At 37.3% G+C, this 141341-nt stretch overlaps 16 protein-coding genes and 3 long non-coding RNA genes across 35 annotated transcripts in view; 8 read left to right on the forward strand and 11 right to left on the reverse strand.

The window, feature by feature from the left end:
- The window catches only part of LOC118437188, a 5001-nt gene extending 464 nt beyond the window's left edge, over positions 1-4537 (reverse strand). Inside the window, exons 1-4 of one of the 2 annotated variants that reach the window (XM_035856036.1) lie at positions 4206-4537; positions 3896-4102; positions 3492-3830; positions 1-3399 (exon numbers count right to left, since the gene is read on the reverse strand). The exon at positions 1-3399 is cut by the window's left edge and continues 464 nt beyond it. In XM_035856036.1, coding sequence (XP_035711929.1) covers positions 1-2866 — 2866 coding nt within the window. In that variant the 5' untranslated portion in view covers positions 2867-3399; positions 3492-3830; positions 3896-4102; positions 4206-4537. Of the gene's footprint in view, positions 3400-3491; positions 3831-3895; positions 4117-4205 lie in introns of both variants that reach the window. The other variant, XM_035856035.1, reaches the window with a different exon arrangement.
- A 2953-nt stretch (positions 4538-7490) lies between these two features.
- LOC110855349 lies at positions 7491-7950 on the forward strand. The gene is made up of 2 exons (XR_002548443.2): positions 7491-7651; positions 7731-7950. It is a non-coding gene; the product is annotated as an uncharacterized LOC110855349 (long non-coding RNA).
- Positions 7951-9649: 1699 nt separating this feature from the next.
- LOC110855276 (adiponectin receptor protein) lies at positions 9650-13029 on the forward strand. The gene is made up of 9 exons (XM_022103696.2): positions 9650-9800; positions 10372-10476; positions 10551-10573; positions 10649-10718; positions 10967-11074; positions 11132-11334; positions 11996-12183; positions 12568-12761; positions 12819-13029. The coding sequence occupies exons 2-9, from the start codon at positions 10456-10458 to the stop codon at positions 12936-12938; spliced, it is 927 nt and encodes a 308-aa protein (XP_021959388.1). The 5' UTR covers positions 9650-9800; positions 10372-10455; the 3' UTR covers positions 12939-13029.
- A 3171-nt stretch (positions 13030-16200) lies between these two features.
- On the forward strand, positions 16201-17001 carry LOC118437252. The gene is made up of 3 exons (XR_004835977.1): positions 16201-16520; positions 16594-16839; positions 16904-17001. It is a non-coding gene; the product is annotated as an uncharacterized LOC118437252 (long non-coding RNA).
- Positions 17002-18951: 1950 nt separating this feature from the next.
- Positions 18952-21026, reverse strand: LOC118437144. Of its 2 annotated transcripts, XM_035855968.1 has the most exons (5): positions 20946-21026; positions 20845-20877; positions 20396-20632; positions 19598-19987; positions 18952-19233 (listed from the first exon to the last, which is right to left on the reverse strand). In XM_035855968.1, the coding sequence occupies exons 4-5, from the start codon at positions 19968-19970 to the stop codon at positions 19025-19027; spliced, it is 582 nt and encodes a 193-aa protein (XP_035711861.1). In that variant the 5' UTR covers positions 19971-19987; positions 20396-20632; positions 20845-20877; positions 20946-21026; the 3' UTR covers positions 18952-19024. The 2 variants fall into 2 exon arrangements, with proteins under 2 accessions (XP_035711861.1, XP_035711860.1); XM_035855967.1 differs by lacking the exons at positions 20396-20632; positions 20845-20877; positions 20946-21026 and having other exon boundaries at positions 19598-20379.
- A 1211-nt stretch (positions 21027-22237) lies between these two features.
- LOC118437186 (xylooligosaccharide oxidase-like) lies at positions 22238-25546 on the reverse strand. The gene is made up of 3 exons (XM_035856031.1): positions 25248-25546; positions 23058-24093; positions 22238-22674 (listed from the first exon to the last, which is right to left on the reverse strand). Exons 1-2 carry the CDS (start codon positions 25328-25330, stop codon positions 23610-23612), a joined length of 567 nt encoding a protein of 188 aa, XP_035711924.1. The 5' UTR covers positions 25331-25546; the 3' UTR covers positions 22238-22674; positions 23058-23609.
- Positions 25547-28975: 3429 nt separating this feature from the next.
- LOC110855434 lies at positions 28976-30018 on the reverse strand. The gene is made up of 2 exons (XM_022103846.2): positions 29606-30018; positions 28976-29404 (listed from the first exon to the last, which is right to left on the reverse strand). Exons 1-2 carry the CDS (start codon positions 29881-29883, stop codon positions 29128-29130), a joined length of 555 nt encoding a protein of 184 aa, XP_021959538.1. The 5' UTR covers positions 29884-30018; the 3' UTR covers positions 28976-29127.
- A 2033-nt stretch (positions 30019-32051) lies between these two features.
- On the forward strand, positions 32052-33100 carry LOC118437158. Its single transcript, XM_035855991.1, has 2 exons — positions 32052-32331; positions 32410-33100. Exons 1-2 carry the CDS (start codon positions 32316-32318, stop codon positions 32943-32945), a joined length of 552 nt encoding a protein of 183 aa, XP_035711884.1. The 5' UTR covers positions 32052-32315; the 3' UTR covers positions 32946-33100.
- Positions 33101-35074: 1974 nt separating this feature from the next.
- Positions 35075-36719, forward strand: LOC118437184. The gene is made up of 2 exons (XM_035856029.1): positions 35075-35216; positions 35282-36719. The coding sequence occupies exons 1-2, from the start codon at positions 35112-35114 to the stop codon at positions 36125-36127; spliced, it is 951 nt and encodes a 316-aa protein (XP_035711922.1). The 5' UTR covers positions 35075-35111; the 3' UTR covers positions 36128-36719.
- Positions 36720-40681: 3962 nt separating this feature from the next.
- On the reverse strand, positions 40682-49168 carry LOC110855498 (protein unc-13 homolog B). The gene is made up of 34 exons (XM_035856211.1): positions 47777-49168; positions 47585-47662; positions 47424-47429; positions 47218-47241; positions 47050-47155; positions 46895-46984; positions 46469-46480; positions 46276-46399; positions 46107-46213; positions 45917-46038; positions 45687-45706; positions 45497-45623; positions 45340-45371; positions 45192-45282; positions 45001-45135; positions 44873-44943; positions 44709-44818; positions 44605-44642; positions 44484-44551; positions 44337-44427; positions 44134-44259; positions 43902-44078; positions 43536-43572; positions 43369-43470; positions 43249-43294; positions 43160-43184; positions 43024-43095; positions 42422-42643; positions 42192-42358; positions 42053-42114; positions 41908-41988; positions 41406-41533; positions 41118-41231; positions 40682-41044 (listed from the first exon to the last, which is right to left on the reverse strand). The coding sequence occupies exons 1-34, from the start codon at positions 49037-49039 to the stop codon at positions 40880-40882; spliced, it is 4239 nt and encodes a 1412-aa protein (XP_035712104.1). The 5' UTR covers positions 49040-49168; the 3' UTR covers positions 40682-40879.
- A 382-nt stretch (positions 49169-49550) lies between these two features.
- On the reverse strand, positions 49551-54231 carry LOC118437226. The gene is made up of 6 exons (XR_004835954.1): positions 53264-54231; positions 51518-51567; positions 51332-51415; positions 51228-51270; positions 51062-51166; positions 49551-49772 (listed from the first exon to the last, which is right to left on the reverse strand). It is a non-coding gene; the product is annotated as an uncharacterized LOC118437226 (long non-coding RNA).
- A 36-nt stretch (positions 54232-54267) lies between these two features.
- Positions 54268-58064, reverse strand: LOC110855432. Of its 3 annotated transcripts, XM_035856112.1 has the most exons (10): positions 57938-58064; positions 57725-57832; positions 57581-57648; positions 57172-57399; positions 56606-57098; positions 56489-56540; positions 56208-56408; positions 56012-56135; positions 55737-55907; positions 54268-55677 (listed from the first exon to the last, which is right to left on the reverse strand). In XM_035856112.1, exons 4-10 carry the CDS (start codon positions 57250-57252, stop codon positions 55504-55506), a joined length of 1296 nt encoding a protein of 431 aa, XP_035712005.1. In that variant the 5' UTR covers positions 57253-57399; positions 57581-57648; positions 57725-57832; positions 57938-58064; the 3' UTR covers positions 54268-55503. The 3 variants fall into 3 exon arrangements, with proteins under 3 accessions (XP_035712005.1, XP_035712004.1, XP_021959537.2); XM_035856111.1 differs by having other exon boundaries at positions 57172-57648; XM_022103845.2 differs by having other exon boundaries at positions 57172-57832.
- A 2382-nt stretch (positions 58065-60446) lies between these two features.
- LOC110855313 (poly [ADP-ribose] polymerase) lies at positions 60447-63023 on the forward strand. 3 transcript variants are annotated; one of them, XM_022103742.2, is made up of 4 exons: positions 60447-60626; positions 60689-60756; positions 61425-62419; positions 62483-63023. In XM_022103742.2, exons 3-4 carry the CDS (start codon positions 61486-61488, stop codon positions 62719-62721), a joined length of 1173 nt encoding a protein of 390 aa, XP_021959434.1. In that variant the 5' UTR covers positions 60447-60626; positions 60689-60756; positions 61425-61485; the 3' UTR covers positions 62722-63023. The 3 variants fall into 3 exon arrangements, with proteins under 3 accessions (XP_021959434.1, XP_035711996.1, XP_021959433.1); XM_022103741.2 differs by having other exon boundaries at positions 60451-60626; positions 61425-63023; XM_035856103.1 differs by lacking the exon at positions 60689-60756 and having other exon boundaries at positions 60450-60626; positions 61425-63023.
- Positions 63024-63602: 579 nt separating this feature from the next.
- On the forward strand, positions 63603-68867 carry LOC110855418. 7 transcript variants are annotated; one of them, XR_002548468.2, is made up of 10 exons: positions 63603-63960; positions 64026-64437; positions 64504-64572; positions 64659-64724; positions 64814-65014; positions 65128-65181; positions 67428-67684; positions 67753-67863; positions 68090-68186; positions 68604-68867. XR_002548468.2 is itself a non-coding variant. In XM_035856121.1 (8 exons), the coding sequence occupies exons 2-7, from the start codon at positions 64026-64028 to the stop codon at positions 67643-67645; spliced, it is 1020 nt and encodes a 339-aa protein (XP_035712014.1). In that variant the 5' UTR covers positions 63603-63960; the 3' UTR covers positions 67646-67684; positions 67753-68013. The 7 variants fall into 7 exon arrangements, 2 of the variants coding, with proteins under 2 accessions (XP_035712014.1, XP_035712015.1); XR_004835957.1 differs by lacking the exon at positions 68604-68867 and having other exon boundaries at positions 68090-68235; XR_004835960.1 differs by lacking the exon at positions 68604-68867 and having other exon boundaries at positions 65128-65148; positions 68090-68234.
- A 17908-nt stretch (positions 68868-86775) lies between these two features.
- On the forward strand, positions 86776-89418 carry LOC110855500 (putative glucosylceramidase 4). The gene is made up of 6 exons (XM_022103907.1): positions 86776-86831; positions 87015-87071; positions 87206-87286; positions 87905-87987; positions 88695-88866; positions 88941-89418. Exons 1-6 carry the CDS (start codon positions 86776-86778, stop codon positions 89416-89418), a joined length of 927 nt encoding a protein of 308 aa, XP_021959599.1.
- A 5394-nt stretch (positions 89419-94812) lies between these two features.
- Positions 94813-95882, reverse strand: LOC110855332. Its single transcript, XM_022103761.2, has 2 exons — positions 95714-95882; positions 94813-95378 (listed from the first exon to the last, which is right to left on the reverse strand). Exons 1-2 carry the CDS (start codon positions 95767-95769, stop codon positions 94988-94990), a joined length of 447 nt encoding a protein of 148 aa, XP_021959453.1. The 5' UTR covers positions 95770-95882; the 3' UTR covers positions 94813-94987.
- A 5733-nt stretch (positions 95883-101615) lies between these two features.
- Positions 101616-104856, reverse strand: LOC110855310. 4 transcript variants are annotated; one of them, XR_004835918.1, is made up of 5 exons: positions 104228-104640; positions 102706-103001; positions 102338-102492; positions 101902-102017; positions 101616-101823 (listed from the first exon to the last, which is right to left on the reverse strand). XR_004835918.1 is itself a non-coding variant. In XM_022103737.2 (4 exons), exons 2-3 carry the CDS (start codon positions 102947-102949, stop codon positions 102341-102343), a joined length of 396 nt encoding a protein of 131 aa, XP_021959429.1. In that variant the 5' UTR covers positions 102950-103001; positions 104228-104645; the 3' UTR covers positions 101616-102017; positions 102338-102340. The 4 variants fall into 4 exon arrangements, 3 of the variants coding, with proteins under 3 accessions (XP_021959429.1, XP_035711901.1, XP_035711903.1); XM_022103737.2 differs by having other exon boundaries at positions 101616-102017; positions 104228-104645; XM_035856008.1 differs by lacking the exon at positions 101616-101823 and having other exon boundaries at positions 102009-102149; positions 104228-104854.
- Positions 104857-114442: 9586 nt separating this feature from the next.
- On the reverse strand, positions 114443-115853 carry LOC110855186. Of its 2 annotated transcripts, none has more exons than XM_035856065.1 (3): positions 115698-115853; positions 115258-115473; positions 114443-115020 (listed from the first exon to the last, which is right to left on the reverse strand). In XM_035856065.1, the coding sequence occupies exons 2-3, from the start codon at positions 115271-115273 to the stop codon at positions 114479-114481; spliced, it is 558 nt and encodes a 185-aa protein (XP_035711958.1). In that variant the 5' UTR covers positions 115274-115473; positions 115698-115853; the 3' UTR covers positions 114443-114478. The 2 variants fall into 2 exon arrangements, with proteins under 2 accessions (XP_035711958.1, XP_035711957.1); XM_035856064.1 differs by having other exon boundaries at positions 115693-115853.
- A 9153-nt stretch (positions 115854-125006) lies between these two features.
- On the reverse strand, positions 125007-128831 carry LOC118437116. The gene is made up of 5 exons (XM_035855912.1): positions 128657-128831; positions 128314-128553; positions 127618-128226; positions 127306-127471; positions 125007-127232 (listed from the first exon to the last, which is right to left on the reverse strand). Exon 5 carries the CDS (start codon positions 127008-127010, stop codon positions 125283-125285), a length of 1728 nt encoding a protein of 575 aa, XP_035711805.1. The 5' UTR covers positions 127011-127232; positions 127306-127471; positions 127618-128226; positions 128314-128553; positions 128657-128831; the 3' UTR covers positions 125007-125282.
- Positions 128832-141341: the final 12510 nt, after the last annotated feature.

Raw genomic sequence — 141341 nt, forward strand, 5'->3', positions numbered from 1 at the left:
TAGTACGATGTGCGTTTTTAATAAGACTAACCGCAGAAAAAGCAGTTTCACATTTGACACTTCCAACGACGATTGTTGTAACGCTATTTACTAACTCGATTGTGTTAGCATCCCATTCAACTGAAGTATCACTTTTTACTGTCATCCAAAACGCAGATGACGGTCTAATATTCCTAGTCTGACCCCATTGTGGAGAGTCCATTATAGAACTAACCAGTGTGATCCAACTTTCAATCATCTTTGGATTCTCAAGCCCCAGCATGTTACAAACTACTTGCAAGTTTGACAAGTCATACTCATTATTCCATTGTGTATAGAGTGCTTGTTTAGAAACAGGAAAATTGGAAGGGTTGAACATGGCTAACACTTTCAGCTGTTCGAGAGGAATATAGTCCTCCAACTTAGATTTGGCTTTTTTCGCAAGTGCTGGAATTAAGATTTCTGGAGAGGAAATTTGAAGCATGTTACTTGTCTTTAATACTTCTTTTTTAAAAACAATTTGAGTGTTCTGCAGGTACTGATCAACCGTGCAACCCTGTATCCACTCATTATTGACCTCACATTTAACTAATTTCAAGTACCCTACTAAAATGTCTCCTTCAAACTTTTCCTGTTTATCCATATCCAACAATACGTTTTTGTAAGCCTCTGACTGATCGATAGCTAAAGCTCCAGATTTTTGCATAGAAATAGACCACTGTTTAAATGTGTATGTAAAATCAAGCAATGCATGAAGAACAAAGATGAAACGGGGGTCCCTAACTTCGTTCAACTTTTTGTTTGCGTCGTCCCTGATATTTGCTTGCAGAGTAGGATCCGTGGCCATGTCTTGCAGAACTCCAATTAAAGTTGGAAGTGATTCTATAAAGTTATCTATACTGCGGTATTCAGAAGCTACCCACCTTCCTTCAAAAATTCGCATGAGTTGAATTTTTGGTAAATCTAGAGACTCTTGCATAGCACGGAATGCTGATATTCTTGTATGAGCAATTTTTATCCACGTGGCTACTGAGTTTAATACAAGTTCAACATTAGCAAATGATGGTAAACAATTTTCAGGCCCTAAATCTGTGTCCCTTTTTAGTGGTATCAGGGCAGCTCTTGTTGCTGAATTAAGTTTGTGAGCCAAGCATAGAATATGAACGAGTTTAATTACCTCCCCGTTGTATGATTTCTTTTTGTAATATTGATCAAAGTCTCTGTGGAACTTTTTCATTGTATTTTCGCCATCAGTTATTAGACTTACCATCCTTCTCATAAAATAAGATTGAAATTCAATTGTTTCTTGTTTAACATAAGTATCAATCAAATTAATGTAATCTTGTGCAGTAGAACCTCCCTTCATTTCTCCAAGCCTCCAAAGGTAAGTTTGAGGTCTGTTCCCTTCGTGTGTCTGAATGAATATAACAATCAAATGCCTATTTTGAAGGTCGGACGTTCCGTCCATCATTAGGGAAAAAGGTCTGTTCTTTTCAATTAGGTATGAAACCACGCTAGATTTGATTTCTTGTGCCATAAAACTTATCATATTGAATGCTGACTTTGGACTGACAAGATGAGGACCAACCACCCCTCCAGTGCTTTTTATTATTGATGTAAGAGTATAATAGTTTGAAGGTGCTAGCCCTAACCTGACCATACCGTATGCAGCTTTGAAATGATTTTCTAGTTTTTGTATGTCAGTTCCTTCCGTGGGAAGATATTTAGGTCGTAAATTTCTGTCTGCTAGGAAGTTTCTTCTTTTATTACGTACGTAATGTAGAATTGACTGAAGGTGCACATTCTTTTCAAGATGGCCTAGGACGTAATACGTAGTTCTTTTTTCGTCGCTACCATAATAGCCCTCCTCTTGCATTAATGCATCTCTTGCTTGTGTTTTTATGGTATGGGGGGATGAATGAACCCTTTCTCTGCAAACTGAACAAATAATTCCTCTAGCATATTGAAATAAAGGATGTTCGACTATTTGTAGTGGGCCCAATTTTTCCCCCAACCTCTTGCTTTCCATTGAATCTAAGCTTATGAAATTTGCTATGTGTTCACTAAATCGTCCCAATGGGTACTCAGGAATGCTGAAACTATTGTTGAATTCTTTTCTAATTGAGGAAATTTCATATTCTATTTCCGTTAGTAATTTCGTTGCAACGATATCAGGTTGCTTAGGACACTGTCTACCTCCTACCGGCTTCGACACCACACCCTCAGTGGTCAAATATGGCTCATTTTCATGCTCCAATACGTCTGTCAAAAATGTTGTAACCTCGCAATCATTGTCAGTACCTGGAGTTGGCGAGCCTCGTTTAAAATTTGCAAATTTGAATGGTCGTGGAATCATATTTTTAACAGAACTACACCACCCCATTGTTTCGCCTGGTCTTAAAGTCTCATACAATGAATGATAGAGAACAAAGTTACATTCCTGAAACCTGTTACATAACTGGGTGTAGAACTGTAAGTCCAAATTTTTATGTCGACCGAAGATCTGCATATCGACTATTGTTTTCTTTATAATATCCCATAAATTCACAACCTTCTCTGCCACTTGAGTTTTGATTGTAATTTTTTCATTTAAATCCAAAACATACCTTTTTCCTACTTTTAATAAATCCCATTCAGATATAGGAATATCTGGATCTTCCTTCTGCCTCCGTAAAAGCATAACTACAACTGGTTCATCGTCACCAGACGGTAATAAGTTAAAGTTGTCGAGCCTGGACGGTACATATTGGATGTAGTCGTAAGTTTGTATAGCATTTCCAGATATGACAAACAATCCGTTATCAGGGAAGTTAACGTTGTTTAAATTACCGAGTAGGAAAACTTTTTGCTCAACGCTGTTAAATATAAGTAATTTACATCCTCTCATTCTTTTTATCACGTTTTTTTACGCGGTGCATAATCAACATATTTAATTTCGATATACTCGTTTCGGGTTAGTGGGTGTGACGACCTAGATAATTCGTTGATCATTATACTAGAATACTCACCGGTGTCATGATTAAATACGTGCATACACTCCTTAGTTGCCGCTGCTGCATCTTCAGAACAGTCAAGTTCGTCAGGTACGGGCTGCGAGGGGGCGGTTGATGATGATGACGGGGGATCTGGTTCAGAAGGCATAATGTCTACTCTTTGCTTCTTTGCAGGACTTCCATGAGCGTAACGTGGATTGAGTGGGGGGATACAATAGGTGCGGTTACAGGGCTCCGGAACTCCTATGTCCAACATGTATTCTAAGCTATGTCCATGGGTTGCCGCTGCTGGTAGCAATGTTGTAAATGGGGCAGAGTTCCATGACGTTCCCGGAAAATAATATTGCAACCATACGTCAATTTCAGGGACAAATTGTCTATGGACAAAATCTTTCGACATAGCTATCCTTTCTGCTGCAGCTTTAACCTGTAAGACATTAAGCCAATTATTGTGGAAACGAAGGGAATATTATAGAGACCAGATAAAAGAGGGGTGGGGAAAGTTAATTTAACACTCACTGCCAATGAAAATCTGTCACTATTGCAATACTCGAGTATCCCATAATCCAAAACACCCCTGATCCAACCCCCAGTTTAAGTAGTCAGTATCGTTTTTGTAAAAGTTGTGCCCATTGGAAACAAATTTGTCCCACTTCGACTTGACAGTTGAACCGGTCATGTAACTTTGAATACATGAGTCGGAGATAGTGGCTAGATTTTTCCTCACGTGTACATGGACGTCGTAAGGGTCCCCGACAAAAAACTGGTCATTCATCCCCATCGAGAAGTAATATAACACATAAAGCCAATAATGATCCACATTGTTGGCGATAAGAGACTTAATGGTTCCTGACATATCTATACATAAATCTGTTAAGTTATGTAGGCCAAATAGTTATATAGGAAATCATGTCAAAACTCACACTCTCTATACTTTTCCTTTGTTATAACCGTGTCCAGCTTGGTAGAATTTAACCCATGACACACTGGAACAGCAAAATGCTCCCACAGGTCAAAGCAAGATTGAGTGAGATGGTCTTCTTCCGGGGTGGGTAATATTGACAAATTTCCCCTTGTTAGCTTTATCTTGTGAAATAAACAGTCAATGTTTGACATGCCAAGAAAGTTTCCTAGACCACAGTAACTACAGGACATTATATTATTATTGACAAATATTATTATTGACCACCATTATTGACAAATTATATATTGTATTATTTAATTAATGCAAACCTCATAGAAGAATCCTGACTTGCGTTCCAGGGTACATTAAATCTGAACCCTCCCCCAACAACCCAAAACTTTGGGACTGGCACATCACTTATTGATTCAGTATTCACAAAATGAGAGATATTGGTGTAAACAAACTCGTTTGTAAAATTGAAATCTGCCATGCTTGTGGTTGTATCTACTGCGGAGAAATTTAATGGTTTACTGGGTAGCGAACCCAGTTGAGCGACCAAAAAAGTAACCAAGTTAAATTCACCCATTGTTAAGTTGCTTATTGCAAATACAAGTAATAATGTAGAAATTGTTTGGTGTGTGTCCAGCGACTAAACCTCCTTTATTGCTGAGCCATACTTATATACAGTTACATTTACGTCAATTGAATGGAAGTCCCATTCATACTCGCTCCGTACATCCCGACCATCCTATCTCAACACTGTTAAACCTGCCAAGCTACATACGGTAAAGCTGTGAGGTGAGTGCCCAAGCTGGCACTCACCTCACAGCTCTCCCGTATGTAGCTTGGCAGGTTTAACAGTGTTGAGATAGGATGGTCGGGATGTACGGAGCAAGTATGAATGGGACACAAACATGTGACGTCAATTGAATTCGTGGCGAAAGTTCTTTTAAAATTACTTCCCATAAGAAAATTCATTTTTTTTTGCCCCATGACCCCGACGACGTGGTCAAAAGTCGAAAATTTTGGCGTCGTTTAATTCGTGGCGAAATTTCTTTTAAAATTACTTCCCATAAGAAAATTTAATTTTTTTTTGCCCCATGACCCCGACGACGAGGTCAAAAGTCGAAAATTTTGGCGTCGTGGAATTCGTGGCGAAAGTTCTTTTAAAATTAGTTCCCATAAGAAAATTTAATTTTTTGACCTCATGACCATGTGTCAGGTCACCATTCAGGTCAAATAGTATTAATTTGCAACCAATTTGACATTTATTAGTTTTATTTATTTATATGACATACTGCGTGCACGTGCACATTAACGCAGCCACCACCGCAATTCTCTAGGGGATTGACTCAATGTATTGGAGTCCAGAGTCACGGGCTGCCACTGCAAACATCCCATATCGGAATTGGCCAAAATCGGCTGCAGTGGACGAGATTAAATTTGTGGCAGGTTACAATTAAGATAACTTTAGGGGAAATTTTTGTCCTATTTAAATTCATTTATTTTGCTGTATTGTTCAGTACATGTCGCGTCAGAATGTGTATAATTATGAACTTATATTAATTTTATGTAATTTGTAAGTCGATTAAGAAATAAGTAGTTAATTGTCGCATTTCAACGAAATTGTAATATTCTACAATATTTATAAGTTTATGAAGTATAAGTTGTATTGATTGTTAAGAGTAGCTAAATATGAATTGAATTATCCAGTATGCAATAATGACTGTCATGAGTTTGCATGACACTTAAATTCATTCCTGGCTGGATTACGATTGTGACAATGAGCTCATCCTGTTTGACATCCGGGGCTGCATTGTAAATATATCAGCACTTTCCTGCACATTTGTACCCCAAAAATTATCAATAATGTTTATTTTCCTTTGATTCATGCAACGCTCTAATTAATCTTATACAACTGAAAATATTAAATGATACGTGTCGAAGTGAATAAATAACATCATCCTGCAAGAAGCGTACGATACCATTTATCTGTATTGTGATGGCAAAAATAAGTTAGGTCTTTAAATTACAAAAATTGCATATTTGCTTGCCATTATGACGTATTGTATACTTTGACGTAATAAATATTCCTCTTTGCCCAAACTAATTTATATGCAAACAACTGAATTGTTTGCGTTACGAATAACAAACTTTATTGCAGGCACTCGCGTGGTAAATGATGACTTGACAATTCTTTGTTAACGTCATCGCATCCTCCTTACAACTCCTAGCTAATTCTTATTGACTTTTCGTATACTGATTTACTAATTATCGCAAATTTAGTTAAAGCCAAGGTTGTCATCTATTATTAACGCAGAGCTTAACGGGTCTGCATCCCATGGCTTTAAATTTCTTAGCCATAATTCTTCCAGAAATATCGAAGATTTTTAAATAGTTAATAATTGTCAAACTGTATAAATGAGGAAGGGAACAAATCCAACTGAATACTGAATACTGAAAAATAAAACTATTTCATTTTTTATTTATTTCTTAAAATTTTGACCTTTGTGATCATTTTGAGCCCAAAATTTTGCAAATCCCCCGGAAACTGCGAAAGTTCTGGAGGTTTGAAATTGGTCGAAAACGCTGATTTTTAAGTTTAGCGCCACGCCATGGCGCCAAATGTGCGATTAACACGGAAATATGAATGGATCCTTCGTCTAGGGTCCTAGTAGATTCTAAAAAACATAGTGGGTACCCTGGACACGATAAGCAGTCGGGACCTTCCCTTGTGAGACACTGAGACATTGTTCTACTTTATTACCGACCTTCTGACCCTTCCTATCTCGAGTGGACGTGTGAATGCATTGTGAATGCGACAAGATGCATGTATAGATTAAGTGGGCTATGCATGGATGTAATATTATTGGGAGAGTAGAAAAAAGGACGACAGAAATGGTTGACTAGGAGGAGAGATTATTCTGTCTGGAGAGCTTGAAGTAAAGAGACATAATAAAACCACTTAAAAGTCTCCACAAAATCTCAATCCGCCTCATATACATTATTATGACACACATTTAAATTCCTAACAAACAATTGCACACATTTCGAAGCACCTTCATCACTCCCTGCTGCACATCTTACAATAATAAGAGGAGAGATTCATATGGCTGGATTGACAAAGTGGTGAAGGTCTATTGGAGATGTAGTCAATGGTTGTGCAGATTAAGTTGCATAAATAAAACCGGTAACGCTTTAATAAAATGACGTTCATCACAGTACGCACATCGATATCTGACAAACGAATAAACCCAAAGTTATGTACTCGCAAACTTCAAACGTTGTGGATCAATTGATTATGATATATAAAAATTCAATTGAAATGGTTTGTTTTCCTCTGTTATGTAAGTTTAACTATTATGCAGACGTCATGTTAGGTTTCACTGCGCAAGACAGAGTAATCACTCATCAAATAGTAAGCCTGATAAGTCCTAATTTCCGCCGAAGCTCACAAACAAGAACACTTTTCATTAGGTATAAATCATAAAAAAGGAAGTAAACATGTTGTTCACAAACATCCACCAACAAAACAATTGTTCAGATAACGTCATAAATAATGATTGACGCTTGAAAACAATCCTTGTATTTTGTATATAAGTTGGTGTAATCGTCAACTTATATTCAGTTTCACTCTGCTGCACAAAGCTTACACAACCTGTAGAACTAAATCTGATAAAACATGAATAAATACGTCTTGACAGAGATCATATTCTGCTTCTTCCTCGTCCTCATCGCTGTTTCAGCTGTGCCGTTGTTGGACTGGCAAGAGCGAGTAAGTTATATGCTATTGTTTTTAATTAAAACTAATTTATGAGTATATCAACTTTTTAATAATTTATATTCACCTGTAGTGTCTCCCATCCAGTGCAACCTGCCGTACTTTCGCGGATTGTTGCAGCAGGAATTGTCTTTGGAATCGGTGCAACTGAAAATTGAGAAGATGATTTTGTAATTAATTACAGTCTCCTAGCATACCTTTGCAATTTTTTAACAGCTTATACATTGATGGAGCTTTAATAATGACTTTATCATTGGACTAAATAAAATAAAATTAGCGGCATGAATACAGAAGATTGAGGCTGGTTAACTAGCCATTTTGACATTCGCATTTTCGAAATGGCTACATCAAAGTTGTTCCACCTTTAAAAACATTTTCAAACTTTCAATTTCAAGCGAAGGGCACTCGTCTCGCTATGTAATATTACCAGCATTGATACATAAATCAATAATGGCATATTAATATGCAACTTTCAATTATGATATTCATGTCAAAATTATCCAGATTATCCTCCATGTAATAAAAATATTTCGTCGTTGATACGAACTCCAATTCATCCTGATTCTGCCTGCGTCGCTTATAATTTTCACTGGTTTCCGCAACAAACACATCCACTTCTTTCTAATCTAGGTTGAGCTATGTAAATAAAAAAACAGTAAAAGACCTTACCCCAAGATCTTACCTTACCCTAAGAGGAAAGCTGTCTTTATCTTTCCTTATCCTTCAGAAATAAGTATGCAAGAATTGAAACGTATAATTGGCATCCTTACCCATATGCACAGTTTTGCCAACCAGCCTTATAGACAAAATGATTACACAATTTAGACACATTTGCATCACTAGTGCTGAAGAATCACACAAAATATACACATAATTTGAAGGCATATGTAATATACATAGATACGTAATTTCCTTTTTAGAGTCAAAATTATGCATCAATTTTGTTCCTTAATTTCACACCAATTGTGCAAAGTTGTTAAAATAATGACACCAATAGATATCAATTCGAATGGTTTCTTTGGTCCCAATGGTGCAAACGAATTAAAAAAACAATTAAACGATTTGAACTCATTTGCACTAAAGGGCGAGCTACTTCTGGCGTATGCTACGGTTTATTATTATATACATACATATATTAACCTCATCGTTATCAAGTAAAATCTCATGAAAATCTGTTAGCGACCGATTTATTTTAGAATTGTAAATCTCAAAATTGACAAAAAGTCAAAGAACTCGAAAATTCCACTTTTGTGCATGGGGTTGATATAGAAAAAGTTCAAAATTTAGGCTGCAAGAAGTCCACTTTTTACCATGAATTTTTTCACATTTTGCAATGGAGTTGATCCATTTTTCAATTTTTGCCATCTAATTTGGTTTTGAATGGTAAATTTTAAATTGCACAAATGCGTGTAATTGGTACCCAGCAGGCCAAATATTTTTGAAGAATGTTTTCTCAAAATTGCTAAAATGGTGTTTTGTTTTAGTGAAGGATTAAAATAGTTACCTTGTCCGTCATACATTTGTAAATAATTTAATACTGTGAGGACCAATAAGTACTTAAGTATGGAAAGGTTTTGTTGAAAACGAACTAGGGTCAAACTCTCCAACTTTTTACACCTGTACAACGCAAGATCAAGACTATTATTCTATTACCATCCGGTTCACATATATGAATACAGGTAGTAATACTAGATTACCAAAGAGGTATAAGTTTATTACCAAATGGTAATAAACATGATACTATCCCGGTACAGCTTATTTATATGATTACCGAATTTTTTGAGTTAACATTTGTGATCACATAATCCATCTATAGAGACCAGTAGTCCAATTTCATAGGACTTTGCACTTTGGAATATTAATTCCGACGTAAACAACATCAACTACCATCTCTCCTGCATAATGGCAGGCATGACTCGTGAAATTCATACAACTTGTAATGAATGGGATTCGCAAATAATTAACCTTGCTTAATAAACGGCTGGTGTAAAAATGAAACAGCGAGCAGTTACGATTCGGTAGGGAAACCGGCTGGTGGAAGAGTTTGTTGTGTTTTATCCTTTGCAGCTGGTGGTCGTTCAATTTTCGTGCGTGTACTCATCCTCTGTAATAAAGTTGAAATAAATACTGTGCAATTTGGCAGGTAATACATTAGAATCTTCAACATATTCTTCAAAAACAAGAGAAAACTATTTGTGATTAATTTCAATATTTGAAATTGTTTGCAAATATTATTAGTCTAATACTTTTCTTAACCTCATCGTTACCAAGTAAAATGACATGAAAAAGTGTTAGCGACCGATTGATTTTAGAATTGCAAAACTCAAAATTTACAAAAAGTACAAAAACTCGAAAATTACACTTTTGTGCATGGAATTGATATAGAAAAAGTTAAAAATCTAGGCTGAAAAATTCCACTTTTTACCACGAATTTTTCCACATTTGGCACTGGAGTTGATCCATTTTTCAATTTTTGCCATCTATTTTGGTTCGCAATTGTATATTTTAAATTGCACATATCTGTTTAATTGGTACGCAACGGAATATAAATCGTTACACAAATATGTGTAATTTGGTACCCATGGAGGTTAATAATAGAAATTAGTGCAATATACAAATACAAAGTGATATGCATTAATTCACAATTGAATTTAAGAACCTGCAGAAAAACTTTATTAACCAATAATGATGAAATATATTATTTCTACTTACAGTTTCCAAACACATAAATAAAAAAACAAGATCAAAATAATTATTCGAAAGATTCATCACTCTCAAATTGACACCAGTAAATAACCATGTCGAGGCGAACCAGAGGGGTATGATTTCTTAAATTTCGTAGTTGTATTTTTTTGGTTTCAAGTCATAAAATAAGAATCACTTCATATTTCAGTCCTCTAACAGCACTGATCGAAGGTATAGCGATGTCGATGTAAAGAAGGGCATAAATTAATAGCGTCAAATTAAGCACAATAAATTATGTCCTTGCAGGGATGAAGGTGGAGTACTGACACCAGCCAAACCGGAGATTCCGTTGGATTGGAAGTGTTGCAAGTTTACGGTAACAAATCTATGAGGGTATGCATCACGAGTTCGCGTCGTCAGTAACGTTAGTAAAAAATTAAAGTTCACAAGTTGGCAATTTTTTTCCGGAAATTGGCTTGAAAATCGATTTGCGAAGTTGTGCAACTCCAAGGCTATTTGGTTTGCAAAATATTTTTCAAAAGTATGTTTCGATGCGAACATGCGAAGCTGTGATGAATACCGTCTATATAAATTGCAGATTATGCAACAATCTTTCTCATCCAGGCTTTACCGAGTTGGCTGCAAGACAACCATTTCCTACTAGATGGACATCGCCCTGTCCTTTTAAGTTTTAAGGAATGCTTCAAAAGTATATTTCGTATTCACACGGAGGTAAAGTTGTTACGTCAGGAATAAATAATTGCCTTCAATTTTCTCTTTTTCTCACAGACAATGAATATTTGGACTCATCTCGTTGGCATGTTGCTCTTTTTCGTGTTAACGATTCAATTCCTGACGAGGCCAGAGATTCAATTGCAAGAAAAATTTGTATTCACTGCCTTCTTTGTCGGAGCGATTGCATGCCTCGGCTTCTCCACGGTCTTCCACACGCTCCACTGTCATTCCCGAGAGGTTGCAAAATTCGTGCATAAGTAAGTTGGCATTAACCTCTTTTTGACCAAAGTCGAGATATTTCATATTGAAAACCAAGTCCCTTAGAGACCGAATGCATCATATGATGTAGAGAAATTTTCCATTGGCAAGTAACATGAAGGTAGAAAATTGGTAAAAAATGCAAACTTCATCATGAAAAGTGGAAAACTCCATAGTGAAAAGTCGGATTTTTTCAGCCGAATTTATGAATATTTTCTACATCAATTGCATGTAAAAATATTTAATTTTCATTTCTTCCAATTTGCATCAGTTTTTAAAAATTGACAAAACTCAAATTCGAGGGTTATTGGCAACAAGGGCTTTGAAGTTCCGGTCAAAACGAGGTTAATTTACTCGTTTCAATACACTGTGAATAACTTTGAACAAAAATTGTTACCCGGTGTAGGCACTTACTATGCGACGTGCTACCTATTGGTAGCAAATTGCTAGTTACAATGTGGTAACAATTCGAAATCGCAGGGTAGCATATATTTATAAAGAGGCTAAATCATGCCTTGCTACGAAACCGTTGATAAAATAAGTGGGTAAAATTTACTACCTTGGGTTGACGAATTGTTACTAGCGGTTGAGTGTAATAGTACCCTCGCCAGGAGCAATTTTGTTCCCCCTATTATTCCTATTTATTTGTCCATCAATTAGACTGGATTACGTTGGAATTGCTTTGCTAATCATGGGATCCTTCTTCCCCTGGGTGTACTATGGATTCTATTGCAAACCACACCTTCAAATAATTTACATGACTGTGACACTGTTTCTTGGCACGTTAGCCATTATAGCATCAATGATGGATACGTTTGCTGAACCAAGGTTCCGACCGATTCGGGCAGGTAAATATTTTACAACCCGGCCAACACAACAAGTAGCTTAAATGCTTAAATGCAACGGATAAATCCGCCGATACGTTGCCATTATTCGGCGACGGAAGGTAGCATTTTTGTGCCATTTCGGCGGATACCATTTTTTGCCATTTTGGTGACGAAAGGCAGGTATTGTTTCATTATAGGTAAATTCGATATGAGTTCATATCATCGGCATTTAAATGGTACTCATATTTTCAACACCGAAATGGCACAAATATGGTACGTTCGTTACGATAATGGCACCGTTTCGCGACTTTTGCCGTTGCATTTCAGCAAACTTTAGGTACCACCAATGTGCAGCTCGGGAACATGACTTTATAATTCTCAATTTTTATTATAATTCTATTCCAGGGTTATTCGCCGGTTTTGGGTTGAGCGGTGTTATCCCTGCAGTTCACTACGCCTCAGCCAACGGATTGGTTCATTCAGTTACGCACGATCCGATGGGTTGGCTAGTCTTGATGGCATTTCTATATCTTTTGGGTGCAGTTATTTACGCTGGACGAGTACCAGAACGATGGTTCCTGGGAAAGTGCGATATTTGGGTGAGACGTAACAAACTACAAATAATTTATGGTATTACAACCACCTCTATCCTGCAGGGACATAGCCACCAATTGTTCCACGTTTTGGTCGTAGCCGCAGCGTTGGTGAATTATCATGGAATCATGCAAATCGCTAAGCGCCGTTTGACAAGTGGAGAGTGTCGGAACGAATTGTAGATTTAGAAAATATTCAATATGAATCATTCCCAGCTGTATACGGTCAATAAAATAAGTATTTGCAACGTAATGTTATGCAGGATAACATTTACTGCGTGTTTTGCGTATGTCGTGCAATTTGTGTGAAATTTTCACCATGTATTCCAAATTTGGACATAATACATTCTATGCCAAACTGGCTTTTCCATTTCTACTATTCGATATATGGCAAAAAAACTGAGTTAGTTGCAAATTTAATACTGTCCGGAAGAAGAAAGTGTACATCATATCCAATTTACTTATGTGCGTTAGATGTAATCATAAATTGCAACCATATAGCAGTATTTGTGGCTACATACTGCTATATTGTTGAAAAATATCTCCCCCATATAGATATGTAGTCGAAAATGTGTAAATATAGGTAGTGGATCAATTTAGAAATTTAAAAATTTTAGCAGAGGTGATAAAATGTTAGTTGGGGTGATAAAAGTTAAGAGGGAGCAGGGGTTGTAATGTTGGGCAGGTTACAAGAGCGAACGGAGCTCTCATACTTAAATATATGGGGAGCGAACGGAGCTCTGTATGTATTTATGTATGACGAGTGGGGTAAAAGGGAGAGGCGGATGGCTCGAGGAGAATAGCACGCGGTGAAGAAGAAAGAAGTGCAGGTTTGGGATCTGAAAGCTGAACATCAAGTTCACAGCAGCTCCCAATAATCCAATTTCAGAAATATAAAATTAATTAAAAATAGCTCTCCCACAATAGTATTAAGTTATATTTAAGTAAGTTGATTCAACCATAGTTCTGTAAGATGTAAATTTCGGCTTTAAAATAATAATTATAGTTTCTTTTCAAATATTTAAAAACTCAAATTGTCCAGTGCACATTATTTTCATCTAAATATTCAGCAGAACAAGGGGCATTTCCACAGGGAATGTGATCCAGGGACACGCATACCGTAAAAATAAGTAGGGGTGCGTTACAAAATGCGTCATAAATACATGACAATTTCCGTGTAACAGGGGTAGCCTGCAATTGGCCATTTGCGCTACGTCAGCTGAGGGGCATATATCCTCAATATATATGCCCCTCACCCATTAAATACATACATACGTACATGACAATTTAACAGGTGACTTATCCCAGGTCAAACGTATAAGGATTTTTCCGTCAATCCTCTATAAAAATGTCCAAGGAATCCGAATTTGTCGAATTCAAAAAGCCCTGTGGTCGTCCTGTGAAGCTGGGGACCACCAAAGTGAAAACTCAAATCCGAAACTTTTTTAAAATCATCCCTCCACGTAAACGGCGGTAGCTGCCAGAAAAGTTAATATTTCTCAAAGCTATTTAGTTAAAACTAAAGTAAATAAGCTCGGCATCGAAGCTAGAACCAAAAAGTTTCAAATTCCATGAAGTATGCTTTGTTCTGCAGGTATTTATACCCAACAGTCTCATACTATTGCGATAACCCTTTAGTTCAAGTGGCTACTTTCAGGAACTTGTTTGCAGGCCCTAAACTAAGCATATTTTTAAGGTGGGCAAGATCCTAGATGCGCCCCAAACCCGCTCGCGCCTAAGGCGCTCGCGAATTCGTCGGAGTCCTAGTCTTAATCGATAGCAAAGTTTCATACTTTTAATTTGCATATTTAATTTATTGCAACCAGTGGGTGTGGTCGGGGCAAAATGAGATTTTTACTGCAATGTAATCTATAGGTGATATAGACTAAAATTAAGTGCTCACACTCCGGCATGGGTGTGGTTGGGGTAAAATGAAACAAAAAATCGATGGCTGGGGTAAAATGAGATTCTCATCGAAATTGAATCTATAGATGAAATAGAAAGAAATCAACTGCTCACACTTTGTCGTGGGAGTGGCTGGGGTGAAATGAGATAAATAAAAATCAATGATTGGGGTAAAATGAAATTTTTATGGCAATTGATGGGTAAATAGATTGAATCCTCCCCGGATAGGAGGATTCACCGAAGCTACTTCTGGATGTGCGTTTAATACGGTTTATTTAAGTGCATAATAATATGCAGTCAATATTAAATTATTATTAATTATTATTATTTGTATTTCTATGCAGTGCATGAATTGTGATAAATTGAGACGCTTAAGTTAACACTTACATCCATGTGTGTCACTTTTCCCAGTCCAGGCTGGGAACATTTAATAACCACGCTTTTGTCGGTCGTTACAATTTGCACCAGCTCAACTGGTTTGTCTATAGATCTTAATTCGCATTAATTATTAACTCACAATGCAGGTTTTTTTCATGTAAAACTCCGATCTTGATGGGACCAATTTTAAATTGTTCACCATCAAAAATGAGTGGACCCGTATTTTTGCTTTTTTTCTAATACTCGAATTTAAGCGCGTGGCGGGATTTTCAAATATTTTCCCAGCCAAAATTTCGGATTTCTAAATCGTTGTAACTTTTTGAATTTTGGCGCGAATTCAAAAAACTAAGAACATGTATCCTTAGAATTACTTCCTTAACAATATAAAAATCCAATTTTAAAAAATTTCGAAAATTCGAACTTTGCCGGGATTTTGTATATTTTAAAATTCAAAAATCGGGTAAAAACGGGAATTTTCAAAATTTTTTAAAATTGGATTTTTATATTGTTAAGGAAGTAATTCTAAGGATACATGTTCTTAGTTTTTTGAATTCGCGCCAAAATTCAAAAAGTTACAACGATTTAGAAATCCGACATTTTGGCTGGAAAAATATTTAAAAATCCCGCCACGCGCTTAAATTCGAGTATTGGGAAAAAATCAAAAATACGGGTCCGGTCATTTTTGATGGTGAACAATTTAAAATTGGCCCCATCAAGATCGGAGTTTTACATGAAAAACACCTGCATTGTCAGTTTGAAACTTCGCCTGCTTGTTGAGAATGGCTGCAAAAGAGTTAATTCAGCATAAGCCGCGGTTTGCAGCGGGTTCCTCCCCTATAAGTCCTCCTGAAATTCGACATCCAAAATGGGTGTCCTTGCTCTTCCCATATTTCGAGTACATCGAGAAGAATTTAAGGGAATCTGGGAAACGTGGCCGCATGTGGTATAAAATGCGATGTAGATCTTGCAGTTCTATGTGCAGTGACAAGGTGCAAAGGCATTTGCGGACCACTTGAAGGTACTAAAATTAACTCTATAACAAAACGCGAAAGTTTTTATAAATAGATACAAGCTTCGAAGATAAATCTGTTTTCGTGTCCGGACAGGAAAAATTGAATAAAATTTATATCTCTCAATACTTTCTGTTTTTCAGAAGCATAAACAAGCACTTGAAAATTACCAGAAGGATCTCAACGAAGCGAAAGACCAGGAACAGCAAGAGGAATCTGCAAAAAAATCGTCCGTTCGCGATAGGATATTATCGAAACCCAAATTGCAACATGAGCTTGAAAAGTATCCCCGTAATCACTTGAAACAAGTTAATTTCAAGCAAAGTACTTTGGAGTTTATAGTCAGTGATACAGCTCCATTTTCAGTCGTTGAAGGAAAAGGATTCCGGAAAATGATCGCAGCAGCCGACCCCAAGCTGACCGTTCCATGTTCCAGCACAATGCGAAATGACTTAGAAAAAAACACGAAATGGTGGGTTTACTCGAATTGTTATTTTCCTAGCCCGGGCTAGGAAACATTTATTTATAATTTTATGTTACTTCAGGTCAAGACCAACATCAAGGATGAACTTCGTAGAATGCCCGCGAAGTCGTTAAATATTATGCTTGACATTTGGACATCTTCCCAGAAAGTTTTAGTTATTGGATTCACCGCTCAATATTAAAAGGATTGGTGAATTTGTCAATTAACATTGGGATTCAAAGAATTTTCTGAGTCGCACACTGCAGAAAACATCAAAAATAGAGTTGACGAGTATTTATTTTCGGAGCTTGGGTTGAAACAGCAACAGGTTAGTTATTATGTGACTATCCAAATCCGGATTTGGTAAATCAAATTATTTATTTATTGTTCAGATTTCCAGCATCACGGCTGACAACGCGTCCAATATTCTCTCAGCCTTTAAGATTAGCCTTTACGATTATATTTATTTCGGATGACTTAAATTAATAAGAGTTGGTACAAAAATTCATGTTACATATAGTACTTTTAGTGTACATTGATTGCAATGACAATAAATTTATGTCATAACTAACAAGCAACTACGTAATATTGAAATATCCTGCTATAACTCAAACTTACTCATTTGTACTTACATTTTGAGATGGACCATGGACCACTTACTTGATGGACCATCGATGGACCATGGACCATGGACCATTTTTCTGATGGACTATTGATGGACCATGGACCATGGACCATTTTTTTGATGGACCATCGACGGACCATGGACCATGGACCATTTTTTTGATGGACCATCGATGGACTATGGACCATGGACCATGTAGTGATGAACCATGGACCATGGACCATGGACCAATTTATTGCGAGCTATGCTGTGCTATGGCTTATAATGACGGGTTTATATGTCCCCTTCAAGTAAATGTGCAACATCCACAAACCACACCCCCACCACACCCACCTAGAGCCAATTTGGCTCTTAAAGACTAGTATCGAAATAAATTGGCTTTGTATTATTGGACTGAGATAGTCTGGTTTAAGTGAGCTTCCAGCAGTTAAATTAATATTGCGAGCAATTGAACAATTCCAAGAAAATTTTCATTATCCTGCTTGAACAACTGACAAGAAGATTCAAGAAATGCGAGATTATGAGAGGCTAACAAACGAATGACTTCCAAAATCCTATTCAAAATGTTTCTCAATTTAATTTTCTCTTTTTGTGGTCGTGAGTGTATTCGAACATCAATCGTAGAGTCCAATTTTAAAAGTCGGAGGGCTCCCACCCACGAGGATTTTTTGTGCTGGTTTGAAAATTCATGTTTCGTCGGGATATCTGATAAATGTCTCCAATCTTTGTATAGAAACATTTTTAAATACTGATGATTTAGCTGACAAGTCGTATAACTTGCAAGGAAAACAGTACGGTGTCTCTGTCTCCGATTCCAGTATTTCCATGAGGGGGAATTTTTTATTACCTCTATTTGATTGGTCAAGATTATGCACATTTTGCAAAACATTAGGAGAATTAAGCGAGCTACCAATCGAAGAGGCTGACATTAAGATTTCTGATGAATTTATTAAAGACGTCGACGGTTGTGCTTCGCCAAAAAATTTAGAAATTTTTGGCTACAATTTTAGGTTGGTTTCAAATTCTTTCTCTCTTTCGTTAACTCGCTTATGATTTTCTGAAAAAGATGCTTTTTTTGTAAACGATATTGGAATTAATCAAGAAATTTAAAATAATATTAGAAGGTAGATATAAAAGTTATATATAAGTTTTTAACATGTTTTTAAGATTAAATTAAATTAATCTAATTAATTTACATTGATCAAATTATATTTTATATTCTAATCTGATGCGTGACAAGGGTAAACTAACTTTCTCTTTTTTTAATGTTTCATCCTGTGAATATTTTTTTTTATTAGTTGCATTTAAATATTTTTTGGGGGACATATTACCTCATTATATCTAGTGTAAATCGGGGCGCCTAGCGGCGCCCCTGATTCTCGGCGCCCCGGGCAATTGCCCTGCTTGCCCACCCTCAGTTTAGGGCCTGCTTGGTTGTCATGGGATCGCATTAAAGTGATAAGTGAGAGAACAAAGTGTATTTATGAATTATTATTGTACTATTAAAAAGCGAGGTTTTTCTTTGTCCTGAAAGTATGTTTCAAGTAGTAGGGTGCAAGGAGAAGTAATGGTGCAATGTTCCTGCTGAAAAGGTGTGCTGTTGAAAAAATACTATTGAAAAAATTGTACAAGATAGTGGAAATCAGTGATCACTGTGGGTAACGTAATAAACTCTGTACATGAAATCGACTATGAAAAATTAGGCTGGTCAAGTTGTTTATTAACTAATCCCAGGTTGAACCGATACGAAACGCTCAGAGATAATTATTTACGAAGATGATGTGCCACAGAACCATCTAGCAGGTTACAAGTATATGATTGTGTTAAGGTGATTTATTTCGATACGTGTTTATTCCATGGGTTAAATTCACAAAAATTCACAAAAATTCTATGCCCTCCTCTGCCACGGGTAATATTTATCCTTCAACATGACATCCCACCATTCCTTGTCTGACTTGCCGGTCCTCTCCTTCAACCAATTGTCATGCCACGTCCCAGTTTGACAGGCCTTGTTCATCTCGTAAATTAATGGCTTCCCAGTAACAGAGTTGAGATACACGACCAGCCAGCCGTTTCCTTCCGGCTGTGAGTTCGCCCCTGTGAAAGCAATTGTAATGAATACATAAATAATTACAATTCTTAACCTCTTGGGTACCAATTACACACGTTTGTGTAATTTAATATTTTCCACTGACAACCAAAATAGATGGCAAAAATTGAGAAATGGATCAACCCCATTGCCAAATGTGGAAAAATTCATGACAAAAAGTGGACTTTTTCAACCTAAATTTTGAACTTTTTCTATATCAAGGCCACGCACAAAAGTGGTATTTTCTCGTTTTTGGACTATTCGTCAATTTTGAGATTTACAATTCTAAATAAATCGGTCACTAACAGTTTTTCATGTCATTTTACTTGGTAACGATAAGGTTAATGTAATGTAATGGCCAAAGAAAGTCACCTTTCTCTTCCCATGTCGGTTTCGTTGTGTGAGTCCAAGGTTCAAAATGCCACCTCCTCGTCCATTCCGCCATCCCTTCGACAATCCATCCCGGACAGCCCCTCGCCTGGTGGAGGATGTGCGTCATTTCGTGCACAATCCAGCCCTTGTCTTTCAACCCCGTTCTTCGCAGCCAGGCTGCATTGGCCCCAATTTCGTTCCCACCTGCCCAAGCGACACCTTCATCCTTGGAACTGAAAAAGACTCGAATCTTTCTCACCGGTTTGTAGGCAGAGGTTGCCATTAAATTTTGAACGAATGGAAACCAATCCGTCATGATTTGCTTGATTTCTTCCCCATAATTTCTCAAATCAGGGGCTTGCGAAGTGTCCATCTCAATTTCGACCGTTTCTGTAAATAAACGAATCAATAAGCAGTTTCCGCTGGGGCACGTATCTAATATCGAATTTAGTTCGATATTTCGATATTTCGATATGTATAAATGGGATATTGAATTTTCGAGATTTCCAAATATCGAGATATATCGAACTTGGATTTTTCGATATTTTAACATAGAGTTTAGGTTGAAATACCCCAAAATCGATATTTCGATATTACATTCCCTAGTTTACGCAGCTACGTCTTTACAACCACCGTAACGCTCCTTGAGAGTGGTAGAAAATTTTAAAATTAATATCGAAAAGGTGAAGGTCACCCCTACCCAAAATTTTTCCGGAAATTTTGACCACTCTCGAGAGATAAGGAAATTCTAACAACGTTGCTACGCATATTGCCTACATCGAACTATTTCCTGCTTACCTGACAATTGACCGCTAAATCGACAGCTGCAGTCGCTTACGGAGGTCAACTTATCGTTAAAATCTGCCACTTCGCTTCTTCCTGGGGGAGAAACCTTGACAGATTTACCACTGCAATCGTAATCCTCTCAGATTTGGACGCATCCATTCGTCTTTAGAGAACTTGTCCGATCGTTAAAATCGATGTCGAGAACGTTACGACATTCGCCTTCTTTCAGGGTAAACTGTACAGATCGGCCTAATTATGGAGAGAAAACGATTTTATTGAAGGAGACGGATTTTCTGGCCACGATTAGGGAACGTTCATTAACTACGTCAACAGTTGGGTGGGTCGGTCAGAGGTTGTCTATCTCTCCCATGCTAATCTTCCCTATCACGTGATGTAGACGCTGGGTGGGTCATAAAACGTGTCGACGTAATTAATGGACAAGCCCTTAACAAAAATCATACCGCCATAGTTGACGTCGTCCCAAAGCGTTACTTCTGCAAGATTAAAATTTTTAGTGGGAAGTGTTGCTTAGGAAAAAATTGTGTGATAATTTGACCCTTACGTTGACATAGGGAGAGATTGCTCCCTGCCAAAATTAATATCGCAGTTAGAATACAATTAGTGACCATGGTTTGGAAATAATTTTAATCCGCATAAAATTATCTGGACGAATTGTCCTATTTATTGAAAACTACCAAATACCGCAAATACATAATAATCTCTAACCGCAATTATCGTCACTTGAATTTATGCAAAAATATTTTACATAATGCCAATATAATGGATTTCGCGGAATTTCAATACAGACGTTTTACAATTATCGAGAAATATTTAGTTCTCTCTTTGTAATTAGTAAATTTTTTGCTTAACAAACCACTTCTAACTACTTCTAATTGCTAATGAAAGTACTTTTTTTGGCTTGAAATCTATAAATGTCAATTTAATTGGCCTAATTAATAACATAAATCTAATTATGTAGAGGCGAAAGGCCATGCACTCTATATCTTGGAAATAATGACGAAACATTACTCAAATTTGCACCATATGTGGCATGCAGACATGTGGTGCCCTATCTAGTCAAGCTAATTTTACAATTCATTTAACATTCTGACTAGTATGTCGTCATCATGCACTGACGGTTGTCGAATTATTGTTAATACGTCACCCAAGTTTGTAAGAAAAGAGAGAATATGGTACTAAAGTAAGTGAAATTAAAATATTTAATTTATTAATTTGATGTATACTATTGTTGACCTTCCCGACCTCCAACCTCCAAGAGAATATCTCAACGCCGGACATTATTTATCAGGCGAGATGCTTAATTTGATGCCTGGTTTGGGATAAATTCAGAAACACATTTTCATATAGCGAGTAATGAAGAAAGCTCCAATTTCATCACAATTATAAATTTAGTCCAATTCTTGACAATTTTTTAAACATTTTAAAAATAAACTCCCTAGTCATAAGTTCCGGATATTCTCAAGCCAGAGTTGACATACGTACACAAACATGAATTATGTACATACTCATTTAGAATTGGCTAAGTTCAATAAATTGGTATTATTACAACGATTTGTATACTCAATTTGTAAGATGTAATATGCTCAACAAATATGTAGAAGGCATGGAACAATGAGCTATTCATCACGACTTCGCGTCGTTCACAAAAAATCAAAGTTGGAAAGTTAGCAACAAATTTTCCGCAAATTGGCTTGAAAAATGATTGGCGCATCTCCGCGCGTAGTATTTGGTTAAGAAAATATTTATCAAAAATATGTTGCCATGCGAACATGCCAAGCCTTAATGAATACCCACAATATATAACTGCATAATTATTTATTTATTGGTCGTGAAATTGTGTTTGTGAAAATACAAATTATACCGGGATTGACTGCGGATGCCAAAAAATATTTTGGGGGTCATATTTTCTCTTTATCTCTTTTAATCCATCCAGGTTTGAACCGTAGTACCGCTCCAAGTAGTCGGGCATCGTTCCATCCGCATAATTCTGATAGGATTCCGTATGGTGAAAGACAAGTTTGGTCCATTCATAAAATCTCGTCAGCCAGTCTAACGAGGGATGGTACGGGTTCAGCGTGGCCTTTCCATTGTGGAAGGCTTGGACCAAGTACAAGATTCCGTTCCGATGGTTGAACGACGTGTCGAGAGGGGTCATGTCATTGATCGCACCGCCGAACGCATACATTTCTATGATGATGTCTTGGAACTCGTCTAGCGTCTCGACAAGGAGGTTGTACAGTCTTAAAGCATCCGCAATCTCGATTAGGTTACTAAATTATGAAACAGATTAGTTGACCAGTATAATTTCCTATATCGTCGTACTAATTCTAAATAGAGCTAAGAGCACATGAGGTTTAATTTTAAAAAGAGTTAAATGCAGTTACAAAATTTCCATTGAGGCATCGCGGTCGCAATATTGCACAATACCCCAGCATATCTAATTTTGTTTGCATTTGACTCTTGTGTCAAATTTGAAATTGCAATTAGCTCTATTGTCACTTTTATGACTGCATTTAGCTCTTTTTTAGTTTTGCAAGTGTACTTACCTCTTCTTAAAGTCAAACATCTAGTGCACTTAGCTCTATTTAGAATTATACTTCGAGTGCACTTAGCTCTATTTAGAATTAGTGCGACGATATTTTAACCTGCTTACCTAACAAAGAACTACTTTGCGTGGAAATTACGCCAAGTAAACATCTCCCTTGTCACATTCGGGAGCTGGCTCGGATCCTCAATGCCAACATCGTTCGGATGTGACGCGCGAAATATAAAGTCAACGTATCTATCGGCAATGACAGATGTGGTGTTTAACGACGTGGTAGGAAATTTGTTAAGGATGTGATTAACTCGTTGTATTGCTTCTGCCGCATTGTCATCTGATTCCTTAATTAGGGCATGTAAAATCGAATTTAGTTCGTTACTTCGATATTTCGATATTTTAACATGGGGTTTAAATGGGATCTCGAATTTTCGAGATCTCGAAATATCGAAGTATATCGAACTTATTTTTCAATATTTCAATATTTTTTACATAGATTTTAGCTTAGAATACCCCAACATCGATGGTACATGTCCCAACCTGAATGTCAAACGCTTCCACGACCACGGTACCGTCCTTAATGGCTAACTTTGTATTTGTGTCTCTCGATGATAAATAGTCCCTGACGAGCAGTTGCCACTGGATAAACGCCTCTACAAACTGGCTTCATGGGTAGATAATTTCGCCCGCGGTGACCAACACTGGTGCCTGGTATGCCTTGAAGGTAAGTTTCGTGATGATCCCGAATGAATCTGAACCTGCGCCACGAAGGGCCCAAAACAAGTCTGGGTAGGTCTGTTCGTTGACGATTAACTGGGACCCATTCGGACTAACTATTTCGACTTCGAGAATGTTATCGACAGTAAGACCGTGTAGTTTGGACATGTTCTCGTAACCTCCTCCTGTTGCTAAACCAGTAATACCGACGGTTGGGCACGTGCCGTGAGGTGTTAGTAAGTTGTACTGTTCCAGCAGTGGATAAGCTATTTGTCCAAGAAGGGCTCCGGCACCGATACTGAACCAAGAACGATCTGGACTGACATACATTTCAAACATGTGTCGGAGATCGACAATAAAGGTAGTGTTGTCCCCAAATGAATATTCTTCGTAAGAGTGGCCACCCCTGAATCCTGACAATAATCCTGACCCCCTTGACATAACAATGTGGATTAAAAACCTTAAAATTTCTCAAATTAACAATGAATGATCCTGAGGTACTTATCGGGTTGAGGTTCCCACGTATGTCAAAATGAGCACAATATAGGACTTGTCCAGTGAACTAGCGTAATTTTCGGGTTAAAATCACTTTTCGTCAATTGGTGACGATATTTGTGGCGAGCGTGTGATGATAGTTGCGGTTAGTCTCGAGCGGCGGAGAGGGAGGAGAGCTCGTTGACCCCATTCTTGCTCGCTTAACTCCAGTCTTCTCCACCCACAACTATCGTCACACGATCGCCACAAATATCGCCCGTCCACCAGAAGTTTAATTATATTAACTTTTGCCAATAATTTTCACTATGGTCGACCGAAATAAAAGGTCCATCGTGGGGGTATTTAAGTCCTGGAACATTTTAATTTTATTGTACCAAATTTGCTATATAAAATGACGTAGAATTTGTTTTTTAGTCCTTCTGAAAGATTTGTACTGCAGCCGGAGCAAACCTTTCTATATGGCAAAATACACGGTTAATTAAAAATAAAAACTGTTTTTGAGATACCAATATTTTTTGTTGGTTGGTACAGGTTTACTTTTTTGTTTCACATTTTTAGTCTTTAACTTATTGGAGGTATTCTGAGGAAGAAATTGATTTTGTTAATTTAAGCACTTTTCTAGGCCCCATTTTCGTCATGCTTTTAAATGATTCCTTAAATTTTAGTTATTGACAAGGGAACATATTTGCATGAAATAAACCAAATTAGCCCAAATGGGTATCAAATTAAAACCAATTTTTTAAAGGTCAAAGTTGACCCTAGATAAATCGGTGCAATTTCAAATTTCGGAGAACTACAACTCGGAGAACGCATGAAAACTGAGTACTAATTGCACCATTTTTTAGTTCACCTCAGCGCTCGTTTTCACAAATTTCCTATCTCACCCTTGCTTCATACTGACAACTATCATCATGCGCTCGCCACAAATATCGTCACCAATTGACGAAAAATGATTTTTACACGACAATTCCGCTAGTTGACTGCATAAGTCTTATATTGTGCTCATTTTGACATAGGTGGGAACCCTCGACTCGATAGGCACCTCAGGGTCATACCTTGTAAGTACTATCTTTGAAATAGGCTAGTACTAACTCGTTCTGTAGCGCAGCGAACGGCAGACTGGACATCGGCGGCACTTCTGACAGTAAAATATCCACGAGGGTACTTTCTCTCATGGATAAGATTCCACTGATAATTTAGCTCGGTATATTTTTGATAGTCATCATACAGGTATTCGACTATGTCGGAAGGATCTGATCCTGAAGCTACGATGCACTCTTTTAGATCACTCCACCGAATCGCTTGACTGTCATGCGGGTGGTGGGCGTGGCAGATTACAACGCCCACAAAAAATACGATGGCCTCGATAAACTTCATTTTTACCACAATGATTCTCGTGATTTTCAAGTTGGTAAATGGTATGCTTTTGCACCCGTACTTATTTATAAATGCTCGTTAGTTGGTATTTTATCAACTTTGTGGCACGTCACGTCAATCAGTAATCAATTAAATTGTGACAGTTATCTGTATGACAAGTGGAAAGGACGTGTGCAAAACAATCAATAATTTTGCAACTTTGAAATGTGGAGAACTTCATCGATGGTATTGCGATGTAGTCTTTAGTGGTAGATAAAAAGCAAAAAAACAGTAGGGCAGTAATGTTTTTTGCTGTTTTGCTTTTTACTTGCTTTTTTGCTTATTTGCTTTTTATTTTTACTGCTTCTGTGAGATCGCGACGCTTCACCCACTGGAGTCAACCAAACAAACAACCCGTCTTTTAGAGACTTATTGACCAAAATTCTTATTGACTACAGTTCTTATTGACTACATAAGGCTTATACTAATATTTCACATTTCTTTTAACTACATACTATTTAACGGTAGACGATCCGGCACTGCCGTACCGTGGTAGATGGATTTGACAGCTTCTAATTGCTTTTTACTTGGCACCACCTAGCGGCGATTCGTAAAACTACAATTCTATGTATAAGTAGTAAAATAGCAATAAAACAAAAAAGCAGGTATTTCATTAAAGCAAAAAACATTTTTAAAGCAAGTAAAAAGCAATCTAGAAAAAAACTGTTTTCTTTCTTAAGAGAACACTTGTAGTCTTATTTAGTCATTGCCCAGCGTCTGTTTCAAGTATGGATGAAATGTAAAATTCCATTACAGAACATTACACCTTTTCATGGCGTGATTCATATCTACAGATAAAACTTGTTTGAACACAATTAATTAAATAACTACTTCAACTATTCCTCACTTTGATTAATTCAATGCAACTCGTCCATCATATTACGACAGTGTAGAGTGTGTTTCAAAAGTTTCTCCCCCTTAAATCACCAAAATTTTCATTAGGTTACAGGAAAATTTAGGCTGAAATATTCGACCTGTTCTATTTTTTTCAAAGTACCCTAATATGATGTGTGTCCACCGGCATAGTTCATCATTTCCTCGACCCTTGTCTTAAAACTTTGTGCCAGGTTTTGTAGAAGGGAAACTGGAAGCGAATTCCACTTTTCTTCGAAACGGGCTTGCAATTCTAGTCTTGTTTTTGGAAAAGGCTCCTGGTATGCTGACTCCTTTAGTATGGACCATAGGTTTTCGATTGGGTTCAAGTCTTGTGAAGCCGTTTTGTGAAGTTTAAGACTCTTGCGGTTTTTCTGGTGGAACTACCAAGTTTACGGTACATTTTTGACTTTATTTGACGTTTTGTTGTAGGGGAGAGTACTGTCGGTCTTCGTGGCCTTTTATTGTCCTTAAAATAATTTTTCTCTCTCCACAACCTCACCGTTTTTGGGGACACTTTCAGTTTTTCACAAATTTCTTTAACACCACATCCTTCACTTGATAAGACTTGTATTCTAATTCTTTTTTCCTCACGAGCAGGCTTGACATTTGGGCTCATTTTGCCAAAAAAATAAATTCGAAAAAATAACAGGTAAAAAAATTATAGCCCAATTTATACCCAAAAATCGCGCGCGAGAGGCGGAGGGAGAAACTTTTGAAACACACCGTAATAATATGACGGCGTGTGCAAAAAATATCGGCATGAAATCCCCAGCATGGCAGATAACCAAATTATCACTCCTGGGATGACACTGTTAATTTCATATCCTCAATCCACGTGTAATACTCGGATTTGAAGGACTAGGCTAATTAAGGGCTTGTTTTGGGCCACAGGCTTTTATTCTTTATTTCTAAGGGGTATAATGGGGTAGGTATAAATCAATAACATAAAGTCGAAAAAAATTACGCCCGACCACTTTTCTGGGCCAAAAACCGAAATTTCGGGGTAACCATTTTTTGGGACATTCATTCGGCCATATCTTTAAAACTAAACATTTTCAATATTCAATAAATTCAAAAAATGAAGATACTTACCATAGGTAACTAACAAACATTATACCAACCCGTAGAAATCTAATACAAGGAATCTGCATAACCGAGTGTCTAAATTTTCATGAAAAAATGTCAAAAATTTTTAGGTTTTAAATTTTTTTATCACTCTTTACTCGTCGATTTCGGTCCAGTTGTTGATCTTATTGCATACCTATAACATGGGTACATCACATATAAAAAAATCAGGGGTGGGGTGTGCCACCGTTTTTTTGCTAAAAATCGCTGAAATTGACAAAATATGGGAAATTGAAATTGTCCCATTCGATAGAACATCTCGGCCTAAAAAAACGTTCAATGAGCCATTTCGAAGCATTGCCATTTTTTTGCAAAACAACCGTGTTTCTAGAACAGCCATAACTTTTATAATTTCGGCGTCATTTCAAAACTTCAAATTCAAACCTGGCTCAGCAGAAGCAGTGTGATATTCTAAAATTAATAACAATGTTGTATTCAGGAATTACGGGCAATTTTAAAATATCGAGCTTGAAGTAAAATAGCATGCATTTTCGTACGTAATGTGCGTATTTAATGTGACTTAATGATATTTATTTAGTGGACTCATCCCTACTTAATTTCGACAATATGTTGCCATAATAAATTATATCCGTATATATTAACACGAGTCGACTAATACTCTTCTCCAAATGCTGGGCCAGGTCTCTAGCATGATATTATCCATCCCAACCAGATCTCGCATTGTACCTGTCAACTGTTGAGTGTCCCTTTATTTACCACATTAAAATTAATTTGAGTTGGGTACAAATTAAATTAAAACTTTATCCCACATTAGCCCCATTCGATCTACGTTGTCCAGGCAGACCTAGACAACAAGACGAGGAGAACGTTATCATAAATACTTGTTCTCTTAACCTCTTTTTGACCAAATTCAAGATATCGCGTATTTTCAATCTAGACCCTTAGAGACCCAATACATCATATGATGTAGAGAAATTTTTCATTCGCAAGTAACATGAAGGTGGAAAATTGAAAAAATGAAAAACTTCATTATGAAAAGTGGAGAACTCCATAGTGAGAAGTTAGATTTTTTCTGTGAATTTTTGAATATTTTTTATATCAACTCCACGTAAAAATATGGAATTTTCATTTTTTTCGAATTTGTTTCAGTTTTGAAAATTGACACAAACTACAACAAACAAACAAACAATCTACTCCCGAGATTTTATATCTCGGGAGTAGCTTCTTATGTTGTGCATGTCCGTTAAATGTTTTAAAGAAAATTATTATCAAACTTAGCTTGGCTTTGTAGCTAATTAATTATATATTTTGAGTAATTGAATAAAACTAATCTCAAGTGATTTTGTGACATGAAATATAAGTAGCTTTTTATATTTTGTTAAAAGATTGACTCTTGTGTTTCCTGAAATATGTATAGTTCTGCACGTTTCAAATATAAGAAGTTCTTGCTTTTCTATCCACTTTTATTAATCCAAATTTCTCCAAATTACTTAAATTGTAGTCACATCATTGTCCGAATATTTGAAGTAGAAACGAAAAACAATATTTGTGACATTTCTCTAAAATTAAAATTGCTTATTTTGACCCTATAAATTTACAAAATACCCCGCAACGCATTCTGAATTTCATCATTTACGTTTCCCATGATGACAGAAATGTCAAAGTTGACACCTGCCAAGACATCGAGGACCACATTCTGGATCTCATCCTGGAGGTTCATCTCGCCAATGGGGAAATTATTTTTCTGAGCGCCATCTTCCTCCTGGTGGAAGTCATCCTCCTCGTTTGACTGCATCGGACTCTCGTCATCGTCTAGATCCGCCCCTGCAAAATGGTCAGCGGCCCCCCAAATCCTGCCTTCGTCTGGATTCCTGCAGGTTAATTATTACACTCTTAAAAATCTTAAGAGAAACGTTACTGCGTTTCTCATAAATTTGTATTTCTAACAAACACACATTACCAATTGGTAACAAACTATTTACACCGTACTAAGTTATTATTAATTTGGTGTAGCAGCTACAACTTTTGCTCATGGATATATTAGTTTCATTTATAAAATAATTAAGAATTACCGATTTGGCAACTCTGCACCATGTCCTCCGGCATCTTCAACTCCGACGCCGCGGTGGATCGCGACCATCGCTTCAGCCACCAAGTTACGGGACGGGCCGCCCACGTAGCGATCCCGGCACACGGGACATGACGCAAGCTGGGCGATGTGGACGCCACAAATATTGTGGCCGTTCTTGCACTGGAGAACTCGTCCTGAGGCGCACATGTCGAGACAGACGCTGCAGCCGAGTAAAGACGCGACGCGGTTGAAATCAGTGTTCACTTGGCGATCAGTCATTTTAGGAAATTTGTGCGAAATATTTCTGAGTAAAAAATGTGAGTAGAAAAGTGTAGATTTTATTTTGTGGCAGCAGTTTCAACGTGTTAATATTCAGTGTGAGTGTGGAATGCGACTGTCCCGTACAATAATATGTAGAGTTGGTGAAATGAACCTTTTTTTAGCATTCCTGGACACGATGTGGTTAATGGACCTTTTGTGTCTATTTCAGGGATCAGGTAGTTGGAATTCAGCCACCATATGTCGGACAAGCTCTGTTTTCATGACGAAAAAAACCTTTCTAATTTCCCGTAGGTTTTATTGGTCGATATTTTTCTACCTTGATCGATGTACGCTATGCCTATTTATTTTTGAGATGTAAATATTTTTCAAGTTACTCAACTATGTAATTGGTGGGTTATAATGTATACCCATCATTTTCGCAATACTCAAAAATTTAGAATTAAACTTTATACCTCTCACTCAGCCTCCATTAAAAATTGTAAGTAGTTTTTAAGGATCTTATTACTTCAAATGAAAATGTTGTAAAATCAAGGGATAACCATTGTTGTTATCCCTAAAGCGTCCAGTTAGTCCATATTTTCCTTTAGTTTCCTCTGAAAAAAATCGGATGTTTGTAAAAAATGTTTGAAATGTCTCTTTAAAAACTCCATTCTCAAGTTTTTTGAGATACAGGAAAAGTAAACGATTTCGTAGTATTTAATTATTAAAATATTTCCTTTATTTTCTTAAACCACACTTATTCTTTCTAATACAATCGATTCAAAATAGTACTCTAAAAAATTGCACAAGGCCCAGCGCACTTCCAACATCCAATACACTCGGAATTTGACTTGCACGGAATATAGTTTTAGCTCTGTGAGTACGATTTAGTTGTAAAACACCACTCATACTCTCTCAACGAAACGCCGCAATACGACCAACAGTATCCTTTATGGCAGCCAAACTCCTCGCCACATTTGAACGCATTTACTGTAGAAATTATTGGTAGAGCGACTAACGATCCTACCGCAAATGCGGCCACAGCCAAGCCCGCGAAACCGCCATTTGTAATATGTGGGGCACGCTTGATTCTATGTGATATTCCTGAAATTGTTCTATGATTTGAACAATCCTGTCAAATGATTAAAATACAAAAATGCCATTACCTACTTAATCTTAATTTACTGTAACCATGTGACCCATACCCGAGCATTCAAAATCTCCAAGTGTGTCCATTCCTTGGTAGCAGTCGTCATATTCGGTGGGAAAGAGTTGACCGGACAATTCGACTAGATTTTTCGAAACGTTTAGTTTGAAATATTTCGCAATTATTTAATATTAGTACTCACACTGTGACACATTTTTCGATCCCGTCATTCCATTCTTTTGTGGTGTCGGCTTTCCGCAAATTGTTTTCCTCAAATTGCCGCTCGACGCATTTGGCGACGGCACCAGGCACGACTTTCCCGTTGTTGAAAAATCCCATTTGATTGGCAAGACAGGGGAAGAAACACTAAAATGAGGGTGATTTCAGTGCAGAAGAATTTTATGTCACCAATAAATATAATTCTACCATTTTGTCGGTTATGTTTTCCCTACAGATCTCCAATGCGGGCATGACCTCGTTCTCAACGGTCATAGTGGTCAGGTCGGACCCGCAGTTGGCCGCGGTCAAGATATCCTTAATGCGCTCTTCTATTGTCACGAAATTTGAATTAGATTTAACAGTGGATAAAATCTATAAAAAAATATTGTATAAATTAAACTTATGACTTCTTAGTATAAATGCAATTAGGACATGCCAGGATAAACCAGAAAGCCGACATGTTTCTATGTTTGGTCTCCATTGAGAAGTTGAGAAAATATTGTCAAAGTAATTTTTATGCCAACCCTTAATTGTAAACTGATGAAAATACTAGTCAATGGTTAAATTGAGGACAGCATCAGTCCCGTTTACAATAGAAAAGCAAGTCTTCCCTGAAACAATGTTCCATGATTTGATCAGTCAATGGTGTCCATTAAGGTCGGGTGTCCGGTCAATTTGGTATGGTCAATTTGGTACGGCTAGTTTGGTACGGGATTATTTGGTATATGAACAATTTGGTACATGGAAAATTTGGTATGGTCATTTTGGTATGGTCATTTTGGTATGGTCATTTTGATATGGTCACTTTGGTATGGAATGATTTGGTATGATATTATTTGGTATGGCCAACTTAAGATTTGGTACATGTTTATGTTCATTATGTATGTACCTTTTTACCAGAGGATTGTCTTCCAAGAAACCAAGATTAAGTATAAATCCTGCTCCAGCTATTTACTTAACTGTACCTTTTCTTTGAGAACAGCTCACTTTGCTCTTGAACCGCATGCAATACACTTCTGGTTAGCTACGAAATCACTAATAAAATTTTACTTGTGCTAACTTATTTATTTGATATCTTGCAAAAATGGCCGACCAAAATGGTAAGAAAAAATATATATATATATATATATAAATGTACGTATGTAATTTTATTTATGCAATTTTTTTCTACCCTTCAGGTCAACTCCACATTTTCAAATCAGAAAAGGGTAAAAATATGGTGTCAAATAATGGATATGTTTACCAATTTCATATTGATGGATCTGAAAAAAAACTGTGGCGTTGTTGTCAAAGAGGTCATGGATGTATTGGCAGATTACACACCGATGACGCTATGCAAGAAGCAAAAGAAATCGGAGCGCATAACCATGGACCCAATCCATCTTTTTGTGACGTGAAAGAAACGATGTCCAACATAAAATTAGCAGCTAAATCTACTCGTGACCCACCAGCTTTGGTTATATCATCTAATATTGCTACACTCTGCCCTGCTAGCCTCGCCAAATTCCCAAATTCAGATTTGATGAAGAGAACGATCAGGAGAACTAGAACCTGTTCACATGCATCAGTTCAAAATTTTGACCACCGCAAAGATATTGAGATCCCAATTGAACTTGTAACAACGGAGAAAGGCGACAACTTCTTACAATGCGATGACGCCAGTGGTCTCGCTTCGATTTTGATGAAACTACGTAATTATGTGGATTTGCATTAATAATTAGACACATGTTTCGGGTTTTTTCATAATGCTCAGTTCAAACAAAGTTATAGTGGTAAAAGTGAGCGAGAATAAACATTTTCCCCTGGCAAATGCGTTGACCTTTGTTTTCATTTCTCCTCTTTTTTTACCCAATTTCACTTCCCGCGACTTTGACACTGACAATGAGAATATTTTTTTGCAATTTACATTAAATATATAAAATAAATCGAGAATTAAAAAACAGAATTCAAGTAAAATTAACGATAATTGTTATTTTAATTTATAAATTATTAAATTTTCAAATAAATAATCCTTCAAATTTTAGAAGGAAAACATATTCTCAGCGTCAAAGCGAAAGTGAGTAAAAAAGAGGAGAAATTAAAAGAAAGGTCAACGCATTTGCCTGGAAAACATGTCAATTCTCGCTCACTTATACCACCAAAACTTTGTTTAAACTGAGCATTATGAAAAAATCCCATACATGTGTCTAATTATTTATGTAAATATACCTAATTACGTAGTTTCGTCAAAATCGGAGCGAGACCGCTGGCGTCATCGCATTGTTAGCACATGATACAGGAAAATCCAAAGACAGAATTCTCATTTTCGCTTCACCACAAAATCTGAAATTTTTAGAGTTAAGTGACAACCTGTTTTGTGATGGAACTTTCAAAGTGTGTCCAAATTTTTTTGGGCTTGTTACGATGTTTCGACTATTTGAATTTGCAAAGTGCCCAAAAAGTTTCATTCTGACGATATTGTGGTACGCTTGGAGCATTGTATTCTTGATGACGAAATTGCTCTCCATGTAGCCGTATCTTGTTTATCGTAGTGTGACGTCGCCATGTCCGGCCAGAACAAGAAATCTTCCGTTCGTGATGCTTACATATTAACGGAAGTAACCGCTTGCGGAGACATTCGTTTTTATGGATATTTTGGTTACTGTCCACTTCGTAATGTATGATCGTGAAATGTGCCCCGAGCTGTCCAACGCCTGCCAAAGTAAGAGTTTTTCAGGGTACTACGACTTTTCCTTAACTTCGTGGGCATAATTTACTTGGGCAGGGTCCCTGTAGTGATAATGTTTTTTGCCCGGTGCTTCAGAAGGGTCTGCAATGACATACGTTTCATCGTAAATGACTGCAACTTTCTCTGACAGGGAATGATAGATTTTTGGGAATGCTATCTTCGCACGATTTTCCTGGTCCTTGACATATTTTGGTGCAGGTTTCTTCACTCTAGCCTTGAAGCCCAGTTTCGTAAGTTTGATGCAGGCCAAAGAAGATGTTGGAATTTTCAATTTCTGGGCAGCACCAGCAATTGTGATGGAGGGATTGCTGGTGAACACTTTCTCTGCTTACTCCAAAGTTTCAAGGGTTCCAGTGGTGGGAGTTCGTCCGTGATATTTTTTAATTTCACTTTTTTACAATCGTTATACTTCCTAGTGTATGTATAAATTGTATATTTTGGATTTCCTTCAAGTTTGAAGTGTTGCTAGGTCACGTTAGAGTCAAACTCGGCCGTGGATTTATGGAACTGGCACACTCGCCAAGGCTTCACTTTCACTTCGTGTATTTCTTAGACCACTCATTTTAAAAATTTCAAACTTTACACACCTAACAACTTGGAAATGGACTTTCAGAAAAAAATATGTCAGGAACCGGGTGCTGCGACTTTTTAAAAAACTACCCACAAAGCCAGTCTAAGTTAATCTGAGTTAAGCTTTAAATAATAATATGGTAATTTCACAATATGTAACTTTCATTGACGCCAGAAATTCGCATGCCCAGAACTTTCCTACTTCCGCAACTCCTTGTCCGCAAATGCTCGTCCGCAAGGTTCGTGCCATCAAAAAAAACAAGTCGTCCAAAATATTTATAACAGGGCTAAACTTTCGGGCCACCCTTTATCATCAGATATTGTTAATCATGACAACAAAATTCTACCAGATTCGTACCGCACCAGAATTTGAGCTAATCCCATTCCTCATCCCATAATAAACACAGCAAGGAAAGACAAGGAAAAAAAATATATTCAGCCCAGAATCACCATCATCGCGTTGACTGTTATTAGCATTACAGTATACTGACGTGGATGAATGTGCCTCATCATAAATGAGTAATCACGTCACACCATGCTTACTATAGAGATCGCCCTCATAACCAGATTAGTCACCAAATCATGTCTGTGCCAGAAAGTGTTTTAGTGATAACCCGCATATTATTCTTCTTTACCATGGATCCCGAGGAAAGTGAAATCGCCAACAAAATATTTCTAAACCCCTACGTAAGCACATTTACTGTATGACACGATAATAAAGAGCAATTAACTATTATTTTTCATTTTTAAAGCTGGTTTGCAAAATTCTACAAAACGTTGACAGTTTGCCAGAATTAAAAAACGCCAGGCTAGTAAATTCTACATGGAAGGATGCCCTGCAATCTGTCTTTCTTCAGAAAACAATTGTGAACTTGAACCTCCCCCAGCTCTCTCATGCACAACTACTCCAATACATTTACAACTGTGGGCATTACCACCATCATGATTTCAAATTGCAAATTTCCTACACGGAAAACAGTATCAAGACTTTGATTCTAGAACTTTTTAGAATTCATAAAGTGAAAACCATCAAAATTTCGTGGATCCTGTTAAGCGATGGTATAAACGAGATGGAATTCGTCGGTGACATTCTTCATCTACTGCCTTCTCTTGGTAGGCTTAACATTGCCCTGGAATGCGGAGCGGGTCACCCTGTCAGGAATAGCTTCCCATTTGCAGAAGATAGAATTTGTCTTCATCAACTTGAATGGTTGACCCTTGACCTGAACGGGATGGAAGGGATGTCAGACGCCTCCTTTGATCTGCACCATTTAGTTTTCCCTGCCCTACAGTACGCACACTTGGCCAGGAATGTAACCGTCCTTGAACTACTTGGTCCGACGTGCTTCAATGACATGGTGATTATCCAGGCAATGGATGATGGTGTGATGCCAAGACTGGAACGACTTACAGTTTGGGGGGTAACTTTGAGTTGGTTGAAGTTTTTAAAGGGGAGGCCACTAAATCAAATTTGGGTACCTCTGGACGGATTCCAAATGGAAGGGGGTTATTGTAATGATGAAATAAGGAGGATTTTGGATGTTTTTTCAGAGACACTGCGAACCTTGAAAATCTGCGGGGTGGAATATAAGGTTTGATTGTTTGTAGTGACTTGTATCTATCTTAAGGCGGGACATGCATGGCTCTGTTAAAAGCAAATATTCGACTTACAATGCGATGGCGTGAAGTGATCATCTCCGATTTTGATGGGACTAATTTTAATTTGTTCACCGAAAAAAATAAGCCGACCCGTATTTTTGCGTTTTCGATAATGCGCGCATTTAAGCGCGTGGTGGGAACATGTGTGCTCAGAATTACATCCTCGAGTTTAAAAAAATATTTTTTTTCGAAATTTGGAAATTTAGAAAATTTTCGAGTTATTCAAAATTTTGAAATTTTTCAAAATTCAAAAGCTGCATAAAAATTTGAATTTACAAAAAAATTTTAAAACACAATTTTATAAATTAGACAAAGTAATTCTAAGCATACATGTTCTTGATTTTTAGCCCGAACCTGGGCTTATGTACCCGTTCTGTCTGTCTGTCTGTCCGTCTGTCTGTCTGATCGATTTGGATGAAATTTGGCAGAAATGTGCATCTATGGAGTGTGACGTGCTGTATAGTTTTTGGGGTTGATTGGATAAGTGGTTGACCGGTGGGGGTCGAAAATATTTTCACCGATTAACCTAGAGAAGGGGGGACCATTCTCTTTTTTCAATTTTTTTTTGAAAATTTTCAAAGTTGACGAATTTTTGCATGGAAGTGCATATGGGGTCATAAAATAAGTACATATATGAAGCCAAATGTTAGAAAATTTTATCAGGGTGGGTGACCCATACTGGTTTTTCAAAATCTCTCTAGGAGGTTGAAATTTGGCATGGTGGTACTTTATGGCTTGGAAATGATTAATGTGCAGCAAAATTTTTTAAATATTTGATCGGAGGGATCCTAGTGGGTCACCTACTCTGATTTTGAGAAATTATCGTAGAGAGCTGAAATTTGGGTGACGACCGACTTTTATTGAAGGAAGGCGACTTAAATTTTGAAAATCTGTGTCTGAAATCTGAGAAAATATGTAACCATCCGGACCCAGGAGGGTATGACCCACACCGGTTTTGAAAATTGTTAGATAAAGCCAAAATTTTAAATGCAGGTTTAAAATATGATTTTAAAATAGTCGGGCAAATTAATAACAGTGATCAAATACAGGTTCGGGCTAAGCAAAGCTGTACTCAGAGGTTTTTTTAAGTCGCGCCAAAATTCGAAAAGTTCTTGTGATTTTTAAAATCCGGGATTTTGGCTGAAAAAGGTTTTGAAATTCCCGCTACGTGCTTAAATGCGCGCATTATCGAAAACGCAAAAATACGGGTCGGCTTATATTTGGGGGTGAACAAATTAAAATAAGTCCCATCAAAATCGGAGGTGATCACTTCACGACATCGCATTGTTAGTTTTCATTGTTTGTAAATATAAGCAATTATAATTAGGTTTAAATTATTTGGTACAAAAAATTTTCTAGTACTTAAAGTATATTATAATTAATACATACTTTACACAATTTTCATCTGCATGCATACGTATGTAAACATGTACTATACACGCGGTTTAGAATGGAAATGAAAACTTGCGTAAGAATAAATAATTCGCAAAAACGTCCAAAACCTTGTTCTTAACAGTTCATATCATTGAAACGGGTTCATTTGCAATATCGATTGCATCCTTACACCGCACTTTTTACCATGTACAACCCACAAGTGAAAACCAGTCTCTTGCATAGCTAATTGTGTGGACACGTAAGCATTTATGGGATTGATTATCCAAAGACGCGTTTATTACTTCACCAAATGTATTCACTCTATCCATTACTCATTCTTGGAACTGTTGGCATTTCTCACCTACATGATAATTTTACACAGAAAAATCTACACAAAAGTGCTGATTTTTTATGTACAAGTCGTGTTCATCATTACGAGGCTGTCACTCCTCTAGCAGATTTGGGATTGTGAAATTTTATATTCCGAGTTCCCGATTGTATAATATACTTGTACACTGCAAAAAATCCGGTGTAGTCACATATGCTAACCGCGTGGTGTAAATAGACCGGATTTACGATATTTACACCGGATTTTTTGCAGTGTACCTGCCATGATGTTTTTCAAGCCTCAATTTTTCTTGAAATAGTTTGCCTTCGTTTCCCTCTTTGTAAACTCTTTGAAATCCAAGGCAACCTAAAGTAAGGGACCTTGTCCCGAGAATACCGAGAAATATGTTGGACTCGTGAACCAGGTGATATTTAAATTGCAAGCAAATACGTCGTCGTTTTTAGCGTTGTAAAATGCATCTTTTGCACGACAGGGGGGCAACCGGCTATCTAAACATGATATTACAGGTTCTCTACTTCACTCCAGTCTTTCGCCAAGCAGTGGCCACATATGATAATAGTGGACAGAACTCGAAATGGAGGCCCTGAAGAAATTATTCCATGCAATGCACTATTCTAATCAATCATCCGTAGAGGCGAACAGAATTGCTGCAACGTATCCTGCTGTACGTCCGAGTTCTTTGGTTTTTATCGCATGCCGCTAGAATTTCACGGGGGCGACGATTTCTACCCCTAGTTCGGTATCTATGGAGAGTCCAACATTTACAAAAGCTTATTGTAATACTTCATTCGAGAGGAGGAGTTGGCATTACGTGGAAACCCCGGGATATTTCACTGTCTACGGCAAGTTGGATAGTGTCTGGTATTTATTTAAGGATGGAGACGTTTCAAAAGTGGACAGAAAGCATGCAATTGATGCCAATTTCGAAGTGAATGATTCGGTAATTTCCTCTATGATGGAAGCGTAGACAGGATGACCATAAGCGCATGTGGATCATTTTCATTTTTTACAGGATAAGCGTGTCTATGCCATGCAATATGTTCGGGACAGTGGAAGGGATCTATTCTTTACGGGTGCTGGAGTGTGATCCTTTTAAGGCGAGAAAGCGTTGAAGATGCAGAAACTTCAATACCCCAAATCTGCAAGGGCGTCATGATTGATGAATAATCAATTCTTGAATAACTAATTCTTAAATAGCAGTATATCTGCTAGTAAAGGAATTAAATAATTTTCACTTTCATCATGAAAGTGAGGAAGAAATCATGAAAAATCTAAAGGTAGTAGATCTCTCCAAAATACAAAATGTCTAGTGGATTTTTCAGTTAATTTAAAAATTTACAATGCTTTGAGGCTTCCCGTTTGCTATTTTGACCGATATATTGACACATTTTTTTCATGTAAAGATACATTTATTTTCATGGTGACACGGATTAAAAGGCTAGTAATAAAAACAAGTGTAATAATCCAGCTTTGCCGACAAAATTTATACATTGTTAGGGATCTCAACAAATTCCACCAGTTCCATCTTGACCCTATGCGATAATCATACTTGGCGAGTGAGTCATCAATTTTAAATACAAAATAACGTACCCGCACTCCTTTCTCTCCGTTCACACCGGGCACGCCTACTCCACCAATAATATGGAATATTAGTTACGACATCATAAATAGTAATGGCCCATTCCTTAGATTTGCATTCTTTAACCTAGTACTCCACTTTGTCCTTTGGCGCCAGGTATTCCACTGGCGCCCTTCACCCCAGCTTCACCCCAGCTTCATCGGCCAAAATAGCCGGTTAAAACCGGTTTTAACCATAAGATTTAAAGCCAGCCGGAACACTGATGGAGGATATAAGGATGTAGATTTTCCGAAAATTTCAAAATTCCTTCAGAGTAGGGAACATTACCGGGCAGTATTGTGTACTTGACTCTAACCATGTTTATTAATATTCTGTCATTACCGGTTGCTAGTTCATGCACTGGGAAATAAATACTTGCCACCAGCACGGTAACAGTATATATCCTTTTGATGATAACCTACCACCACTCTGGTAACACTGCTTTCCACATAACTGTGATGATAGCCTGATTTCTTTTTGGTATAATGAATTTTAGTTTTAACAATTTTGAGCAGTATTTGACTCTTCATATTCTGTGATTATATGGGGATAACTGTCCATATTTTTGTCACCATGAGAATGCCTTCGAACCTTGTCACTCTGTCTTGATTAAGGCACAATCAAGTTCATTAATCTGTTTACTGTGAAGGAATTAAGTCCACGAGCCTGTAATTTATGTATGAAGTTAAGTTATCCCTCACCTATGTTCCATAATATGGAATATAGCTAGGGTACGATCAGAGTGAATAGAGCCACTTGCACATTTAAATATATTTTCTGAATACCTTATCATATCAAATCTTTGGTGGTAGTAAGCTGTAACTCTTATCACTCTTTGAGACAAGTTTGGTTTGATTGGTATTTCAAGTCACGGTGCAACAATTAAATGAATGAAAAATGATAAGACTCAAGTAATGGATAGAGCCAAATCTTAAATATGCCCTCACTCAAGCAGACAAACACGCACTCCAGCATTACTAAAGTTGATAGCGTTTTCTCACGATTTATACTCACTATCGCATCATTCACCATTCGTTTGACCATCAATATACATTGCCATTGTCTAAATTACGCATCGCGTACTCTGTCGAACTCCCTCAACTATATGATATATAAGTTATGAAGAAAATCAAATCTGAATTTGAAGCAAAACGCTGTTTAAACTATTTTTATTAGTCATGCTCAAACTTTAGAAGAGAACACAACCCAAACAACCACTGACATACCTAGTACGTCCTCAGTTCGTTAAACCGAACAGAGGACGTACATTTCACGTACTAGGTACGTAAATGGTTGTTTTAGAAAATAATATCTGGTAGCAATACGTGTAAAATGAAAGCATTTCATCTCTTATTTGTTCAACGACACAGAACTCCGAAGTGACCTGAGTTCATCTGATTTCTCAAAAGATGACATTTTTAGCCCAGCACCAAAAGCGTGGAAACAGTCCTTAATGGTGTCCAAAACCACCTCAAACACCGCGGTTTGTCTTGGGGACAAAAGAGTGTCGCTATCCTGCAAGTGGATGACAGTTGCATTAATTCCTTAATCATAGTCTCACCATTCAAGTCAAATCCATAGTTCTTACAGTAACACCCGGGTGGACATCCTGTTTTGGTTTTTGAAAGAATTTCCCCATCGTTTCTACGTTTGGCATTTCCATAATTTTCTTAGCATTGCTTGTCAGATTCTTTAGTAAAGTCTAGAGAAAAATTAGTGATTTGTTTATTTTGATATGATTTTTTAACGGTAGGATAATTAAGACGCATCTCCAAAGAACTAATCAAATGAATTGCGACAATTGTGTTATTGTCACTAATTCAAACTTGCCATGCGCATTTGCTCGCTATGAAATATTTGGTACGATAAGACATACATTTTTATCGGCACAAGGCGCCAGGACAACTTGCTTCTCCATAGTTTTTATAACGATCCTCCAAAGTTCCTTCAGCAACCGTTTAAGCACCGACTTTTCGCAATATTGAGCATACAGTGATAAAGACCCTGTGCAATGGAAAAGTTACGCTAGTTTACGTATCTATGAAATTACAGTGGCGGTTCTTACGTCACTGTTGACAAATCTCGTAAATTGGGGCCGATGTCTTACATCTGAATTGCAACATATCTTGCAAAGTTTACCAAATTTGCGAGATTTTGTAAAACTTTAGGCTGAAAACCCATATGATTTCTCTTCGCAAATTTACTAAACTCATGTATTTTTTTAGCAAACTTATTTCGCAAATTTGTCAAATAAGGTTGCTTTGCGACATAAGAACCTGACGTGAGTACGGCCAATGTAAAGCATATTTGACTATGTTCAAATTTTAGGAAGTGAAGAGATGGGCATTTGTCAGATTTTGCAGTAATCTTTAACATACCGTCAAGTAGATCCATGAGTGGGCGAAGAACTTGGTCCGCCTCCACGGCAACCTGATTTCGGGTAGTAGTTTGCCCTTGGCCTAAAAAAAGTATCCCAGTGTCACAAATGATATTCGCAAATTGTACATGTTTCCTTTTAATTACCTTTCACAGCATACAGTAGACACACCAATTGTTTCACGCTATCAGTAATGCGGTTTTCAAGACTGTAGTGCGATCACCAAGAAAAAAAAATCCGTCAAACACCCATCGTTCAATGAAACCCAATAAATGTCATACATACCCTTCTGTAAATATCAACGCCAACTCGTCCAAACAACTGTTCAGCTGTAACTGCAAGGTGGTCAGGATATTGGCAGCCTCCTCGTTCAACTTAATACCACCCATCGACTCAAACAATTTCTCCAGTTGGACGCGAACCTGCTGAATGTTGTTCATGAGGATGCAGGCCTAGAAAAAATGGAAACCTTTAATGCTTCTATCTCTTCCTGAAACCATGTCAAAGCCCTATACCACTCTTGCGTCCAGTGTATGTTGGGGGAACTCCCTCTTAACAATGTCCGAATATGTGAGTAACACTTTGGCAATAGTTTTCCCAAACCGGGTCAAGTATTTGTTCCAAATGTCGGGATCTGGACACTCCAACTTAGAGATGACATCAAAGCACTGTGTCAACTGGGTGAAGACGTCCACCACCGAGACAGAAAATAGGGCGTGTTCACTGCTTTTTTGAAACTGTAAGATTGTTGGGCAAGAATTATATAATGTGAAAAGGTATTCTGATGCGATTAGAGAGGTAGAGAAATCTGTATTGTAAAGTAGTTGGATTCTAGAGTTGTATTCTACTCAGAATATTTGTACTGTAGGCGAGATAGTTGATTCTGCGATCCTGGATGTACACTGAATTTCATTTTGTACTTAAAGTTTCTGAGAATCTCAATTTATCAAGGCGCGAATTTTGAATCTACATTACAATCATGTTCCGAGTAGGGACTCGTTTCGTTGGTCTGTACTCTATTGTAGAGGCGATGAGTCACCTCTACAGTAGAATCTAAAATCGAAATCGACTAGAATACAGAAATCTCTAGCCCAATATTGAAAATTTATATCTATACCCCATCTTTCTTGTCGCGACTAAAGGCACCGTGCACGTATTCTAGTGAAATAGTATCGTTTTCGTTTAACCACTGTGGAAAAAATAATTTGAAAACGTTTAAATGGTTTGAATGGATAACGTCGACCATGTACTACCTGCATGACGAAAGGCTCAAACCATCTGAAAAACAAGGCACAAATGAGTGTCACTACAACAGCAAAACTTTTAATAAATAAAAACTTACGCCGAGTATTCGGGCACGGAACCCTGGTAGGGTGGCACGTTTTTTACTATGATTCATGCAAATATATAAATATGGGCTTGTTATTTATTACGGTTTATGTTTGTGCTTCGTAAAACTCACCATAATTGTTGTAGAACCATTTAACTTTAAAGTGTAGAGTCATGTAGGACGCAGATTTGCAGAGATGGTGCTGCTCGTGTTCTTGAAGGGCGTATTTGATGTCTAAAAAAATGGGTAATATTATTTCATTCGTTTTATTACAGATTGAATACAGAAGGTTGCCTTACCCAATGCAAACAAGCACCACATTGTTGCAGCCGAAATCTGAAAAATGAGAAATTCTTAAAATCTTTTACAACTTATGATGACTAATAATGGCTGTACTCAGGTCGGGTTCTTATGTCGCAAAGCAACCTTATTTGGCAAATTTGCGTAATAAGTGTGCCAAATAAATGCATGCCCTGGAGATGAGTAAATTTGCGAAGAGAAATCCTATGGTTTTCCATCCAAAAATTTTGCAAACTCTCGTAAATTTGGCAAAATTCGCAAGTCATGCCCAATTTACGAGATTTGCCACATTTACCAAAAGTGACGTGAGTATGGCCAATATCACGAAAAAACACTGATCATTTGCTAAACCATTTTCTAAGTACCTGCGCAATGTCAAGGTCATGCGGAAATTGGTTGAGCGCCTCTGCATAGCAGAGTTTATCCTTTTCCACAACAGAGACAACCAACGCAATGAATTTCAACCAGAAATCGACACTATCCAGTCTTGGTCCATTGTTGTCATCGTCACCCCCTCTTATCCCGGACGTGTCAGCATAACTCTAAATGGCAACCATGTCACTCAATGCGTTACAATAATTTGAAATAATTTCTAACCAAAGACTCCGTGGAGCTGAGCTGGTTGCAATTCTCGTACAAAAATTGATACGTGGATCGTAAACTAGCCTTGACACAATCTTTGACCACCATACTGACCCGTGGAGGACTTGAGAGCTCTTGAACCTAAAATAAGTATGCCAAAAAAAATTCAAAAAAACCGACAAACCTTCCATGCTAAATAATACCAGAACTCGTTATACCTTCATGCGGAAGAAGGTTATACTCGTCAATAATTCCACTGTTGATCTTAAATCTATAAGTTTCTCGTTGCTGGAGGCTGGAAAGTTCTTCCTGCAATTTAAATTGTTTAAAATAACGTCTCCAAGACCACCAGGTAGGCTACCCACCTATACATGGACAAATCTAGTCGGATCGAATTGTGCAATTGGTTGAGAAGTTTGATGAATTTCTCTTTCTAAAATTGTAGAAATTAGATTGACCAATGAATTCTATACTTTATCATATTACCCCAAAATTTGAAGCCGCGAAACGATCCGCCGCCGATACTGTGAAGAACACACACTTTATCAGTGGATCACTTCATTACTATGAATTACTATCTCAAAAAATACCAGACGTTGCAGTCGTGTGGGCATAGTAAGCGTTAATATTTGCCAGCAGCGTGTTCATAACGGGAGGCACGGAGGTGCACAAGTAGTTTGTGGACAAGGAGTGAAAATGCCTGCAAAATTATTGGTGTCATTTCTCCCACAATTTTACGTCACAATTCACTCACGTCATGGCTTGATAGATTGGCTCTATCCCGTATCGGATTGCAAATTCGTCCACAATTTCCTGACCAGGGTTCTACAATAAAATGTCTCAGTAAGTATCATAAAAAATTAAAACGTGTTCCTCACTCACTTCAAAATATACTTTCCAGGCATCATCCCCCTTTCCGGACGTTGGCAGCGGTATCATTCCTCTCGGGGAGACGTGGGACAAATGGCGAAATAGGTTTTCGTGAAGGCACGTGTATTGCTCGTGATATGGGGCAACCTGAGACAGATATGTATTTTTATAAGGGCTGAATAATGAGTAAAACAGTGCAATACCTTCTTTTCTTCGCCCTTGATTTCGACACTGATGTGGAGGCGGATCGCTCCAGAGACGGCAGACTTATCTGTTCGTTTCTCCAAGTTGTACCTGCCAAAGTTTGTCGTTAGCCATAATTTGGTGAAATATTTGTTGAAATAATTATACCAAACGTCCATCTCGCCTGACAGAGTGCGGACCTGTGAAGAAGTAAATAAATTTATTGATATAGTTATTTATTTATGACTAATTAAGAAAAATCATTAACTTATTAGCCGGCAAGGAATTTGTTGGTAAAATCTAGAGATAAACGGATCATCCTCACCTCAATTATCGTTTGGCCCAAGAAATCATCACTTTCTCGCGTCAGCTTTTGTTTCAGCTTGGACTTGAAGTCGTTATCCTCATCCCAAACTCGCACTTTGATACGATCCGATGAATTGTTGCATTCACTGGGAGTCAATAAATGAAATAAAAAAATGTGACTCATATTCTTAAGAGTATTTCTCACTTACAAGTAAAACTTCTCATCCCACTGCAAAACCAAATTCATTTAGTATCATGATTGAAATATTTTAACATGGTCGGGGCACTATTACGAGATCCAAGTCTTGTCTGATTCTTCTCAGAGGTTAAATGGTTCTAATTACAAGTATCCGTCACCAAACCTCTCAGCAAGAATTGGGTCCCGTTTAAATACTCCCACCACAAATATTTAAAAAGTTTGGAGAAGAATTTTACCCACCACAGGATTAAGTTCTTGCGGCAGAGTTTTCGTTCTTTTCTTCACTTTTCCAACCTGCATGGTCACGTAAGGGTCGGACGTCCCACTCTTATCCTTGGCCATTAACCCTTTCGCACAAATTACTGTGATTCCAGGAGTTAAAAAGATTTTAATTTATTTGTCAAAAAGCCGGCTAAATTGAATCCACTACCCGTGATACATATCTTGCACGACCACTTGGAAGTTCCTTGAAGGACGGAGACCTCTGCTTGTGCAATATTGTCGACATGAATGGTAGCGTCCACGGTAAATGTTGTTCTGTCAGGGCACGAATAAATTTAGGGTTTCGAAACTCAAATATGTAAATGTCATGGACAAACCTGATGAGCTCAAATATTTCCGGCTTCTGACTTTCTCTCTGCTTCATGATTTCCTTCATGGCGGTTATAATACTGTTTGCCTTGTCCCCTCCGGAACCATGTCTACACATCTTCTCGGCCGCTCCTGTTTAAAATTTGGCATATATAATTTTCTACCAGGAAAGAAAAACCATTTAATAAATTTAGTTCTTACTTGTAAAACCGGCTAAAAATGGGGGAGCAGAAAAGAAATGACAGATTTCATTAATGCAAATACTTAACAATGTAATGTTTACGCATAATAGAGAGGTTGAGAGTGCTGTATTCTAGTCGACTTCGATTCTAGTTTCTACTGCGAAAGGTTACTCATCGCCTCTACAATAGAGTACAGACCGACGAAACGAGTCCCTACTCGGAACTTGATTGTAATGTAGGTTCAAAATTCGCGCCATGGTAAATTAAGACTCTCAGTTAGTTGAGGTACACAATGAAATTCAGTGTACATCTAGGATCTTAAAATCAACTCACCGACAGTACAAACATTCGCCTTAGAATACAACTCTACAATCCAACTAGTTTAAAATACAAATATCTCTACCTCTCTAATATGTCAAGTTTACATATTTTATGAATTGCTTACTTTGGAGGCAGTCTGCATTCAGCAAATCCTTGCATTTTTCGTGGCATTTTACACCGCACTCAGCACAGCGGACTCCCTGACGTCCGATTCCTTTAATGTTAAATGTATTTTAGTTAAAAATGACATAATAGTGCACAATAAATGGCATCACCCACCCCAGATAAGACCTTCACATTCGCAACAATAAGTTGGCGAAGTGGCCGACCAAGGCACAAAATTGTGCGGTGTAATGCAAGAAATTGGGTAAATTAGGGCTTGCAGCTGTAAATGTGAATAACCAAGAATTTCACAAATGCATAACTCTGACGAAAAGAAAGTCTTACCGTCTTTCTGTACACGTGCATACTCTAGGGAAGCAGAAATATAATTATGATTTACCAATTGTGAATATTTATCTAAAACGGTGTGGACATGAATAATTTAACCCGGACTATTAAGTTTAATTCGATCATTTTCGAATGTTAATGGGCACCGGTTGGAGATAAACAAAAAAATTTGTTAGCAGGTAAAATAACAATAATGAACTTACCAACTCCTGTCAGAAGAAAGTGATGATCAGACATGCGACAAAATAGAAATTAATTGTAATGCGTTATTGCAACAACAACGTCCAATTTAGGAGCCCAATATTGGTATAACTGGATTTTGTTTCGCCTGTTGTAATTACGAATATTGTAAAATCTTTCTTACCAGTTCTTCAGCTGTGGGTGGAGCTCGAGCAACTGAAGTTGTCAGACCACCTGTTCCTCGCCTTGCTGCTGTTATTGTCTGCGAATTGAATTTTATTATAGAAAAAGTGATGAAAGAAGAGACCCGACATTAATATAATATTTGCATAAAAAATCTCGTATGGGCGAAGCTTGGTCTATGTCTATTACTTACCGTTAATTGGGCGCGGACCCGCTTGGTGGCCCAGATCCACTTTTCTCTGGCCGTCATCCCTTTTGTTTTTCTTACTCTGCTATTCTTTGGTACTTTCTCTTCAAACGACATAGTTGTCATGCCTCCTCCACTTTCTAGTTCTAACCAGGATTTCCCAACCTCCCTATCCTTCCCTTGATTTGGAGGGTATGCAACTTCAACTGGAGAGTCCAACGATGATTGTCTCTCGTACGCCCCTTCCGACACATTTGACTCTATCGAGTCCAGATGAATGGGAACAGGCTTGTTGTAGTCTTCTCCGTCTACTTCATGGTTATCATAACTTTGAGTTGTGTAGTGTTCAACGTCATCCTCGTACTTTCCATCCCAATTATCCCACTCTTCTTCCACAAAGGGCTCGACTTCGACTAGGCTTGACAATACAGTTACAGGATTCTGTGCTGGTTGGGCATCAAGGACAAATTGAGTTTCATGATTGGGTTGTGTATTTTGATTCACTGGTGGAACAGACAATCCAGATTTGTTTGCCGCGTTTGAAACAAAGTTTCCAAGTTTGGAGAATCCGCTCGTTAGTGAGGACAGGTGGGGTAGGGCGAACTTCATTTCGGAAGCAAATTTATTTGCAGCGGAACTTGTGGGGGTGGGTGGTACTGGGGTATGGGTTATCTCCTTAGACGGTTGAGGAACATCGGATCCTTCCCATGGATAACTCGTTTCTTCAGTTGCGTCATACCACTCCTGATCATATGACCCATATCCATCTTGTACAATTGGGTCATCGCTATAACGATCAACAATCTGACTTGAACTTGCATAGTAGTCGGGGTCATGTTGCCCCGTATAATTTGGCTGGTCAATTGTGATTTCAGGTGGAATTCCCTTATAGGCTGGGTTATGATCATAATATAAATGTGCGTCTTGTCCGTTATCTGTTAAATTTGTGTCAGGTTGGGCTGCAGTGATAGGATCAAGTTGTTCCTGATAGTACAACGTCTCATCGTACTCGTTGCCTTCATGATAGCCATAATTCTGCCAAGCTTCGCATTCCATTCCTTCCTCGTGTTCATTGTTCACAGAGATTGGAACAGTTGGATTGTCATCCCTTATTGGCAAGTTAGCAACTAGTGCATTGTTGTTGCAGTTTGAAGTGGATTCTCCATCATAATTGCCATACTCAAGGGATCGATCGTTGAAAAAAGGTGTGTTGGAATGCTCTCTTTGATACGAGATGGAAGACTCCGTGGTTCTTGGAGAGGAGGACATTTGTTTTGGCAGAGTAGGCAATTGCCGTTTTCGAGTTGAATGCTGAATTGGAATTTGTGGAAGGTTTTTTGACTTCGGTACCGGGTATTGGTTGTAGGCCGTGTCGTATCCCTCATACCATTCGTCATAAGCGTAACTGAAAGGAGTTTGGTAGCAATTTGAGTTGTAATTCATGCACTGCAAAAAATCCGCTGGTATAAATTTAGCGGTGCTAATTTTTGTGTTAATTTGTCACCCTGTGGTCTAAATTTTGTCCCGAATGGTGTCATAATTTACACCACACGGTGTAAAATTTAACACCACTACGCGGGGAGGATATGCGACTACACCGCCTTGGTATCAATAATTTTTGACATCTCATGGTGACAAATTAGCACTACACGCGGGGTGGATATGTGAATACACCGGATTTCTTGCAGCGTACCCATTATTTTATTTAATAATATTAAAATAATTTATTTTAATATTTTTGTTAAGTACCTGTTCGTCTTGTAGTTTGATGATTGGTGTGGCCTGCTATTATAGGACGGAGGGCCTGCCTCAACATCTAAAGGATCCTCCTCCCAGTACCCATCCCCACTACTGATATTGTATTTCCTGCAAGAAGGGATCCTAGGGAGTTGCTTTCTGCGGTGGACTTGTGGATATCTGCAGTGCGGTGGAGGGTCGTTCGCCTCGTACCAACAGTCGTACGAGGTTTCTGATGTGTAATCACTGTCTTCGGAATCTCCAGCTGCACAAAAATACAATATGTTTTGCAATTATAGTTTAACCACTTGCCTCCCCAAATAGTCGACATTTTTGGGGTCGCTAGGACCAATTAATTCAAAATCTACATCTCGAGTTTGTAAAAAAAAACTCAAAGACGATTTTTACATTGTCTTGGTATTGGAAAAATCTCATATTGTGAATAGAAAAATGCCAAATTTTACCATATAAAATTCCTGATTTTAACATTGGTTGATATGGGAGAAATTTAAAAATAATTTTATATTTCAAAATTCAGTTGCTAATGACAGTTTTGAAAAAAACATGACTGTCATGTAGTCGGGCGTTATAGTTTGTTTCGACAACTACATAACTGTCATGGTACCGGGATCTAATTGGTTAAGCTCATTTTAACAAAATTTTTCAGAAGACGTATCTTGTTAAACCTCACTTGGCGATCAAATTCGTCATACTACGTTTAAAAATAAGTCACCTTTTCCACCCAAAGTCATCATATGTCGTAGCATAGCGACACAACCATGCGGATCAAATTCTTCCTTCGACGTATTTATCAAAATTCAAATTCCAGCCTAAAGTCGTCATATCGCGCATTTAAAAATTGGAGGATACATTGACTACATAATTTAAGTTATTGTAAGCATCCTTCCAAAATTTGTTACGAATTTATTTTTGTTTTCTTATTTCAACGACGCAATTTACAAATCAATTGAACTTGACTACATCACATGGTAAAATAAATTCTGCTAATTTAATTAATTTGAATTCCAACTATCTCGTTTGATTGCTATTGGCTAATTTCTAAATAATTGTTGCATTAATTTGGGTCGCGAGGGTTTGTTTGCGTCAATAAATTAAGTCTGAACAGTTTATCATCACAGTACTATTTTGGTGAAAAGCCAACGTTAGCAACAATTAATTTGTATATATTAACGGTGAACAATCCTGCATTGAGGCAATTCACGCAGTCTTTGGTAACCGTGTACCTTTGTAAAACCATTTTACAAACTTTTACAAACTAAAAAGACTCCCTGAATTCAATTCAATTCAATCTTTATTCAAATGACTTATGATATCTAATATGATAAACACATTGGCTCCCATATCAAGTCATGAAACATATCAAGTCATGAAACATCAATCTGCGTAAATTTACAAAGGTTTGTAAGCTAATTTTCCTTGGAGATATTTACTTTTGTAAGTTTACAAAGTTTATGCTGTTTACAAGGTTACAAACCTCCGCGTGAATTGCCCCAGTAATTGATATGGTCAAAATGAGGTTAAAAGTATGCTCACATTTAACATAGTATTGCTGTCGTTTATTGCTTTCAGTCTCTTGGTCCTGCATCGAATTGAAAATTTGGAGCTTTCTCGGCATCTCATCGCACTCCATGTGACTGCCTAGATTGGATAAAAAATATGCAGTACGGTTTACAGTCTCTAAATGAAATGGATTACTTACTGCATGGGGGAACAAACTGGACATCTACGAGGATAGAGTGCGCCTTAAATAACAATTAAATCTTTACACTTATCTTTAATATTTACATATTTATGATAACCTACTGTTGGTGCCTTGGTCCCGAAAACTACTCCATTTCTAATGACGAGATCTGCATCCAAGGCTAGCCATTGGCAGTGGCTGCATTCCTAAATTGGTAAAAAGTTCAGAGTACAATATTTGCCTTATAAAGTCTGAATGAATGTCAAAATTGAAGTTCATATTAAGGTATAAAATGTCGTAACTCTTACCCCGTTTGAGTGCTGAATTTCTCTCAGATTGAGCCAGTGATACCCGACGGCTGTATGGCCAAATATTTTAATAATATCTATATTAGTTTTTAAATATTTAATGAGATACTGGAATCTTCTGATACACAGAACATTGACAATATTTGTTCATTCATTTTAGCGGCTGCCAAATATTTACAAATTAAGCTTTGACTTTGAAAGTTTTTGTACATAATAGAGAATTTGACGAGGTTTTCAAATATGTATATAGCTTTGGGTGAAAAATGTTGTTTCGACTGACGATAAAACCTTGTTTCATTCTGCAGCGTCAGACTAATTCGCGTGGTTGTGAATTGTCGAGGTTGTACAGTTTGTTGCTTGTTAGTGACAGTGTATGTTTTCTTTAATTTCTGGATAACTTAATTGATAATGGGCGTACTCACGTAACTGCTGGCAAATGTGGCAAATCTTGTAAATTGGGCATATCAACATAACTTGCGAAGTTTACAAAAATGTTCGAGATTTTACATAGAACTTTTGGCTAAAAAAACCATGGGGTTTCTCTTCTCAAATTTACTCAACTCCAGGGCATGTATTTATTTGGCAAACTTATTTCTCAAATTTGCCAAATAAGGTTGCTTTGCGACTGACGTGAGTACGGCAAATATTTATGTTGTGATATTTTGCAAAACCCACGCCCCGGTCATGAAGGCTAATAATTTTTTTTCAGGCACTTGAAATTCACCCAATTCGACCATTCTACCGCCGAGTTGTAATAGCAAACAAATTAATCGAGTTTGTGTTTAAGTTTTTTTTAAATATTGCTAAAACTAGCTTTTATATGGATCCTACTTTCGACGCATGATTTATTGTTTCTTTTACATTTATTTGTTAAAATACCATTGTACATGATTGCCGAAAGCAATACATATTTGAAAACCTCACCTTAACTTCTCTATTAAATACAGAAACATTTAAGGTCAAATTTCAATTTGTTAAAACTTGGCAGCCGCTTGAAGGAATGAAAAAAAGTTGTAATTCTATACTTCCCAATATCAACGACTTTTGCACAAAAAATAAATCAAGCATTTACATTTGCAGCGGATATATTTATTTTAGTGCACATAGCAAACCCAACAAAGCCGGAACGTGACTTGTTAGCATAAACCCATTATTTGCACGGGATGAAGAGAAAGTTTAGGGAAAGGGGAGCACTTTCTCCTGTAGCTTATTCGCCCCGACCAAAACTTAATATTCTTAAGTGCACCTAGTTCTTGCTCCATGTGAAAAGCGAGCAGTGTTCCTTTTGAGATAAATGCCAACCACTTTGCCACACTTTGCCAAAAATTTGTAAGTATTGATAACTGACTTTAACCACTTGATAACCTTAACTTGTGCCACTAATGTCATTACTGAGACCAATTTTAAGTCTCGAGTTTGTAAAGAAAACTCAAAAAAACTCAAAAGCCATTTCATAACATGGTCTTGGTATTGGAAGAATCTCATATTTTGGTAGAAAAATTCCAAATTTTGCCATATAAAATTCCCGATTGTAATATTGGTTGATATGGCAGAAACTCCAAAATAATTGCTAATAGTTGCTAATGACATTTTTTTAATTACATGACTCTCACGTAGCAAGTGGCTGGACCTTGTTTTGGTAAGTACGTGAATGTCACGTAGTTGGTAGGCAAGTGGTTAAACATTATGGAATAATAACGCCGTACAATGTGCAAAACGTTTCTGGAGAGAAAAAAAATGACTCACAAAAGAAAGTCCTGCTCCCATCTCGGGCTGGCTCCTTTCACCTGCACCGTGGTCGACTTGACATTGTGCAACTTCAACGTATCGTACGAGTTCCATTCGTGAGCTGTATCTATTGCAAATGACAGAGAAATTAGGGACATAACTAAATATGCAGCGCCTAGCCTAGGTACCTTGTCCTTGAGAAAATTCAGCCTTCTTAACCGTCACACTGAGCAGGGACATTTTTCCTTGTACGCTTAACTTTCACTCGGGAGATATAAAAAACCGTCATTTCCCACTAACGTTATTGTACCTGCACAATAATAAGGGGTACACCTGCTTCTAAAAATGGCCTTGATAATGAATATTTTTTTATATAATTAAGCCCACACAGACCGACGGAAATCAAAAGGCACTAAACTTAAATTCGAAAAATTTTGAAACTTCACTCCTTCACCTATATATTTATATTTATGTCACGATATGACATTTAAAAATTTGCATTATATTTTGAACAACAAAGGTATGACTTGATATTAACTGTGTAGAGGACGGTCTCTCAATTATTATTACACAAAATAAATATGATACGTCAATATATCGTCATTTTATCCTGGCTGAGTAAAACATGGCCAGGACACTAGAGAACTCCTCATCCCCACTATTTTACGCGACTTTCACTTCTCTGACCCGAATAACTATACCCAACTTGTGCAGCCCACGTCCGCGTCCCAACCCGACGACCTTGTTCTCAAATATGTGAATGGACAAGAATCCTCCAACGTGGATCACATTTTACGCTTGCATTACACCATGCATTGTGTGGGCTTCCTATACTTTCACTTTCGCTTCGGTACTTTCACTCTGCTCATTTCCCCGTACGAAGGAGTAAATGGGATAATGTTATGCAATGAATGGAACTTGCCCGAGTCGCGTCATGTTGAATACTTGTTGGCAGATTCAATGCAGATCATGCTTCTCAAAAATGGCTGTATTGCAATTTAGGATACGACATAATAAACGCGATCTTGAGGAATGAATAGAGTCAAGAGTTAGTACTTGCAACTTATAATTTCCTAACCTATTAAGGATTTCAAATTTCAGATCATTTTTTGAATCAACGTCGTCCCATTGTTTATTTTTAGATTAGCAGTTATCTTTCTCCGTCCTCATTACGGTCACCGACTTTCTCCTCTCGTCCTTCTTTTTGTCCAATGCTTCTGCCTGGACATTAATTACTTCGCAAGGTTCCATCAGTGAGTAGAATAAGAAGACATGCAAAATTACTTGGCCGAATTGAGACACGATGTGAAAGCAGGCATGTGTAGTACTAAAAATGCAATGATTTACATGGTCAAAAAATGGTCAAAAATAACTTGTTTTTATGTAGTGTCTTAATTTTAAACTAATGACGGCGTATTATACCTTGAACAAGTCTTCGCATAAAATTTTGCAGATTATTTTGCAGAGAAATGTTCAACTGAAATAGTTTACCACACCAAATATTGTCAAACAAATGAATTGTGGTCTTATTTGATAATTATGAATTTCTTTCAAAAGAAAGCTATCATCTGATTTGGAAGTATTTGCAGCTGTCTTTGTGAAGGACGAGGAAACGAAAAGAATGACAGGATATAGTAATAAAACTTGATTAGTAAATATTTGAGCAATGGTAATTAATGAAATAACTAATTAGTTGAGGATTGAGCTAATTAATTAGAAGGATTGTATTTGTAAGCAGATTTATACATACGCAATAATTTATTTTCTTTAATACAGAAATATTAATGGCGAAAATGTTGCGAAAATTAGTATACAATAGCGTAAATCTCCAAATTTTTACAATTTGATTCATTTATTAAATATCAATGATAGCTTCACTTTAACAATAAAACAAAAACATAAAGGTGGATTAGGTTAATGATCAAAATAAATAGTACATATATTCGTATAATGGCCCACCCATAAATAGTACATATACATAAAATATAGCATTAAAACAAGTAAATGTTAGAGTAAATCTATTACCCTTAAGGTTAGACATCAGACGAAGTGTTTACTATCGGTATACAATAAATAACTGCAGAACAATTAACATTATAAATAAATATTTTTATAACTAACAAATATCTCTCCTGTTAGTAACAGTAATCTATATCAATAACCTATGCTGTAAAGAAGTCACACCGATTTAAATAGAAAATCGCTTTCACTAGGAACACTTTTTGACGTACAGGTGAAATTAAGAGTTACTTGAAGACCTACATATACGGCGGATCTGTATCTTTGTCTGATATTGATTCAATGCTCCTAATTTTGATCAAGGGCATTTCTTCCGAGTTATCGCCGTCTGAGCTATCATCAGCCAATTCGTCCTTAATTCGGATATTAAGAGTTGGCACATTTTCAGGTGGGGGAGGATCTTCTGGGAATTTCTGAAACACGATAAATTTTTTTATTTACAAGTAAAGGACTTATTACGCTATTCACTAACCATTGTTAATAAATCCAAGTCAGATTTCAAATGACAAATTCGTGTCCCAACTTTAAGAATTTTGGCAGTTTTCAAAAGTAAAGTTCGACAAAATTCACAATGTTCAAGATTGCGGCTGATGGTACCGCAGTGGGAGCAAACTGCCTCGTATCCAGGTATTATTAGTGGCACCTACAAATTAGAAGAAAATTATGTACACGATACTTTACAAGTAAGGAAGCATCCTTCTAATTTTTCCGAAACTGTAGGGTCACATAGTCATAAATTTCTTCAACCTTGAAAGTTACGTCAACATTTGTGGTTTCCTCCAACTTGACCTCCAGAAATTTAGTAAGATTAAGTGGTTCTGCAAATTCAACTGGTGGTGAATTCTGTCCTTTCCAGTCCGACATCTCTGGTCTCCAGAAGACAAAATTTAAAATTAAACCCAACTCTGAATGAAGATCATGCTCAAATAAATCTAGTACTTACTCCATCTTGAGAATATTATTATTTGATGGGTTTTCATTCTTCTTGATTCCTCTTCTGCCAACAGGAACTGCTTTGTTGAATTTCGTTTTTGGTTGCCTAACCCTCCTATTTTTCGACTTTCTTGCTTTCAAGTCTTCCAACGGATCATATTCCGAGTCTGATAAGTACTCTGTGTCAGAGGATGACGACTCTAAAGCTTCACTAGAAAAACGAGAACCAATAACACAGTTGTAAAAAATTACAGATTATACTTAATAAACCAATCGACCAATAAACCTTACTCCTCATCCTCAAGTTTGTCCAACTTTGAATTGTTTTGATTTTCTCGACTCCCTGTAAAAAATAGGATTGAAAAAAGTTAGTCTCAGAAACAATGCTAAGTAGTATATAATACACACATTTATTCTGATTATCTACCACTCTTTTAGTTAGCTCTTTCAGTATAAGTTGCAAATTGTTAATTTGTTCCGAAATATTCCAGGATTCTAGTACAAATTCCTTGAAACATGATTCACAAGGTTCACTAATATTGGTGCTGCCGATGCTCGATACTCCTTCATTCGTCATCATGATATGTTTCCACTCTTGAACTTGTTTCTGGTACAATCTCCCACGATGCATCTTCAGTTTAGAAATGTCAATCTTACAAATTATACACTTTGGAGACGAACTACTGCAATCAGATCCAGTGGGTGATGTATTTGAATCATTCTTATGGGAAGAGGAGCCAGAGGTCAAGTTCCGTGCTGTTTTATGTAATTTTATTTTCGCAGGCCGTCGTCCTCGTTGTATTTTAGATTTGGATTTTGGAGAGGACAGAGAAACTTGAGGTGCAGATGACTGTAAAAAAGGTGACGACGATGACCCATCATCCCAACCAGGTGGGGGTACCTACAATATAATAAATATTAAATATCTAAACAAGCAAATAAATCTTAAATTAAAATTTTGCCCAAATTCTTACTTCTTCCTCAGAGGATGAAGGGGGATTTTCTTCCACCTTCACATCAGCTTTCAGTACTAATTTTCTCTTCCTTCGTGTCATAATTAATTGTTCACGAAATTGCAGGTTTTAATATTTATACTTGAAATTATTCGAATTCAATCTGATTATTTACTTTCACTACTGACTGGGAGTAGCGGATCTCTTCCCGGTGTCCATCATCATTCCCTTTGTTTGGATATGCTCGGTCTGGGTTTGTATATAGATGTATGAAAAAATTCATGAGAATTCTCATCACTAATAATATTTAATTTGTCGTGTACAGCGGCTTGGAGGAATTCAATTAAACAAGATAATAATTATGTTAACACGTAATTCATAATTATATTCGTATTAATGTTAATTAGGCTCTAAGAGAGGAATTACTTACGCTTGACAATTAAAGAACGATTGCAAATATTTACTCGCAGAGTACACAATTTGAGTATAAAACATGCGCTAAAATGAACTTTTTTTAAAGATACATACATAAAATATTACAACAAACTAAATACATAAAACATTAGTTTGTTACCCGTCATCGTCATCATATGCGACTCTGTTCATAGTTGGTGTGAATCCATTCCAATTTTGACAATGAAATTCTTCGCAAATTTTGGAAAAGCTACGATTCCAGGTAAGTCTAAAACATAAAAGACAGGTTAAAATCCGTCTTTTGTTAGTTCCTAAATTAATTCGGAACTGGTCTACGTGCTCTGTCCCGTATAATATATTAAACAGGTCTTACTGTTGCAAATGTATGTCAAGAAAATGGTGCCACCAGTTTTAAAATCCTTTTAAATTTATAAAATTGATTAATTGTATTTGATGAATTTGAAATGAAAATAAAGGGTTTAAAGTCCCTAAAATTATTTACTGCTTAAAAAAACAATACACAAGAAGGAGAGTCATTCAATATGGAAATATCGGAGGGTGCAAAGCTTCAAAGAGTTGTTTCAATTTACTTTGATGAACGAATATATTTCAAGTTTTAAGTAACTTGCAAAATTTTTACAAATTACAATTTTTTTTAATTACAAGAAATATTATTCATCATTTTGTCCCGTTCTGGAAGGGACAATGATTCACGCAGACTGTTTATAATTAGCATTGCCATTGCCAAGCCTTGGCTACGCAGTTAACCTCTTGCGTACCAATTACACACATACGGTGTGTTTCAAAAGTTTCTCCCTCCGCCTCTCGCGCGCGATTTTTGGGTATAAATTGGGCTACAATTTTTTCACCTGTTATTTTTTCGAATTTATTTTTTTGGGAAAATGAGCCCAAATGTCAATCCTGCTCGTGAGGAAAAAAGAATTAGAATACAAGCCCTATCAAGTGAAGGATATGGTGTTAAAGAAATTTGTGAAAAACTGAAAGTGTCCCCAAAAACGGTGAGGTTGTGGAGAGAGAAAAATTATTTTAAGGACAAGAAAAGGCCAGGAAGACCGACAGTACTCTCCCCTACAACAAAACGTCAAATAAAGTAAAAAATGTACCGTAAACTTGGTAGTTCCACCAGATAAACCGCAAGAGTCTTAAACTTCACAAAACGGTACGAAAAGAAGAAGAAGCATATTTCCGCGACAACTGTTCATAGGTACCTCAAAACAACAAGTTGGGGTCAGAAGGCATATCGGAGTACTAAGAAAACACTTTTAAGCAAAAAGAATATTGAAGACCGGCTTAAATTCGGAGAGATTGTCGAAAAAAGTGGATTTTTAACGTCCGGGACGCGGGGGGAGAAACTGAGGTCAAACATCCTTTTCACTGATGAGAGCTGGATTAAACTGCATGGACAATACAATCCACAAAATTTGAGATACAGGACCAAAAATAGAGAGGACGTCCCACCCATTTTAAAGCCCAAACACGACCTTCAAATCATGGTCGCTGGTGGATTTTGTGCTGGCGGCGTCTCAAAGCTTCATTTTGTGGCACAGGGTGAAAAAGTCAATGCTGCCTATTATCAAAAAAATTCTTCCCGTATACTTCGAGGCCATGGAGGGCACTATATTTTCAAGCAGAAAGAATATTGTTTTTCAACAAGATGGAGCCCCAGCACACACGGCAAAGTCAACAATGAAGCTGCTGGAAGACAAAGTTGGAACAGTGTGGGGAAAGGGGGTGTGGCCCGGAAATTCATCGGACTTGAACCCAATCGAAAACCTATGGTCCATACTAAAGGAGTCAGCATACCAGGAGCCTTTTCCAAAAACAAGACTAGAATTGCAAGCCCGTTTCGAAGAAAAGTGGAATTCGCTTCCAGTTTCCCTTCTACAAAACCTGGCACAAAGTTTTAAGACAAGGGTCGAGGAAATGATGAACAATGCCGGTGGACACACATCATATTAGAGTACTTTGAAAAAAATAAAATAGTTCGAATATTTCAGCCTAAATTTTCCTGTAACCTAATGAAAATTTTGGTGATTTAAGGAGGAGAAACTTTTGAAACACACTCTATGTGCAATTCAAAATTTATCATGACAACCAAAATAGATGGCAAAAATTGAAAAACTGGATCAACTCCATTGTCAAATGAGGAAAAGTCCATGGTAAAAAGTGGAATTTTTTAATCAAAATTTTGAAATTTTTCTATATCAACGCCCTTTACAAAAGTGGAATTTTCGAGTTTTTGGACTTTTTGTCAATTTTGAGATTTGCAATTATAAAATAAATTGGTCGCTAACTGATTTTTAAGTGATTTTATTTCGTAGCAGTGAGGTTAATTAACACACTTTGGAATAAAATGCTGCCCTTTATCATCAAATTACTCTGTTTGCAGATTAAATAAGACGAATTTAATTTCAAAACAGGGCCCTGTTTTAATTAAATTAAATAAAATAAATTAAATAGTTAAATTAAATTAATTAAATAGTCAAATAAAGTGGATACAAAACACGTCACAGGACAAACTGAATGAACAGATCGGTTCAATCCATATCACTCACTGCTTGGCGACTCAATACAGCTACTACCTGGCACAAAAAGCATTCTGTTTTTAGGATCGCCAGTGTAATTATATAAGTAGCGATGGACAGTAGGATGAGGACAACCCTTACATATGGTTTAACTTTGGGCTGGACATGAATCTGAGAACATAATCCTGTCAATACTAACTTGTTTGTGCTGCAAATACATACCCAGTTTGTACACTAAATTGGATTGAACTGAATTCACTTATTACAGTATAGTCGGTATTACAGTATGTATATTACACATTATAGTCTGGTAAAGTGGTTAAGTTGAACAGATTTATATCCTGCTTCATTTATAGTGAAGCATATATTGTACTGGTATATCAATAAAGGTGTAAAATAATCCGATTGTTCCACAAATAAAAGGCAAAACGTTTCACGAATAATTCTTGAGGCTGACATCACTATTGGACTGGCTGCTAGCTGTAAATTCTATGCAGTATAAAGGCTCATCTGGTGGTAAGTGGTAACAATTATTACGTCTAACCTATCCAATAAATGTAACTTGGATTTTTATATAGTTTGGGGAATTTCTAATTGCCTTAACATTGAGACATTGACTGAAGAAAAAGGCCGTGTTTTTTCAAAGGTATTTGTAAAACCTACACTGCAACAAATCCGCTGGTGTTCATTTTGGTGTTCATTTGTCGCCGTATAGTGTAAATTGTGTCCCCAATGGTGTCATATTTTACACGACACGGAGTAAAATTTAAGAATACCGCGCGGGGTGGATATTTTGACACCACATGGTGACAAATTAACAACACATTGTGATAAATTAACACAATACGGAGACAAATTAACACAGCACGGGGGTTGGATATATGACTACACAGGATTTTTTGCAGTGCACATATTACTGAGATTAATTTTAAAGAAATATGTGGAGAGTTTATTCTTTAATAAGGATGTCTTAGTTCGTAAAATTTTGTGTAATCGAAATTTTGGCGAAGGTGAATTGCAAAGTGCACTGCGTAATTTATATGACCTTCCGAAATCAATTCATTCTTTACAATTAATGACTGACTTAACTAAGAATATCAGTAGGAAATTCGTTAGGATTTGTTGTAGAATTTTTCACCCGTCATTTTGTTTATCAATTGTGAAAATTATTTCAATTTTGATAGTCCGAAATCCATGATTCATCACTACCTTGCTAACTATGATTATTTAATACTTGAAATCAAAATTGCTTTATATTATGTAATATATCATTAATAACACGGAAATTCAACAAAACAAAATTTGTATTTCCAGTTTTGATCTCGATCTGCTGGAAACTAGACTCAATTCTACCCATCCCTAACTTACATATACCATGACGACCCCTTTCAACAATGAATTCCACAACCGCTCCCGCAATTTTAGTCCTAACAATCCTTTTAACCCGAGAAATTCCACCCGCTCCGTCGTCAACTTGCCTAACAAACATTTCACCCCGAGAAATTCCACCCGCTCCTTCGTCAGCTTGGAAGACCGTCAAGAATATCTCGCCCGTCGTCGCGAACGTGCCAAAGAAGAAGAATACTTGAACCGAATTTCATCCCTCATGCAAACTGACCGCCTCTCACTCGACTCCTCGGCCAAAATCAAGCTTTGGGAAGATGGCCCAAATCACGCCAAGGTTGTCAAGTACGTCAACAACTCGCAATGCCACAACAACGTCAAACTCACCGTCGTCAACATCCATCGCGTCTGGCGTCGTGGCGATGCACAACGTCTCCTCCACAACAACCGAAAACTACTCTGGCACGGAACAAAACGTTCCAACATTCCAGCCATTCTACAAAATGGGTTTCGTCTCCCAAACTCGGCCGGACAAATGTTCGGTTCCGGAATCTATTTTGCTGATAGGATCACAAAGTCTTCTAATTACTCAGATCAAGATGCAACTTTCCTCCTACTTTGCGAAGTAGGACTTGGCCGGATTTATTCATGTGCGAAAAGTCACAACCATCTCACCGCTCCACCCAGTGGATTCGAGAGTACGAAGGGAAATGGGACCTATGTGCCGGATTGGACGGATAATGGGAATTATATGGGAAGTCATATCCCATTCGGGAGGACGGCACGTTGCACCAAGTACGATTCCCATGCCGTACTGTACAATGAATTCATTGTGTATGATCCCCAAAGGATTATTGTACGATTCCTGGTCGAAGTTCGGGTCCATATTGTGGTCAACCCGAGGACAGAGTTGGATTTGGTAGTTCCCAAGGACTTTGTAGGAAAACGGAAGCCAACGAGAGCAGGTTTGAATACAAGTTTTCCAAACCAATATTCAAATATCGCAACTATTGCCAGAATAACTCCAGCTAGGGCACCTGGTCCAAGCATGTCTTTCGGCAATGTTACAACAGTCAAAAAGATACCAAAGCCAACTCCACAAAATCTTCCAACATTCAGGATGAACCCAATCGCTCAAAGATCCACTCAATCTTACATTCCTCCAATTTACGAGCACACGCCATCTATTCAAAATTGTCAGCAACCGGCGCCTCTTCGGCGTACTGCTCCTCCTCAACTGAAGAAATCTGATTGTGCGATTTTGTAAATAACAATAACGATGACTTGAAAGTGGAAGACGACAATTTCTTAAAAACCTGGATGGAGGGTCAACAAATTATTAATTCTTGACTGGGAACACTTTATTAGCAATTAGATATTGAGACACATCTTCATCGAATAATTACTGTTTACAAACCTCGTAGTAATTTACTACCCGGAAACTTATACTGATTTAGTAAATCATGTATGCTTCTTTACATGTATATTCTTGAATAGAGCTGAACCCTTAATAAATCATGGACGCTGTTCGGTAAGACCATTACTGAACAGTCTTCATTGAAAAATATTCATTTGCTCTAAACCAAGATAATATCAACTAACCCCTGGTTTATACACTAACAAGGGAAGGTCCCCGACTGCTTATCGTGTCCAGGGTACCCACTATGTTTTTTAGAATCTACTAAGACCCGAGACGAAGGATCCATTCATATTTACGTGTTAATCGCACATTTGGCGCCATGGCGTGGCGCCAAACTTAAAAATCTGCGTTTTCGACCAATTTCAAACCTCCATTACTTTTTGAATTTCCGGGGGATTTTCAAAATTTTTTGCTTAAAATGACCACAAAGGTCAAAATTTTAAGAAATTAATAAAAAACGAAATATTTTTATTTTTTGACATTTTTTCGGCGAATGCCCAAGCGTAAGAAAATTCCAAAATTTTGACAAAAATTCAAACAATAAATTTTTTGAAAAATTTCATGGCATACGAAAGTTGAACTCTTTTTAATGATTTTTGGAATTTTTTTTGAAAATCCGCCCAGGAATTCAAAAGTTATGGCGGTTTCAAAAATAAAAACATGCAAATTTGGCGAATTTGGCGCCACGCCATGGCGCCGAATATGCGATTAACACGTAAATATGAATGGATCCTTCGTCTAGGGTCGTAGTAGATTCTAAAAAACATAGTGGGTACCCTGGACACGATAAGCAGTCGGGGACCTTCCCTTGTAAGATTAGATCAAATTACTTTTTCTGCCACGACCACGCAAATAAATTCACAATATGCCTCTAAAAAATAAACTAAAAGTCACATATGTTTTCAAATATGTTTTTCTATTGTGAATTTATCAATAAAAAGATTCATGAACTAAAAGTCGCATATTACAATTCCATGGAAAAAAATCATGCCGCGGCATCCTTTGTTCTTTGGACGGTTCACTTGGGAAGGTCAGCTGAAAAAACAATATTTTTTTCTCCCCGGATTGTACCTCTTGTAATTAAAGGTAATTAATTTAATTAGTTTCTCCCCTCCGGGAAATAATTTGATCTAATTAAATTTTTATTGTAGATGGAGATGCAGCACTTCGTCACCGGGCTGAACCTCGCGGTCGTAAAAGTTTTCGAGGAACGGTTGCCAGCCTTGTTGGAGGTCGAGTTGGCGAAACAGTTGGAAACGTTGGTCAACGCCAAGATGACACGGCTCGAGACCTTCATAACGGAACAGAGCGACAAATTGGACGCAAGGATAATGCAGCTCCAGAAAAGAATGGGGGAGTTAGGTGAACGTCAGGACTTTGCGGATAAGCAGGTCAAGAGTATGAGTAAAGTTTTCGACTCTATGGAGGAATGGATGGCCAACATGGAGAAGCAGAAGACAATTGACGATAAGGGATGTCAAGAGCGTTTTGCCAATTTTGAGAAAAAGTTCGCCACCAAGATGAAGCCTTTGATGGTCAAGTTTGCAGAATGGTGCGAGTCAGGTAAAAACGGTGGTGTAAATTTCAATTAATTAACTAAAAAACCAATTTAGGATAATAATTTTTCAGCTTTTGGCAAAAATAATGATGAATTTGGACGGGATGTTGACGACCTCGAAACTGCTCGAAGGCTTGATTGTAAATTGATATAAAAAAACATTATTATTTAGCGTAAATAATTAAAGTGAGGTGTTAATTACTATAATTTTTTTAATTAATTGCAGACATTGAACGCGAGGGCGAAGTTCCTATCGAAACTCCACCCAGCACTTTCGCCAAGCAGATCCTGTGTACGTGGTTCACAATTCATTAAAAAAATAATTAACTTGTCAAATTAATCAGATTCCTGACTTAAAATCCACCCACCACTTATGTACAGCCGATCCACTCGAACTTCCCTTGCAGTCCTTCTCATCCAACTCAAACAGTACTTTGACCCGTTTCGGCGACGTGGAGGACCACGACGAGGACGACATTAATTCCTCTATCTCCGTCTCCAATGTCCGGTCCCTGTCGACGTCGATGGTATACACTCGGAAGAGAAAAAGGCAACGATACGATAATGAGGACGACAAATCAGGTAAGGTTGACCAAAATAAAGTTAACCACCATCAGTTACCTGCTTCTTGAGCGAAACTTTAGTAATGAGGGATTGACCTTCAGTTCTAAATTTGACTAATTATAAATTACTAGAGCGTGGTGACGAGGGGGAAGGTGGCGATTACGACGAGGAGAATGACGACCAGGGTTGGCATTGTTTTGTTTTGTTTCAAAATTTTTGTTTTGTTTTGTTTATACCAAAAACCGGAAACAAAACAATTCTTTGGTTTGTTTTGAGGACATTGTTTTGTTTTGATCTGAGATAGTTCGTTTTGTTTTGTTTTTGTTTATAAACAAAACAAAACAAAAAAACAATTGTTTTTTGCAAAATAATTACAAAAGTTTCACCTATAACACAGGAGTAAATACTTTTTTTTATTTTCAAACGATCAAAATCAATAATCTACTCATCAATTTCTTCTAGAGCTTCAATTTCGAACTCTCCATCTCCTAATATTTTGTAGCGAATTGAATTTTGACACAGTTTTTGAAATTCTGTGCGATTTCGTTGGTTTATCATCCAATATTTTAAACAAATGCATTTCCTGATAGTTTCATGGGACAAGCGCTGTCGATATTGTGAAATCAATTGCGGACCGGTAGAAAAGAGTCGTTCGACTGGAACTCCAGTTCCTGACACTGCTAGAAAATCTCTTGCCATTTTAGCCAAACTTGGGTACTCCCTCTCGTAAATCTGCAAATACAATTATGACAATTTTGGTTCTGCAAAATATAAATATTCACCTAATTGAATAAAATATAAATGTATAGAACCTTCCACCACCCAAGAGCACCGCTGATTCCAGACTTCTTTACCGTAAGAATATCAGCATTCACAACGGCGTCCGAGAGATATCGTTTCAATTCATCTTCTTCTGTATTTTTAATGATCGTTTTCATTTGATTTTCGAATATATCACGAAATGTGGACTGTGATTTGCTCAATGATTCAGGCACCGACGGCAGAATAAGTTCGGATCCCTGTTACTTATACTTTGATTTCCATAAGTTGGACACATTTTTACGAGCAGAATCGATCCATTCTTTTTGCCAGCAAACTCCTTTGTACCACCCCAATTTGTATCTAGGATCTAGCACTAGTAAAAAAAATAGTCCAATAAATATCTCGCAAGCGGAAACGGGGCAAATTTTTATATTTTCTGAAATTATTTACCAGTACTACCTATGTACGAAAGTCCATCTGCTGTTGGATAATATTTGTGAAGTTTGTCTTTACCAGCCTTCACAGCTCTTTGAAACCAGTCCTCTTCGTGGGTGGAAGTTTTAGTGGGTCTTGTTTTCATTGTAGATTTATCCAAATGGTCAAATAAAACACTATAAACTGAAGATGTAGAGGATAAGGTTGGAGAACTTTGAGTTGACAGCATTTCGGTGGCTTCGCGGAATAGATTCAGGAGTTTTGTAATTTCTTCTACTTTTTTCCACTCAATTTCATCAAGGATAAACTTCTTAAGAGATGAAATGGATTGTAAAGTTGCTTGAAATGGCTTCCGAAACTCAATGCACCGAGTCAACATCCAATATGTTGAATTCCAACGCGTTTTCACATCCAAAATGAGCATTTTATGTTTCAACGTATGCGAGGTACAATGCATGGCAAAAATTTCTCGTCTTTGTGGAGATTTCCGGATAGCAGCAACACCTTTTCGAATTTTCACCAAAAAGTTTGAACCGTCCGAGATTTCACTGTCGGCTTCTTCTTCGTCATTTTCGTCATCCTTGTCTTCTTCGAATTCTCCAGTTCCTCCACCCTTTGGGGAAGTATAATCCTTCCTGAAAGTGTTGTAGTATTAATTATTACATAAATAACAATAAAATTAGTAAGTAGTTAGATAGACTAACTTGCATCGTTTACAACGATATTTTTCAGTAGTTTCGTTCCAGTCAAAGTAATTGTATATTCTTGCCCTCTTCTTGGTTGGCTTATACGTCTCGGTTTTGCAGGGTGTATTCTCAGTTTGATCGTCGTTGTCGGGAACAAGTGACTCGGAATCAGATATTTTTTACGTATGACTGCTGATAACAATTTTTTCACCTAAATAATTTATGTTGCAGTATTTGTGAGAATGAGTGATTTCAAGCTGACACCTGATTAACGGAACAATAAGAGTAAAAACCGCGTTTACTGTGTTGGGGCGACCCGAGTAAAGTTTGCCAGAATACAAATTAAACAATTAAACAATGTTTTGTTTTTTAACTTTCGGTTTGTTTTGTTTTGTTTTAGTTAGATTTGTTTTGTTTAATTTTGTTTTAATATTAATGTTTTGTTTTTGTTTTGTTTAAAATGTGGAAACAACCGTGAACAAAACAAAACAAAACAAAACACAAATAAACAATAAACAATGCCAACCCTGATGACGACTTTTATCAAGAGCTTGGTGGCGAGGACGACGACTTGTTCGAGGAGCAAGGTGTTGCTGTTTTCAACGTGGAGTGCGACATTGAACCATTCTACGAAACCACGACCACCGATAACCCAGACTTTGACGGTAATCAATCAGGAAGGAAAATCCACGACACCTCAGTGAGATTTTCGTCGCTCGGAAAACTTTTACTGAGACGAAAAGGGCCACCACTTCGGCTAACATGAATCCTCCAACCACTCGAAAGGGTCACAATACCGACAAAAGTAACCGATTTCAAATCTTGCATATCAATTTAGTTATTTAATTTTTTATGACCGCCTATTTTTACCAGATCGACCATACCACTGTCCAGACTGTCCCAGAACGTTCCTCCACGCTACAAATTTGTACCTCCATAAGAAGAACGTGCACAACATGAACGTACTAATCTGCGAGTTTGACGGTAAATTTTCAAGTATTTATGTTCTGCGCATAAAAACAGGATCAAATTTTAAAGAATTCTATTTACAAATGTACATAAATTCTAGCACTTCAAAAATTAAATTAAATATTGTGATCACAGCGGGAATTTAAATTTTGAGAAATTACCAATTTATAAATTATCAATTAAAAAAACTGAAATATAGAAAAGTATACAAACACAATATATGTACTTTCCTATATTTCAGTTTTTTTAATTTCGCCGCGGTCGCGAAAATAGACCCTCAAACACCCCTTGGCGACAAAATTCCTGAAGGCGTCAAAAAAATCGCCCACGGTCATGTGGTACGTCATTTTTCTTGTAATCGCTTTTAGCATCGAATAAAAATTATGCAAAAGTTAAAAAAAATTATCCACAAAGTTTTTATTTTTGCCTCTCAAATTTTTTTTCAAAAAAATTCTGACCTTTGACCTGTCGGTGACCTGAAAAATCTACGACGCGGCATTAGTCGGCGTTTAGTTGTTGCACATGTGGGCCAAGTTTCAAAGTTCTAAGTTCACGACATCATATCGAGATAAAAAATATGCAAAGGTGCCTTCACCCATTTGGCTCACTGTACGTCTTTTTAGAATTAGTGCGACGATATGTTGTAGTACCCTATGAGTGTAGCAAAACTGTAGAACGGTTTTACTCCATGGCCCCATTTGCGCCCGCCACACCCCCTCAAAGGTGCAAAACTTTCACCTTCAGGTATTTCGCAGGTATTCCAACAACAACTTATCAAGGTTTCGGCCTTCGCCTCCCTTTCGGACCTTGAAATTAATTAATTACCTACAATCGGTAATCATGCGACTTTCTTGACTTTAAGTTAAAGTATTCATGTTTGAACTACTTGCTTGATATTCGAAACAATTTGTTGTTAATAAATTGGACTTATTAATTGTATCTAATAAGATAAGATAAGATAAGATAAGATTTATTCAATCCTTATAGAGGCCGCTTCGGGCACATGAAGGTACAGTTATTAGTTTGAATTAAAAAAGTGTTGGTAATAATGAGTTCCTAAATAATATTCGTTGTAAAATTAACAGAAATTAATTGTATCTAATAAACTAGAAGTGAAATACTTTCGCCATTATTTGCACAAGAAATTTTACAAAATCGTCGTAGTGACAGTCATCGGGAACGAGCCCAGTAAATTGTAAAAGGGACGAGCTTATCTCAGCCTATCCGAGTGTTAATGAACGTTGTGATGCCAATATGTTATGCAGGTGTACAAAAATTCACCATGTATGAGGGTGTTACAGTCAAACGTATATTTTATTAAATTAGGAATATCCGTAATCTCTGCAAATGGAATTGTAATCTTTTTGAACCAATTGGGGGGGGGGGTGGTGTCTAGCCTCTCCAGCGTCCTCTCATATATTCACCATTATCACGGCCCCAAAATTGCCAGTGCAGTGGTGACGGTGCTCGCTTGACCCTGTGACCCTGTGCGGCTCCTTCATCGTGGATCAGTGCTGTAACGTACAAAAGTCAATCATGAAGGTTACACCCAACCAATTGTACAAGTAATGTATCTTACATCCAAAGTCATCAAATTCGAAACCTTCGACGCGGACAAAATTAAGTATCACCCCAAGAACGAGAGCAAAGGCGAATGGTACCTTCATTTTGAGACGAGTGCGGGATGAAGAATGAGTAAATTCTGCGATAAGGAAGACCAGTTCATTGATTATATAGTCGAGGACATTTTCTTTTGTTGTAAAACAATGCGTATTGTTGCACAATTTTTTTGTGGCAGTGTACGTAAGAAATATGCAAAACTCTTAAGCGGCCTTGCTGACGTCAAGAATACAATGGAACTGAAAATTAACAATGACCAATGCCATATCACGTACAGGGACGAACCGGGATTTGTAAAAAAGGGGTGTGGATATTGGTTATCGAATGGGTAGCTGTTGATTGGAGCGTAGGGTAGTAGATTGGGAGGACAAGGAGTTGGGGTTATGATGACGCATGATTGAGTGGATGTGCATAAATAAAACGTAATTTTTTTATATATATTTTTAATTGTTCATTTTTTGGCAAGAAAACATTACGGATGTTTACGCCCCTTACACAAAGTCCGCATTAAAGAATTTTGGATCCTTTTTTTATCTTATGACCCCTGCCTTGTTGTTCTTGATCTTCCTCCTCCTCTTCGTCTCCCTGGTAGAGTTGGCTCATGCCTTGTGCCTTGGGCATTTAGGCATTTTTGACATGCTTTATTTTCCCTATTTGCCTGGCATTTATTTTCATGCCCATATAAGCTCAATTCTAAAGATTTATGTAAAAGACATAAATGCCCTGGGCATATGGCCTAAATGCCGGGCATTTATTCGCAGGGCATGACATTTCACCAACCCTACTCCCTGGTCCTCCTCATCAACTTGCGTGAGAGTTTCATCGTTGTCGTCATCATCATCCTGTTCACGATTGTCATTTGGTGACGGTACGGTTGCCCACGGTCAACGTTGGCAACCGTGGGCACACCCTAAGGGGGCGTGGTTACGTTTTAAAGCAACAGTGACCTGCAAAGTGTCGAAGTAGTTCAAACACGAGGTACACAAAAGTTTCGATAATAATAATATTTCACTTTTTTATGTAAAATTATATTTCAAGTTATTTGACCTTGTTGCCTCCTTGAGTGGCGACAGCAAGGTCAAACGCCTAATATTTTGATGTGGGGGTACAGCAGGGACCTGGGTACCTACTCCAAAACAGAAATTTTATCAAGAATTGATAATAGAAATTTTTTTAAACTTTTATGGGTTAATAGTTATGGCAAGGTCCGCCACTCCGCCTTTCAGATATCCAGGGCTGTATTAATCTTTTCTCGACCATAGATGTCGACAGATAAAAAATACAGAACGCAGCTGTCCGATTGGATACCTTTTTGCGTATAAATTCGACAAAATAGAAACTGAATGGAGAAAAGATACCAAACGTGTCTTCCCCACTGGAAATGTTTACGCGATAATTGTTACAAATATGTTCATGAATCTCATCGACGTGGGACGAACAAAATGCACCAATTTTGGTGCAGAATATTCGAGTGAAATATTTTTCACCAAACTAAAATAGTCAAACTCAAGGAAAGGAATGCCTGCGGTGGGGTCTACCTAGAACCGTGTGGGTGGTCGAATTGGAAGCAACGATACAATAATAAATCAAGTGGGATCACATTGACCAAATTCGGTGGGATTGTTGTACTTGGTTTTGCTCAAAGTCAGATTTTTAGGGTTTTCTATTTCCGTATGTATTTGGGGATTGTGCTGATTGGAGCGAGTCATGTGGTTGGTATTTTTGCCCGGGGTCTCATTTAATGGGTCAGACTTTTAACTGAAATCACATAACTAAATAAATTGAAATTCCATAACCTGAATTTCCAGTACTTTTAATACCATTAAAGCTTCCGCGTAACTGAATCCGACCAACCAGTATTTTCATAACTTCTGTTATTACTTATATGCAGATATTATGATTAGACATTGAGATATTGTGATTACTTACTGGCAGGATAAATCTCTCACACTTCGCTCAGTAAAACTGATTTTTAACTGAAATGGACATGGATTTAAATATTTTGAGTTATTACGAAGGCGAATCTAGTGATTTTGAAGATGAGGCGATGCCACCACCCACCAAAACCGACGACAAGCTAAGAACAATTGGGAAAAACTTGAAACATTCGAAAATTTTGACGCAGCCAAAGCCCATATAATACTTGAGGGAATATTTGTTCGCCACACAGCCAAGGAATTGCAGGATGGGAAAACAATTTACTATAATTGCAAAATTAAGGAGTGTCCAGCAAAAATTCACCTATACTTGCCAGGTAAACTCATTCAAACTTTTCATATTATGCATATTACATACATTGTTACATATTATATTAAATTCTGGTATGTATTATGTACATCCCCAGATAACTCTCAAATCACAAATTTGCTAACCAATGCAAAACCGCATGACCATAGAGAGGAAAGCAAGCATGGCATCCCTTGTGAAGTGAAAAAATAATAGATTCTTTAAAAAAAGATGGAATGACACTTACAAGAAATGTAAAGAACGGGTGTGGATTGTCGATTACAATGAGGCGGAATGGGGTAGCTCACAATGCAACTGTCCCAAGAAGAAGTACATTTGCAAGCATGTAATGGGAATTGCAATAATTCGTAAAGATTTCACCGTCAGAGATGAAGTTGTGACCGTGCCTGTCGGTACATGGCGCCCTAAGGGTCGCCCTGCGAAGGCTAAAAGGCACTACCTGTTGACTAAGATTAATTGTTTATGAATTTCACCAAAATTTTCATTGTTTCCTAAATTTTCTAACCATTATTTTTTAAACTGAATAAAATGTATAATTATGTAAAGTCTGGCAGATTTCAGTTTTACAGTTTTTTAATTTAATTAAAGCACTGAGAATTCAGGTTATGGAATTTCAATTTATTTAGTTATGTGATTTCAGTTAAACGTCTGGTGGATTAAAATTTCCCCTTTTTGCCCGTTTTAGCCCGAGCCAAGGCTTATGAGATTGCCATGTCCTTCTGTCTGTCTGTCCGTGATACACTAGCGGACGAACCACTCGACCGATAACTAAAAATGACATGCGGGTGGAATATACTAAGTTAGACTTTTGAAATTCTTACTCGAGTGATAGTCAAGGTGAATTATTTTAAAAATTGGGGGTTAAATGATTGGAAAAATTGACGCTGATTTAATTTACGATGTGGTGCAAAATATTCGTAATTTTGGAGACATATATTCGGACAATTTGATAGCGGATAAATCAGTTTACTAATATAAGTATCCTGGCTCAGGCTATGTCAAGTGTGCCCTGTAGGTTTTACTTAATATGAATCTGGTCCCAGATAACAATTCGTTATAGTTTTGGTGTCAATTCGAGCAAAATTTCGGACTAAATCGTTACCAATTTCGTACCAATTAGTAGTGAATTCGCTGAGATTTCACTGCGATGTGACCGCCGAATCAAAGCTAATTCTCAGAGAATCACTGCGATTGACAATGTCGTAAACGTAGAGAAATCGTTGCGAAATCTTTACGAATTCTGGGATGATACTTTTAGGTAACTAATGCTATACTCCGTGATATCGTAGAGAATTAAATAACGAATTCGGCGAGATTTTGGGGAAAATTCGTTGTTTATTCAGATTGGCACATTTTTCGTACATTTGTATAATTTAATTTAATGCATTTGATAAAATGAAAGAAACAAAATTAGGAATTATTATTTTTAATTATTTATGTAGCGTCGCCAGTCGACCCATCATTCGCCTGTCGAACTGTTGGTATCGCCTTTCTGAAAATAAGTAACGCTTGTTAAATTATGTGTGCCTTGGTAAAGCCTAGAAAATATAATTCAGCACACTAACTTTCTTTGATACTCTCGATCTGACGTTTTTTTGAAGCACCTCTGCTAGGGCTACATCGATATCATCGGTGCCTACGGTGTCACGTCCTTAGGTGCGACCAAACTGAATCTGAAAAGTAAAATTTTGTTACTTAAACTCTGCTAAAATCATAATTTAATATGATAATAATTATGTCACACTTAATTGGTGACTATTCAACTTACCTCGAACGTGTTAAGAAGAATGTAAATTATTAATTATTCGTCGTTTCTGTCGATTGGAAATAGTGAAAATATTGCGGCTACTCAGGGCAGGAGTAGAGTGCCAACTGCACGACCACCTCGTGAAAATTTCAAAGTAAATGCAACGTAATGCGCATACTTTATATTCGCCGAAATCTTAAAGAATCGTCGAGAATTCTCGATCATTTCGGCAAGGATAAGGACAGCATCGACTTCGTCACGATTTCTCAGAGAATAAGTCTAAGCAAATCGTCGAACATTCGATTACCATTATTTGAGGTGAACTCGGCGAGAATTCTGTTAGGATATCTCGGAGAGTTTGTACTTATTTCGAGATCGTTAAGATTCGATTACAATCGCTGAGAATATTTTAAGCGAATGCTAACGAATTGCTATCTGGGGTGGGACCGAGGAAGGTCCCACCCCAGACTGTGTACTGTCTATGTACTGTCTAAGGTCTGTCAACGCATCAAGTTGCTCCATGGTCTTAAACGAGTAGTTAGTGAACAGGCAATGCGTGCCGTAGTTAATACGCAGGTGCACTCTGTAATCGATTATTGTATTGATTTATGGTCTGTCCAAACACCTTTGTATCTACAAAAAATTCAGGATGTTATTGATAATTTCTTGTTATGCTACTACTATCCTAAATTTGCGAAATCTAGTTCTGGTAGGAAGTGCACACTTAGAAATCTGAAGAAGAAAATTGATATACATGAAATTAGGCGAATTAACAATTTGCTCACTGGTGAGGAAAGATCAAAAACTATGAACAATAAACGTCCCAACTTGTGTGCTCCTACTCATAGGACTGAAGCGTTCAAACGGTCAACTGAGTATAGGCGTTATAGTTTATGGAATGTACTACCTAAAGACTGGGATTTCAACGCTGGAAAATCTTCCAACATTTCCCAAGTGTTCCGCCCCCAGTTTTCCAGGTGTTCCGCCAAGTTTTCCCCATTTTTCAATACATACAAGATCAAAATGACTTGCTTTAAGTTTTATATATTTATCTATCTTTTTATATATTTATAAGAATGAATCCAAAGAATCCCATGCTGAACATGTTAGCGACTGACTACGGAGTTAAGCGAGTGTTATGTGCGCATCATTAGTTTTATATATGCATGGTGCATAAAAGTTCTTAATACATATCTACAATATGTAACTTTATTGCAGATGCAATGTATGCATGTAGTGTATAAATCGCAAATACTTAGGAACAGCTTAATATTTCGAATGCACGTTTATGTCATTTATTAGTAATATTTCATACTACATTTGTGCAAAATTTCAAATGAATTGAGTTAACATTGCGTAATTTAAAAATATTTAAGTGTCAAAAAATCGCAAATTGCACGCCACATAATTGTAGATGCAGATAAAAAACGTAGTCAATATTTTGTATGTATTTTGTATATACGCCTTTAGCTGCAATAACAGCTTGAAATCGTCAAGGCATAGACTCAACCAAGTTGTTAGTGATATTTTGGTCAATATCTGCCGACACTTCTGAAATCACAGATTTCAGGGTGGCCACATTTCTGGGTTTCCACTCCGCAACCCGACGCTTCAGGTTTGACCACAGATGATCCGAGGGGTTGAGGTCCGGCGACTGTGCAAACCAATCCAGGGTCTTTATTTTGTTGTCCTTCAACCATTTTGGGATGATTTTGGCCGAATGTTTAGGATCCGCGTCCTGTTAGTAAAGAAACCTGCGACCGAGCCCGACTTTGGTAGCCGACGGGCGCAGGTTTCTTTCTAATAAATCGAGGTAACCCGCTTTAGTCGTGATCCCATCGATAAATACCAGTATCCTGGATCCATTCCACGACATACTATACCAAATCAAAACCCGCCCTGCAAAATCCCATTTCGCAGACCATAGATCTCTGAGAGGCACCGTTCGAAGCGTTAGCCATGGGCACGGGAGAAACCAGCATGGTCCATTGAAGAATGGAAAAAGTTTTCTACCCCGATCAGACCAAAATTTTGTTATTTGGTTCAGACGAAGTTATTCGAGTATTGAGGAAGGCAAAAGACTGTTTAAAAGTCGAAATTTTTGACCAAATATGAAGCACGGTGGAGATGACACAATTCTGAGTTTTTACATTTTCAATCGTAATAAATGACATAAACGTGCATTCGAAATATTAAGCTGTTCCTAAGTAGTTGAGATTTATATACTACATGCATACATTGCATCTGCAATAAAGTTACATACTGTATATGCACCAAAATCGATTAAATGAATTCATGTATGGAATGCATAAATTAGGTTTTATTCATTCAGAGTATAAATTGTATCGCAGAGAATGTATATGTTACAATTCGCATATAAAAAAGCCTAAACGACCGAGCGTTGTACAGAAAATATCCCTAACTGAAAAACGTAGAAAAAATTGGGTAAACATTCGCAGAAAACGCAGAATAAACACCGCCTCCAGCTTCCCTCCTGGAGGCAGTGTACCCAAAATTGACGCGACGTTCCCTCTTTGCGCGGCGAGAGAAACTCTTTGGCGAAGGAAGTTGACAGCATTGACCAGTTGCGGAGGAAATCCTTTGCCCAATTTGCTCGATGAGGGCGAGCCCGTCCTGCCCCCAAACTCCCGTCGTTTCCATGGCAACCGGGACAAAAATATACCTGTGCATGAGTACAGCGTATTTCTTCTTCTTCGCGTCTTCCGCCTTGCTGGCGGCAGCGCCCTGATGGCGCACTGTGTCGGGTAAATGGCTGGGGGCGAAAGTGTCGGCGCAGGTGAAGTCCCAAACAAGCGACCTCCCTCGCGTCCAAGGGACAAGCGTCATCCCGTCAGGACGCTTGCCGTCTGTAGTGGAGCACCCTGCTGGCTCCCTGATACAGGGCACTTCTGCTGACCGTAGAGCTCATGCGATGACGTCGTTGGCGGCCTCGTGGCGGGACCAACGACCTGCACTCCGCGGCAAGAGAGGCCGTGTAAGCCGCGGGAGGAAACTTGAGCTCCGCACGGGCATTTGTGCTGCTGGCAAATGTCGCAGCCGAGACGAAGGGCGACGGAGACACGAAAGGTTTCGTTGGGAAGGAGGGTGCCGAGTTGTGGAGAGGGGGAGCGTTGAGCCAAACCCCCGCGTACTTGTTGCGCAGGGAGCGGAGTCGGGCAGTATCCTCCGGGATGCATATATTATTACTATGGTAACTGAGGGTAGGACTATGTTATTTAAACTCATATACTGATTTAAACTTTAAATTTTAAAGTCCTCGATTTCTTGAAATGAAAATGGCAAAAAATCCTAATCAGCACTGTTGAGCATATGTGTATGAAAATCAACTACCTACAAATGCATTACATCGTAAAAAAATAAGATAATCACAGCGTACACTGTACGCCGTACAGTGCTGCGATTATCTTATTTTGTACGCTATTTTGTACGCTTATTTTGTAACATATATATACGTAACTAAAGGGTGTTGATTTAATTCGACAACACTCAGTTTTTGGCGCTCGGTCGCGACATAACTAGCTGGGATTGTTGATCCCGTGAATATTTTGAAGTGTAATTTTTATCACGAGTGGACCAAGGGCAAAGGTCATCTTAGAGTTCAGATGCAAACTTTAGCTAAACAGCTATTAAAGTTTAAGAAATTTTAGTGAAAGCTGGATGTGACGAGAAAACAATAAGGCTATGGAACAGTAGAATTTTTTATGGATAAAAACGATCCTTAAGATGCAGAAAAATGTCACCTAAATTAGGTGACCTAATTATTATGTCCTAATACAAAATGAATGATTAAGCACAGGATTCATCCGAAAACTGGAAGTTCGATACTTAAATAATTCTAAAAAAGAGTTACATAAGTGCTTCCAAACCAATAATGAGAAAATTATCAGTTCTATAGCGAGGAAGTTTGTAAAATCGACAAATTTGGATCACAAAGCTCATAAATTATCCAGAGGGCCATCAATATCTCAAAATAATTTTGATGACCTTCTTACATTTGGTGAAATACTTCAAAAAAGTACCCATTTGGGTGAAAAGAGACAAGGTCAAGAACCATAGCGCCATATCCTCTGGACTGATGAATTCCCAGTTGAACTTTACCCAGAATTGAACCGACAAAATTCGAGATAAAGCCGACAAAATTCGAGATAAAAACCGACAAAGTTCGAGATAAAAACCGAAAAAAATCGGATGTGTCAAAGATTAGTGTCCTAAAATTTGAATTTAGAATTATGACAGCTGGTGGTTTGGGCACGTGGCTTAACATCGCTCCATATTATACCAAAAGGACAGAATATCAATGCGATGTATAATATGTAGGAACTGCTATCTACACACTTCGATAACATAAAGAACAAGGAATTATTTCCGAATAAGAAAAATAATTTTCATGCCTGGGTTCTCCAGCTTAAACAACTAAATTTTTTGAAGCTACATAGTTGACGGGTTAGCTTCAAGGGCGCGGAGCAAAGAGGTGTAGTCCGATTAAGTGCGGATGCGGGTTTATTGGAGAACCTATGAGTCGTACTTCAGGAGGATATGCACAAAGATCCCAAACCATCGACTAGACTGTAGCTAGCATTGAAAGTTTAAGAAAAGCGCAATTCCATATTAAAAACTACTTTTAAAAAATTACCACAAAGTCTCAAACGAAAGGTTGAGGGCATGATTTAAGTGAATATTGGAAAGGCCAAGCACCAAGGTATCTCCAAGAAAAACATTGGCTTTGCCGTTAGAAAAACAATCGTTTTCTTTTAGCAGTGGAACATGTCGAATTAAATAAACACCCTTTAAAATCGAATCCCAGAGGTACATATTCGAAGTCATAAATAGAGATTTGAAACAAATCAAACGGAAGTAAACAAACGGGCATGCGTTGAAAGATCCGGTCGCCTTCGGAGTGTACGGTCCCCAACTATGGTACAAGCACTGAAAGCAAGAATCGGACGAAATCCACGCGGATATCAGAAAAAGTTGGCCTCACAAATGAAGGCCGTAGAGAATACAATTTAAAGGACTTTGAGGGAGGATCTTGGTATACGGGCGGTAGGACGAGGTACCTATGACATGTTGAGAAAACAACAACAATCCTCAACAATTAACAAATGCAGATCGGTGATCCGCCGGTACGCGATTCAAAACTACACAACAATCCTGCTGAGAAGATTTTCACAGTGCACTGTGAAAATCTCTTCCACTGCAGTGGGAGAGAAACTGAACAAACAAAATAACATGATTTATGCTAAGCGGAAATCCGACATCCCCCCACCACAAAGAAAATCTCGAAAATTATCTAACGTATGCTTAAACGGACCCTTGGACCCGAGGCTTAGATACGCAGCACCTTAATAATGTCGACCACCCCATAAAGAAAGTCTGATTAAATAAATGAAGAGGTCACTTACGCTCAAAGATAAGCGAATCCTTTACAGATGAGGATATTTTCACTGTGGAGGAATCTTTTAACAAACAAAATGACATCGTCTACGCAAAATCCATCAAAGAGTATGCAGAAAAAAGTCAGGTCAAACGATCCTGGTTTTGTGATGGTTTTAGTAAGTGAGTGTTAATTAAGGTAATTTCTCTACATTTTGGCCAAAATGGGGGAAAGTGATAAAATTATATTTGTTAGAATAAGTTTCCGAGTCCGTAGTGCATATCCTAAATTAGATCCTACTCGTTGGAATCGATTGAACGTTTTAGCAGGACTCAGCACCAACTTATAGTGCAAAAATGAGCCAAGCGCGGCTAAAAAGCCAAATTCCAGACTTTATCTCTACTTAGGAATAATCATCCTCCTTACTGGATTCAAAACCCCGGGCTATGAAATATAATAGAAGTTAGGGGAAAAGTTGTGTTCTTAACCCAGTAAAAGTGTGGAAGCCTTAAAAAATCTTTGACCACCGGATGATACAATTTATCCACGGATTCAGTCCGTGCTCAGGCGACATGCAGAAAGCCACGTCTTCAGCGCTGTAGAAACGAATTTGTAGCAAATTTTGAAAACTAGCAATTATTTTCTACATTAAATTTAATGGGCTTTCAATTAAAATTAACTAGAACTTTGTAGAGCAAAAACTGTTGAAGCCTTAACACTTCATTTCACTCACGCTTACATAGGGCCACCCTGTAAACAATTTTTCAGCCAAACAACGACAGGTGTTCTGTTCTTCTGTACCTCTAAAACAGAAGTGTTCTGTTCTTTTGTACCTTTCTAAAACCCAAGTGTTATGTTCTTTTGTATTTTTCTAAAACCTAGGTGTTCTGTTCTTTTGTACCTTTCTAAAACCTAGGTGTTCTGTTCTTCTATACCTTTCTAAGACCTAGGTGTTCTGTTATTCTATACCTTTCCAAGACCTAGGTGTTCTGTTCTTCTGTTCCTTTCTACAACCCAAGTGTTCTGCTCTTCAGTACCTTTCGAAAACCTAGGTGTTCTGTTCTTGTTTACCTTTCTAAAACCTAGGTGTTCTGTTCTTCTGTACCTTTCTAAAACCCAAGTGTTGTGTTCTTTTGTACCTTTCTACAGCCCAAGTGTTCTGCTCTTCAGTACCTTTCTAAAACCGAGGTGTTCTGTTATTCTATACCTTTCTAAGACCTAGATGTTCTGTTCTTCTGTTCCTTTCTACAACCCAAGTGTTCTGTTCTTTTGTACCTTTCTACAACCTAGATGTTCTGTTCTTTTCTGAAACCCAAGTGTTCTTGTGGTTCCTTCCGCATACTGAAGTGTTCCACTACTGTTCAATTTATTTGATCAGACTGAGATATTCAGTTGATTTGGTGGGTCTCTTTAAGTTGAACTTTCGTAAATTAAATAAATGTTTTTAATTTTTAAAATTACAAAAATAATTAAGGTACAAAATTTTGGCGGCGCTGTGCGCCGCCAAGTGTTCCGTCCCCATTTGGGACCTGGGATGGTAGATTTTCCAGCGTTGTACATCCTGTACATTGTGTACCAAAAATCATGAAATTCCGGCGTAGCATTCTCTCACAACATTTCGTTAAAGTCAGATCTCTCGTGCAAAAATGGAATTTACAAATATTGAGATCCCATCAACCACTCTTTTTTGCATTACAAGGTGAATCGGCGATGGAAATTTATAAAATGTTACAAACCGTCTGCGGGGAAGCTACTCCATCTTATAAATCTGTTTCAAGGTGGGTGACAGACTTTAAGGGTAGCAGACTGACCGTAAAAGATGAGCCTCGACCAGGAAGGCCAATTTCCGTATCTGACTAGTTCATGTACCAAAAAGTCGGTGATTTTCTTCAATTAGACAGATGTGTAACTATCCGTAAGATTAATGAGGAAATGAGTTAGTATCATCCTACGTGAACGACTGGGGTTGTACAAGCTATTACCCCAATAGGTTACACGCTTGCCTACGGAAGCACAAAAACAATAACCTGTGGAATTATGTCGAGGCCTATTGCAATTTTGGAACAAGGACCCTCAAAATTTCCATTCCTAAATAGTGACCGTTGATAATACATGGATTCACTACTATGATCCGGAGATAAAACAACAAAACAACGAGTGCCAAGAGGTAATAGTAGGAAAATCAAGGCAAAATCCAAACCCACTGCGGGGAAAGTGTTGACCACGGTTTCCTTGGATTCCAATGGAGTACTATTAACGGATTCTATACCAAAAGGCAACACAATAAATGCTCATCATTATCTGGATGTCTTGGAGAACCTTCGTTATTCAATCAGGAATAAGCGACACGGGCTTTTCGGAGAGCCTATTTTCTTCTTCACAACAAGGCATCCTCTCCTACGGCCAAGATTGTGAAGGCTTTTCTGGAGAATTCCTAGCTCTGAGAAATCGACCACACCCCTTATTATGCAGCCCTTTTACCTTGTGATTTTTATTTGTTTCCGAATTTGAAAAAATATCTCAAAGGAAAAAGTTTTGCTGACAACTATGAACTTGTCTCGATCGTGCAGAATTTGTTAAACGGGCTCTCGAAGAAATTTTATTGTGAGGGAATGAGACAACTGAGATAACGAATTGAACTATGTATTGATCTGGGAGGAGATTATTTTGAAAAACCAAAAAATGTAATTGATTAAACAGTTTTTGATATCGAGATCAATTTCAATGGACAGTGATTAAAAATGTACCCTCGTATAAATTAAATAGATTAGATAGATATTTATAATTTTTTATAAATCCTCGTTTACCGAATTCGCTATTAGTTTTCGGTATGGCAAATTTAAGAATATGTTTCCTTTGTGGTGTAAACGACACAAATTACTGTGTTGAACATTTTAGACAATCAAACTAGCACTTATTCATGCACAAAAACCTTCAGAGTTGAAATTGTCAATAATATGGTAGTTTGCATGCTGACGGCATGGGCAACAAAGAAAAATATGCATGCACACCCTCCCACTCCGTTATACCTCAGTTCCGCAACTTATATCCAGTGCAGTATTGCTCACTTACGCTCTTAAAGTGTACTGAAGGGCCAGGTGGAAAGAGAAAGGTCTTTGTCTAACAAAACAACAAAGACAGAACCAATCCAATAGACAACCATATTTGTGTTTACCCCTGGGCTCAGTCATTCCTCGTTGGAGCAGCTTGAATAATATCTGTCAGAATATAAATTAGTAATTAATTTTCTTAATTTAAATAATTGACATTTTAATTAATTAAAATCGCAATTTATACGTAACATGACCATCTCCAATTTTGAGATTGTTACCGTTGAGGAAGCCTCGCAAGTTATTTTGTTACTTCCCTACGGTCAATTTTTAGATTTTGGTGCGCCCCTAGATAAATAAGGATGAAAATAGCCGAATAAGCCGAATCGGCTCTAGGATGGCTATTTCTAGCCCCATCCTATCCTCTAGGATAGGCTAACTTCACACTAATCCTAGATAACGAAGTCGCTGAATCCAACGCCTCAGTTGCTATCCAAATTTCTCTGGAATCTGCTCCACCACCCAAAATATCTATCATGGACAACAACGAGGACAAAAAATTGGAGAAACAAATCCAACAATCTGACTTATTTTATGCCACGCAGGAGTTCGATTGTTCCATCTGTCTAAATATGGTGGATACTGGAGATGGAATTATTTTGCATGAGTGTTTCCATCATTTTTGCAAGTAACTGACTTGACATATTTTTTCAGAATATTCACCAAGGCGTGTTTGTTCACGTTATTTTGAAACAATATTAGGTCATGTCTGGTGCAGAGCCCGACGCCGAGCAATATTTGGCGGCGGCGGCGCGAGGGTCAAAAATCTTCTGCGGCGGCGGCGCGCCGGGCACGCCGTCGTATTTTCGGCGGCGGCGCGCCGGGAACGCCGTCGTATTTTCGGCGGCGGCGCGCCGGGCACGCCGTCGTATTTTCGGCGGCGGCGCGCCGGGCACGCCGTCGTATTTTCGGCGGCGGCGTGGCGCTCTCAAAATACTCGGCGGCGCCGGCGCGCCGTCATTCGGGGGCTAAAATTGGTACCATAAACTGTTCAAACCTAAATATCTATCCCATTATATTGTTTTAAAAAATACAGAATTTTGTTAAAACTGTCAAAAATATGACGAAAAACGTCAAAATCAAATTTCGGCATGTGTGACAACATCGACACATTCACGGCGTTATCGAAGGTCAAACTTATGGTTCGGATAACCCGCCCAAAATAATGTTTAAAATCGACGTAATTTCCTGGCTTGAGATCCAGTTATGATATTACATGACACTCAATAAGATAAAAGTTATATTGTGATGACCTTCACAATAACTTTATCTAGATTATGATTATCTGTAATTTTAATTTGTCGCAGCATTACTTAATTTTATCACATTTGAGTTTCATAGATAATTTATCATCGCTCCAATGAGGATAAAAATAATTGCATGATATATATTTTTTAATATATAATATACATTCTGAAAGCAAGTGAAAAGTAAAGAAAAATTAGTAAATATTAACCGCTCTTCTGGTTAAGGTTCAAATGACCAAAATTTGTGAGGAACATCAAGGAAAATTAGTTGGTTAGTTTGTAGGTTCAGGATAGAAAGAAGAATTAATTTTCTGAATTTATAACTAGGAAAAATAAAATTTAAAATTCCGATATTTCAAAATTTTGAGAATTCCCGAAGCTAATTGATAATTGTCATTGGTTCATTAATGTATTTAAATAATAGAAAATTATTTCGGTTCTAATTAAAACATAAAATTTATCTCACCTAAGAGTATTATTTATTAATGGTTGCTGTCGTGATTATTTAAAAAATCGTCACACTCGAGCCGTGGACAGAATCAAACGTCACCTTAAGTACGATAGTGAATGCGAATGATTACTTCATTTTTTAAACGAGTGAAGGCAAAGAGTAAATTTTATTGGTGATGGTGGATATCTGCCAATACTCACTTTACGCTTTATTCAAAAGATATTGTAAAACACATAATTAACATCTGGCCTGCCCAAATTAAAATTCTTTATAAATCATACAAAAAAACAAATTCAATTTATTAAAATACACATGCAACTGGACAATTATTCATCCGGGTTAAGAGTACACTTGTGCTTGAACATATTTTCAGTTTGCATCACAAAAATAGACATGAACCATCGCGATCTAAGAACAGTGGGACACGGTTTGTGCCACGACTTCCAGTTAATTTTACCATTTCTCTTGTAGTGTGTCCAAAATAGACCAGAGCCCCGTAGAGGCCTAACTTTTAGGCCCAAATCTGGAAATACAGTTTCTCCGCCGAGTTTTGTGTCACCCATCTGGTTTCACAAATATTTACATAATTACTTAACACAAAGTTTTCGTCTTATTTAATCTTACATAAACAATTAGCGTCCCTAATCTGTTGGCAAAAAAGTATGGCTGATTGCGTAGGTTTGGTGGTCGAAATGCATCAATGTGTAAATCACCATCACCTCCAGTGTGATAAACCGAAATTCTGTAATCAACTCCAGCCTCTCCTCTTAAATGAAGACCCAATACCCGTTCTAACTTCCTGGCGACACTTCTTCCGTCTGGGAGCTCGGATTCTTTTAAAACTATTAATACTTATGAAAAGCAATATGGATGCTAAGCGTTATTAATGTAGCGAAGAATACCCACATGTAAAACTCATTTGTCCCGGAAAAGATCTTGGAGGTCGGTTCACAACGAAGGCATCAGTCTCCAAGCCTGGTGTAGAAGCTTCAACAGTTCTTCGTATCCATTGGTCGCCCACAATGTCATGAAATTGATAGATTGGTGGCGAGTCAAAGAGTAGTTCTGTCTTTACTGGATTTATTGCAAAGTAGGGATGAGAGCTGTGATCGTTCCAACAGTGAAACTTTGCCTTTGGTTCCGGCGCCAAGGAAGAATTAGAGCACAATGTGTAAGAAACAAAGTTCTTCTCCAATGGTAACCCACTGCCCAAGCCGCTTTGATACATTTCAACAATCTGGACGTGATGCAGGGGTCCCGAAACCATCTGAGCTAGTGGATGTGTGAAACAGTACCTAGTCCTGAAATTCGCGAATAGTTGTTAAAATTCTTGAGAATATGTGACCCTTGCTGAGATAAAGGCCCTTCTGCTAAAAATTTTGATTTCCAGTTTTTAAGTGGGTTAGGAGGGGGATACACAGGCGCCCAAATTAGTCCAAGCTACACCACCGTTCGTCAAATATGAAGAGCGCAATTTGGAAAACAATTTTCAGTGACGTCATCTTACTAGTCATAATGCCCGTCATGTCGTGCCATCTTCTAATAATATTGCATGAAGAATAACAAACAAAATTATTGTCATAACATGAACAGTTTGCCCTCGGATCATAGGTTACGAATTGACATAAGTAATTATTGAAATAGGGTAACGTGAGAACACACCGAGTAAAGCGCTCAGTTTGTTAAATTCTGCAAATTTGAATTTTTTACCATTTGACAATTTGACACACCCCGACGTGAGGGCGTGGACGAATATCGAAACCGAGTCGCTTAATAGTTATCACTTTCTAAATGATGGCGCATAATAAAAATTTAAGCTACTAACACACATACTCTGGGCAATTATACATTAGATTGGTTTTGTGCACATTTCTTGTTTTCTCTCTCCTAAGAAAAACAGCTCCAGCGCAGAAGGGCCTTTTTCTCAGCAGCATACTTATATGTAATTGACTCACTTTTTAACTTTGTAGGTTTCATCATGTGAAAAAATTGTCTTGTCCTTCAGTTCTTGAACTTCGGCATTGTTTGGAAGTAGGTGTTCCAAAACTGACAACCAGGACCAAATCTGTACATAATATCCTACTTCTAGGCCATGTTTAACCAGCTGCAAACCGTGGAGGTGTGTTAAGCCGTGGGGTGTTTGAATTGCGCCAAACCTTCCTTCCAGCAACTAGTAAAACACGACAGGTTTATGAAGACAAACGATAAATATATAGTTCCAAAAAGAGCTACGACAAAGTTTCGATAACAATTCCTAATAATATTCCACTTTTTATGTTTAATTATATTTCACGTTATTTGACTTTGTGACCTGCTTGAGTGGCAACAGCAAGGTCAAACACCTAATATTTTGAAGTGGAGGTACAGCAGGGTCCTTACTCCAAAACAGAAATTTTATCAAGAATTAATAAGAAATTTTTTTAACTGTTACTGTCCGTTACTGTTAAGGTCAGCCACTCCGCCTTGCAGATATCCAGGGAACCTTTTTTCGACCATAGATGCCGACAGTTCAAAAATACAGAACGCAGCTGTCCGATTGGATACCAATTTGCGTATAAATTCGACAATATAGAAACTAAATGTAGAAAAGATACCAAACGTTTCTTCCCCGCTGGAAATGTTTACGTGATAATTGTTACAAATATTACAAATAATGCATTTAAATTAATAATTTTCGAAAATCTAAACATGCCTCAACCTAGTTTCCTGTTCCCCGGGGAATTAATTCTGAATACTTAATCCTTTTCTTCGCGCGTTGGTACACCACGAAATATAATCCAGAGGATAGAATATCTCTACAAAAGTATGAATATATTTAGTACTCTACCAAACGCGTTTCAGTATGCAGTGTTATTATGCAGTGTTGTCATTATGCAGTGTTAAGAGTTAAAGTGAGTATAAATAAAATTATTATTATTATTATTATTATTATTATAGTGAATTGGCCCTAAATGCCTGCTAGTGTGGCTGCCTTTTGTTAAACTCTGTGGTTAATTAGCCATCAATCAACTTTAGATTGGTCGTGATTTATCTCACTATTAACAATGGATAGCCAGAAACAAACTAATCCGAGATTAGTGTGGCAACGCTTAGCATAATTTAAACTGGATATGACGACGAACAGGAATTCCCCATGCGTTGTGCACTTGGTGAGAACATCGCATAGGTATCTCATTATTGACAACGTCGCTTTTCTATAAACTAACACAACCTTGAGTATGCTATATTATGTGAAGTCTGAGTCTTGAGTTTAACGTTCAAAATAAAACTTATCCCAAAAAATAATACTATTCCAAATGTACTAAAAATATTTAATCAAATTTGCTGCGTTGCTGGTCATTGTTTCCAGAACCGTAGATGGCCAGGGAGGCGGTAACAGACCGCCTGTCGGCGGTCCCGATGGCGGGTAAGTAAAATTATTCCAAGGCATATTACTTTCATGGTCGTGGCATAATTTGAATTCATTAATACCCGTTTTGAGACCACACATATGGTTAGTAACAGACTGATTATTGGTAACTTCTGATTTTCCTTTTACAGCTCAAGTAGTGTGTATAACAGCTCTGAGGACGAAAAGGGATCGACGGGTGGGCGTAACGGGAGTGGGGAGCGGGGGAATGGGTGGGTGTGGTTCGTCCATTTTTTGCACTTAATTTTTTTTAATTAAAAACGAATCAGAACAAATAATAAAAAACAAAGTCGAGGAAGAGAATACAAAAATTACGCTTTACAAAAAAAATATTAGAAAATTTTAAAAAAGTATTTTTTTAGTCAAAGCCTGATTTTGTAAAAAAGAGAACGGGAAAAGTTTTGGATGGTGGTAGTGGTATACTTATATGTAAGGTACTATCTCTCCTCTGTGTTGAATGGTGCATTTCCACATGTGTTAAGAATGTGAGTGTGGTCGTATATTAGAACATGTTGAGTAGATATACGACGGTGATATCCATGATGATTAAGCACTCTGAGTTGGTGGATTAGATTTGTGCTTGCAGAATTGTTTTATCAAGCCAACAACTATAATCCACCTTCTCGTCGTACCTTTTTGTGTAGTTTTTTTTCTTGATTTTTGGGTCGTACGAGAAGGGATAAGCCCCGAACACAAAAAAAATAATAAATAAGACATATTTACAAATTTACATTACACTATAAAAAAGTGCGGTTAAGGAGTATAATATTTACATTAATTTAGATTAGGACATTTTACATTAACTCGTATTCTCTCTATTTCACATTAAGGAGATATGAAAAAAAGCTAATGCCCACAAACATCGTATCCGTTGTTGCTTTCAACGTCGTATATAACGTCGTCTTGTTGAATGGTGAGATTTCCGACAGGGAGACCTTGTAGAAGTGGACATTTAGGAAAATGTCTTTGATGTTCAGTGTGTGGATGATCATGCTTTCCCCATTCTCCAACAATTACACGACAGAAAGCACATTGAACCTGATGAACAAGCAATTCATAGCTTTTAGTTCCTGACGATAAAAAAAATGTGTTGGCATACTAAATGAATAGTAAAATTAATTACCTTGTCTTCTGTTTGCAAATGAAAGAAGCCTGCCTTTGCACAAGCTTCTGGGTGAACGGAGTCACATGGCCACTTGTTTTTTAAGAAGAACGTGGACAACCGTGTTCGCTCAATTTTAAGGTTATCAAAGTCGAGTGATAACAATAATGCAGGACGACAATTTCTTGAGGATATTGATGACATGCAGCTATCACCATCACCGTTAAATGTTTGCTGAGACGTGGCTGCATTTCTCGGCTGAGTGGAATATCTGAGAAGAATAGTTCTGTAAAGGTTAGATGAGATGAGAATGGTTGCCAAGAGCTTGTAATTACCTTAATATAACTCTTGATATCCAAGTTGACCGTTGCAAAGCCAGTTCAAGAAACTGGTTAGCGAATTTTTTTCCATAAGAGGAGGTGCACCAATAGTGCACCTCCTCTTTAATTTGACTCTTTAATTACTCTTACTGTTACTCTTACTGTTACTCTTTAATTTTACATAATAACTTTGCTCAGATTCCACAATTGAAATTGGCCAGGGAGTTAGCGGCCCAGCCTGTCAAATTTTACGGTCCGCTTGGGCTCCACCGGCCTGGATGAAGACAAACGGCATGGTAAATGGTAATGGAACTCTGAGAGACGGACCGGGATCCACTATTTGGGAGTCGTATTCAAGATATTTGATCAAGTATGTTTTAAACTTTAACGTTTAGTTTTCTAGAAAAAAACATTTTAAAAATTAATACATTTTCGTCGCCCTAGATTCCTAGACGCGTACAAGGATGCGGGTGTCGACGTGTGGGGAATGACGGTCCAAAACGAGCCCATGACCGGATTCGTGTTTGCTCACCGTTGGAACACGTGCGGTTTCACGGCAGCCAAGGAACGGGACTTTATCACGCAACATCTAGGTCCCAATCTCCGAGCCGCCGGGTACAACACGTCCACCAATTTCTCCCTCATGATCCTAGACGACGATCGTGAATATATTCAAAACTGGACCGATACCATTTTAGGGGACCCGACCGCCTCACAGTTCGTCGCTGGATCTGCGATCCATTTTTACTTTGATGAAGCCGCTCATCCAGATCCTGTCTCAGTTTTGGACAAGATTGATGCAAGATTCAACAAATTCATTTTGCTTACTAAAGCCTCAAGGAAATTCGGGGATGACCCGGTCGGCTTGGGGAGTTGGAATTTGGCAGAATCGTACCTAATTGCGATTATAATTCGTAATTAATTCATGTCAACAGGCACGCCATCATTACTCTCCATGTCTGGACCCTTTTCATAATTTATATCTTTTCATATTGATATGACCTATTGACCACTTTCAACTATTTGTACCATTAAATCTCGGTGTCCAAAAGGTGGTTAAAACCACCTTTTGGACGCCGACCTATGCAGTGTGGTTTTAACCACACGAAACACTTAGCACTGTGATGTCTTTATGCAACGTGGCTGATTTCAGTAGGTGTAATAAATATTATATTGCAGATAACGGGACATTACGAAAAGATCTCCGGCCCAGATAAGAATTGATGTTGAACGTTTTATAGTAGGATTGCCACACAGTATAGGTGACGTGGGATACAATGTAATAAAGTGGGTACGATCACATTTTACACTTCTCATTTGTTTTGATGCTAAACTTTGGGACGGCTGAAATTCATTTTGAAATTTACCTTTATTCCAATTCATATATTGAAACATATTTTCAAATGTTTCAAACTCGTTTTACCCGAATGCTGATGCTATTTTATTTATACAACATAACCATTTGCTAAGAGATGTTGCTTATGTGACTAGCTGAACCGCATCCCATTTTCTTCCCTGAAAGTAACCCCCAACCGCACCCCATGGTTAGAATTTTTTGTGTATTTTGTACCCTATCGAGTGGGGTGTCGTTACCAAGCTATTGAGCTAGACAAACCAACCCACTGATATCAATGACCTCCAATCCCACCCCCCGGAAACCATGTAATTGCGAGGATAATTGGTGGTGTATCAAATAATGGAAATCTTCTAAACTTCAGAATTTTGGTAATTATGTATCGCAAACAGGGGCGTAGCCAAGGGGGGGGCTAGGGGGGCTTGAGCCCCCCCCCCAGAGCCAGGAAAACTAATTAAAAAACAAATTAACAAATTAAAAATAAAATAAAATAAAATAAAATACGAAAATAAAAATACAATTTAAAACTGAAAATTAGGTAACAAATTAAAGGTATAAACGTGAAGTTATATGTCTTAATAATAAGCGAGTTTTCTAGGTTAAGGTCATATTTTCCATTTTTTAGTCATCAAATTTTTATTTAACAATTGCCATGCAGTTTTTCTGCCACATGCGAATTTCGATGTGGTCGGGCTTGCGCAAAGTTTCCTTTCAAAACAATCAATATCTGGACATTATGATGGTGCTGACCAGCTTATGAATACATAGGCTGGTCATCAGTCAGCGGTCAGTCAGCAGTCAGCGGTCTGGTTTCTTAATGTTCGTTCCTTCACATTAAGAAACCCAGATAAAACATTTCAGGTTATGTTTAAATTTATCTCTAGCTAAAAAAAACTGTCCGGATGAGTAAATACAGAGGCTTACGAGCGAAACACTATCATTTCTTGATTTCTTTTCGTCTGGTACTAATTGGGAGAAAATTTCGGGTAACTTAAGACTCCATTTCATCGTCATAGAGTTCTCAGTGTCACTCAACCATTGTTCAATGTCTTTAAATGCAAACTCTAAAACGTCATCAACTTCATGAGTTTTGAGAGTAATGCAATTAATTTTTTGAGGAAATTCATTGTGCAAAAATTGCAAGTGAATTTGCTAATTTTTTCAAATTCACTTGCTTGTAGTACCAAAAATTAACTTTACATTAAAGTATCAAAAGTTGCATTTTTCTCTCAAAACTCAAGACGTCGATGAAGTTTTAGAATTTGCATTTAAAGACAAAGAACAAGGGTTGGGTGAGACTGAAAACTCTATGACGATGAAATAGCGTCTTAACCTAGGATACTAGGAAACTTGAACATACGGTGCAAAAATCACAATTTCGCGAAATATTTGGCGAGAGCTGTACTAAAATATGTGCCTTTTCCTACGCTTTTTTAAAAATAGCACTGCCGTTGGAATGATGAAATATTTAGAACTTATTTACCTTTCCGTAACTTCATTCTTATGAATATGTAAAATGGTGACGAAACAATTTGCCAGTATAATTTCAGAAATTGTGAAAATCCTAAAAGTTTTCTAAATTTTCGTGTTTTCATTTGCAACAAAATTTAACTTTTTTTATTAAGTGCAAAAAAACATTTTTAAATATTTGTCTGTATGGCAGCGAAATTGGAGTGAATTTTAAAAATCGGACCTCACACTTTCATGAAAATAAGATTAAATGCTATGATTATTTTTTCAAGTTTCAGAAAAGGTTGCACATTTTCAGTTTTTCATATAGTTAGCAGAGTAACTTTTCCATTTGCCCAATTGGAGATTTTAAGCTTTTAGGAGACTGGAAAAATTGTCAACTGGTTGGTGTGATGTGTGGAAAAATTATTTTGAACCACGTTAAAAACCGAAATTTCCAAACGCTTCAGAAACTTCAGAAGTTCGAAAGCTCGCATTGCAGCATACATTTGTCGAAATTGCGAATATTTCGAATATTGCGAATATTTCGAACTGATGACACTTCGAAAATGGGCAAAATTTTCTCGAAGTTTCAAATGAGAAAAATTTGAAAATTTCCACTAATTACCGAAGTTTTGCATCTAAAATTTGTTAAATCAGAAATTTCAAAAATTTCAAAAGGCAAAACTTTGGTAACTAAATTACATTTACAAATCGTCCCATTTCAAAATTCCTGATATATGGTACATTGGCTCAGAAGTAGAACTGCGCCAAAATGACATGTAGAGTTCGACCTGGCTAGCAGATATTTATGAAACCTTTGGCGAAATGTGGGTGTACATCATGCCCCTCCGTTTTTGTTCCGGAGGATTTGCTCTAGTCCGTTGTTGGCAATCAATCTGAATTCCCGATACAACCCTTCCATTTGCAAATTTCCAGTCGCTTGCCAAATGTCCTTGCTGATTTCTTGCCATTAACGTTCGAATCTTTTCAGCTTTTTTGCCTAGGAGCGAGTGTTAGAGTACCTAGATCCGCAGGGTCAGCTGATTGGAAAAATGCTTTTCCCGGTGTCCTTTAGGGGTTAGGGGTCATTGATGTAGGTCTCATCATTACTGCAGGTTATTTCTTATGACATTTATCGATACAGTTTTTTGCAACATTTTCGAACTGTGATTTTTTTAGCTTTAACGTAGTTTAGGGGACTTTGTTTAATTTTTTCTGTAAACCCCAATTTACGAACTTTAATGTTGCGGAGCAAACTTTTTGAAATTTTCAGTTTCCTTGTAGTACCACGAATTGACGTGGAAGAGTTGCTGGGGAAGCGAGTTTTTATGGAATTCACTTTTTGGTGGGTTGCTATGACGAGGGGCGGCCTAATTATGTTGTTTAATTTCACTTTGTGGCATCCTTATACTTCGAAATATAAACGTGGATTGTCGTTTTGGAATATTCATCCGTTTTGAAATACTGTCATACCTTTTTCGAGTCGCGTCGAGCGACGGTTTTGGAGTTTTGAAAAACTCGATTCGCGAGGTTTTCACTTTCCCCTAGAATTCTCTTGAGTTTCGCCATTTTAATTAAAAATGCTTTACACCAGCTGGTAGCCCTTGAAATTGCGTTTCAAAAAATAATAAAACTAAACAACAGCTACTAACTGCGCAGTGGATATTAAAATGGCGCAGTTCCACTTCTGAGCGAATGTACCATATGTGAAACATTTTTGGCAAGATAATTTTGCGAACTAATCCTAAGTACTAACCCCGGAAATCCGCAAGTTCGCATATAAATTTTCCAACCAATTTTTTGGCGAACGTGCGAACTTTATTTTTTACAAACGTTTCTAACGACGCGAACTTGAAATGAATACTCTCAATATTGAGAAATAAGTAAAATATAACAGCATGGTCATTGTAATTTACTATAAATTTGAAATTTTAGGCCAGTCTTTTGCAATAAGAAAGAAATTTTGTTTAAGACCTTCTTTGCACATTATAAGAGAAGTCCCACTTTTGAATTATTTTTGAATTTAAGAAACAAACTAAGCAAAATTCACGTAATTATGCAGATTTCATAAAACTGGCAAACGTTTGCATCATTTTTTGTAGATCAACACGAAATTACTGACAGGTAATAATGTATCAATATTTCATCACCAGACCGTTATTTATACTAAACCAGCATTAGAATTACACGTTTATTTGCAGTTCTCGAAAAATATTTCGAAATTTTTTCGAAACAGATTTTCGGAAAATCACGTCCGCGAGAATGAGATGACGTTATTTTACAACGCTTGTGTAATGACAAAGTTTAAGTTACACTATCATCTGTCAATTAAGATTGTATGGAAGGAACTCGAGATGTGACAGTGCGTATGGTTCTCTGAAGACAAGACTACCAATTAATTGCATGACAACTTGGTGGTTTTTAAAACATACATACATAGTGCTAAACTAGATGCGCTTATATATTTATTCGGTGGTAAAATGTTACTTAAAATGGTATGATCCATTTGGAAATTGAATGCATGTAGAAATGTTAAAGCTAAAAAAGCCTATACTTGAGTAATCTATAATTTTCTGGCTGAGCCCCCCCATGACCCAATCCTGGCTACGCCGCTGGCTGTTACCATGAGAACGAAAATTGTCCTCCTCCGCTTTAAATGGTTAACAACTAATGGAGGCCAGTTTTCTTTACGTACCGACTTTTCCGTTGGTAAGACCTGCTCGCCAATTTTTTCCCATTTGCCATCCACAAACTTATGCTGCCATAATTTAGCAGGTACGAAAAATTCTGCATTTATCTGTTTTTCAGTCAACACCCGCCTATTTTTAGCGGCTTTGGAATGCATAATTAATGTTGATACCAATTATTTAAAAAAAGAAAAGATATGTCTACTTTTACTTAATTAGTTTATTATATTGTAATCTTAAACACATGAGTTGCTCTCGCACTGTTGGTTTTTTTCCAATGTACCGATGCAGTTCTCGTTCGCTCCACCCTCCTCATCATACCACCACCATCTCAACGTTCCACGCTATGAGGTCCCATGCAAATTTTCATGCAAGCATCTTCCCTATGAAAAATGTATTACAATGGCAGTACTCACGTCAGGTTCTTATGTCGCAAAGCAACTTTGTCATTTGCGAAATATGTTTGCCAAATAAATACATGGCTTGGAGTTGAGTAAATTAGCGGAAATAAATCACATGGTTTTTTAGCCAAAAGTTTTGCAAAATCTCGCAAATTTGGTAAACTTGGCATATTACGTTTCTATACCCAATTTACCAGATTTGACATATTTGCCAACAGCACGGCCAATATATAATTAGGCAATAGACAACCAGTCAATTAAAAAAAAATTGCACAAAAAACATATTGACTGTTACAAAACTAAGGCAATTCATAATAATTGATAAATGCATTATACTTAAAATGCGATGCGTAATTTCCTAATTTGGATGCCACTACCATAATTGTATCATAAATCAACCTGACCACCATTTCTCTCGCCAATATATTTGGTTACCTGTTTTTATTCAATCCTTTGTAGTTCACACGAAATTTATTATCTAGCTAACCACATAATTTAATTTTATACATTTTCCCGCAGTTGCTAAAAATTATGTTAAACAGGACAATTTAATACCACAAATCAAAACAAGTAACTTATTGGACATATTGCAATAACTTAATGAAGAGTAAAGACGGCCTGATTTCCGCAGACCCGCGTGTCCGAAATGATTCTGGGACCACAGCTCCTGTACATTTGGACATTGCTTCCCACCCGCTCTAGCACTTGTTGGTAGAATGTTCTCTTCATGTTCGAATTATTGCTTATTGCCGAACAGCCGGTCGGGTTACAAGAAAATTTGCAGAAAAAGTTATGCTTCGTCTGCAAATTCATGGCCATCACGTTGAACTCGACGCTACGCCCGAACCCGCCTCCACCACCGGCCACCACTTCCGTCCCCGTCAACTTCCACTGTCCATAGTTTCCTTCGACCTGTACCCCACTCGGGAATGGAGTGGGGTAGATCTGGGTGGGATGAACGGTCCCGGCCTCCTTCTTTTTTGAACAACTAGAATTGCCAGGTAAAAAAAGAAATGAACATTGTCAGTATGTATGATATGAAAATTGTCAGTTATATATTTATTTGGAATAAATTATTAGGGGTTTACAAACGTCGACTTAAAAGTGTTTGTCACTTATAAGTAATTTTTTTAAATGCCAATTAAAAGGGAGGTTTTAGATTTTTTAAGTGGTGGAAAAATAAGTTTCCAGGACCGACTTATTTTTCCATCACTTATAAGTCAAAAATCTCAAAAACTAACTTTTAATTTGCATTTTTTTAAATGACTTAAAACCTAAATCGACGTTTGTAAACCCCTTTTTTTCATGGAGAGACTTTATTACCAGTTAACAATTCCAGAAGTGTAAATAACAATTAGAAAAACTGCGACGGACTTCATTTTTGAACAGACTTTATGTCTTTGCAAGTGTAGTAATAATAATTTTAAATTTGTGTTGGTTATGGATTCTTTTAAGTCGGCGATGAGAGTGATATCCTTGGACTGGGCAGTCAACTCTTTAAATACGGAGTGGTTTGAGGCAGTAAATATTCTCGGAATGATAGCCTATTTTCTTGACCTTTGGGATCTGAGTAAATTATGGACAACAACATAGCAAATCACAACATGAATGAATGGTATGGATTTTACTATTCCAAGAAGCCTCATCCTCCAAGAGCTCTTATTCATTCCGAGATGATTAAATGTAAGTACTGCGCGATAAATTTGGGAATGAATTAGTCAATATAGAGGTGGATCTTGTTCCTGGAATCATTCCAGAATAAACTAAGCAATGAACCTGAGATTTGAGTTTGTATAAATTTAGATTTATTGATACATATTTGTCACCCATGCACAAACAAGTATTAATCTTCAGAACTTCCAAGAACAGCAGTACACAAGGTTAAGTTAGGTTACGTAATTTTTAGTCACGAGAATTATGGTAGTTATTGCAATAATTATGGAATAAAGCGTACATTGCAGACTTGAGATAGAATTTACTGATTTATTCTCTATCAAATTATCCGATTATATACCTTCAAAATTAAGAATATTTTGCACCTAATCTTCCAATTAATTAGTATCAATTTTTCCAACTATTTGGCACTAAATTTTCAAAGCAATCACCTTGACCACCACTTTTAACAATTTCAAAATTCTAAACTAACTGGAAGAAATCCTTCCAGACCAAGAGAGAATGATGATGCAATTTATACGAGAGGGAGGTTCACAACAATCACACATCGGCGTGACGCCCGTCCATATGGACGATGGACGCATAATTGTCCATATGGGCGATGGACGATGGACGCAAGAAAAAGTTGATGGACGATGGACGATGAACATGGACGATGGACACAATAAAGTTGTGAATTCATTCTGTGCAAATGTTTTACTATAGTTAACGCTTGAACATGCCATCAGATTTAAGTAAAGGTGAAATGGTAAGTATTAGTAAGTGATATGAGGTAATACAATGTTAAAATTTAGAATAATATGTGATATCCTGCATAAGAAAATACGAATTTCAGATTCAAAAAAATTTAACTTTTTTTTACTGAAAAATAATTTCTGCAGGATTAGTCACAGTAATTTTTTGCATAAAATATTTGTGCATGAAAATTTCTGCACAAAATTGAGCCAATTTGCGGCACAGAAGTTTATACAGGAAAAAGGCAAATATTTCAGCACGGGTTGTAAGTCAAGGATTTGTAAACCTCTATTGAGATTTCCAAAAAATACAACAGAAAAACCCCAAAATTGAGATTTTGTGAGTTTTGATGTCCAGGAAATGTTTGCAGTACAAATGTGTGCATCTCGTCCCCAAGGGAAAGCAAAATAGTACACAAATGTGTGTAATTCGCCACTTGATTATTTGTGACATTTATTGATTTTTACTTGTATAAAAAGTATAATTCATAATCTTAATCTCCCTAGCCTCCTGAGCATTCTGGTATGTAAAACTTGATTTTTTTCCAGTAATTTAGAAATTTACATAAAAATTCATTTAAACAGACACAATATGAAAATATGGTAAGCTTTGAATTCAAAACAAATTTATATATTAAATAGTTCAGAATGGTGATTTATGCAGGCTATTTTGCAAAAATCGATGTAATATATCGATTTTTAATATGTTATAGTAAATAATGAGGGTATTCAACTTCGTAAAAAAATAAAGTTCGCAAAATTCGCAAGATTTTTCCTTGGTAAATAATTTTGCTAACTTGCGCATCACCAGGGCTAGTTTTTCCTGAGCAAAAAAAGTTTGCAAAAGTAAATGAACAATTTTGCGAACAATTTTGCCAAGTCAGTTCACATGACTACATCGCAAACTTGGCAAAATCCTGAAAATTATGTTGCGATGCGAACTTGCAAATAACTAATGAATACCCTCAATGATTAATAACTCTTAAGTTCCTCAGTGGCACTTCATCAATCTCTCCCTAATGGCATCAATATGTGCACTCGCGAAAGAATTAGGTATCTATGCGTGGTGAAGGATGTACGCATAATTGCCCATGCATGCGGACGATGGACGCTTTACTGTCCATATGGACGATGGACACAATAAAGAAGTGGATGAACGCAGTACGCTGGACGATGGATACAAGAAAAATTTGATTGACGCAGGACGATGGACGTTGTTTTGCCTAATCTTAAGTGTGCCCAGTGGTTCGTCCTCTAGCGTGTCACAGACGGACAAAAAGACGGTTCCATAAGCCCTGGCTCGGGCTAAAAAGTTGAACTGCTGATAATGAAATTTCAATGGTATAAAAATTTTGGAAAAGTAATGCTGATGAGTGTTGAAAAACAACAATTGAATGTTTGAAAAGTAATAAAATAATCATATTATCATGTTAACAATCCCATGACATTATATAGGGCTAGGCCAACTTCTCGACTAAATCCACAGCGGGCGGCAGCATTCAAAAAGTCCTCCATCCTCACTTCACCCTCCCCTCCAAGGTGGGCCAGCTTGGTGACAATGTCGTTCAAAATTAGGACAGCCGTGGCGCCAGTGATGGTCTCACCAACAGTCACCAAACCAAACTTTGCCGCAATTTTCATAGCTTCTCGGATCGAGTTGAGTTGAAAGGGCATTCTGATACGGAAAAGCGTTTAATAAATTAGACAATTAATTTGCTACATATGTTTAATTTGGATATATTTATTGGGCGTACTCACGTCACCGTAGTATCGCAACATAACTTGCGAAGTTTGCGAAATTTCGCAAAATTTCCCATACAAACTACGTTTCTGAAGCTTTGGCAATCTGCGACGCTCGAAGGCTTGTTTTTATTAATAATCAAATAATAATTTTGATAATAATTAATTAATAATTAATTAATAATTAATTATTTTGTGATAATTTTGCAAAACACTGTTTCAAAATTAAAGACAAACGCCATGGAAACGATAACATTTTGATGACAGAAATAAAGTCTGACCGATTTTTTTTTGCGAAATGGACTCACGTCAAACGTCGCAAATTCGCAAAATTGTGTTGCGATGCGTGAGTACGCACAACATTAATTTTAATTATAATTTGTGTATATTTAGTCAAGTTGTATGATATGAAAATAAATATAGGTATGCACTCAACATACCTTATCCAGTCTCTCGCCTGTTCCCAAGTTTCCAAAAAAAGTATGAATCGTCAACTCACTGTCTATTAACAAGTTGTCAAAATTAAACAAAAATACTTGGAAATTCGCAAGACAAGTGTCTTCCTCAAGTGGGAGATGATGACTAACATTTAGTCCCAATTCCAGCTTAGATACACCAGAATGCATCCCGGATACCGGTAGATGCACTGAACCCGGATTTTATTCAGATATTTGACAAAAAAACTGTCACGCACGAATCAAATACAATAGCCGGCCCACTCTATTTTACTCACTTTGAAATCCAAATTTTACCTTAACGTTTTCGACTATGAATGTCCGATTGTTCTCAATATGTCGGCCATCGCTTTTAGCTACTAGACGAAGTCTTCTTTTCCATGCCTTGAACACTTTGGTACATAATTCAGGGGTCACTTTCTTCCACTCCTTATTCAGCACTTTCCAAACCCCTTTCCAAGTGCGTGCGCGTCGTCTCGAAAGCCTTTGTTTTAGGTAGCCAAATCCAAAAAAATCCAGTGGACTTATATCGGAGGACTTGACTGGGATTTCTGAACCTGGAATAATTGTTATTCCCTTTGACCGTTTGATATCTGCCGCATAAATGGCTGTCTTGTGTGACGTATGCGAAGAAGCTTTGTCATGATGAATGACGACCTTATGGAGCTCGTGACCATAAATACGGGGGAGATGGATGTTCACCAATGGTCTTAAAACTTTGTCAATATACCAGTCTGCATTAACCTTAACTTTTTTGGGCACTTGAAATAATGGTATGACCTCACGCCCTGTCATTGCGGCGACCACCATGTGTTTCTTCAAAAAGTTGTCCTTCTGCACCACCCAATTTTCGGGAATTTTTTCTCCTCGTTTGACGTAACAAACTTTTCTCTTCCCGTTGCAATTTTGCACATAAAACATTGCTTCATCCAATGTCACCACATATTCTGCCTTATCGCCGGCCAAATATTTCTAATAATTTTTTTTGAATTGGTCTTTCGATTTTGCATCTGTTTTGGATTAAGGGAACGAACGGTGGTTTTGAAAGCGATGCGTTTGCCTAAACGCTTAATTATTCGTTGCACACTGGTCCTGGGGATACCGACGATGTTTGCAATTTGTTTCTGAAATGGTGGATTTTCTTTCCTGGTCAGCAGGTCAATCTTCTTCACCGCCTTCCGATTGGCGTCATTTAGGCGTTGCCGTTTTGTGGGGGATTTTTGCCCAGCCGACTTTGCACGACGTCTTTTTCCAACACAATTCACAATGTTATTAATTGTTTTTTGACTTATGACTATATTTTGGGTCAAAAGTAATTTCCTGACCTCCCTGGTCGAGTAATTAAGGTCAGAAAGTGCTAAAACGCGACCTTCCCATTCTGGTTGAAGTTTCTGCGGCATTATCAAACCGACACTACTGTAAAGTTGACAAATTATAACTACACGTGTTGGTAAGCAGATAAAAAATATTGCACTCAAAAATATTGCTCGGGTCACGAGAACGAGCGCGCCAAAGTTGAGTAAAATACAGTGGGCCAGCTATAGTATTGAGTGACAATGGGTCTTCTGGATTTAGTACACGCTAGATTATTTAGTTCTACATACCAGTATCATGGTCCAGAATAGAGGTAACAGTTACATTAAAAGATTTATACATACCTCACCGCAATCATGGGACATTTGCCACCCGTAATTAGGAGCAATCTTCTCCTACAATATTTAGACTACATACATTTTTTGCTTGACAAAAACTCTACCTCAAAATTCTGTAAGGCTGCTCTCCCCCAGTGAGAATTTATCAGATGGCCTCTGGCTATGTTCGTGTCTAGATTTCATTCATTATTTCAGCCTCATGTAGCAATTGCGATCGTACAATGCAAAAAATCTGCTCGTGTAAATTTAATAGTGTTATTTTTGGTGTTAATTGGTCACCGTATAGTGTCAATTTTTTCCCCAATGGTGTCATAATTTACATCACACGGTGTAAAATTTAACACCACCGCGCGGGGTGGACACATATGTGACTCCACCGCCTTGGTATCAATAATTTTTGACAGCACAAGGTGACAGATTAACACCACACGGTTACGAATTAACAACACATGGGGATTAATTTACACCACATGGTGACAAATTAACACCACACGGTGACAAATTAACAACACATGGGGACAAATTAACAACACTTGGGGACAAATTAACACAACACGGTGATGAATTGACAACACAAGGGGAAAAATTTACACCAAATGGTGATAAAATGACACCACACGCGGGGTGGGTATGTGACTACACCGGATTTTTTGTCGTGTTATAAATATATGTGGAAGGATATGTATTTAGAAGTTTAGTTGAAAAAGAGAGGTCCATCCTCGCCTGGCTTAAGGAGTTGTGATACGGGCTGATAATCTTTTCTGCCCGAGAAAGAAAATGTGGTGAGATTTATATCATTATTTTGGAATTTTTATTGCATTTTTTCTGACTAAAATAAATTTTGAGAATAAATATTTAAATATGATCAACCATTAAAAAAGTAAAATAGTAAAAAAAAACTTTGAAATACAAATTAGTCAACAATAAATCCAATTGTTTTAGGTCAGAGAAATAAGGACGTGCCTGCTGATTATCCATGGTGGGGGGGGGGATGGGGATCAGTATCGTCATAATGTTACGTCTTGTTAGTAAAATGTCCCATAGTTGTCATCTTTAATTTATTTCCAAGTCGTAGATAATCTTGTCTTGAGGAGTCGTCACGTACATATAATGCGTCGTCCGTCATGGTTTTGAGACATGGTGTCATCATCGTTAGTCTAAATGTCCCCTAAGTCAGTCTGGTGGTTGAAGGAGGTCCATGTTTTTGTAAAAGTCATAAAATTTTAACCGTCATTTCGTAAAAGTTGTCCCAGTACCGCATATGTCATGTAGGTTGGTTCCCCCCACCACGTGACAAAATTTCCAACCGGCTTGAACTTGAAGAAGTGGAGAAAAAAAGAAATACAAGGTGTGGGTTTGGATTTAGTCCAATCTGTAAAATAAAGGATATAAAATAAAGACGTTAAATTCCTTCTCGTCTCAATCCTCAGTCAAAATATGAATGTGGAAATGTCTACGGAAGAAAACTGGTTCTTCTAATCCAACCCGTCAACATCACTTTGACCTTAATCCAATCCAAAAAGCGGCTTTAGAAACTATGCCCATTTAATTTAATCAATTATAACTGTCTCCACTTTACTAATAAATATTAAAGCAAAACTTTACCAAAGGGTGAGCATGACACAGGTGTAAACATGACGGATAATTTCACAAATTTACTAATTAGCATAAATCTTTCTTCTAAATACTTACCAATTATTGGTTTTTGTTGTAAAGGTCGTACGCCTTCTCTACAGCGTTGAGCACCTTTTCCGACACGCTGGCCATGTTAAGGGATCTGTAAGATGGGTAACTACTTCCCCATCCGTCCCCACCACCACCACCCTTGCTTAAAGCTGGATAACAGACTGTGAAAAGTAATTAGAAATATAAATCAGATACTAGCTACAACTTGGGGTGTACCGCTCCCGGGAGGTTTGGAAATTTTAAACTTCCAAATTTTCCCGAGACTTAATCCACTATTCAGGGAATTTCAATCAAAATACCGTCCCAAAATTCCGGCAATTTATTCCAAAGGAGTGGAAACCGTACCACAAATTACCATAATAAATTTTAATTACCCGCGGCAAAGGCGAGGAGGAGAATGATGGCTCCGATCCCCAGGAAAAGTCCGGTGCTCAGATCGAACGAGAGGCCGGCGTAGGTGCCACCTTCGCCTGGGTGGGCGCTGTAGTGGTATTGTTGCGACCATCCATCGCCGCCGCCCCCACCCCCACGGGTAACTTCATCTTGAGCAAGAGGCTTCACCTCTTCCGCCCTCACCACGGCGAGAAAGAGGAATGCGAGAGCGATACGACGCAGCATTTTGATTTAGTGGGAGGAGTGTGTCACCCGACCGAGTGACCTTGACCTGCAACTAGATAGGAACAGACAACGATTAACCACTTGCTTACCTTAAATTGGGCCACTAATGGACTTGGTGATGGTAACTGGGACCAGTTTTAAGTCTCGAGTTTGTACAGAAAACTCAAAAAAATTCAAAACCCATAATCTTGGTATTGGAAAAATCTCATATTTTGGTAGAAAAATTCCAAATTTTGTTATGGGAGAAACTTTAAAGTAATTTTATTTTTCAAAACATAATTGCTAACCACATTTTTGCAACTAGGTACATGACTCTCACGTAGCCGGTCGCTGGACTTTGTTTTGGTAACTTCGTGAATTATGTGACGCAGTTGGTAGGCAAGGGGTTAAGAGATGTATTTGGTTAATATTTAGAAAAATATCTAATAATAATAACTAGAGTGGAAAAGGTATTTGGTGGAAAATCCCATGGAAAATCCGGCGTTCCGCCCACACCCTCACCCAATTTCACCCACCACCCCCACCTAAATCCACCCCCACCCCCACCCAAATCCGCCCCCACCCCCACCCAAATCAGCCCCCACCCTCAGTGGGGGTGAAATTGGGTGAGGGTGGGGGTGGAATTATAAACGCCGTGGAAAATCAACAAACTTTTTTGTGAAGATAAGTGCTCAATAATTTTTGTAGCAACCACAATATCACGTAGTTTCACAAAAAAAAATCATGCAAAATTTTCAATTTCGACTGAATTTTCGTAAAAACATATTTAATATAATTTCTCATTCTAAGTACGGCAAGTACTCACCGCACACCTTTTTCTTCATATCTTGAGCTCGAAAAATATTGAGTTCCAAATGTAATAGAAATTGTATTCAATATTTTTTGGGGAAAATTCAACCTAAATTTAAAATCTAGTATGATTTTGATCTGTCATTAGGCAGATTGTGCAGCTTCATTATTAGAAATGCTCCGTATCTCTTGAGAGTGGTCAACAATTTCAAAATGCATTTGGAAAATGTGAAAACTACCCCGCACCACCACCAATTTGTTCCCGAAAATTTGACCACTATCAAGAGAGACGGAGCGTTACGGAAATTCTAAAAACGTAACCTGCCTAATAATTTAGTAAACCTAAACAACCAAAGTGATAACACACAAAAAAATTAATATGTCACATAAAATATGTATTCATCCGTCGCGAGGAAAAAAAAGAGTTGGGCACCTAACTCGACCCAAAATTGACCCCACCCCCCAAAATTTTACTGATCCGTCACTTACCAGAAATAAATTGAAGAGGGGTTTCCCTTAAGATGTAGCCGTGACAGGAGGCTGACGCTTTCTGAGGTCGGTCTCGCTAAAAAGCACCTATTCATGGGTGACCCAGAGGTAGAAAAAAAAACAAGTAAATTTATTTCTTGTTTGTGTTGCAAAATGTTCACAAGTAAGCCATCGGACATATTTAGTGGGCGAGTTTCTTCTCCCTAAAAAGTGGCGTCGATCCAGTCATCTCTTTAATGAATAAATATCTAAGTCCGAGACAGGTTGTTAGTGGGGCAGGATTGTACTGTAGATATCCTTGAACTCGACCAAGGCACAGTTGTGTTTACGCTATAAGCAGGATTTCTACTTTTTAACGGAATTTTAAAAAGTGATACATACATAAAGTTGAGGAGGATCTAGCAACATAGTTAAATCTTGTCTCATTTTAATCTCTCCCCAGCAAAACGTGCATTTTCTCCTCCTCCTGCTTTAATTAAGAAAGGTTGGCCAATTACTAGAATTAATATTGTGTAATATTTAGAATCACCTTTAAAAAATGTGTGGTTTTAATGTGTATATTTTTTGCATGTGCAGGCGAAGAAAAAAGTTAATAAGTTCGCTTAACCTCTTGCTTGCCTTAAATTGTGCCACTAATGTCGTTACCAGAAAAAAGTCTTGAGTTTGCACAGAAAACTCACTTTTTAACATTGTCTTGGTATTGGAAAAATCTCACATTTTGGTAGAAAAATTCAAAATTTTGCCATATAAAATTCCAAATTGTAATATTGGTTGGCATGAGAGAAACTTGAGAAGAATTTTATTTTTCGAAATATAGTTGCTAATGACATTTTTGCAACTAGATGCCTGTCACTTAACCGGTGGCTGGATCTTGTTTTGATAACTATGTGAATGTAATATAGTTAGCAGGCAAGGCGTTAATCTAACCTAACTTAACCGAACCTTGCTTAATCTTTATCTGAAATAAATAAAGTGTCGAGGAAGCAGAGAGATCTGATTTAAATAGTTTGCAAAAGTAAATTAATTTACAAATTTTAATAAATATGTAACAATTATTATTTTATCCCATTTTGTACCATGCATACATTATTTAAGTGCTTTACGCACATTGAGATTTAATTTTATGCAGTCTAAATTCCTCATAGGGATGAGACAAATGGTGGCTCGAAAATCACTCTGGTGCAATATTATTATTATTTATTAGTTGGTTGGTTTTTGGTCACCATGGTGGCGCTTTATATAACCCCCACAGTCGGGCCGAAAAGGAGTAGCTGAACATCCCTCAAAAATTCTATGAATAATTAATTGAAGTTATTGATTCTGCTAATTGTGGATTTTGTGTGCATTTTGACTGAATTTTGCTAGCATTGATTAAATGCAGGCAAAAACTAGTTTTTATCCAACGCATACGTATACATGGCTTGGGTGGGGAAGCGAGCGAGACCACCACCACCATGCACAATATGCACGACTTTGTTCAACGTTTACATGCAATGGCGATATTGCCCAAAATGAGAAGCAATATTCTCTTCTCAACAAACCGTCTCTAAAGAAAGTTTTATTGCATGGAGGAAATTGCACGCAATTGAAGAGATAAATCAATTCATCTCGTCCATATGAAAATGGAACACGAGATTAACGTAGTAAACCAAGAAATTGGTGACGTATCGAATACCATGCATTTTTTTAATAAGGAAATTTTATCACCAAATTTTCACCCCTCTGTCACTATCTCCATCAATATGCGAATCGAGATGTGAGTAGAAATGGCATATTTTTCCAACACACGTAATACACGAAACTTTTGCCATACGTTTATATCTGTGTCTGTGTCATTCAGACCATGACGATAAAGTGAGGTAGACGGAATACTCACCTCTAAAATAGTACCTATTTAAGTCTGCTGTTCAACACAAAAAACAGTGTATCCTTAATGAACTTGTTCTTCAGTAGCAAGTTTCATTTCCCCAATTAAAATATTTTACCTTTTTAATTGTATCGAATTTTGGGTAGGATACACTCTAAAAAATTTTGAAGAACAATAGTTTATGGCCAATATGGCTTTGTGATGCCAAGAATTAATCTAAAGTTACGTTTATAACGCTCCGTTAACAATTTACGCAAGTGGGTAACACTTTCTTCCCAAATTATTTAGGATAAAATGGAATATCTAAGAAATCCGGGGGGTAATAGATTGTTTTCATCTGGTGATTTTTTGGGGACAAAATTTAACACTAGTAATTAATTAATTTATCACTAGTAAGCCACATAAATACAGGGGGTGACTATCCGGTGATAAAATTTTTACCAATTAAAATTTGCAGTATTTCTTACAGTGCAAACCTTTAAGTTTTATATCCACCTCAGTTCGCATCAGTTCACCCATTTTATTGCAATGTTTGCACATCTGAGAAAGTTATTTATTTTTAAATAAATCAGCATTTACCTGCATAAAACAAATGATGAGGTACACCCTTCCTCCTCCCAAGATTAAATAAAGTGCCTTAAATTTTACCTAAGTTATTAACCATCCTAATCCACTCTCTCTTTTTTACTCAATCTAAATTTAAAATCTTTGTATAATCCTCTCCTCCACTTAGTTTATCACTCGACTAAACCTCCTCGCTTGGTAGTGAGGTTCACTATTGTCTCCCAATTTTAAAAAATGGACTTATTGCGGGAATTAGCTTGCCTGAGTTTACTCAAAGGATTCGACATTTACCAGTCAATCGCCCGACTCGTAATCAGGGTCAATTTCCCCTTCGTGAAATGGCTCGTGGATCGGGAGCTTGGACGACTGGGACACAACACGGAGGGCAAAGGCCCCCTCGGGATAAGGGTCCATGACGAGAAAGAATTTTACCAGAGAGTCGCTGTTGCCCGACACGCGGGCCTCTTTGAGTGCCACATGGATAAAATCTGTACGATTAATGATGTCAAAGCTATGGCGATTGAGGGACCTAGGAGTACAAAAACGTTAAGATTTATCCACCCCTTGGCAGCTATTCTGGACCGATTTAATCTTCAAAGTAGAGCAAAAGCTTGGCAAGTTGGGAGGGAGCATTATGGGTATGATCTGGATGAGTGAGGAATGAGTACCTACAAAAAATCCGGTATAGTCACACATCCACCCCGTGTGTGGTGTTAATTTATCACCGCGTGATGTTAATTTGTCACCGTGTGGTGTTAATTTGTCACCGTGTGTTGTTAATTTGTCACCGTCTGGTGTCAAAAATTGTTGACACCAAGGCGGTGGAGTCACATTTCCACCCGGCGCAGTGGTGTCAAATTTCACACCGTGTGGTGTAAATTATGACACCATTGAGGACAAAATTTAAACTACAAGGTGACAAATTAACACCATTAAATTTACACCAGCGGATTTTTTTGCATTGTAGAGTTGAGTCGGGCCATCTATTTTAAATATCCGATGCATCCTAACGCGATATTACACTGGATCGGATTTATCAAAAAATCCGATATCCGACTCAACTCTAACAAATCTGGGGATAGATTTATCAGTCATCAAATTTTTTTAGCGTGTGTACAATTTTCGTCGTTCTGAGGAATTGTAGAGAATTTTTTTTTAATTGAGGGCAAAATTCAGTTCTAACGTTTATGCGGAAACGTTTCATCTAAAAAAAATTATGCTGAAATTATATGCATAAATGTTTCTGCTAAGGAGGGCAACTTGTCAACCCTGCCACCTCAGATCCCGATGTCCTTTGGATATGTTGTAGTACTAGGTGAATCTAGAAAACAACTTGAACCGTTTGATTCCATGGCCCCATTTGCGCCCGCCACACCCCTTCGAAGGGGCTCCCCATAAGGCCGCAATGCTAAACTTGTCTACTCAAAACCTTCACCAAAAATCCAATTTTGCTCGGATTTCAATAATTTTTACATATTATTGATCCTAGAGAGTTGCTCTATCATATCCAATAACAAGCTCAACTTTTTGAAATGTTAAATTTTTTCAGGACTTAGAAAATTTTTTAAAAAAGTGAAAATTTCAAAAAAGTTGAAAAGTTGAAAAGGTGCTATTGGGTCTGATAGAGTAACTGTCTTGGATCAATAATATGTAAAAATTATTGAAATCCGAGCAAAATTGGATTTTTGGTTAATATTTGAAGGTCGCAGAATAGGGTGATTCGGCCACTTTGAGGGGGTGTGGCGGGCGCAAATAGGGCCATGGAATCAAACGGTTAAAGTTGTTTTCTAGATTCACCTAGTACTACAACATATCCAAAGGACATCAGGATCTGAGGTGGGAGGGTTGACAAGTTGCCCTCCTTAGCGAATACATGTGTTTAATAGTGCAAAAATCGTGCTATGAAATTTTACCGTAATAATTTGAGACAAACAAATTACAAAATTACGTACCGATACCTACCCCTACACTGAAAAAAATCCGGTATAGTCACATATCCATCCCGCGTGTTTTGTTAATTTGTCACAGTGTGGTGTTAATTCGTCACCATGTGGTGTAAAAAATTATTGACACCAAGGCGGTCGAGTCCCATATCAACCCCGCGTGGTGGTGTTAAATTTTATACCGTGCGGTGTAAATTATAACACCATTGGGGACAAACTTTACCCTAGATACAAGGTGACAAATTAGCACCAAAAGTAACACCATTAAATTTACAGCAGCGAATTTTTTGCAGTGTACATACTTGGTAATAATATTGTTACCTCACTATTACGAGCGTAAGCATACGTTTTGTTTTCCCCAGGGAACGATCTCTTTGAAAACATCCTTTGCAAAAACATGCTCTACACTTGTGCCCACTGGCGAAATTCTACCAAATAATAATAATATTCATGGGTCTCTAAATCATCAGGGGGTGGTCCCAGACCTCACAAATTATATATTTTCTAAATCCTCCCGCCGAAACCTTTCCAACCATTCCGCAATTATGGGGCTATGTGAGACTTGACCTGGTGACCTTTGACGGGTTAAAACAAGGTCATGCAGGTCGAATCTCGGTTTGTGGGTAACTTGAACATTGTTCAGCACCATCAGGACTACAACATATCCAAAAATCAGCGAAATCGAACCAACGATCATTTTGCCATGCTTTGTTTGCGATGCACTTTCAGAATTTTTTAATTTTCGAATTTCAAAATTCGAATTTCGGAAAACACCAAAATCGGGTCGAGGTATTGGAATATAGATTACAACAAAAAAAGAACTTGTAATTCCATCCACCCGTTCCACAGATATCCATGTACCAATGTATCCCATGTTATAAGTCCATAGCGCCCCCCAGGGTAAATTCCCCGCCAAAAAATTTGGTCTAGTCATCTCACACGGACTATAATACCATTTCGAAGTACTTGATTCCAAATTCTAAAATTAGTGGTGGATCTCGCTGTTGAAACGGATAATTCTTACTCATATGTTTCAGGATGCTGAAGGTTTCGTCATTTACTAAAATAAAACTTACAAAAATCTACATACCTAATGGATATTTTAAAATTTTAATACTACTGTTAATAAATTGGCTCTACATGTCTATCTATGCATCACTCACCCAAATTTAAAATGATGATTATTAATATTAAACAGAGATTGACAAATTAGTGATGGAGAATTACAATTGAAATTTCAAATTGGAAATCAATAATTTAAATTAATCGCATAGACAGCCTAATATGCGGCACAAGTGACCCTGCGGAGAAATGGTGGTCTTCTTCATGTGTAACTAGGTTGATTTACGAACACAATTATTAAGTAGCGCGAGCTACTTAATGCGATCGGTTAGTTAGTCTGTCCGTCTGTCTGTCTGTCTGTGAACACTAAAACTAGAGAACGGTTTGTCGCAGCGACTTGAAATTTTCAACACATGTTCTTCACGGCTATGGGGTGACACACTATTAAGGGAGTGTGGCCACTTTTTCGACATCATGTCGAAAAACGTCGCCAAGCCATAATTTCGGCATTTTTTGGGCGATTTGCATGAAATTTGGGCAAAACATGTTTTGTGGTGTTGTCGATATGTCGCAATATGGCGATTAGGTTTCGACACTTTTTTCGACATGGTTTGTCGCCATGGCCATAATTTCGAAATATAGCGCATGGCATGTGGTCAATTAAAGATAATTAGTTTATCTTTAATTAATTCGTTTTTAGGCATTATTAGAATTTGAATCGGGAAACTATTTGCTTTATATTGTGAAGAATTCTAAGAATTTTTGCGCTACTTATGTATCGTGCTTTGTCGCACTTTATTTTAGTAGCATCCAAATTTGGAAATTGCACTTTACTTAATAGCACTTTAGGTACCATGATTTCTAACGAAACTTCAAAATAAATAAGAATCCATAACTCGCACACAAATTCTAGTACCGCTAAAAATTATAACCTTTAGAGAAAGCTCATTTTGCCCTCGTTAATCGTTTTGTGGCAGGTGTGCATATTTAATAACACAAATTAATTCCAAACCGCCCCATATTTTCTACATTCCTTAATAACAGGCCAGATATGGTTGAAAACTATTTAAATAATGCACGATTGGGACGAACCAAAAGTTTTTAAACTGTTATTTAAATTTTAAAACGTTTTGTTTGAAAGCCAATTCCACTTCAAGTGAAGATTAATGTTGTATTGATGTGTTCCAATAATTGCATAGCTTATCGCTTCTTTCTTGAGCATGACATCTTTTGTTTGAACTGCGTAACGATCCACAATTTAAATAATTTCCGTAAAACATTTTTGTTCAGATATTGTTAGCCGTAACTGATATCCTATCTGTATCGAGTGCAAGAATAAATTACATCCGCCAATGAGACTATAGAGTTCTATTCCTATTTGAGAGTGTGAAAAACACGGGAGCTATTGTTTTCCACGAATTATTTACATCATCTTTCTTACAGTATGCATCGCCTTCTGTCATTCTTCGTTGTAATATTCCCTGGCATATTTCATCACGTTATCGCTTTTACAACCCCAATACAGGCCAGCAATTTGGAAACTTCAGAAGGTTTCAGGGACGTTCTGAACCGTGTTGAAAATCTTCCTGGTCCAGTTTTCTTCAAAATGTTGATTATCCTGGGTGGTGGGCGCTCCAATTTGGGGAGCGTTTCACTATTTCTCCGACAAGACGGGGATTACATGCCCAGAATCACTTCATTCAAAACAAAAGCATCCACCACTCCGAATTTTAGAAAACCCCGAGTTCAGGGAAATTGTGTATCAAATTTGAAAAATGTTCCGAGATACGGGTCCTGCCACGTTCATGCAGTAGTCATCTTGGCAGCGGCAAATTCACATGTTTTACTGTCAGAATCACATCGAATTGATTTTGCAACCATCTGTTCCCCTTTTCGGAACTGGTACTTCATCGTCACGAAATCTATGACAGCGACATTGAAGATACCCATATCTGAGTCACCGCTATATCTTCAGCATAGTTTAAGGGCTATGATAAGGAATGTATTCCTTATCATGATACATCCTAAACGGAGTTCGACTTTTTGGCTAGTGCGGCACAAATGGGTTATAATTCACGAATCTCTCTGGCTCGATATAAAAACGTATACTGCAGCCCAAAGAAATTTCAAACTAGAATCCGTCGCCACGATGTCGGCTTATCCAATTGCGGGATTGTACACACGCGAGGTGGAGCAAAGCTATATTCGCGGAAGTAAAACGGAGACTCCAGGGATGCGGATGGCATACACTGTTATTGACTTTGTAAACGCGACACTAGGATTTCCTGTGAGAAGCAAAGACAGTGGGAAAATCGTAACGAGAATACAGCCGCTGGTTACTGGTAAGTTGAGCTGTACTTATTCCTATCCAATTTGTCATTGAACTGGTCATTCTGTAGGAATTGACGGCTTTGTGGACGCATTGACAAACTATGACGAAGCTATCGGTCATGCATGTGCCATTGAGCGCCGAAGTTGGGAAACGCTTCAGTTTTCAACACTTATCATTTCAAATCCTGTCGTTTTCCTGACGCCGCTGCGAACAAATAAAGTCGGGGATGGGGATTTTTTTAAAGCCGGCTACCCACACGGTTTGGGCTTGGTTAATAGTAGCGTATTGCGCGATCATTGCGACCTATTGCGGTTTGCAACGTTTTCGAACAAACAGTTGGGGTACCATGAAATTGTGCATAATTCATCCACTCTTGGATCAACCGGGTTCCTGCGATACGATCTTTGGGACGAAAGGCCCATTTCAAATTGTTTTAGCGTCTTGGTTCTTCTTTACTTTCATTTTTACCACATCCTACAAGTCCTGCATGGTCTCTGATCTAATCACACCGACAGTTGTAGAACCACCGTCCACCTTCAGGGAGCTGTTTAACTCAAATTTCAACATATCGAGAACTTCGGAATTTTCGATGGAAAGTCTGCACGAATTGGAAGCACACTTAAAATCGCTTGGAATATCTAACCTTGACAGGGTGACTGGATTTAGAGAAAATCATCATCTTCATGAGGTAAGATTTATCTTGGCACGATTTAAATGAAAACGAATAAACGTTACCATGGTTGCAGTGTTTCGAGACCGTGCGGAAGAAAAATCATGCCTGTATTTCGACCTTTTATACGGTCGCGTTCTTAGCCAGGGTTGTGCTAACTGATGCTCGTGGAAAGATTCGGTTGAAAGTGTCAAAAGAGAGGATCATGCCAACCTGGGTGGGTCTGCCGATGAGCCCGTTTTCCTCACTGAAACGTAAATATGCATAAAAATAAATTTTCTCATAAACTCTTCCATTGGAATAATGCCCTCAATTAGCTTACGCGGATCAAGTTGTGGATCGCTTGATGGCCAGTGGACTAATCTTCAAATGGATCGAAATCCAGGAAGGGTTCACAAGTATGGCGGGAAGGAGGATTAGAAGAATGTGTAATTCGGACCTTACGGGAAAAGCAGAACGGATCCAGCATGAAAAGAATACCGAGTTCGATGAATCGGATGTGGACACAATTTCGAATATTGTAACATTTGGCGCCATGTTTTGGATATTACCCTTCCTTGAATTGGGAGTGAAGATAGCCTGGGTTATTCTATTTATCGAGTTGGGGGTAAGCGGGACAACTCGGAGCGTATTCGTGAATCTGTTTGGAAGATGGGTGAACAAGATTCGGACGTACTTCGATCCGACAAGGAGTTTTTCCGATAGCACATAAGGTTTACACACTGTTGCAAGTAGCTAAATGTATGAGATAAGAATTTTGTTATACCCCATGATTTTGTGTGCACAGCTGACACGGCGACCGTGGTATAGCAGGAAAGAGTATTGGTTAAAAACTTTGTTGCGTAACGAGCATTCTCTTGAAAATAATAATATTTGAAACTTAATTTTAAAGTATCCTGGTTTAAAGTAACCTTGCTTTCTATTAATTATTTAGTTGAGAATAATAGTTGAGAGTAAAGCCTTCGGGTCTTCTGTGTTTACGTCTCCGACTATCTGAATTAATGGGAAGAAGGGTTAGTCAGTATTCTCATAAAGTGACGGTCACAACATTCACATCACGAGCCCTTCGTTTTCTTCGGTTTGGAAAATCGGAGTAATTTCAACACCCGCATTTTGAGAAACAAAGTTTAAATAATCGTAACCAATCATTAGTTCTCTTTTAATGATTATGTTTCAGAATTTCTCGTCATTCCGCTTTTTGAGGATAATCATTTAAAAATTTATGGTTACAAACTCTCCGAAAATTGGCAATTTATGAACTAACGCACTGGATAAGTTTCTTGTAACCTCCTTATCATCCGACTTACCTCACTACTTCCCGCAAAGTACATCTTCATGGTAAGCATAGCCTACAAATGCAAAACCAGGGTTTATTCGGGACACCTGCTGGGGTAATGAATTTGTTACATACGTTTGGTCCATAAGCGTGTTGGAAGTACTCGTAAACGTCGCCAATATCTGCCTTCACCTGGGTGGTTGAGAGGGGACCAATTTTGAGGGAAATACCACTACTCACCGTCAAGCTTATGTACACCTCTGTGCAAAATAATTGGTCATGTCTACCTCATCTGGAGAAGAAGCTTTTATGCAATTACTCACCGACGGATTGGTTGGAATCCTTGGAAGGAATATTCCTGGAAATATGGAAGAGAAAATGTGCATTTATAAACATGAAACTATACCTTCATACTTCAGACGTCCCCATTCCAATTTACGGAACGGGTCAGGATGGTTCCCATTTAAAGCGGCATTGAAAAGTGATACAATATTCAAAGAATACAAGATATAAATTCATGTTATTTTATTTCCCAAATTATTGCCAATGTTCTATAAAGAATTGCGTGATTTGCACGGCTGTATTGTTTTTATTTTCATCTGACCAATCGTCCCAGTGTCCTCCTGGGCACATCGTAAACTTACTGATGACACCAGCCTCCACCAATTTGTCTCGTAGGAGGAACATTTGTGACGGCGGAATTATGAAATCTAGGGTTCCGAAGAAACCAATTGTTTTGGGGGAATTGGCATCAATATGGTAGACCGGACTGGCAGCGACGTATTGTTCCGGACATTCCGTGTTCAAGCAGGGTCCGACAAAATTGAAGAGTCGTTCCCGCTCAGGATGGTTGGCATAAGCGGGATCGGTAAGATCAGATGGTCCAACAATATTCACGGCGACCTTCACATTTTGGTTAATCTTGTCCCACGAGTAGGCATACAAGGTGGCGAGATGACCGCCGGAACTTGCCCCGAAAAGAGCGAAGGTTACGCTCTGTGTGAACATGTTTTTCATATAGGTCACAACTTGGTCGATATCCTCTAACTGTTTGGGAAATCCGGGACTGGCGGGGGAACCTTGGGGTAGAAGTAATTTGTAATTGCATTACAATAAGAATAAACCCTGACAGCTAAGAAGCCGCTACCACCACCACTTCATCAACCGAGATCAATAAATTCAAAATTTGACCCTCTAAATTTAAATTCTTGTTGGGATCATAGTATATTTAATTTAATTTTTGAAATGCCAGAATTTTAATTTGTAAATCAAACCATATGATTGTGATATCCGATACGCAATATTTAGTCGCTTACCAAGTCTAAAGTTCATGTTAACGATGCAGAAGTCTGGAAAAGTTGCTTATAAATATTCCACAATTACTCCCATGCTTACTCTATCACCACTACCCCAGGAACCCCCATGGATCACGATGATGATTTTAGATACTCGGGTACTATCCCCAGACGGCAGGTAGATGTCCATCACTTGTAGTGGGTCTGATCCATAGGGTACATCGGGGATGAGATCGGCTGAATACAAATTTATATAGAATTGAGAATATTTTTTGAGAATTATAGTACTCTTCACGAGTTCGCAACTTAAGTTGGCCAATTTTATAAATGTGTTTCGGAAACTTCCACATCTAAAGTGCAAGTATTTAATTCCCAAAAAAATTTCAAAGCTCAAAAAATAAATATTTTTGCGAAACGAAACCCCCGAACGATGAATACCCTCAATGTTTTACATACATTACCAGTGATGACAGAGATGACTACCAAAATTGAGACGGTTTGCCTAAATTGACCCATTTTAAATCCTAATGTATAATAATAATAAGCGGTTAAGTTTTTAATTTAGGAAAATCTGCAGATTCTGATATAGGCCATATATTTATGTAGTTGCTACAGTAAGCGGTGGACTGATCACTTTGACCAGAACCGAGCTTATTTTATATTCATCTCCATACTGCGTATTTGAATGTGCTAAGGGGAAAAATATTGTTTAAATTCATTACGTTGAAACCAAATATCTGTTCTTCATGTAATAATTCGTAGCAATAATAAATAGTAATTCGTATAACTGACCAGAGTATGGTTCAATGTTCTGAAAAATTTTTAGTTGCGAAATGTTTAGTCAATTCAATCAAGGTGTGATGGTGAATATTTGTATTATCAGACTCTCTTTTTACAAATAATGCATGTTTATCTTGTCAAATGAACTACGCTATGCTTTACAGTTACATAATTGTCACATTCCCTATGCCGTCAAGTTAAATGTTTAGTGACTCTCTGTTTTGGGGCGGGAGGACACAAATTTAATTTAACACGCTCAAACATTGTTGAATCGTAGTAATTTAACCTCAATGAATCATACATGTTCCAGTTGACAAATAAATTACATAAATAATTGTATATGACAAACACAACAGCGCATGAAATGTACATGAATGCAAGCGCTTATCACTTTCTAATCTGCGTTCCAATCTGCGTTCTAATCTAGTCGAGGTTGTTATCTCCGTTCTAATTCTTCATTCTAATTCTATGTTTTCGCCTATGGTTACAACTCTGAATTAGCACTATGCATGATATCTTTAAATCCTTCTCTGTTCAATATCTTCAAAATGATACCTCTCCCATCTCTGTACTACTATAGGCAGTCTACTTATCCTGTTTGTTGAGTAACCTCGACCCCCAATAGGGGAAAAGTGACTATTTTGACATGGAACAATTTGATTATCTACAGTAGTAGAGAATTGCATGATATCTTGAAATCTTTCTCTGTTTTTTTACCGTGTGAATGTGTGATATGCATTTCTTGCATCATTAGGAATACGTTCCTGTTAAATCATAAAGTTTCGAAATAAGTTTTCTAGTTTTGAGTCCTAAATTACATTGCATTTACGATTGGTCATGCATATATCTGGAGTTAGCAAATTACGGTCAGTAATGCCGCTTTGGTTATGGTGACAAACTTGCAATGCCGAACATAAAAATATTCAGTGCCCAAACTTGCCTGGCCCGACCCTGGGGATTTCTCCCGGCCCGGCCCCATGTTTTCTTCATAATTTCGGTTAATTCTATATAAGAATCTACCGAAACAATTATTACAAAACCGGCAGCGGTAAAGTTAGAGGCGTTTCTTGCTTGCTCGCAATAGGCAAATAGAGTTTGCTCTAGTTTGTCTATTAAAGCCGTATATTTTTTGCACGTCAGGCTTACCGGGCACAGCCTACAGCGTTAATAGATGTAGAAAAATCACCCAGCAAAATCACAGCGCCAAGTTTAGAAAAATCTCGGGCTTAAATTGATAGTTAACCATCCATATGGTTTATTACATACGTATTTAGAATATCCATTGGAAGCATTGAGGCACTTTTTATTTTGGCGGAATAGTAGTAAAAAAATTTCGTTTTTTGAATCTGGAATTTTTGGTCTGTACTCAAAATATATCTAGCTACCTAACCCTAAAATTTCATAAATTTTAAATGGAAACTAAATTCCCTACAAGATTTCAAAGCGGAAAAATCTGGAAACAAATTTTTCGTAAGCACCAGAATTTTATTAACAAGTACTCAAAGATGGCTTGATTATATTTCAACGAAAAAGGGTGTAGCCGTGAAAAAATTAGCACACACATAAAAAAAACTATGGGGAATCCGAAAATGACAACTTCCAAAATCCATCATGAGAACAAATCATCATATGTGCCCCTCAAAAGTTAAAAACGATTGAATCATTTTTTGAAAAGTATCCATCGACGTCCGTGTCTGGTGCGGCCAAGATGTTAGAGATAAATACAAACTACAGTGCTAGCCACGAAAGGTTACCCCGCCGAGTCTCAAATTCCCGCACGCACAATCACAAGGCTGAATCCCGCACAAATCGGCTAAAAATGAGGGTCTCGTTTTTACACTCTGGTGACCTCAGTTTTTGACCTTTTGGGGTCAAACCTGGCATGCACACTCACAATCACTTTCCCCAGGACAGTTTTAAAGGATTTTGGCCTAGGTCAGTTCTGTGACCCTACAGGGGTCACTGAAGTCTCACCATTCTTGCTTCGTTTTTACACTCTGGTGCCCTCAGTTTTTGACCTTTTGGGGTCAAACTTGGCATACACACTCCCAATCACTTTCCCCAGGACTGTTTTAAAGGATTTTGGCCTAGGTCACTTCTGTGACCCTACAGGGGTCACTGAAGTCTCACCATTTTTGCCTCGTTTTTACACTTCTGTGACCTTCCATAAATCCCCAAACGTTTTGCACAAAATTCAGTTTTTACACTCTGGTGACCGTAATATTTGACCGTTTGAGGTTATATTTGGCATAGTCATTCCAAACAACGTTCCCCAATTACGTTTTCAAGGATTTTGATCTAGGTGACCTGCGTGACCGTCCAGAAATCACGAAACGTTTTGCATGAAATTCGGTTCTTACACTCTGCACAGAGCAAAAATATGACCAAATTATCGCTCAAAATTTCCCGAGCTCATTTCTTAGGAAATTTTTGCATGTTCAATGCTCGGCCGTGCCGAAGGCATGCTTATGAAAAAAGTTACTGGTCAAAAAACGCCAACTATGGCTTTTTTCACCAGGTGTAAAAACAAAATTGAATGCAAAAAGTTTGGTGATTTCTGGAAGGTCACAGAAGTGACCTACGCCAAAAACCTTCAAAACCAACCTGGGGAATATGCTTAGCAATGTGTGTGCCAAATATGACCTCAAACGGTCAAATATTACCGTTACCAGAGTGTAAAAACTGAATTTTATTCAAAACATTTGGGGATTTATGGAAGGTCACGGAAGTGACCTAGGCCAAAATCCTTCAAAACCAACCTTGAGAATATGCTTAGCAATGTGTGTACCAAGTTTGACCCAAAAGGTCAAAAACTGAGGTCACCAGAGTGTAAAAACGAGACCCTCATTTTTAGCCGATTTGTGCGGGATTTTGTTTGTTTGTTTGTTTGATGCTTTATTCAAGTGTCTAGCCAGTTCACAGTAATTAACCATGCTCTTCCACAAGTGACACACATAATAAACAAATTTAAGAATTATCTATCTCTACACAATAATACTAGGGTTCATAACTAAATACGTTCAACACTTTGCATTCTGTCAAATATGTCATCATGTAAAAAATCCTTAAATAGATTATATGACATATTTTTAACATCGAGATCTCTGGGTAACGTATTCCATATCTTAGTTGTACGAAATGCAACAGATTTGCGATAAATTTGAGATGAAAAATTATCAACTATCATTAATGGACATTTACGCAAATTACTTCTTAATGAAAAAATACATTTACCCATTGTCATATCCTTAAATGCACACTTCAACAGCACAAAATCTCGTCTCTGTAAAACAGTCATAAAATTGCATTGCTTTCTTAGTTCGTTAATATAAGATTTATCATAAAAATAACCGTTGTTTAACTTATATTTTCTCTTAGCACATTTATGTACAAAAAATTCACATATAAATCTATCAATTTTGTTCTGTAACTCTTCGAGCATTTTGTCACTCTGTACTGCCCATATTTCAATTCCGTAGTCTATTACCGAGTGTAGGTACGCATTAATTGTAATTTTAAGTACATTAATATTCATATAACGCTTGATACCTCGGTATCAAGTATTTTAATTTAGCAACTACTTTTTTGCATACAACTTCGTAATGTTTCTTAAAATTAAGATGTGGATCTATCCATATACCCAAATACTTAAAATCAAAGACACGCTCAATTTTGTCACCATTAACATTAAAAAACATTCTCTCCGATTTCTCAGTCGTATCGTGCTCCTTATAAAATACCATGTATTTGGTCTTACTATAATTAACGCTAATACCATTTTCCGAGCACCAAACACATACATTATTAAACTGAGCAATTACTTCATTCAATATCTCATCCGAGTTAGTACCGGTCGCATATAAAATTACATCATCTGCATAGCTTAACATCTTACACATAATGCGAGATGACAAATCATTGGAAAATAAACTGTAAAAAAGCCCTCCAAGTGAACTTCCTTGGCAACATCCTCTTGGCATATCATAATACTTGTCATCATTATTAAAACGAAAAACACGGTTACGAAAAATCTCTCGGATAGTACAGATATACCATGGTTCTAATTTAAATTCACTCATAAGTTTCTTAATTAAAACACTTTTATCAAGAGAATTAAAGGCTTGAGAGAAATCTATCATTACCGCGACAACTTTAGTTTTAGGTTTGTCAATTTCATGATATACATAATTAGTAAATTCTTTTAATGCTGTAATACATGACTTGTTCTTCTTATAGCCATGCTGTTCATCACACATCAAATTCTCAACTCTGTAACTAATTCTATTAAACAGGAACCTTTCAAAAATTTTACAGTACATATTTAGAATCGAAATTGGTCTATAATTTCTAGCGGAGGATCTACTCCCTTTACCTTTAAACAACGGTGTAACGCATGCCGCCTTAAATGACTGCGGCATAATACATTGGTTTATGAAGAACATAAAAAACAAAGATAAATATGCACTAAACGTGTCTTTACATTTTTTAACTATAGATACTGGAGGTAAGTTAACATTTTTTGGTTGCTTATTTTTCATTTTCGAAATACACCCTGAAATTTCGACATTCTTTATTTCGCATGGTAGAATGTCTGATTGATTACTATTAGAGTAATCAAAATTATTACAATAGTTGTCAACAATCTTATCTAACTCATGATTAGCACACGCAGTAAAGTCATCATTAACATTGAAACATTCAGCCAGATGATCATTAATTTCTCTTTTATCATATGTACATACTTCATTTATAATTAAGGAGTTAATTGGTTGCTTGTCTTTTCTCGTGTAACTAGTTAGCTCGTCCATACATTTCCACATGTTCTTAGTACTAGCTACCTTTTCAAATTTGTCAACAAAATATAACTTTTTCGACTTGTTCAATGAATAGTTAACATAGTTTCTTGCTTTACGATATGTTTTCCAATCCTCATCATTACCTGATTTCCTAGCACTAATAAGTAGTCGATTCCTATTTTTTCAGCCTTGTGATTCAGCCTTGTGATTCAGCCTTGTGATTGTGCGTGCGGGAATTTGAGACTCGGCGGGGTAACCTTTCGTGGCTAGCACTGTACTTATACCGGTTCTAGGGCAACTCATACCCCACATGTCATTCCCCCACACCTCATCCCCCACACATGTCATTCCCCGCAGTTCATGCCCCCAATTTATGCTGACAAATGTGAAATAAGTTACATTACTACATATTTATTAATATTAGTACATACATTCCTACACATTAGTAAAAACTTTATTCAATAATAAAGGTATTACAGTCAACAGGGACTTAGCATTGGCATGACGCAAAATTATAATTTTACGTTTACCATGGCGCTTTGGGGACTTACGACTTATTTTCAAGTTATAAGTTTTAATTATAAGTTATACGTTATACGTCATGTCAACGCTAAGTCCCTAATGGTCCTCATGATCATTTTTTAAATATAAACAAATTAGCTAATAGCTATCTCGAAATTTGTTTGAAAACTTTAATGTCAATCGTACAAATGTTTTTATTTTTCTGGTCTCGAAATACAAAATATTAAGTCAATATTCCCTCCGTAGTCATTAACAATAAATACAAGCGTCAAGGGAGTTTTTTTATTTATTCTTAATAACTGCAGAGGTTATATCGACTTAATATTTTATATTTGGAGGTTTGAAATTAGGAACATTTGTACGCTTTGTATTAAAATATGAGTTTTTAGCCCGAGTCAGGGCTAATGGAACCATCATGTCTGTCCGTGCGTTCGTCTTACGATAACTGTCGTCAAACTTATCCTATCGACTTGAAATTTTCTACACATGTACTACATGTATGTGGCAAACGAGGTGCTAAGTTCGTATATGGGCGAAATCGGTAAACTGGTTGATCAGTTGGGGTCATCTGCGTGGGTGGGGTATCATACACCAAAATTCCAAAATTTTCGAAATTTGTACGATTGGCATTAAAGTTTTCAAACAAATTTCGAGATAGCTATTAGCTAATTTTTTCATATTTAAAGAAAAATTGATCATGAGGACCATTGACTGTAGTACCTTTATTGTTGAATACAGTTTTTACTAATGTGTAAGAATGTATGTACTAATATTAATAAATATGTAGTAATGCAACTTATGTCACATTTGTCAGCATAAATTGGGGGCATGAAATGTGGGGAATGACATGTGTGGGGGATGACGTGTGAAGGAATGACTTGTGGTGGGGATGAGATGTAAGGATATGAGTTGTGGGGGCATGCAATGTGGGGAATGAGGTGTGTGGGAATGACATGTGGGGTATGAGATGTCCGGATACCACTTATACCTTATTAAAGCCCATAAACTGAGGATCAAACCGTATGCAAAAAAGTCTGCAAGAAAAGGTACGAAAGCTGAAGAAAAAATATAGAGCGCAACACTTCCAATGCTTTACACCAAAACCTCGGAAAACTGGAAACCCAGAAAGGCAATTTTTCCATGCCAAATATCAATCTCAATTAAAAACCGAAGAGAAAGTAAAATGTTCCACAAAATTTCCAAAGAAATCTCGGATAGGCGCTGCGTCATTTTGGCCATATTTTGGACCCTTACGTGTGTGATGGCAAAATGCCACCAAAAAATTATTTAAAGGAATTTGTGATAGGTAATCATATTCCCCACATTATGAAATACCATTTTTTTCTCCTACCTTGCTAAAATCGACAATGCAACAACTGGGAATCGTCATCTGGGAATCGTCATCTGACGCAAGTTTGCGTTACATTATTAAGAAAACTACAAATCCGGATGGGACAAGGGTCACATTATTATACAGTCCTATGAACGTAGTTTACGAGAAACAGGTCAGTTTTTGCAACTTATTACTCTAAAAGATGTAGCTTCTCTCCAAAGTGCTCGACAAATCATCGTTTTCGTCAGCTGGATTTTGCCCAACTTTGCGTGATGTTTTCCCAAAAAGTGTCTCTGGGATTTGGCCGAATGTTGCGTCATTAGACACACCTATAAGGGTAGTTTATGAAGTATAGGTCATTAGCTGCTACTTTTTCGATTTAAGAATTTGCCAGCCAATTTAAATTGACAAATCATCCGTTTTTGACCAAAATTCCGTTTCTTCACTACGTTATATTTTTTTCCATGAGAACGATAGGAGTTAGGGGGCATGTATAATAGTCTTTTTTAATCAGCATTAAATTCTCTTCAAAGTGGGTGTGGTTATGGGGGCAATTTGAGACTTTTTGGGAATTTCATAAAAAACCCCCCACACACCACACCCCTTTTCAAAAACCACAATAACCCATATTTTTATGCTCCCCCACCCACATGGGTCCATTCTAGACCTTAAAATAATTTATTCGGTTTTTTTCCCGAAAATCATAGTGTGGATGGGTACAAACATTAGGATATTGTTTACATGGAAACTTAAGAAATTTGAATGTTTAGTTACGTAAATTTGAATTAGTGGATTACCTTAATTTCGAACGTTCTGAAGAAAACGTTAGACTTGTAGTAGAAGATGGCTTCATCGATAATGTCGCCACATGACGCATCACCTGTTATTTTCCTCTCTAATTCAGCTTCTGATAAGGGTGGGGCCGGTCCGGGGAGGTCCGTTTCAAACGGTAAGATCATTATGCCTCCCCAAACGTGGCGAGGGATTCCATTTATTCCAATGGAGTGAGACGAATGGTACGGCTGAAATTGTAATTGTACATCAATTATAAAGTGAACAAGACTTCGTTTAGATTACCACATTTTGTCAGTTTATGCCACTAACCTAACCTAACCTAACTGTTGTATCAACTCACTTAAATGGTATAATTTCATGAAAAAACCTGCCAGTTTTTTACCAATTTATGTTATACGACCTCAGGTGGTTTATACCGGTTTTTACCAATTAATGGCATTTACATAATTTATGTTCCCCGAAACCGTGGAAATAAAAATGAAGAAGTCACCACTCACCATTTCGCAATGTACAGAGATTTTAAGAATCCTATCCTTCCTATCTCTTGCTATTTGTGTAGAAATGGAGTTAAAACCAAACTGGTGGGAAATGGTATGAATCAGGTTAACGAAATATTTAGGTAAAGTGGATAATTGATAATTATCAGAACTATGTATGTATGTTGGCAGGATGTTGACGAGACAAATATCCTTATCAATTCATGGTCATCCCAAATATTCGAGCCAGGATCACATGAAGCTGAATGGTGAACATCATCCCCTGCACTGTTATTTTTCTACACTCTAATCTGGCAACAAAATAAATACCGGCTGTATCACTACAGTGTTGGCAGTGAATTTCCTACGCCATGGCAGTAAATGAACATCAAGTTCTTACCCGAGCAATTTAAGCCTTAATACTACCCGGTTACCTGAGGGGCCGGACATGAGTTACGTACTTTAAATACTTTACTCTGAGAAATCGGGTTGTTCACAGCAGGGGATTACGTATGTACACTGTAAAGTGTCCGGTAGAGTCATATATGTACTCCGTACTGGTATTGATTTGGTAACATTTTCGTACCGGAGTAGTATTAGTTTGTTTCTGAGCGGTAACTTTATCATTACCACTTTATTACTAAACCGTAATGCTCGATATTACCGATGCCGGTAGAGTCATATATGTACTCCGGTCGGTAATGATCCGGTTTTATTTAATACCAATTCCCTAAGAGTGTATTTGTTGGGGCGACGATCTTGCAATTGTTAGGCAGAACCGATCAGCTGCAGATGGCTAATTGCAGTCTCACCCCAAATAGAAACGGTAAGGGATATTCACGTGACCTCAACACTGTGAAATATCTGAACTTATGGCCGCACTTGTAACGCCAGTATCACAACTTGTGTAACGTTTACTCAACGTGATGTTTGTGTGAAATTTGTGACGGTTCAGAGTTACCTGAATGTGAAATTTGCGTGGTATCACTGATGCGTTGTGTGATCTGCCATATAAACTTGACAGATTATGCACGTTACAATTAAATTAATTTCACACTAACATCACACTAAAAGATAATTTCATTTTTTTATTACAGTTTACAAATGAATAATATTTATAAATCAACAAGTAAGCATTAGAACTATAAGATTAATATTAACAACATACATGTTATCTAATTTTGACCACACAATGGAGTACATGTGTACTCATGAATTTTATCTGTTGGAATTAAAAACGCTTTATATTTCAATTTTGCCTTGCTAATCAGAAAACAGGACTTGTGCAAATTTGAAACCTTTTGAATTGAAAAATGCGAACTTTTACAAGGACTACTAAATAAATCAACATTGCACATAAATTTTTTTTACCACAACAGATTCATCTTCTACACTATTTACAATAATAACATCCCCATTTTCTAAAATAAAGCAACGGTTTCCCAAATTATTACTAATAATCCAGTGGTGACACTTTAATGGTTCATTTGGTCTAAATCCAAACTTGTCAGACTCAGTTATGCGTCGAATGACTTGAGCTAGCTGGCTATGCCTGCCCCTTAGCATTTTTTTTAATTTTTGCATGTAATTTTCAAACTTAAAAGCGTTCACATTTTCAAGGGACCCAAACTTTAGAGCGTCATCTACTATATGTATTAAAGAGTGAACATTGTACACTAAAAATTCTGAGGAATATAGCTTTGGGACATTTTTAACAAATTCAACTAACAAGAATTTTGCATATCCGTACCATTCCTTATTATCAGATAACAAGATTCTCAATGCCAAACTCAGATAGAGAAAATGCGTGTATTTTTCATTCTGAAGAACCCCTTTTAAAACTACTGGACCCAGGTACAAAAGAAATGCCCTAAATTCTGTGGCCTTCCAGTACTCAAGGTCAGCTAAACCTCTCGGTTTCCTATTGAATTCTTTCGGGGTAAATTTTCTTCTGTTTTCTAACCTAAATGAAATACGTTCAATAGCTACTCGACCTAATCGATGTACTCTGGGTCCTTTTTTCCAGCATTTAATCAATTTTTTCACAATACCTAAACAGATCAGATGCATATAATCGAGTGGGACTCCCGTAACTAAACCAATTCCCAAATCAGCGAATGGTGACACGCCTGTATGATGACGCTTGTCAGTTTGTTTAAAAAAATCTTCGTCCGTTCGGAGAGGGCTGTCCAATTTGGTATAAATTATTCTACCTAGCCATTTCCCTTTATCAATACATCGTTCACAACCGTGGTAAGCGTTAAACGTAACCGTAAACTTTAAGGAATTTCGAGCTGGAGCATCGGCAATAATTGCAAAAATAACTATATTATATAAACTATATCCCAACCAAAGCCCATGTTTTTGAAATTCTTCCATTTCTAAAATTAATGGGGTCAAGAACTCTTGAAAACAACCTGGTTTACTTTGCTCACTAAAATAAAGACCAATTAAAAATGGTCGACTTCGGTTTACTGATTCACAACTACCTAAAATTGGCCAAAATTGCTTTTTGCTACTTTCGCTTATAGGTAAACCGTCTATTCCTATTATTAACTTTAAAGTGTTCGAGCTGGAACTAATCAAATTGTGTGCATGAAAGTTTTGAAGCATTTTTCCTAATCCAAAATGATGATAAAATCCTCCTTGGACTCGGGTGACTTTATAATCTTTTGTCCCTGGAGTACTTAGCAGCGTTTTAGAGCATAGTGGAACGTCGAGGTCACTATTGTTTTGCTTCAGAAGAAAAAGTAAATCATCAACCGCCTTGGCCGTGATATTGTGTTTAATTGCCCAAGCTGCTAAAGAGTTTTTAAATTTGGGTTTATCTTCGGGTTCGAGAATATCTGTAATAATATTTGGCGTGACCGTGATATTTGGTGAAATAGTTTCAGAAAGATAAACCACAGGTTCGCTACTAGAACTATCACGTGGTTCCTCCACTAGTTTAGGCACAGAATCTATTACCGGAATATTCAACTTTAAATCCTGATTTTCTGCTGAATCGATTTCTGCTAATATTAGGTCAACTTGATTTTTCACACGCCTACGCTGACTACGACTTGATGACATCTTAATTTAAATTATTAAAGTTAGTTTACTACTAATTTACTATTATTAATTAACTACCATGTGAACCCAATTTCGGTTAGTAACGTGCCTAATTTTGATCTTGCTGTTCCAAAGGAGACGGAGCAGGTAATCTCACATATCTGAAAAAATCCATGATGATTACTTGCAGAGTGCGATCTGTTGTATCTGCGTTCAAAATTTTCTTATTTCTCCTTGTTGCCCCTAAAAAATCATTTATTAAAATAATACATTTCTTGTTTACAATAAAAACGTTTAAATTTAATTAAATATTTACCAAAAATGCAAGAAACCAAATTGTCAAAGATACTGAATGTTAATTTATTCGTCCCTTTTCCAGTGTAGGAGAATTGCTTGGCTAGCTGAGGTGTAAAAATTCTTCGTAAAATTTTTTTCACCGTCTCTTGTACCGTTGAGCCTCCAATTGTTTCCAGATAAGCAATCTAGTAGAAAATGAGTAGAAATACTTTATTATTTCCATTAATTAATTAATTAATTAACTCCATCAATTTTTTAAATCAACTCCACAAAGTTATTTGATTAATTGCAAAGTTATTTAATTTAGTTAATTCAAAATAGATTTGCTTACCAAAATATTTTTCTCGTCATCAATCTGTAATTGCTCGTTCAACAGTTGGAGAGCTTCTTGTGAGTCAAGTGGGAACACTGGTAAAGTGTCAAAATTGTAGCTTCGTTCTGTCGTATTTGATTGAAGAGAGGCCTGGGAATTATTCTTTATCCAATTCAGGTCTTGTAGAATATTTTTATTTTGTGTATGAATGGCGGCCAAGTACTTAATTATGATTTTATCAAATGCTCCTCCGCCTGGAAAGATACAGTCAATATAACTTGGATGGTCGGTATTTTTACGAAATATTTTATAACAATCATGATTTCTGACGAATAGAAGTTCCCTGGCGCCTTGGGGTTAAAAAATCTGTCTCACTGTGTGATGTCATCACGATTGGACTAGATGCATTGTCAAAATTCCGTTGAGTGAATGGATCTCCGGCTGGAGAGTCACCTGCGTCAACTTGATCAAGCTCCAGGCCATTTTGAGAAGGTGTGAAGGAACCATACAATAATTTGCCGTCTCCAATTGAAGTATCAACTTCCGGTTGGAATTGGGTGTTAAGGACGAGCGAAAATTTGGTTGAACTAGGCGGGGTATAAATCCCAGCCTGATATTTGTCGGGAGCTTAAAACGACAATAGTTATTTAATATCTAATTCAACCAACATAATTGACATTATTGGAATAAAAGATAACAATATTGAAATATTACCACTTAAAAAAGTAGTAGCTGGATGCGACGAATTGAAATTAGTAGGACGTGGCTGAGTCACAACATTTTTCAATTTATTTCTTGAGCTTATCTCGTCGCAGTCTGATGAATCCTCGGAGCTGGGTGGTTCGGGCCTCCTACGTTTGGCTGGTCTCCCCCGTCTACCCGCCTTGGAGTTATTTTCAACGTCTGAACGCTCCTCGGCAATTTTACAACCGGTAACAGCCGCCTCAAAATTATCTAACGAAAAAGATAATTGGATTATTAAAAATAATTGCAGAAATACATAAGGACAAAATTGATTATTTACATATGTCAAGAAGTTTTGATTAAATATACTTACCGAATTGGCCTAGAATCCTACAGGCCGAAATTTCCCAATTTTCAGCAGGCTTTGAGTTTGGATCTTTTAGCAAAAGGTCGCGATTCCTCAATCTTGATGGTGGCCAACGACATTCCTTGTCACTAATAAGCCAACTTCGTGGTACTACCGAAACTGTTACTGGCTTATCATTTGGAAATTCTACTACAACAAAGCTTTTCTCCATTTTTATTTAAAAAATAGCAATAGGCGATTTTTCGGCAAAGTGGAGAAGAGCGGAATGAAATGAGTATGTGCTGTGGAGAAGAAAGGATGCCAAGCCCGCCTTTCATAATGGGGAAATCACGCATATTTCACATTTATCCAACATTGAGAAGGACGCGTGAATTTGTGTGATTTGAACACAAAATTATCACGTCGAGTTTATGTTGACTATTGCACACTTATTTCAGCCTTGTGAAATTCACGTTGTAGCAATGTTGCGCAATTCAAGTGAAAATTATGTTATAAACTTCTGATTTATCAACGTGACATGTCTGAATTTTGCCATGCAAATATCACCCAGTCACAAATTTCACACTGACGACATGAATCTAACATGAATTTCGCTTTCAGTTCTATTTGGGACCAGATTACACGGCTTCGTTGAAATTTTGTAGCCGGAATTTACACATTCAATTTACAACACACATATTGCCAATAACAATACTTGTATGTATATGGGATATGGTTTATATAAGCTATCCGTCACTTAGGGTTCTACATTGTCATTTGTCATGTCATTTTGGCATTCATAAATGTCATATTTGTCCGTCATAAATGTCATAAATGTCAATGAATTGTGCATTATAACATTTATGACAAATTTGGATATATATGACATGACATGATATTTAAGTCGGTGACACTGTCAATGTAGAACCCTACATTCACTATCTATTTAACTCCATTCCTAAACTTTATTTAATCAGTACTGGCAATGTGTTAACTTGTAATAATCTCTGTAGTATGTAAATATCAGAAGGAGATTGGTTATGGGGTTTGGAGAATTTAGCCCATGTTTTTATCTTATTTTTCTTATGCTGGTAGCAAAACTTATCGCGTTCAATGACTGAGTAATTTTTTGCAGTGTATATACATAATTCTAAAACGATCAAGTTTATATATTCCGAATAATGTAGCGAAGTAAATTCAATGCTATACTGATGTCATTTCCATTCTCTGAGCACTCACAAATTATAAATATATGGCAATAAAGTTACGATTAAAATCATACTATTTAATAATGTGTCCATAACAGATCAAGTTACAAAACTGTTGGAATTTTTCTACACTTTAATTGAAGACATATGTAAATAATTGAAACTATAATTTGATCTTGCCTTCCGATGATTTTGGATAAATTATTGTGCCGCTTTCTCTCATCTGGGCACACAGAGTATCCTTTTAAACCATACATTGCTTTTGCAGAATACTCGTTTCTGTCATTTTCTTTATTCGGAATGATCATTCCAATTAATAAGTGCATTCTATCGTTACGAGCATTCTCTCCTGCGTGAACACTGCCCGATTGGACGAGTTTTAATTACTGTCATACTAGCTGCATAACGAAGGAAGAATAATGTCCTTACCTATATAATTTACTAATTACTACTTAATTTATTAGCCCAGATTTATGAGATAAGTCACATCATGTGGTCGTACAATGTACTAAGCACTAAGTACTTGAAACTAAATGATATTAAATTCTAAAAACAAATTTTCCAGTCTCCCGCAACCATAACATGTATATACTAAATTCAAGCCCAAAAAGACAGAAAAACGAAAAAGCAGGAACACTTATAAAATTGCGAATTTTATTTATCCTTATGTATTCAGCAAAATAAATAATATCGGTTTTAATCTTGTATTTAATCTGTATGGTTTATTGTTCTAAAACAACCATTAAACATGACACAATAGATTACTCTCCGTCCCAGCTTGGAAGCTCCATGCCCTCCCGTATTTCCAAAAGTTGACCCAATGCTCGCAATTGCATGCCATCAAATCATAGTACACGTTTCCGTTGCGGTCATCAAAGATATCCAAACTATGTCCGGCCCTTCTTATCGCCTCCTGCGGTGGGTAACTGATCGTTGCCATTTCTGTGCGCATCATCCCATCAAATTTGGGAGTGTCCACTTGGCATGATCTGTATTTGAGGGATGCCTTCGTAAAAAAAGGTTCTTCTCTTAAGGACGCAACACTTCTAAACAGTCCTCCCGTGACGTGGACCACGTCTTCCGCCGAGGTAGCCAACATGACGTGATCTGCATACGCATTTAATTCGCATGTTATGACATCCCCAGCCTGGAATTGGAGGGAGCGTATTGGCACTAAGGATGGTCGGTTGGGGGGTGGGGGATGACAGGAAAGAGATAAGTGGACAAGAAACAGGGCTGTTGCCAAACATTGTATCTTAGAGTGGGCTCCGATGTTCATCATTTTCTGCAGAAAGGCCTAAATTATTTTCAAAATGACAATTAAAACTGTTTATCTATTTATTCAGTAATGTATTAAGTTGCTTACCTACAAAAAACTGGACTTTTTTATGTGTTTTATAACTTTGTTACTTTCTGGTTTTAACTTTAAATGTCTCCAATCTGCAACGGACAAGCGTCTTTTTGAAAATGATGAGGATGAACAGATACAATCTGTATTTCCATCTTACAGAGGTACGAGGCCAAGGTGACGAAGGGCTAATTTTATTCTTGCGCAGCCTTCAAAGTTCAAGAAGGGATAAGGTCAGTGAGAGAGAGATGATGACCATGAATTCATAAAATTCATGGGCATTGTATTCTAATTTAGAGAATGTAAATATAGGTTACCAAAAAGAATCCGAATATTATCTGTAGGGTTGTACCGCTCCTCGCTCCCTGGGAGTTTTGGGAGTTTTAAAACTCTCAAAAATCCCGGAGTTTATTTTTACTCCCCCATATGCCCAATGTTAAACTCCCATTCCCAAAACTTCGGGAATTTATTATCACTCCCAGGGAGTTGTGCAGCCCTAACGGTATACATGATATGTATTACATATCTAACCTACATGACACAGTCTATGCAATGTGTGTAATAATAGAATATTTTCCGCAATAAATCTTTAACATATATTCTGACCTTCATGAGAAATTTTAGCAATACAATAATATAAATTACAAATACAAATACAACAAAACAAATATTTGTCAAAACTTTTATTTTCTTGGTAAAATGAACAATTACGGGGTCTCCGGATAGTAGAATTTTGTTCGGAACGTAGATAATATTTTATTTTTTTAGTGCTTTTTAAAATCACATATAAATTTCCACACTTTGATTGTGGAATCACTATGGGGAAAATGGGGTGAAATTCGAGTATTTCTCAAACCTCGCTCATATACCAAATAGGTGTAAAAATTCGATACAGTGTGCAAATCAGTGTTTTAAATTTTACCACTTTGGTTGATTTTTACCATCACAGTGGTAAAAAGTGGTAAAAAGTGGTAAAATAGTAAAAAGTGGTATAAACTGCTATCAAGTGGTAAAAACTCATGATTGGTTAATTTAAAGGGAAAGCTAAATTAAATAATATTTTTAATAGTAAGTGCAGACTTAAGTAGTTGAACATAATATTTCTAATCTTCATAAGCATTTCTCTCTAATAAATTAATAAAGCGTACTCAACAAATTAAAGGTACATATTTATAGTCATCTACTAATCCGTACTACGGATTCCGTAGTGAGTATATTTTCTACGTATTTTGACATTGTTGAATTTTCTTGCAAACCAAGCTAAATTAATTATGAAGGTCTACGTCAATTAACAGATAGCAGTACACACTGGAATCAGTGAAATTGAAATCATTTAAAGCACTTATAGATGGTACTACTTCGACTAGTCAAATTGTATGTGATACACCTAATGAGGATATTTACTGTGTATTTACAGTAAAATAATTGTTTTTGTAAATTACTGTGAACTTTATATGGAAAAATTTGTCTTACAATGCCCCAAAGAGGTTTATACCACTTCATACCACTTTATACCAATTTACCAGTTTTTAGCTTGGTGGTAAATACCGGTAAATACCACTTTTTACCAGTGGTATATACCACTTGGTAAATACCACTTTAAACACTGGTGCAAATACTAGTCCAAAATAATTCTAGCACCGATTTCGAGCGATATTTGAGTCCATTTAGACGAATTTTTTTCAAAATTTCAAAATTCGCACATTTTGGCTTGTAGTGCAAAAACGATACAGCCGTCGTACCAATATTATGGCGGATTCTAGATGTATTGTAAATTACGCAACTTGTAAGGTATCATAGGACAAAATGGTTACATCGCTAAAAAATAATGTCTCGATTGTTTTCATGTTAATTAAATTTTTTATGAATTTTTATTCTTCGGCAATAATTTTAATATTTTCCGAAAATTTGTTTTTAATAATGTTAATTTTACTTGTGGGAATTTATACATATGTGTTTAACTCATGTCCATCGAATTTGACAGTTTTTTATAATATAATACAAGGTAAGTATACTTGGGTTGCCGTTAGCAATATAATGAAATGTTTCAATACAGGTAGACTCAGGAGACAAATTTTTTTCCAAAAAATTCAAAATTGTGGAGTTGGGGACATTGAATATTTTTTATCGTTGGTATGACCAATTTTTCGTTGTTGAGTGGAATAAATGAAAATAATCCTTTTTTAGCCCGAGTCAGGGCTTATGTAACCGTCATGTCCGTCCGTCTGTCTGAGACACGATAGGGCCTAAATTTTTACCAAGTGTGTATAGGATCAAAATACAGGTGGAGTTCGTAAAATAGTTTCATAAAATACATTAGCAACCCGGAAACCAAATTTCAGGGTGATTGAAGGATTTTGAAAAATAAAAATTAAATAAAAAAAGCTAAACACTGCACACTGTAGGTTTTTATAATGTGACTTCGCAATCTTTCATTTAAAGCAATTAGGGACCTCTCTGCCAAATTTCAACCTTCTACGACTATTTTGAAATTTTGGTGCATAATACCAAAATGCCCACCCACATGCATGCCCACATGCCGACCCACCCATATGACCCACCACCGGTCCCCCCAATGAACCGATGTTGCCTATCTACTAACTGCACCTGTATTTTGACCCCATTCACACTTGGTAAAAATTTGAAGTTGGAATTCATCGAAGGCATTATGACAAAAGATGTATATCTCGACTTGTTGAAGAGAAACCTTAAGCAATCGGCAACCAAGTTAATAATGGGTCGACGATTCACGTTCCAACAAGACGGTGACCCAAAGCACACTGGCAAAATCATTCCCAAATGGCTAAAGGATAACAAAATTAATATTTTGGATTGGGTTGCACAGTCACCTGACTTAAATCCAATCGAGCATTTGTGGTCAATTTTGAAAAGACGAGTAGCTGAGCAACGCCCTACCAATTTGGCATCATTAAAGGAAGTCATCTCAGATGAGTGGTGGAAAATCGATGAAAAGGTGACCAGACCATTAGTGGAGTCTATGCCAAGAAGAATTTCTGCAGTTATCGCAGCAAAGGGGGGCCATACCAGATATTAATTTTAAATTAATGTGAGGGCTCACAATTATTTGGCGCTTGATTTGCATTTTCTGATGGATGAGATTTTTTTAAGCAAGTTATATTAATCCAATTGTTCTGAAAATTTGTATGCAAGATGACAAATACATGATAGATAAATTGTAAAAAAATCAATTTGAAATCTCGACCTCATTTGAAGATTTTCCATTATTGGTGCGGCGAAAAAAAATCGGGCTCGGAATAATTGGTTATAGTGTATAATATGTATTCCAACGTGATTCAGATATCACAGCTCGGAATAAACTGGGTTTGATTCAAACATAGAGTGAAGCCTGGCCTAATGAGATATGGTGCTAACTTGAGGAAAGGGTGTGCTGGTCAACATAGACTAATGTTTTATTAAGGAAATCAATCGAATTTGTTTGTCATTTATTGATGTGGTGACCCGATCCAAATTGAGAACACTAGCCAGGCTTCTTGGACTTGGATCACCATGGGAAACATTCTTCACAAGAAATTTAGCAGATTGATTCACATCTATTGTAAGGCTGTCATAAGGCAGAACACCGATAGGAAAACCCATTGTACAATAAAATTAGTTAATCTCATCTACAATAATTCCATCTCCTACTTTACCCTTTACGGTAACAAACCCACAAGAGGATCCGTTTGAGAATCAAAGTTATGCACAGTGTTCGACCAAGCAAAAAAGGGCTTTTTTGAAAAAATGCTTTTTTGCTGAAAAAAAAACCTTTTTGCTTATTGCATATTGCATGCTTTTTTTGCATTTTTGCTGTTTTTAATAAATGGGCAAAATGAGATTCCCCAAATATAAAATTCATCATTAATTTCACTCTTCGTCGCCCCACCACAGAATCTGGGTGGAATTTTTATTCCCTCCTTTCGATAACACTGGCATGTATCCAAACTCACTTACATATGTATTTAGAATTCAAATAATTTTCTAATGAGTCCACCACTCAATTTTTTTTAAGGACGTTCAATTCGTTCGTTCACTATATATCTATAATAACACAGTAGCAGGTAGCTGCGGTAAGGGGAAGTATTTCATAATTGGATATTTGTACGCAAGAATTCAATTCGCGTAATTTGCTTACTATTTAAGCCGTGGCACATTCTAGGTGGGACATCCAGCTTCAAAAATTTCAATTGGTCATCAATTAAAAAGTACCTAACCTACCTTATTGACATTTTTTGTGGATGGTAACTTACACTTGGCCTGCCCCCCGTTGTCTTTAAACATTGAATTTATTCGTTGGGAGAGTGATATTGTTAAGTTTTTAAATTAATAACCGGAGAGTACTTTCGAGACTTTTAAGTACTTTCGGAGAGGTTGGGAATATATATTTTGGAGTCCAAAAGAGTCCAAGATGAAGTTTCTGAGATTTTCTATCCCAAGCATGACGTTTATCAGGACATAGAGCTGCTGAGCGACTAAAAGTTCGTCATTTTTATTGATACCGTTTTGACTCGATTTGCTTCTTTACAAATTTTGGCAAAGAACTGCCACTCTTTCGAACAAATTAATCTGAATTTGTAGTTTTTATGTGGCTAGAGTATCCGGCGTCAGAATTACCTTGGTTTTTCCTTAAATGTATAAGATCAGACTCATACTGATTTAATGTTTGAAAATCGATGCTATTTTAATAATCGAATTTGCCATAGTGTGTGATAACTTAAGTTCCACTTTATTATTATTATTAGTTATCACACCCACGGCTTACAAGTGTAGAAACTTTCAAGCTTGACAAATTCCAAGGGCGACTTTATACCAAAGGTAAGACGATACCCGTCCTCACCGCTACTGCAAATGCGTCCCTTCACCTGCGTCTTTGTGTAACCTTTATATACGGTTAGTCGGCTTCCAACTTGTAAATACACATGAAACTTGTTTATAATCGTGATTAAGGAAATGTTACGGTTATTAGTAATTTTATTAGTAAATTATATTACGGACCGGCCAGCAGAGCCCCTCCACGTGCTGCGTTCAGCACTGTTATAAAAGGGATGTCACTTTGCAAACCTGTTTCCCGAACGGCAGGTGGCGCTAAAGCGGGAGGATTTCCACATATCCAAAGGACCTCCAAGGATGAACATCCAACTATGACGTTACGAATTCCGGCACCTTGCTGACCGTTCAAGGAGAGGTGTTTCAAGTTTGGGACGAGGTTGCCTAGTCTAGAGAAAATGCTTAGCTCAAGGCCACTCGGGAGTTCGAGCGCGGTTAATTTGTTATGGGGCAAGTTAGACGAAAAAATTCTGGCGATATTAAGACCCTTTTCGTCCCTTTGGGGTAGTGTGTGTATAGTTAGGGTTGTGAGGGATGGAAATTGCTCTGGTAGGTTAATCCGGCCAAGCTGTAAAAGAAGATGTAAGGTCAGTGAACGTCGCTATGTCATATTTTCTGGGAAACCGAAAGTGTACAATGGGACACTGCACAATACCGAAGGGAGTTTATTTAAAAGTTATTTGAACTACCCAGTTGACATGCGTAATTTAGCTCACCTGAATTACAGAGCGACAGCCCAATCCGAGCCGGAGCATGCTAAGTTTTGGCATGATAGCCACAATGGCCAGTATTCGCCCATTTCGAAGGTGCATGCCACGTGGGGTGACCAGTTCTAAGAAACTGAGCGTCTCCAGGTTTGCCGATTGCGACTGGAGGAAGTTTTGCAGGTCCCGCTCGGTCGACCATGGATAGATGGAAGACGTCTCAAAGTGCGTCAACTTCAGACTGTCCCTCATTTCAGCCAGGGTACGGATAGTGTTCGGGAAAAGGTTGGAGATAAACAACCTAGCCAGGTTCTCAAGCCTAGAGAGAATTTACGTAAATGTGGCTGGGATCTACTTTAACAAACATAGTTCAACGTATTCTGCACTCAGGTTAAGGCAATTTACCGGTTGGCGACTCGAAGGTGACGCAGTAGCTGTGGGACGTTACGATATCCCACATCTTCCGACGGACCAATGTATGTCATGTTTTTTTTTTTGCTTCATTTCAACTCTACTTCCCACATTTAGTGGGTTGTTACGTAGAGAGGCCTTAACTATGTGGGTGGGAGGACCCTAAGGTGCAGCCTCTAGTCCGCACTCCCCCATCCCACGCACTGTGAGGGGGGCCCGACCCCCCGCGACACGGACCGGAAAACCCCCGAAGGGGAAACCGCCGCCACCAGGGATCGAACCCTGGCCCATTTGGTTCACAGTCGTGCTCTTTAGCCATACAGCTATCGAGTCGCTATGTTCTTAAGTTCTGGACATACTGTGATCATATTCCGCACAACGATTGGTATCTGACTATATGGCAATGACTTGGAAAGGTAGCATATAGTCAGGGTTCGAATTTTAGTTTGTGGTAAGTTCATAGCGTTAGTGCTTAAGAAATTAGAATCCGATCCAGACGTTGTAACAGACAGCACGACAAATTCAAGAACGTCGAGATTGGGACATTGTTCGAGGAGGCGTAGGAGTGAGTCTTCATCCAAGAGATACTTTGATTAGGGTGATAAATATAAAAGGTCAATTAGCATTCATTGTTCCCAGAGACACAAAGCTAAACGGAAACGTCGAAAGGGAAAGTGAAGCCGCGTTTAGTCTTTACTTTTACTTTACTTTTTGCCTATCCTGCAATGTTAACGATTACCATAGAAAGATAGGCAAAAAGTAAGGTAAAAACTAAAGTCTAAACGCGGCTTGGGAAATGTTGCCAAATTTTGACATGAATTTTGAAAAGTGGTGCGACCGTAAAATCTGTAATCCGACTCAGAGAGTTAGGGGAAACGAAATGAGACCGAGTCCAGTCTAAAAATACTCATTTGTTCAGGACGTGCTGGTTTTTGGACTCCCAATTACGGGTGATTCTAATTTGATGACTTGATGACTTGATGACCAACGCTGTCTCCATGTTTAATGAGATCATTTAGAGTTTAATGACCCGATGTTATAAAAATTTTACTCAGAAAATTTGCGAACCCTGGTTTTTCTCACTTTGCCCTTGCTTTTCATTCAAGCTCCAGTTTTGATTCTGTTGACAACTGGAGAAAGTAGATCGTTTGTGTTGAAATACTAAATCATCTATATAATTTTTACGCCGTCCTAGGGAAATGGCCAGAACGAAGGTAACTTTTCTATGCTAACCTATTTTCTATTCTCATTGACCTATTTTATTCCATACAAAGCAAACTGCTCGACGATCTATAGGAGGAAAGGCTCCCCGAAAATCGTTGCCCACGGCAGACCTATTTAAAAGCGGAATGGCAGGATCAACGATGAGTCAATGACTAATCATGATCTAATGCGAGTTTATACCTTAAGTTTTTATGTCTGCCTGAACTGGAAATAGGTTTCGATTTATTTTACACCACATTTCTTCGTCTTTGAACTTCTTCTAATTAAGTGGCAACCACTAGCTAATTAAGTGGTTGTGAAATCATAAATAGTGAAAATTTCAACCAGTGGGAAGTCCCATCTTCTTAAGTGGCAAATTTCAGCTAATTAAGTGAAGCGTTAAATCCAACCCTATTTTATATGGTATATTTATATAAGTTTTATTTTTATAGGATATTGCCTATTTTGGGACCTTGAATTATGGGGCATGTTCGTAATCTTTTATGAATCAATTGACATCAATCAGAAAAATCGTGCCATTTTTGAAGCGTGGGTTTTGAGTAACTTTTAAGATTAGAAAAACAATTATTATGAATAATTGAAGTTTTTATCAATTTTTACTAGAATTTTGTCATTATGCTGAAATTGTTGAGAAACTACAGACTGGGTTAAGTGTGGTAGACAGATTTCCTAGATTCTGCCTTGTTGTGCATTTATATGCATTTTTGAGGATTTTATGCGCTGTGTACACACAAAATTAATATGTACAATGCAGACTAATAAAAAGAAACACTGATCACCGAATTATTTTTGGTGTAACAGTCTAGTAAAAGAAGTGCAGATATGCGTGTTTTACCGGTAAGAATTTGTGATCTGAACAACATGTCAAAATGACGAGAGCCGCTAACAACACATTAATTATTGTTAATTATTATTGTTACAATTATTAATTATTGTAGGCATTATACAATAAATGATAGTTCATAATAAATATAATTACTAAATAAAACAAATAAATCTCCCGCGTTATGACATGTTATTAAATGTTACGTACAACACATTAAGAAGGCTTCCTTATAAAATGCAACTCAAACTAATTACAAATGTTGAAGCGTAGACAGAAGTTAAAAATTTGCAATGTAACGTTTTGCACTGAAACTTTTGTTTCAGTGCAAAAAAAACAGGATTCGCTAGCCTCAGTCAGGGTTGGAATATTTTTCCTAGATTTGACTTATATATTACTCTTTGGTTTGCGATTTTGAACCTCGATACCAAATTTCACCTCATTTCAATCATTTTCAAAAACAAGAATGGACTACAGCACAGGGCACCACTCCGATAACAACTTTACAAAGTGAGTTATATTAATCCTTGTCCTACTTACAAGGGCGCTATATTTTGTCTAAAATTGGTAATCGTCACCTGGCATGCAAAATGTCCAGTACTTTCCACCAATTTCAAAATCCAATTTGGGTTACGTCTACCGTGTTGGGTGTATTGGTATGAAATTTCAAGATATTTTCACCACCATTGCAAATCTGAGGAGATCTCAAACATTCATACCAAATTTCATATTTTTTTCAGTCAAATTCTTATCTTACAATGCGATGGTGTGACGTGCAACTCTCCGATTTGGGTGAAATTTTAAAATTGAGTGGTACAAGTCAATACAACCAACGTTTCTTGAGGCAGTTTGTGCGATGGTTGGGATTTGTCAAAATATTTGAGGTCAAAGTTGAAAAACGGGCGATTTTTACCTTTGAAAAGAATGGAAGTGCAGTTTGTCTCCTGCGCTTGGTAAAAATCGCCAGTTTTTCAAATTTGACTTCAAATATTTCGACAAAGTCCAACCATCGCACAAACTGCCTCAAGAAACGTTGGTTGTATTGACTTGGACCACTCAATTTTAAAATTTCACCCAAATCGGAGAGTTGCACTTCACACCATCGCATTGTTAGTATGGATCAGTCGGCTGGGTCACTTACAAATAAAAATTATTGTAGATCTAACCGTGTCTTATGTGACATGCAGAGTGTAAAAATATGGTAATCTCTCAAAACTTTGTTTCCTACAATCAATCTGAATATTCTACCCCTTTGCCCGACCTATTTGACCCTCCATCAGTAAATCACAGGACCGATTTTGCTCATCGAATTTAACTCGTAATTTTCTATACTAAATGTATACTAAATTTTAAGTCGATACAAATTCATTTTGACCAATAGTTTGTAGGTGATGAAAATGTGTTTTTCTTGTGAAAATGTAATGGCTCGGGCCACAAATCGGCCTTGAGTCAAAATAAACATCATTTTTGCCATTTTTTCCATATCAGTTTGTAAAAATTAAATAGTTAATGTTTTAACAAGTATACGCAGCATTAACAAATTTTTGTATAGCTAGCAAACTTTCATACAAATATGAATTCGATTAGCCCTAGCATTTCAAATTACAATTTGGAATACTTAAATATCGCAATTAAAAGTAATCCGAAGATCAAATTGTTGTCAAAAAATATTTTTCACTAGAACTACAATGAAAATACTTTTATTCGACAGAATTATTTGGATACCTATGTTCAAGATGTCGATCGTGGATAAGTAATGGGGGAAATCCAAATTATTTTTCTAAATTGGCCAATTTGCCGAACTTATGTCAAAATTGGACAGAGTTGGAAGTTATTAATTTAAAATAATTCTTGGAATTATTTCCACTAATATTTAGCCAAATTCTGACGAGCATAAGTGAGAAATTAAATATTTCTAAATTAACCCAAAATTCCCCATTTGTGCTTATATCTCGAAAACCATTGGGGGGCCACCCCTATTTTATTACAAATTTTTTATCTACAAAAAAATCCACAAATTTTGAGCCACAATTCATCAAAATAATTGGAGGCCAAAAAAACACCTTTCGATGGTATATATATATCCTAATATCCTAAATATCCTAATAAATATAAAATGAAACTCAAGGTACACATGTTACAGTAAGTT

This window comes from Folsomia candida, unplaced genomic scaffold (assembly GCF_002217175.1).
Source record: "Folsomia candida strain VU population unplaced genomic scaffold, ASM221717v1 Fcan01_Sc012, whole genome shotgun sequence".
Taxonomy (NCBI): Eukaryota; Metazoa; Arthropoda; class Collembola; order Entomobryomorpha; family Isotomidae; genus Folsomia; species Folsomia candida.

Bases quoted from the DNA above. Each gene is read 5' to 3' on its own strand.
- LOC110855418 (XM_035856121.1), top strand. From the start codon at position 64,026: ATGGAGATGCAGCACTTCGTCACCGGGCTGAACCTCGCGGTCGTAAAA. The intron at 64,725-64,813 runs GTACGTGGTTCA...ACTTATGTACAG, and splicing joins TTTCGCCAAGCAGATCCTGT to CCGATCCACTCGAACTTCCC. The intron at 65,015-65,127 runs GTAAGGTTGACC...ATAAATTACTAG, and splicing joins TAATGAGGACGACAAATCAG to AGCGTGGTGACGAGGGGGAA.
- LOC118437144 (XM_035855967.1), bottom strand. From the start codon at position 20,150: ATGTTAAAATATCGAAAAATCCAAGTTCGATATATCTCGATATTTGGA. The intron at 19,234-19,597 runs GTGACTTTCTTT...TTGCTTTCACAG, and splicing joins ACCGACATGGGAAGAGAAAG to GGGCGAACTCACAGCCGGAA.
- LOC110855332 (XM_022103761.2), bottom strand. From the start codon at position 95,769: ATGAAGTCCGTCGCAGTTTTTCTAATTGTTATTTACACTTCTGGAATT. The intron at 95,379-95,713 runs GTAATAAAGTCT...TGGCAATTCTAG, and splicing joins ACTTCTGGAATTGTTAACTG to TTGTTCAAAAAAGAAGGAGG.
- LOC110855276 (XM_022103696.2), top strand. From the start codon at position 10,456: ATGTCGAGGCGAACCAGAGGG. The intron at 12,184-12,567 runs GTAAATATTTTA...ATTCTATTCCAG, and splicing joins GTTCCGACCGATTCGGGCAG to GGTTATTCGCCGGTTTTGGG. The intron at 12,762-12,818 runs GTGAGACGTAAC...TCTATCCTGCAG, and splicing joins TGGGAAAGTGCGATATTTGG to GGACATAGCCACCAATTGTT.
- LOC110855310 (XM_022103737.2), bottom strand. From the start codon at position 102,949: ATGCTGCGTCGTATCGCTCTCGCATTCCTCTTTCTCGCCGTGGTGAGG. The intron at 102,493-102,705 runs GTAATTAAAATT...TACTTTTCACAG, and splicing joins CCTCCTCGCCTTTGCCGCGG to TCTGTTATCCAGCTTTAAGC.
- LOC118437184 (XM_035856029.1), top strand. From the start codon at position 35,112: ATGTCTGTGCCAGAAAGTGTTTTAGTGATAACCCGCATATTATTCTTC. The intron at 35,217-35,281 runs GTAAGCACATTT...TCATTTTTAAAG, and splicing joins AAATATTTCTAAACCCCTAC to CTGGTTTGCAAAATTCTACA.
- LOC110855432 (XM_035856112.1), bottom strand. From the start codon at position 57,252: ATGACACGAAGGAAGAGAAAATTAGTACTGAAAGCTGATGTGAAGGTG. The intron at 56,136-56,207 runs GTAAGTACTAGA...TGTCTTCTGGAG, and splicing joins AATAATATTCTCAAGATGGA to ACCAGAGATGTCGGACTGGA. The intron at 55,678-55,736 runs GTTAGTGAATAG...ATCGTGTTTCAG, and splicing joins ACTTGGATTTATTAACAATG to AAATTCCCAGAAGATCCTCC.
- LOC110855434 (XM_022103846.2), bottom strand. From the start codon at position 29,883: ATGACTGATCGCCAAGTGAACACTGATTTCAACCGCGTCGCGTCTTTA. The intron at 29,405-29,605 runs GTAATTCTTAAT...ATTAACCTGCAG, and splicing joins GGTGCAGAGTTGCCAAATCG to GAATCCAGACGAAGGCAGGA.
- LOC110855500 (XM_022103907.1), top strand. From the start codon at position 86,776: ATGACGACGAACAGGAATTCCCCATGCGTTGTGCACTTGGTGAGAACA. The intron at 87,072-87,205 runs GTAAGTAAAATT...TTCCTTTTACAG, and splicing joins GTCGGCGGTCCCGATGGCGG to CTCAAGTAGTGTGTATAACA. The intron at 87,988-88,694 runs GTGAGATTTCCG...AACTTTGCTCAG, and splicing joins TAACGTCGTCTTGTTGAATG to ATTCCACAATTGAAATTGGC.
- LOC118437116 (XM_035855912.1), bottom strand. From the start codon at position 127,010: ATGTCATCAAGTCGTAGTCAGCGTAGGCGTGTGAAAAATCAAGTTGAC.
- LOC110855313 (XM_035856103.1), top strand. From the start codon at position 61,486: ATGACGACCCCTTTCAACAATGAATTCCACAACCGCTCCCGCAATTTT.
- LOC110855498 (XM_035856211.1), bottom strand. From the start codon at position 49,039: ATGTCCTCCTCTCCAAGAACCACGGAGTCTTCCATCTCGTATCAAAGA. The intron at 43,096-43,159 runs GTAGTACATGGT...TTTTTTCCACAG, and splicing joins TTGAGCCTTTCGTCATGCAG to TGGTTAAACGAAAACGATAC. The intron at 42,644-43,023 runs GTATAGATATAA...ACAATCTTACAG, and splicing joins GTCGCGACAAGAAAGATGGG to TTTCAAAAAAGCAGTGAACA.
- LOC118437186 (XM_035856031.1), bottom strand. From the start codon at position 25,330: ATGAGAGAAAGTACCCTCGTGGATATTTTACTGTCAGAAGTGCCGCCG. The intron at 24,094-25,247 runs GTTAGTACTAGC...TGTTATGTCAAG, and splicing joins TTCGCTGCGCTACAGAACGA to GGGGTCAGGATTATTGTCAG.